Source organism: Saccopteryx leptura, unplaced genomic scaffold (genome assembly GCF_036850995.1).
Source record: "Saccopteryx leptura isolate mSacLep1 unplaced genomic scaffold, mSacLep1_pri_phased_curated manual_scaffold_33, whole genome shotgun sequence".
Taxonomy (NCBI): Eukaryota; Metazoa; Chordata; class Mammalia; order Chiroptera; family Emballonuridae; genus Saccopteryx; species Saccopteryx leptura.
The window spans coordinates 300,065-444,243 of record NW_027095715.1 but is presented as its reverse complement, the minus strand read 5'-3'; positions in this window follow the sequence as shown (position 1 = coordinate 444,243).

Below are 144,179 nucleotides of genomic sequence, written 5' to 3'. Positions count from 1 at the left end.
TAGATATGACTCCGTGGTCGATGGATTGATCCCAAGGATCACTGGCCTCAACGTCAAGGTTACTGGCTTGAGCAGCAGGTTCCTGCTCTCCCTTCATGGCAGATATGAGAGAGCAATCACTGACCAGGTAAGGTGCCTCCAAAAACAATAGACCGTTCCTATTTGTTTCCTTTTCTCTTTGTCAATATCTATCCCTCTCTTGGTCTCTCCCTCTGTCTATGTAAAAAAAGTGGTGCCATGCAACGCTGCTCCCCTTTCATTCATTTATAATACTGAAAATGGATGTGATAGTTGACAGGACTGTGTGGTTGCAAATGACAGGTTAGGTCATAGGGCTGTGCAGTTCCTGAGGTCATTCCTTTGTAATTACTGAGATCAATCAGAAGTCCCATGACAGGGCTGTATAGTCCTTGACAGTGTTAAATATTCTCACTGTCTGACCTCTGCTGCTGGTTACTGTGGATCCTGAGAAAAAGGCCTGAGAGGAGGGCACCTGAAATAAAAAACGTTTCTGGTGCCCTCTACTGGACATCTTGAGAATAACAGTCTTTGATGGAAAGTCCGCCGTTGGCGGGTATTGGTTCGTGTGAACACGTACATGTCCCTGAGGTTTCCCACACAGTGAATAAGTGACTATGGTGACTATGGTGTCACCATGTATGTTCAAATTCCCTGTACGATTCATAGTAGGAATTATAGGCTATGAGAGATTGATTGCTGTGACATAGCTACTTTCTGAAACTGCTGCAGTGCTGACACGGAGACTATTTCCTTGAAAAGGGGAGGAACACTTTGGGTTATTCTGTTTCCTTTTTCAGTCAGTGTGGTACAGCAGAGTGTGCTGGGACCAAGGGTCTTTTTTGCCAGGGTCCAGCCCTGGGGGAAATCCAGGGGTCCCACAGGAAGAGACGGCATTGGTGAAATCGAGTGAGAGAGCTGAATTCTTTTCTTTCTCTTTATTCTCTAGTTAGCATTTACTGCCAGGCATCTCTGCCAAATGCTGGTCTAGCTTTCTTTTTATGCACGCGCACTAAGTTACAATCACATGGTATTTTGAGTACATCATTGTTTTAGTTTCACTATGGTTACATATTTCCAGATAACAGTTAATTCATATCTATAAGCTACAAATCAGGTGGTAAGTCATTCAAAGTACAGTTATACAATAACTTGAATAGTAATAACAATATCAGTACAAACTTCTAAAAGATTAGTACTAATTAATAACTCCATTTTACTCTTGTTGTGAGTCAAGGGTGCAGAGAGATAGCAGACAAAATCATCAAGGACTAGCAAAGGACCACCGCTTGCTCAGGCAAATAACCTTGAGTTTATGCAGTGTCCTAATTCTTTTTTCACAAGACTACAAAAGGCTTGCTATTTAAGAAATTGGCCTAACATCAAGAGTAACTTTTGCTGAAAGATATATAGAGTGCACCTGCAAGATAGCTAGTAGCAACATAATATCAGAAGGCATTAATTGCTATGGCTGCTATGAATCCCACTACATTCCTCTCATAATTCTTGGAAAATACAAAAATCTCATGAGAATTTTTTACTGAGAAAAGCCCAGCAACTACCGTCAGTCACAAAACAAGTCTTTTAACAAAACATTCTTTACTTGCCAGCTGTGCTCCCATCCAAGGCCACACAACGGGCCACTCCACTACACCTTACCTAAGTTTCTAATGTCTAGTTAAACTTTATTTATTTACTATATTCATACACTAGTTAAGCTCTAACTTTATTCTTTCTAACATGATTAATAAGAAGAAATTCTCCTACAAACTTAACCCTTTATGAGGGATATCATGGCCAGCCTCTTATGTTTATGAGCCCAGTTCAAGGGGCTTACAGGCTTTTCTGTGGAACTTACACCTTCTGTCTCATTTCCAAAGAAATTATTACGAATCTACAGGGAAAGCACAATACTATTATCCCTGTGCCATAAATAATAGCACACACCCAAAAAAGGGGGGATATAAGGCCAGAATAATTCAAAAAGTGAAAGGGGGAAGTATTGTTGTTGTGCCTTTCCTTTGCGGTGACTTCGTCAACCCACAGCTATTAGTCTTCACTGCGGTGACTTTATCAACCAGCAGTCATTGGTCTTCTTCTGCTGTGACTTTATCAACCAGCAGTTGTGGATCTTCTCCTGCTGTGACCTTGTTAACCAGCATTAGTGGATTGGCTCCCAACACTTTTTGACCATTAGGTCTTTGCCTTGTCTGCCCTTAGGTGACTGCTTATAAGTATCGCTTCTTTTATTTGGCTTCCTTATATTTTATGTAGTTATTCTTCATTCAATTTCATAGTTTGTCTTCCATTGATTCATTTCTCCCTTTATTTAATTGTTTTCTCTTTATTTACTTATTAGGCTATTTAGTTAATTGTTTCATAATTTCAATTGTCTTCATTTGGTAGTTCCCTCACTATCTTATTAGGTACTGGTGAGTGTCATCCCACTGTGCCTGATTCAGTCAATGCAGGGGGAATCTACCCTTTGGTTTTCCTCTTTCAGTCTTTACCGTGCCGCAGATCCTGTTCATAGCTGTGAGACCTCTGCCCAGAGCCTACTGTTCTTGGGCTACAGTGAATAGGGCAGCTTCTCTGGTGTGTGTTCTATTTTTTGGTGTGGTTTTATCTGAGGCTTTCATGGACTTAAATTTACATGACCTTCTATTTTTACATCATGATGTATGGAACTTAACATGAAGTGTTCTGCTCAGCGTGGATCACCCTGTTTCTAAGTCTTGATCTTTGTGGCCAGGATTGTGTCTGGGAATGATTTTTAGCTTTAAAGCCCTTGGTCCTCTGTTGGTGCTCGCAGTGCTCCCCACAGCCTCCATTGAGCGCGTGGGGTCCTGACTTCTCTGTGCTGACTGTTTTGTGTCATGTCTTCTCCTGTTAGTCTGATGAACGAGACCCATCAGCTTGGGATCCTCTCTTCTTCAAGTGTGGGATCATTTGTCGCTCTCTGATGCACGCTGCCATGCATTCTGTATTTGGGGAATATCACTTAAATAGGGGTCAGTGGGAAAGGATACATTATTTTGCTGCCCTCTAGTGGGGAAAATGGGAATTAATAGTATTTTATAAGAGGTAATTTTCTTGCATCCGTGCTGCTGATCTGCAAAACAGTTTGGAAAGGCCATTGCAACTTCCCCCTGTGGTGTCCGTGACTGTGTCAGAAGAAGGGCACCAACCAGAGAACATGGATTTCTGTACTTGATGGCATGATGAAGCCACTCACTGCATACTCAAGCTGGATGAGTGTTTGACCAACCCAGTGTCCTCAGGTTTTTGATGCTGGGTCTTCAAAGAGTGCCAGGTTCACATACTCTCCACTGCATCATCATCTGGTCAGGCTGTTCCTCCACTTATTTCAAATGGTGACCAGAAAATAAGACCATGTTAGTAAACATTTTGATGAGGTTTTAATTTATATCCTAAGAAATTTGTAGACATCTTTGGAAAATTGATATCATTCTTTGTATACTGTTTTTATGACTTTCACTTTGATTGAAAAATAAATCAGTAACAGTATTTTTAATATGTTCTGCGAGTTACAGTCTGGAGTCATGTTGTTCCGAGAATGAGAAGCTTTATATAAGCGATCTTGTCTCCCCTTTGTGTCATCTGAGAGATGCTCTGTGGGGCACTTGTTCAACATGTGAAGAAGCAGGTCTGTAGGTGGTGAATGTGGACAGTAAAACATGAAGACTGTCGGTTCCATTGCAGCACCAGGAGGAAGGATTGAGTTAAGAGGCAAGGACAGTTACCTACAGGGGTTTCAGTGGGGTCACAGTTCAGATATGTTGTTCTCTCAGCATGCAGGGGTACCTGGATCTGCCCATCTGACTCACAGGGCACTCGTGCCACCAGCCATGAGGGAACACCAAGGACAGTGGTGTGGAGTGAGGTCGTTTGCCATACACTGCTCGCTGCTTCAGATGGTCCGATCTACAATTGCTGTGGCAGCACAGCGCACCTGAGCAGCTTCCCAGGAGGCGAGTGTATGTGTACAGGACCTGTATGAACATTGAAGAGAGGAGACAGTGTGGCAGAAAGACTCTCAGTCATTAAGGGAACAGCAGAGCAAGGGTGCTGTACGAAAAGTTGTGTTGTTGTTCCTTATATTTCATTTACTGAGTTTAGTGATAGGGCATTGGGGGAGAGACATACAAAGAACCAATCATTGTTCACTGTACAACTACTGCTCAACTTATGACCACGATCGGTGTCGACAGACCTGTCGTAACACGATTCGGTCATAACTTGATTAGGGTACATGTACAGTACTGTGAAATGATGTTATAAAAATCTTTAAGTCATATTTTCTCATAATTTTATTTCATTATTATATATCATAATTTTCTTTGTTCATTTTATGTCATTGTTATCATCTTTACACCATTTTGTTTTATATCTTTACATTCTTCAGGTTTAAGTAAAACACTGCATTACCAGTACAACTGTTTTAATATTTGCAAAGACAATTTCCTCTTGGTAGACATCTTGGGAGGGGTTTGATGAAAAATATCCAAGTCAGAAAACACAAATTGCTGTACCGAGTCTGGGATAACACTTGAAATGGTGCACGCTGAGATGATAGTGCTGCCGGAAGCTGGTCCGTACTATCATACACACAGCTGGGCATAGCTTGCACTGCCAGATGTGGAGCAGTCGTGGGTAGCTATTGTGGTCGTACAGTCGAATGGTGGTAAATTGTATAGGTCGTAAGTTGATCAATATTTGTAGTTGTTTCTTGGCGTTCCCATTGGTCACTTCCTGTACCTGCCTTGAGTTGTGAACGACCACATCACATATGGCAGACTGGACAATGCTATGTGCAGTCAGCCACTGTGATTCAGTTTCTGCTCTTTAGGTCTCAGCCTCCAGGCTACTTTTTCAAAGAAAGGTGTTCCCTGGAGCATTTGTGACTGTTCCGGATAGCATTCTCTTGTTTTGTTGCATAGCAGTTGCTTAAATCTAAACTGGCATCTTCTTTATTGCTTACTTTCTCATCTAAGCCACGAGCCACAATAAATTGTGTGTGTGTGTGTTGTGTGGTCATCTGTACGCTGGTGTCTATGTCTGTGCCGGTATCAACCTTACTAACTGGCTGTTACAGTTCTGGTAGGTGAGAGAGAGGGCTCTGAATGTAAAACCCTTAAAGAAACATTACCCTCTCCAGCCGGTTCTAGAGTAACTTTGGGGACAGTTCCTGTTCTCATGGCTGCTGGAAGCTCTCCGCACTCCGGAATGCCATTGTCAGGCAGCCCTCCTCAGCTGAGGTCTCGCTGGGGCGGACCGCCGTCCCTCCCGCGTTCCCCTCCCCTCGGCGGCGCGAGTCCGGCGCGCAGCGTGGACGCAGCTACCCCTCGGCGCTGAGGGGCGGGAGTCGGGAGGGGCGAGACTTCCGACAGCACCGCTGAGGCGGAGGTCTGGGCGATGGGAACTGACGGAGGGCACGGTGACCTGCAGCGCGAGCTCCTGAGGAGAAGGCAGCAGGTCTGTGACAGGTGACGGGCAGGCGGAGGGAGGAGGCGCAGCCCCGGGAAGAGGGAGGAAGGGCAGGGGCCGGTTGAGCCGCCGGCGAATGTGGCCGTGGTCTGAGGTCGGGGTGAGAGGCGCTGAGGCCGAGAAGAGAGAGTGTGCCGGGCTCGCGGTCCGAGGCGGACGGGACTGACCTCGGGGGTCCGGGAAGAGGGGGTGCATGAGAGGTGCTGAGCGAGGGGCTCGGGGAAGGGGTTTGGGGAGCGTGCGCTCAGAGGCGGGAGGGGAGGGCTAGGGGCGGACGGGAGGGTTTGCACAGAAGGAGACAGCGGAGTCGTCTGTGCCGGACGTGGGCCTGAGGAGGCCTGACCTGAAAGAAAGGTCTGGAGGGAGGTGGACGGACACGGAACCTGGGAGGTTTTTGGTTGGGGGGATTCCCTTCTGTTTGTGGAAAGGCCGAGAGCCAGAGCGGAGCGCTCTGGGTCACAGGTGAGTCTCATGTGCTGTCCTTCAGGTTCTCATGGGGCGGGGCGGGCACGAGGACGCGGTCAGGTGGGGGGTGGAGGCGGCGTCCGCGGTGGCCTGGGGTCCAACAGGGTCCGAGAGGGAGCGCCGCGAGAGGCTCCTGCCTCACCTCCGCCTCAGTTTCCCCGTCCTCCCCCGTCCCGGGTCGCGGTAGGAGGGAAGGAGTTAGTTTGTTCAGAGCTGCGTGGGAACAGTGACCCAGCCCGTGCTGTTGGGAGCCGTCTGTGTCACTGCGGAGGGTCCGGAGGTCCGAGGAAGGAAGCAGACAGGACCTGACCGCAAGGGAGGCGGGAGGTTCGTGAAAGGAGCCTCTTAATTCTCACACCGTCACTGCCTGAGTGCTGGTGTTGGGAGGGGAGCATAGACATCAAACAAAAAGTATTTTCGTTGCTATGTTTATGTGTTACTGGGTGTCACTTCGTTAGAGTTGTAGTTTTCTTTGTTTGCAAGGAAAGGGAAAGGCCTGAGAAGACTCTGGGTAGTTGTGGTTCCGTCGGTGAAGGGAGAGAAGTGACAAGTGGTGTTTGGATGCAGCGGCCTGTCAGGTTTGTCCCCTAGAGAGCTGAGGAATGGGTGAGGGGTGCAGCACCAGAAGTAGTTTCGGGAGCGTTGTCGGCATTAGTACAGAATTTCCACACTGCTCAAGTAGGTATTTTTTGGTCCAAGGGTATCTTGTATAAGTGCACAGTATAGTGTTTTTCGTAGCCCTTTAAATTTACCACAGGTGAGTCATGAGGGGACACTGTTTTCATTTCCCCGGATTTATAGGTAAAATGACTTGACATTCAAGGTGTTGGTGAACGACGAGATCCTGAGTTCTCTACGAAAGAGGAGATAGCCCATCTGTTTGGGGCGGTGGGTTTTAGGGAACAGTGGGGATAGGGAAGAACAAGTGGGGGTCCCGCGGGGCTCGCGTGTTCCCAGTCGCCTCATGAGCGTGATCTCGTTGCGCTTCTGTCAGAGACCCCGCCGCGGGTACCGCCCCTGTCCCTGCTTGGCCTGAGTTGTTCCCGTGTAACAGCCCCCTCCTGAGACGCACAGACTGCGTAGTGCGTCGTCGGAGTAAGCAGTTCACATGCTCCCCTCCGGAGCGCTCATGTGTGCTGCCACCTAGAGGAATTCTGCTGAACTTCACAGGGTACCATGACGTCATCTCTGCGTGCCCCGAAGTGTCTTCTGTTGTAATAATTCAGGGGATTTAGATCGTGTATCACGAGACTGGCATCACGCCGAGATGGGCCCATTTCCATGGTTCCTAGGACTTTGGGCTTTTGGGAAAGAAGCTTGTTCTCTGGGGAGAGCGACAGCTCCCATGAAAAGGCTGTGTCATTTCTGAGGTCATTCCTTTTCACATTCTGTTAGGAAAGAGACGTCCTGTGTCAGGGTTCTCCATTCCCTCCCACTGAGAAGTTTATCCGGGCTCAGTTCTGCTGTTAGTCACTGTGCTTCTCTGGGACCTTCGCTGACTGAAAAGGATTCCTGAAAAGGCTTTTAAAAAGTTATTTTGGCGCTCTCCTGTGGACGTCTTGAACATAGAACATTTTACAGGGGCCGTGTCTTACAGTCCCTTGACATTTGAATGAGTATACCTTCAGGTTTCCTATAGGATCACTGTCTGAAAATGATGTCAGTGCGTCAATATTCATTCTGGTTGTCTGACGTGTGGTGGCTTAGTGGATAAAGCCTCAACCTGGAATGCTGAGGTCTCTGGTTTGAAACCCTGCACTGTGTGGTCAAGGCACATACAGGAGTTTAAGTTGATGCTTCCTGCTCCTCCCCCCTTTCTGTCTGTCTATTGATCTTTCTCTCTTTCTCTCCCTTTCTCTCCTCCTTTCTACAATAAATAAATACATACATACATACATACATATAAAAAATTCAATATGCTGATGACCTGTTCTTCGCTGAGAAGAGGACAGTGCTGAGGAGAAACATCGCTTCTGATTCCTCTTCGGAGGCAGGAAGGAGAGTCCAATGAAGATGGAAAGGTACGATATTTTTTCTTCACTAGTGATGTGCTAGAGACATGGAAGGAATGTTTCATGGAAGAGAAGGAATGTTTTGGTTCATTATGTTTTCCTTTAAAGAAAGGGCTCTTTCCTTAACCTTTTTGATTTGATGATGCACACAGTGATGGAGCTGAGAGATTTTGTTAGTTGTGTCACTTTTCTTCTGTGTAACTATCAGTTTGTACATATGTTCTCAGATTGGGCTGGTCTATATTTTGGTGCATGTCTTAACTTTTCTGCTATCTTCAAAGACTGAGTTGTTGGATTCTTTCCGTAGGTTAAATTAATTAGTTACCTGGCTTATTTATGTACCTCTTTTTTTTTCACTCATGGATGCAATGAATCATCTCAATCTTTTTCTACATTAATTACTTCTTAATTTATTTATTTATCTTTTTATTTGGATTTCCAACTTAAAGTTAAATTTTTTTTATAAATTTCTGTGTTTGCTTTTGTGTACATATGCATATAGATATGTTTACACATTTAGCCATTTTCTTTCATTGGTCTGCCCATTCACTTATTATTATATTGGTCAATATTACTTTTGCTTCCAGTGTGACTGTGTCCTTGAAGTTATACAGGTGTCTTCTGCAGTCTTTGTTTAGGTCCAGCTCTTTCCTCTGCTTAGGGCTTCCTGGTTGCGAAGCTCACCTGTATGCACAAGGCAATTGCTCACTGGATAAGCATGCATTGCAGCACTCTTCTGGTGATTACGGTTTATGTGTGCATGTGGGTTTTCTGTGTTCCTGTCCCTGTGAGCTTTTGATTTGGTATTCAATATTTGGACCTTGCCATGAAGGGTTCCATGTCATTATGTGTCACTCTGTTTCCTATGTTTGCCCTTTTTTGGCCAGAATGTGTCTGTTCAAAGAACTTTGGGTTTTAGGTACCTGGTGTGATTACGTCCTTTTAAGTGATATGCAGGGTTTCTGTTGAGTGTCTGCTGTCTGCTTTTACTGGGCACTGCTGTTTCTCTCCCAATTCCTATGTGTAGTGCAGGGACCAGAGTTTTTGTCACAGGATCCTTTCCTCTGTCAAGGTGGAATCTGTTTTCTCAGTCTGATGTATGTTGGTCTGCATTGTGTACTTCGGAAAGCTCTTCTCCATTACGTTTCTGGTAAAGAGAGCAGAAAAATTATTTTTGCTGCCCTCCAGTGGAGAAGTTTGGAATACCCCGTCTGTCTAGAAACCTGCCCAGAAATTCCAGATTAGTGCTGTGCCAGTGTTCTTACAAATCCTATAGCTACCACCATTAGTTCTAGGGTGTTAGGTCACAGATGTTGATGGATATTTGAAAATGTTATTTAAAGAATTATAGGCAGTGTTCATTTCTAATTGTCCTGGGATGGATATACGGCAACTTGTTTTTTTTCCTGAAGTATGTGCCTTTAATTTTTATTCATTTCTTGTTTTCATATGAACATTGTTTTCTTATGTGTCTGTGAAAGGGATGCTCCATGTATATGTTGATGTGGATTGTGTCTTTTCTTCTTTTCTATTTGTAGTTCTTCTCAAGGGCAGGAATTACGCAAGGTAATAGATCGAATCAAGTTGTCTGTGTTCTTTGTCTTTGGGAAGTTGGTGGTCTCCTTGAACATATTGTCAGATGTTGGATATGTGACTATTTTCTGTTTTTTTTCTGGGGTCCTTCTCCATCTGTCAGAATGTCTGTGTGGGATGTCAGCAAGTCATTGAGGTCACCTGCCTTTGTCTAACAGGGGAGTTGTTGTTGTGCAAGTAGAGTTGACCGCTTTGGGAAGTGTGACTTTTGACTCTCCAGTGTTCTGTGTAATGGAGGTGTGGATGATTCACTGAAAACAATCTAGGCTCGTGCAGTTGCTAAAATAGTACTTTGAAATAGTATTTACTGTGACTACCTCATGCTGCTCTGTCTCTTAATCTCTAACCAATAAAATATTTTGAAAAACCACTCTTCTTCATTTCTGTGTTGTACCTTTTTTCTGTGTGTCATTAACTGTAACACCTGCTTTTTCTCTCAGGTTAGGGAGTACGGGAGAGAGGAGACACAGGGCTGGGTCTAGGGCTGGGGCAGGTGCTGGGGCTAGGGGCTAGGGGTTAGGGTGTCAGGTTAGGGTGTCGGGTCGGGGTCAGGGTGAGGGTGAGGGTGAGGTCGGGGTTAGGGTCGAGGTCAGGGGTCAGGGATCGGGCTTTACGGTTTAGATTTAGGTTTAGGGGTTAGGGTTAGGGTTGGGGTTAGGGGTCAGGCTTGGGGGTTGGGGTCAGGGTCAGGGGTCAGGGTCACTTGTTATGGCTAGCAGTGACAAATATGGAACTGGACATCAACCATCTCATTAGCCAAAAACAGGCCCATAGGAGAGTCTAATGAAGATTTAAAGATACAATATTTTCACTGAATGTAAGTGCTGTGTTAGAGACATGGGGGCAATGTTTCCTGGAAGGGAAGCAATGTTTTGCTTCATTGTGTTTTCCTTTCCGATTTGGCGATATACACAGTGATAGAACTGAGAGGTTTTGTTAGTTGTGTCACTTTCTTCTGTGTAACCATTAGCTTGAACATATGTTTCTAGATTTGGATGCTCAATACTTCAGTTCATGTTTTCATTTTTATGCTATGTTGTGAAAACAGTGACTTGTCTGTTTCTGGAGTATATTTAATTAATTAATTAAGTAACTTGTGTATTTTCCTATTTTTCATTTAAGCTATGACTCATCTCATTTTTTTGTATTTTAATTATTTCTTATTTTATTTTTATACCTTTTTTTGGTTATTGATGAACAGTTTTCACTTTTTCCTTCTGTGTTTCCTTTAATGTACATATATTTATAAGTTTATATTTTTAATGATTTATTTACATTCCTCTACTCCTTCACTTGATATTTAATTGTTTAATGTTGTCTTTGTTTCCAGTGTGAATGTGTCTGTGAAGTGCTGCAGGTGTTGTCTCCAGTCTTGTGTTTGGCTCCAAGTCTTCACTTGACTTATGGCATCCTGGGTAGGAAGCTCACCTTTATGTGCAGGGCATGCACTCATTGGACAGATACACATGGCAAACTTTGGTGTTTAGGGCCTTTGTGTGCGTGGGTTTGTTGCTGGGTTCTCTGTGTTCTAGTTCTTGTGAGCTTTCAGTTTTGCTCTTTGATATTTGTAACTTGCCATGAAGGGTTCCATGTAATTTCCTGTGTTTGCCTTTTGTGTGCTGGACCGTGTCTGGTGATAGACCTTTGGCTTGGAGGTCCCTGGTTGTTGATATGTGCTTTGAAGTGGTATCCATGGTTTTTGCTGAGTATCTGGTGTCTGCCTTTACTGGGCACTTTTGTTTGTTTTGCGATGTGTTTGTGTAGTGCACGGACTCAGACATTTTGTTACAGGATCCTTTCCTCTTTCAAGGTGGAATCCCTTTCCTCAGTGTGATGTATGTTGGCATGCATTGTGCACTTCGGAAAGCACTTCTCCATTGAGGTTCCCGATCAAGAAAGCAGAATTTTTTTGGCTGCCCTCCAGTGGAACGTTTGGAATAGCATGTCAAGAAAAGCGTCTTAACATTCTGTGTTGTGCCAGTCTTCCTGCAAAGATTGTAGCTACCACCATCATGTCTGTATCTTGGTATGCTAGAGTTGTTGTTGATGGATATTTGGAAAAGTTATTTGGAAAGCTATTTGAAAAATATATTGAAGAAGTTATAGGTCCTGTCTATTTTGTTCTGTACTGCGATGGATATATGGCAAATTTTTTTTGGTTGGTTTTCCTTCAGTATGTGTTTTTTTAAATTTTGACTATTTTTCTTAGGTTTCCTCATCACCATTATTTTCTGATGTGTCTGTGAAGGGGATACTCCATGGATATGTTCATGCTGATTGTGTCTTTTATTGCTTCATTCTATTTGTAATTTTCAGGGGCAGGATTTACCGAAGTTCATAGATCTAATCGAGTCCTCTATGTTCCTGCCTTTGGGCAGTTGGTGGTTTCCTTGAACATACTGTCAGGTGTTGGACTATTTTCTGTTATTTCCTGAGTCCTCATCCATATGTCAAGATGTCCATGTGGGATGTATGCTAGCGGTTGATTTCTATGGCCTTTGTCTTCCATGGGACTTGTGTGTGTAGACTTGACCGATTTGGGAAATATGTCTATTGACTCTCGAGTGTGCAGTGTGGCTGAGAAGTGGATGAGTCACTTATGACAATCCAGGCTAGTATAGCTCCTAAAATAGTATTCAGAAAAAGTATTTGCTGTGACTGCCTCATGCTTCTCTATCTCCTCACTTTCAAACCAATAAAACGTTTTGAAAAAAATGCTCGTCTTCATTTCTGTTTGCACTTTTTTTGTAACTCTAACACCTTTTTGTTCTTTCATGTTAGAGAGTTTAGGGAGAGAAAAGACACAACTTCAGGGTTAGTGTTAGCCTTATGGTTGTTGTTTATGGTTAGGTAATAGGGTTCAGGGTTTATGATTTAAGTTTTGGGTTTGATTTTGGATATGGAGTTTGATGCATGGTTTGGTATGAGAATGTGGGTTCAAGGTCAGAATTCAGGTTTTGTGTTTAGGTTATAATTTAGGGCTAGGGCTAGGGCTGGGGCTGGGGTTAGGGTTAGGGTTAGGGTTAGCATTAGGGTTAGGGTTTTCAAAAAGGAATGAGTCTTATACATAAGGAAATATGATATACACCAGGGGTCCCCAAACTTTTTACACAGGGGGCCAATTCACTGTCCCTCAGACCATTGGAGGGCTGAACTATAAAAAAAACTATGAACAAATTCCTATGCACACTGCACATATCTTATTTTAAAGTAAAAAAACAAAATGGGAACAAATACAATATTTAAAATAAAGAACAAGTAAATTTAAATCAACAAACTGACCAATATTTCAATGGGAACTATGCTCCTCTCACTGACCACCAATGAAAGAGGTGCCCTTCCAGAAGTGCGGTGGAGGCCAGATAAATGGCCTCAGGGGGCCGCATGTGGCCCGCAGGCCATAGTTTGGGGACCTCTGGTATACACACTCCTGATGTCTCTGTGAACTGTTGGAATTCATGGGAGTCCGGAAGACCAGAGTAACAGGTTTTATTGAAAGGAAGAAAGGAACCCTGCCAGGCACTTCTCGGGGAGAATAGCCTCAGTACAAGCTAGGGAGATAAATTTATAGGGTTAAAAGGAGGGTCTCAAGCAAGTGGGTGTTGAGTCAAAAGTCCTGGTATGCTTCCTTCTGTGGTTTTACAATATTGGGTTCTTGGAATGCTTCTCCTTGGAGCGGCTGACCAGCTTCCTAGAACTTTTCTGTTTCAGGGACAATAGTCCAGTAAGTAAGGGTGGGGTCAGATACACAAGAGGAACAGTTAAAGGGCAGTTTGGAAGTTTTGGTAAATTCATGTATCCATCATGAACATTTCTTTCTTTTACTTTCTCTGGATTTAATTTACTATGCTGGTTCTTAAGTATGGGTGGAAAGGCTGTGTATTTTAAGGTTTTTCCTTCTAAAATGTATTCATCACTACATTTTGCCATAGGTTTTCTTATGTAGTTTTTATTTTTATTAATCTCAAAGTATTTTATAACTTGAATTGTGATTTTGAGGGGGGAGTTATTTAGGAGTAAATTTCTTAACTTAAAAAAGTAAGGATTTCTAGTTAGTTTCTATTACTGATTTCTAGATTAAGTGTAATGACTAGAAGAAACATGCTTTATATTATTTCAAAGATTTGAAGTTTGTTGAAACTTGCTTCAAAGAACATACAGGGGCCCTGGCCAGTTGGCTCAGTGGTAGAGCATCGGCCTGGCGTGCAGGAGTCCCAGGTTTGATTCCTGGCCAGGGCACACAGGAGAAGCACCCATCTGTTTCTCCACCCCTCCCCCTCTCCTTCCTCTCTGTCTCTCTCTTCCCCTCTCACAGCCAGGGCTCCATTGGAGTGAAGTTGGCCCGGGCACTGAGCATGGCTCCCCGTTTCCAACTTCAGAAAAAAAAAAAACAAATAAAAAAACCATACAGTATGATCTCTGGTCAATGTGTTCCAAGCGCACTTCTCTGCTGCCAACTCGTGTGCATCTTGAGAATAATAGCTAGGTAAAGGTCACCAGAAAGTTATTTCCTCTGCTGCTATCTGGATTCATGTAACCAGAAACTGTCAAGGCACTTCTGCATCACGGATGTGTCTGTTCCCATTTTTTCACTTTAAATTTCTTTGCACGTTTCTGTTTTAGGCATGGCATGGGGCAGAAAGGGCGAGGGACATGGATGAGGGGGCGAACTATGTGGGGTGGGGCTCTTGGCAGGGCACAATGCGCAGGACAGGGCGCGGGGTGTACACGGAGTGGGGAAGACGACACAGTGCTAAGTGGCACAGAGCGGGGCGGTGCAGGGGGGTGGGCTGTGGGCCGGGACAACGAGGGGTTGTTGGGGCAGTGAGGCGCGCTGGAAGGCCTGAGGCACCGACAGCGTGGGGCTGGGACGAGGCGGGGCAGGACACCTGCTTGGCGGGGTGGGGGCGGGTCAGGAATGGCATGGTGCCCGGACTGCAAGGTGTTGGGCATGGTGAAAGGCGATGCAATGAAGAGGCAGGTGGGGCACCGCGGTGCAGGGTAGACAGCGAGGGGCGGAGTCAGCACGGGGTGGGGAAGGAGCCCAGCGTGGACTTCGAGGGCGGAACACCTCCCTATAGCTGTATCAGTCTCTGGAAAGGAGTTGCAGCCTTGCCTTAGACAGGAGCTTCCTCCCCAGAGAAGGGATAACTCCCTGTAGAGGGTCTCCCTCCTTGGTTCTGTGACCTTCTAAGTGAGGGGGCCCTTTCTCTGTAGAGTGGCTCGTTCCATGGAGGGACAGCATCTCCCCGAAGAGGTTTACTGAGGGGAGGAAGCTTTTCCCCTCCCCCTGGTCTCCCTTGTCAATTTAAGCAACGTCCAGACCTGTAGAATATTTATGAGTTTATTTTAGCCAAACTGTCGACAATTATTGGTAATCAAAGTCTCAGCAGATAGAAAAAATGATCTGGAAAATGGTGTTTTGTCCTGTATTTTGTACATCAGAATCAAAGTTGAAAATGGTGGGTTAAATGAAATTGATTGGTGATACATTAGGAAAGCTGAGAACCAGAACACAAAGCTGAGAAATCTGTGGCACTGATTAAAAGTAAAAATGTATATACTGAAATTTCTTTTATGTGGACAGAAATAAGATACCTAACAATGGGGGTGGTTGGCTTCTGCTTTGCTAATATGCTTGCTCTGAGGATTGCAGGAAAATATTACCCTTACATTTCAAAGGGGTGCTATTGTTAGATAGGATAGGCATCAGGAAAGGGAAAGCAGAGGGGGTTTTATATTATTTACTGAAGGAAGAGGGGGTCAGCGATCACACTGTCTACCAGAATAAAATCACCAAATGTCCAAACGGCCTTGAAATACTGTACATTAGTCAGAGTATCAGTGAAAGGCAACCTTGGAAGTTAAGAGTTAAAAAGTATATGATCTCTAAGACCCCAACAGGTAGCAGTGCTCAGACTAGCTGAGTTGCCCACTTATGCCTTGTGCCAAGTGCACAGCTTTGCTTAATAAACTGCTTGCTTTGCCTGAATGCTACACCCTGTCTGTCGCCTGAATTCTTTCTCACCTGAGAAGCCCACTTGGACCTGGGCTTTCTCTGGTACCATTATCAGGGACCTTATTATAGATGTAAAAGACAACAGACAGGCTCAATTAAACTAAGCCTTTGACCTTTGTTAGAGAAAAATACCTCCCTAGGACATGACGACCCATCATGAACTGCTTGCTTTTAGTTAGAAAGTTTTAATTTCAGACCATCCTGTGTGGTTATTTTAGGTCTCTGAGTTTGTAAGCCCACCATGCAGGCCTTCTCGGAGCTTCTCAGATTCAGCATGTGGCCCCTTCTTTTTGTCTATATCCTCCTCAGAGAGATGCTGGCTTCCTAGGGAAGTGATCCCTGTCACAGTAGTGCTGAAGCTTTATGTAGGGATCCTTGATTTGACTTCCCTGTGCAGTGGGACACTCCTGCTTAACAGCAGGGCTGGCAGCCTCTTTGAGACTACTCTGGAGGGGGCTATGCATATTCTACTTATTAGTACTGAGACCAATTGCCACCAGAGGAAAGACACTGTAAGGTCCACTGGCAATGGGGGAAGGTCATGTGAGAAACCAGGCCCAGGAACTTTGGTTGGAACCACCCACATCTATGCCCGCCATGAAGAAATGGTCTGGAGCCCTTTGAAACAGAACAATCATCTTTCAGGCAATACAATTTCCCCACATCATATCAACCCAACCACCCTACCAACACTATAAATTACCATCAACCCCAGGCGGGAGAATCCATGTGACTTCTCTGACCCCTGTCTCATGGACCAAAGACCTTCATCCAGGGAGCACTCTACTAAATAAAGCTTTTCTATTTCACACTTTGTGGCTATGTTTTTCTTTCTTCCTTGGTAGGAAAATACCTTATATTTGGTGCTGAAACCTGGGAGGAGCTTGATGCTTGCTGGGGCTGCTCCTCTACCCTTCTCTTCTGAGAAAGAACCAGGACCTCCAACCTCCCACTCACTTCGGCACATGGTGCTATAAGTCCCCTGCCTCCAGCCTCCCCTCAGCTCTTTTCTCCCAGGATCCCTGTCTGTAATTGCAGCTGCATCAGGGACCTCTTATTTGTTCCAAGTGTGTGTGTGTGTACATGGAGATGCCCCAGATTCTCCCACTCTACCTAACCATCTGGTAGCCAGAGCTTGAGTTGAAGGATGCCAATTCTCACCTCTGATCACTCCAAGACTGAGGGTTGACATAGAGGCACAGGAATCTAAACCTGACTCAAAAACACTCTTGCAGTGACTTATCCAGATTCTCCCTCTCTAAAGAAGAAGAAACTGATCTTCTTCTTCTATGTGGCTGAGCCAGAGTACCCATTGAATAATTGAACCAGGTGGCCTCCTGAAGGGACTTTCGATTTTAACACCCTCACCAATTTAACTATTGCCAAAAAACTGGGAAATGATTGGAGATCCCTTATATTCAAGGCTTCTGGCATTTGCACTCCCATCCTAATCTCTGTGCCAGCAGATCTACAACACAGGTCCTTTTAGCCAGAGAAACCTCAGCTAAACCCTCCACTCCAGATCTTTCCTCCTTTGCCGACTCTCCTGAGGAACTTTCTTCCCTCCTGCACAACTCTCTCCATCCTATCTGGCTTCTGCATCACTTTGCTGGATGCTGTTTCTCATTCACCTGCAAATATCAGTCCCTCTTTCTCCTCCACTGCTGGACAGGGGCCCCTCCCTTCTCCACTGTGTTCTTAAGCCCCCTTTTCATCGGGCCTTCCTCCCTTGGTCATTAGTCCTCGTGCTGGCACTCACTATGGCTCAGGGAAAACTCGTAACTATATATACTGACTCTAAATATGTTTTTCTTATCACCCACAGTCACCCTGCCCTCTGGAAGGAAAGGGGCTTTCTCATTACAAAGGGCTCTCCCATAATCAATGCTATCCTCATTTCTAAACTTTTGCAGGCATTACAGCTTCCCACTGAGGTGGCTGTGGTACATTGTAGGGACCATCAAACCTCAGGATCCAGTGGCCTTGGAAAATGCTCAAGCCAATGCAGTGGCTCAAACCTCACCCTGGGAAGCCTCCCCCATGTTTCTCATGTTTCTCTCCACCTCCTTGAAACTTTCCTACACTCCTGAGGAAGAACAGACCCTCCTCATAAAGAAGGTATGCAACCAGGAATGTATATTTCTCAGAGATAAAATTGCCTTACCAAAAGGACAGGCTAAAACTCTCCTGTCTGATATCTACTGTTTCTTACACATAGGGCCAAAAGCTTTCTTCCCAGGGCTCCAGCAGACTATTGGAAAGGCACAGACAGCATGCACTGTCTGTTCCAAAGCCTCTACACAAGGGGACTCTGCCCCTGCTTCCCTACTCATCAACTGAGGGGGCATGTGCCAGGCCAGGATTGCGAAAGTAACTTCAAGCTTATGCCCTCTCATAAAAACTCTGTTATCTCTTTTGTTGATACCTTTTCAGGGTGGAGAGAGCCTTTTCTACCTCACGACAGATGGCATACACCATTGCCTCCATTCTTGCTGAACGTATCATCCCGCATTTTGGACTGCCGACTACCATCCAGTCAGACGACGGTCCAGCCTTCACTGCCCAAATAGTCCAGCAGGATGCCAGCTCTCTCAACATCAACTGGAAGCTTCAAATAACCTATCACCCTCAACCATCAGGTAAGGTGGAAAGGGCCCATGACATCCTGAATGGGCAGCTAACTAAACTTTCCATTGAGACCAGGCTCACCTGGCCAAACCTCCTTTCTTTGGCACTTACCAGAATCAGAACAACCCAGTGAAACCCCACTGGATTCACCCCTTTGAGCTGGTTTATGGTAGACCATTTCTAATCAATCACAACTTACCTGTCAACCCGCTCCTCTTGCCACCTACCTCCCCTTTCTGTCTTTACTTTGCATCTTCTCAGGGAACACGTGGATCAGACCCTTCCTCCCATAGCGGGTCCAAGTAAAGCACACCCAATGGTCCCCCTCCAGCCAGGAGACAGGATTCTTCTGAGGGAGCTCCAGCCTGGCTCCCTACAGCCCAGGTGGACAGGACCCCATATGGTAATACTGACTAATCCTACTGCAGCCAAGTTCCTAGGGCAAACACCTTGATACCATGTCTCTCACCTCATGCTTGCCCCCATACAGGACTGGTGACAGTTGAAACCACTGGGCCCCACCCATCTCTGTCTCACCAAAAGTTGGGCCCCACAGATCCTTCTGTTACTCCTATCCCTCCCACTGAGAACCTGCCACCAGAGTGAGTTAAAGCAGGGAGCAATGCTGTTCAATGAGACTGACAATGGAAGAAAGCATCAGGGTCCTCCACCATCTGCAAGAGAAACTGCACAATGATCTCACCTCCTACAACCTGCTTAACTCTTGGTGGCAGCCACCCATCTTCACCTGGGCTGCCCCTATCCTAGGTCCTCTTCTAGTTATCAGCATATTACTCATATTTACTTCTCTTTTTTAAATCCTTACATGACTTCATCCACAAAGTTTCTCGAGTCACAGTCAAACAGATGCTCCTACACCCATATACACGACTCCCCTCAGAGCCACCAACACCCGACCTCCCTTCCCCATGATACCCCTAACCAGCAGAAAGTAGCCAGAGAAATAGCGATGCCCCTATCTAACATAAAATGTCGGAATGTGAGGTCATTTGGCAATTGGGGAAGCTCACATGAGGAACCAGTTCCAGGAAATTTGGCTGGAACTGCCCACACCCATGCCCACCAAAAATAAATGGCCTGGAGCCTTTTGAAAAAGAATGACCATGTCAGCCAATGAAATTTTTTTTCAGTTTGTTTAAATTATCTTTATTATCCGCCAATGAAATTTTGCAATGTCATATCAACTCAACCACCCTACCAACTCTATAAATTACCCCCACACCCCCCATGGGAGAATTTGCACAACTTCTCTAGCCCCCATTTTGTGGATCAGAGAAACTTTGTAGGGAAGTGCTCTACTAAATAAAGCTTTTGCTATTTCACAGTTCTTGGCTACACTCTTCTTTCTTCCTCAGTGGAGAAAATACCTTACAGACACAACCAACACACAAGTTAGTTGTAAGAATCACACAGGCAGTTCATTAATCACAGATCATATAAAGTACCTTGGTACAGCTTAATGGGGCCTCATGAGCATACTTTTTGAAGCTGTCCTTGATTAGAGTGGCCAGTATTGAGACTTCACATTCAGTGTTGGAATCTGAGCAACTAACTGTAGCTGGGGACCCCTTGGCTTTAGTACCCTTTCTGGCATACACCTTCTAATAGGTGTTAATATCCAGTGTTATAAGGTACCAAAAAACTAAAAATTGATATTAATATTCTGGGAGTAAAGGTCAGGCTTTCCTATCAGGCTTTCCTGTCCCATCCTTCCTTTGGGTAGGGGAGGGAGAAGAATGTAGAAGTTTCTGGCTTGCAAGAACAATGGGTCATTTGGTTTTAAATCTAAAATATAGGTTAACCTAAAAACTTCTCTTTCAATAGGAGGCAGAATTTACATACCATCTTGCATTGACTGTAGTTTCTCCCCCTTCCTGGAATCTTGAGGAAAAATTACCTCTAGGCTAGTGAGGGAAAATAAACCATAAAAGATTTGTAAACATCTTTGATTGTGTTACCTTGAAAGTCTCAATGTTTCTGTATATTCCCTAAACAAATGTTGTCAGCCTATACCATGATGTCATGCTCTCCCCGCCCATGTGTAATCGAGCGTATTGAAGAAACCCTTGAACTATTTTTGGGACTGCACAATTTGGGACTGATGCCCTGTGTCAACCATATGCGGCCAGCATATTTAATAAATCTCCTCCTCTAGTAAAACTCTTCAGAATTCATCTGAACTGGGTGTCTCTATGTGAACTCATTTATTTTTTTTTAAGGTTTTACTCTTTTATTTATTTATTTTAAATATTTTTAGTACAATCTTTTATTTTATTTTATTTATTCATTTTTAGAGAGGAGAGAGACAGAGAGAGAGAAGGGGGGAGGAGCTGGAAGCACCAACTCCCACATGTGCCTTGACCAGGCAAGCCCAGGGTTTCGAACCGGCGATCTCAGCATTTCCAGGTCGATGCTTTATCCACTGTGCCACCACAGGTCAGGCTATGTGAACTCATTTAAATGAGATACAGTGCCTTTCAGAATCTGGGGTGTGGTACTTTATAACATGTGGGATCTTATCCGAGATCTGGTGTTTCACATTACCGGATAGAGACACCCTGAATTGGCTGGACTCTGAGCACCCAGCCCTGCTTGAATCATGATTAGAGGTGCAACACCTGAGACTTTTCAGGGCTCCTGGTCTTCCTCTCAGGTCCAGACAGTTCTCTGGTACATGCCTCCGGTTCCCAAATTCAACAATTTGGATAATTCAGCAGGGAAAGTCATGGAGGTAGTTAAAGCAACTCTTTTTGCTTTGCTGAACTTTCTGGCTTCCCTTTGAACACTTGCTTTCACTTTTATGTGTCAGACTAGAATGCAGGTAGAGTGGATTTGGGGTCTTTGCTGATTTGGAACTCTGGGGATGTGGAACCCTGGTGAGTGTAAGGACCAAGAGAAGATCAGAAAATAAGCAGGGCACTAATGGAACAGGGAACTTAAGGGTTACAGGCAGGTCCTGCTACTGTTCTGTTAGGAATAACATGCCCAAGGTCGTTCAAGAAGCAGAGACAGATAGGGACTCTGGGAGGCTGAGAGAGAGAAAAAAAAAAAGGAAAAAGAGACAAACGTTTGCATTCTATTGGTTAAAAGACCCTTATCAGAAGTTTAGGTTTGGAATTCGCCAATGAGCTAGACCCCAGCCCCTGTTGCTATGCTATGTGCAGCCCCCTTAGCAAATAGGTTACCGCCATACCTGCTTCTGTATAGGCTTGTTTGCTTAGCTTATAAAAAGATTTAGCTGTGAGCGCTAGGTGCGATTCCCATCCGCAGCTCCTTGTGAGCACGGTGTCTCTGGACACCTCGGGAATTTGCCCCTGCGCAGGATAAACTGGCCAATAAAGTAACATCTTAACTCCTGAAAGTCTCCGACATTTGTTCTTGTACCTGGTGGATGTTACATCTCTGGGGGCTCGTCTGGGTTTTCCCTTGGTGGAGTTTTTGGTCGGAGACCAGAGGGAGAGCTCGAGTTGAGTAAGTACTCTTTGAGGATCCTCATTTGGTTTTGTTTTTGAGCTCTGGAGCATATAAACCCGAGGTAGTAGGTGGGACGCCACTGGTAACCTACCCAGGGCTTTCAGAACGGGACTCTGTTTTCTGAAAGGAATTGTTAACTCTAGGAGTTAACATTAGAAGTGACCAGTCACGTTAGGAATTTCTGCGCTGCGCTGCGTTTTGTCTGTGTGCGAATGCCTGAATTGAATGTGAGACAATCTTTTACTCTAGCCTTTTTGTTTATTGGTTGGGGTATTTTAATAATTGTTTTGTTAATTCTTGAATGTTATCTGGCAGACAAAGCAGGATACTCCAAATACAGAAGAATAGGACAACAAGAGTCTGTACCCAGTTCTCCACTTGAGTGCCTGCTAAACAACTTTTCTGATTTTCAAAAAAGAGCCCAGGGATATGGAGGGCCACCTCCGGACCGAGAGACCCTCTGGACCTTGAGTCAGTAAGAATGGCCCGCCTTCAACATAGGGTGGCCCACTGAGGGAACTTTTGATCTTCCTATTGTGTTTGCTGTCCAAGCTATTATCTACCAGGTGCCCCATCCAGACCAATATTTGTATATAGATGTGTGGGTTGATATTGCCACAGAGAAGCCAGGGTATATCAGAAAGTACATAAAGAATGGCAAGAGAGAGAGAAGGGCAGTATGTGTTACTGCAAGTAACCAGAGGGCAGGGAAAGGCAGTAGGAAGGAAAAGGAGAAGACCAATTCCCCGGTACGGTCCACTGTACCGTCATCTAGAATTTACCCTGTCTTGCCTGAACCGCTGGAGGATCCCTTAGACCCAGTAAATTTCCCTCCTCCCTATTGGTGGCAGGGAAAACCTGATTCCATGCAGCAGGATGTAAGTGGATTTTTGAGTCCACCACACACCTGAGGAGGGGCGATATATTCGCCTTCTCCTTCAGCAGGAGATGCCGCTATCTTGCCTTTGTCTCCTGCAGGAGGCGCTGCCATCTTGCCTCCTTCTGCAAGAGGTGCCAAGGGGAGCACGGCCATTTTACCACTCCAGGAAGCGCCGCCGGCACCAGATGCTGGTCCACGAGCCCCCCCTCACTTCATCTATGTGCCTTTTTCCACCAGTGATTTGTACAATTAGAAGTAGGAAAATCCTCCTTTTTTTGAGAAATCGTAGGGACTAATATCCTTGCTTGAGACAGTTTTTAGGACCCACCAGCCAATGTGGATGACTGCCAACAGGTCTTACAAACTCTTTTTACTACAGAAGAAAGAAATAGAATAATAAGAGAAGCAGCAGAGGCTGTTTTAGAGGACAGGGGAACAGATATAGAAGTAGAGAATGTCCTTCCTAAACAACCCCAAAATGGGACCCAAATATCTCAGGGGAAAGGGAAGCACTCTTAGCAGACGGGCCAAACCAAGGATTGTTAGACCCATAGAAAACATAGAGAGTTTAGCGTTTTATCCCCAGCACCCACCTGTAGGCAGGTGGCACGGTCAGTATGCAGCCAGCATAGTAGCAGAAGTAGAGAAAGAAAAGGCAGCCAGGCTGCAGCTGGCTACAGGAGAAGCGGCAGGCTCCCTTCACAGTTTCAGGCACTTGCCCCTCCTCCTTGGGCACCAGCTCAAGGGCTGAGCCACTGCTTAGTCAGGCAAAAGCTAAGAGTGCAGTAAGCTAGAGGTTTTCATCACCTTACTACAGCCCCTGCCCTCCTCTGCTTTGGCTCTGGGAAATCCCCACCTCCTATCTGGAGCCAGACCCAAGGAGAAAATTTAGGGAATACAGCCCCTTCTAAATCCACTGCTTTAGCCATAATAGAATTGTATAGTCTGTCAAATACAAAGACTTCCTTTTTGTACCAAGGATCTGTTGTTGTTGTAAAAAACATTTTCTATGTTAGAAATGTATATGTTATTTCAACAGTCTTTTGTTAATTCTCCTTTTTATTTGCTATTTCATAGCCTGTGATGTTAAAATTTTAGTTTAAATATTATGGGATATATAATAATTCAGTAATTGTTAATTGTTAGGCAGGTAAAATATATTATGCTCACTTTGTTAAAGATAACGCTGCCCACGTAGAGGCTGTTGCCCAGGTGATATTAATGTGTGTTAGGGGTAGGCTGTGGGCAGGCAGGATCGTTGTAGCCTGGGGCTTAGTTTTGGGATTAAGCCTTTCCCACCCTTTTTGATGTAGGGTAGTACAATTTAATCATGCCTCAGAGAAGTGACTTTGTATTCCTATTTTGTATATTAGATTAAAGGTTTAGATTTCTACACTATAAAATAGGGGCACAATGGGAGCTTACGCTCTTGGTTCCTAAAATTATCATTAGAGGAGAGCAGAAAGAGGCCATGTGGCCAAGAGAAGCAGCCAAGATGGTAGAGTGTTGAGTGAGAAGCCAGTTTGGGCAGAGTTTGTACAAGGAGAAGGAAGGAGATAGGGAACAGAGGTAAATAAGGCTAGTGAGCTAGAAATCTTTAATTCTAGGAAACTCAGTTAAGTCAGTAGCTTTGTGAGCACTGAATATGAGTAGATTTTAGAGCCCAGTGTGTGTTTTTTTGCTTGCCCACTGGGTGCAAGCTAGGATTAAAGACTATGGCCCACCAGTTTTTGGCTCCATTGTTACTTTGCTGACTGTCTGAATCCAATGCGAACCTGCATGGGCCAGGCGGCTGTGATAGTAGCAGCCCTAAATACTAGCTTTGCATTAATTGTTCAATGTTAAGTCACAAAACCCAGAGTAACAAATATTACTATTGATTAGCTTAATAGAAGAATTCTTAACATAATAGGTAGAAAGGAGAACTCTAGAGATTTCCAATTTTGTTCTCTTAGTCAAGCCCCTCAGTGAGATCTTCTGAGCATGGCTTTTAAGGTCTATAATGACCAAGGAAGTAACAGAAAAGGCAAATAAGGCCCAAAAGAATTCAGGAAATACCAACTTTTGGCTCCAGCACCCTAAGGGGTTTCATAGCATTTCATCAGTGCCCTAATCCAGAGTAGAAAGAAAGGTCATTGAACTGAATGAAGCCTGCCAGGCTTCCTGGCCCCACTGGTTGACACACCTGTGCTGTGGAAAGAGGGACATGAGAAGGTAAGCTGCCCCCTTGCTCCATGGAGGGAGGGATCAGTCTCTTCTAGCCCTGCTCCAGATACCTGTGACCTGACCTTGCCCAGCGTGCCTGGAATTGCCACTGAAGGCCTAAGGACATCATTCAGGAGCCTGAGGTATTTCTTCCAAGTAGCAGATAAGTTAATCTCATTTCTTGTAAACACAAGGGCCATCTACTATGCCTTGCTTGAATATTTAAGTTTTATTTATCCCTCAAAGATCTCTACTGTGGGTATTGACAGTCTGGTTTTATTGCTTTATGTTTAGTATCTCCTTTATTTCTCTTATCTCAATGCCCCATGCCTATTATAGGCTGGGACCTGCTGCTAATTCCAGCTAGAAGCAGTAGTCACTAGGACTTAAACTCTAACTGCAAAGTGTAGAAATGTAACACCCTTTCCCTAAGTACTTACAGGTTTTATAGGTTACTCAGCAAACTGTTCAAAGACTGTCCAAGAGGCACTTCTAGCAGTACACCACCCAAGGACTGACTCCCACGTAGATGGGTCCACACACCATGATCCTGAGCACCCCCACTACTGCCAAGGTAGAAGGCATACCCACCTGGGGTCCACCGCAGCCGGCTGAAGCTTGCAGTCCCAGCAGAGACACCTTTGTGTACAGTGAAGACTGACCCCACCAACCCTTGTAAGCTGACCCTGAGAAGGACAGCATGCCCTGCTTCAGCCACAAACCAGAAGTTAACTGGTCCATGCATAGCTAATGCCTAGAGAAACTCACTAAGGACTCTTTTAATCAGGCTTTATGAAAAGGGAAACTAGGAAAAAAAGAAAGTCAACTTAATTGTCACTAAAGGTTAAAGATTTTTAAATCAAGAGTTCTGACTAGAAAGGAATTGTATAGTTTTAATAATAGAAGGTATAAGGTATAGAAATACTTTTTAAAAAAAGGAAAAAGTAAGTTGTTATGAAAGCTAGTTATAAAGAAAGTTCATAAAAGTTGAAGGTTTATGTAAGTTGCAGGTTTGTGTAAGTTGAAGGTTTATGTAAGTTACAGAAGGTTTGTGCAAGTTGTAAGAAGTTAATACAGAGAAGAAAAATAAAAGGCAGGACACGTCCTTGTGTATCAGCCCTGCAGATATTGCAGGAAAGCAGTTTATTATCTTAAAAGAGTGTGTACTTGTGTACTTTTGCAAAGATATTGTACAAATGTGCTGAAAACATTGTAACCTTATAGGTTTCACCTATAAATACCCCTCTCCCCCTGAGCTCATTGCTGACCATTGTGAGAGGCATAGTAGGCTAATCACTAGCCAGTGTATAAGACCCAATTAGCTTATAGCTACAGCTAAAGTAGAAAATTCCCATGAGCCCCAGCCTTATACCATTCTCCCCACTGATGAAGAATCAAGGGTTTGATTTATGCCCTAACAGGAGTAGGGAATGTAAGGACCAAGAGAAGATCAGAAAATAAGCAGGGCACTAATGGAACAGGAAACTTAAGGGTTACAGGCAGGTCCTGCTACTGTTCTGTTAGGAATAACATGCCCAAGGTCGTTCAAGAAGCAGAAACAGATAGGGACTCTGGGAGGCTGAGAGAGAGAAAAAAAAAAGGAAAAAGAGACAAACGTTTGCATTCTATTGGTTAAAAGACCCTTATCAGAAGTTTAGGTTTGGAATTCGCCAATGAGCTAGACCCCAGCCACTGTTGCTATGCTATGTGCAGCCCCCTTAGCAAATAGGTTACCGCCATACCTGCTTCTGTATAGGCTTGCTTGCTTAGCTTATAAAAAGATTTAGCTGTGAGCACTAGGTGCGATTCCCATCCGCAGCTCCTTGTGAGCACGGTGTCTCTGGACACCTCGGGAATTTGCCCCTGCGCAGGTTAAACTGGCCAATAAAGTAACATCTTAACTCCTGAAAGTCTCCGACATTTGTTCTTGTACCCGGTGGATGTTACAGTGAGTAGGTAGGGCTTTCAAAACTTCTTTGCTGGTTGTAACTAGTCTATAGTCTGTATGTTTTGAACTGGAATTGCCATGACAGACCAAACGTGGTTGTAAGTTTGTGCATGCTCTCCAAGAACGAGACATTGGTGGGGAGTTTTAGTGGTCCTGCCTTGGGTTCTAGTTGCACTTTCAGTGAATGCCAGAAGTGGGGACATGTGTCTATCTCTAGGAAGGCTAATGGAGGGTAAGTCCATCCAAGATTGGTAAGTCTTGCTTCGCACTAAATCAGTGGAGGCTGAGCTAACCTGGATTGATTAATCTTGACACAAGACTTCCAAGAGATGTCTCTGTGTTTGTCAAGATCTGTCTTTGCTTTAATATTTTTGTTTCTAAAACCCCTAGTTAATAAATCTCTGGTGTTGAGATTGGCATGTACCTGAGAGGCCATGAGGGGGAGCCTTCCCTCCTCTATGAAGCTTTGTCTTTATCATATTATCCAGTATTACTTAATTAAAATAGGCATGCATTGTTTGTGTATAAATCTTTTGTTCAATGTCTAAATGTGTTTGTTTGAGTCTTTTGTGTCAAAATTAGAAGCTTCTGACTAAAAGCAATCTTAAGTAGCAAACTATTATTCTCTTTGTTCTCAAATTAGCTTTGGGGCACCCTGTAGGGTTGTTTCTTCTCTGAAAAAAAACATTCTCTTCTGTTGGCTTCTCCCCTTGTCTTGTGTAATAATTAATACCTCTATAGTCAAACACCCTCTTATTCTGGGTGCTAGTTAATTATCTATCTTATCTTTCTTGATAGTGCACTAATTCTTAGATTCTTCTGAAACAAGTTTCAATTTTGTAATAAGGAATAACAACTGGGAATTCTAATCCCTAGATAATAAGGACAGTCTGGAATATAGTAATTGGGAATCGAGGTTGTCCCACCAGTTTCCGTACATTCATCGGTGGCTAAATTTAATAATGAATGTACCACAGTGGCTTAAAACATGCTCGATACAAAGTGGGTACCACGTCTTCTTGGTCATGCAAAGTTTGAGTCAAAAACAGGAAAAAAGAATAACTAAGGCAATAGTAGCAACATTCCAAGAGGCAAACTCTTCTTTTAAGGATAAGGGACCCTTGGATGAGAAAGGAGAGTTCTTTGACATAGCTACAGTTGAGAAGGATTATAAGAAATTTAATGTAAATTCTGTTATAAAAAAAGAAATTCAAGGAAGAATAGAACTATGCTAGGAAAAAAATAATGTGCTTTTTGTAAGGAAGGACATTAGAAAAATAAATGTCTTACATTACAAGCAGCTAAGGCAAGTTCTAAGGTCCTAAATCTCGAGGACTGAAGGGGACAAAGTTTTCTTCATTGAACCCCCGGGAGCCTACAGTAACAGCAAAAATAAGGGAGACCGGCAGCATTAACCATAATGGTAAAAACTGTGAAAGAAAAATTCCAGGGAATTGCAGGAAAAATTGGAAACCTCATATAGGCTAAAGCAACTCACTACTGGTAAAAGTAATTTTGTGAAAATTCTATTTAGCTGCTCAAAGCAAGGAAGTCAGTTTACAGGTGGCAAATTGATTCAAGTCTTGCTTAGGAAAAGTCCCATTACCTTGCTAAGGAGCTTGGCTACAAACTGCAGGGAAAAAAAGGTAAAAGCCACTGACTCCACTTCCCATTCTTGGAATCGCTTCCCCCTCAGGCATCCACCCCGCTCCTCAGGATTGACTTAATAGTGTAAATTACTGTGAGTCAAAAAAAGTTAATATCTCATTGTCAGCTGGGTAGTTTGTACCAAGAATCCCCTATTGTATAAAAGTATTTTCCAGGTGAAAATTTATATATTATGTTAAAGGCCTTTTCTTAATTCTTTTATTTGCTGTTTTATAGCCCTGTAATATTGGAATCTTAGTTTAAATATTAGAAATTGTTAATAATATCTTTTAATGTAATGTTAGTCATATCTTGGAACTTCTTCAAATCTATTTTATCATGCTTCAGTTAAAACTTCTTTTGAATACTAATGTACTGAATCATTAAGCAGCAAAGAGACTCTGGAATTCTAAAAGAGACACCCAAACCTATTTTTCTTTCTTTTTTTTTTTACAGGAACAGAAAGAGTGATAGATAGGGACAGACAGACAGGAATGGAGAGAGATGAGAAGCATCAATCATCAGTTTTTTATTGCAGTGCCTTAGTTGTTCATTGATTGCCTTCTCATATGTGCCTTGACCGTGGGCCTTCAGCAGACTGAGTAACCCCTCTGCTTGAGCCTGTGACCTTGGGTCCAAGCTGGTGAGCTTTTTTGCTCAAGCCAGATGAGCCCATGCTCAAGCTTGCTATCCTGGGGTCTCGAACCTGGGTCCTTCTGCATCCCAGTCCGACACTCTATCCACTGCACCACCGCCTAGTCAGGCTCTGAGTCCATTCTTCATGTGAGTTCTCAGTGTCCTCCACCAGGAGTCTGGTGCCTGCCGGTGGTGAATCATGAAAGCAGGAGAAAGGGCTCTGAGGCCTGGGGAGAAACAAAATTGTGGTCCCAAAAGTGAAGCACTTGAAAGAGCAGCCCTGACAGAGACTGGCCCACATGCCACCCACGGTTCCCTCCCGGTTTCTGCGCGCTGTCTCCTGTGCACAGCAGCGCATCCTGGTTCCTCTCCTCCTTAGGGCAGCGTGCCTTCTCCCAGTCGCTTATGGCAGCCACCCATACTGGGAGAAGTAGGCGCGATGTCCCTGAAGATGTGGGGGGTCTGGGGGAGATGCGGCCACATGACCATGCGCAGAGGCTGGCGGTACCACCCCTCCCCCGCTGGGTCTGGGCTGCCCCCAAACCGCCTCCCTGCATTCTACGTGGCTCCATCCTCGCCACCCCGCCCCCGCAGGCCCTCGTCTGTGTTCATTCTCCGGCCACCCCTCACTCCCAGCCCCCACGTGCCTGAGCAGGAGATGGCGCTGAGGCTGACTGCTTGGCCCATGGCTGCACATTCTCACGTGTGCGTGCACGCTCACGGTGGGGTGTCCCAAGAGGGAACATGTGGGGCTAGTCCTAGGGATGCAAGGATGGGCAAGGGCGGACTCCAGCCAAGTCAGTGACCCCCCTTGCTCAAGCTAGCCACTGGGCTTTTAAGCCAGCAACCTTTGGGCTCAACCAGCGACCATGGGGTCATGTTTATGATCCCGCACTCAAGCTGGTGAGTTTGCGCTCAAGCCAGATGAACTTACTACATTTTCTTGTTGTTCAAGTGCTCTCTTGAGTTCCTCTATTCTACTCTCAAGTTTATCAAACATCGTTATGACTGTTTGCTTTGAATTCTTTATCTTCCCAATTACCTATCTCCATTTAATTAGGATATTTCTCCTGAGTTTTTTTCCTGTTTCTTCATTGGGGTATATATTCTTCTGTCTTCCCATGTTGTTTGACTTTCTGTTTTTGTTCTTTTGAGTAGAATGAAGTAGTCATCTCACGCATTCTTAAAAAGTTGTCTTTGTTACATTGTGTGTTGAATAATTTCAGCCTGTCAATTGTAGTTGGGGGGATGTACATACAGTGCCTGTCCTTTCACCTGGCCTGAGTGGGTTCTGAATGGGCTGCCTGGGGTGTGTGAGCCTCCTTGCTCTTTTAATCTGGGCAGGGCTGCCTGGTGTAGAAGGGGCTGTGTTGTGTGCTTTGTGTGTCCTGTTTTAATTATCTGTTGTCAGAGCATGGTCTGCGCTGGGTATCTGATTGCTTTCTTGCATCTCACCCCCCATTAGATCTGTTGTAAAGTAACTAAATCTACAAATCCCTGGGTGTTCATAGAGGCATGTAGTTTAAATAAGTTTTTGAAAAGTTTTATTAAAGGAGAAAATTTATTAAATATGCCGGCAGCATATAGCTGACACAGGGCAACAGACCCAAACTGTGCAGCCCCCAAAAACAGTTCAGGGGCTGTTTATATACTCCTAATTATACATGGGAGGGAAAAAAACTGACATCACGGAATAAGTTTATACTTTTATTTAGAGATACATACATTAATTACATGCTTTCAGGAGGGAAGGTGTGGTTTTCATGGGAACAAATGCCTGCAAATGATCCATCAGTCCAAGAAAAGATTTAATTCTTTTCTCCCTACACCTGGCTAGCCATTGAGTTTCCCCCCATAGGTATGGGGGAAGGTCAGGGAATCCAAGTCTCCTTCCTCTTTCTGCATTTACAACACAATGCTATCTTGGTCTTATGCTAATCACACAAGCATAGAAATCACACTTACAAAATCTTTATGCATGCCTAGCCCAAATTAACAAAATGTTCTTTAAATTTTCTAAAATGTTAATATTAATTCTTTAGTTTTTGGCATTTTACAACAGATCCACCCTTTGTCTTGGTGGGGTAGCCTTGGTGCACACACAGCCTTAATTTGTTCATTCTTCACCTTCTCGGGGCTTGGCAGCCCTGTGCACATGCACAGCATTGCCCCTCTCACTCTGTACTGGGTCACAAGGTTTTGCTAGCTTTGTGCTTTCTTTGGGTAGAACAGCCCAACCAGTGCAAGCAGCAGCGCCCCCAATCTCTGCATTTTCTCTCATCAGGCAGTCCATAGCCCATTTGCTGGCACCCCATTTTTCAGGAGGGGTAATGCCAGTACTGACCCACTATCTCAGCACTTTCTCTGGGTTGAATATTTCTGCAGCTGGTACAGGAGTGTTTTGCTAGCTCTGCACTCTCTCTAGGTGGGGGAGACCCACATGCACATGCAGCTCAGTGGGTGAAGAGTCGCCCTGCCATAACTACCTGCTGGGTCTGTATCTGGGAAGAGGACCTCTCTTTATACAAGCTATTCTGCCCTCATGATTCCATTGTGTTTAGCTCCAGGAGGGGTGGCTGGGGATGTACTGCAGTGCCCTGCAGGTGGCCATAGACCCTGGATGGAGCTCCCATCTTCTACCTACATGCTCTGAAGGTGTAAACAGTGGTGCTCACTGGTCTCTTAGGTTCTGAGCTGTTCCTTAACTCCTGCAGAGCTCTCATGGTTCCTCAGCCTTCTCTATGCTCTCTGTCTCTCTCTCTCTCTCTCTCTTTGTCTCTCTCTTGCTTATTATGCAGAAGCTGTTTAATTTTTTCTTAGTTGTCTTTCAAGAGAATTGTTCTAAGTAAAGTGGTATGTTAAATAGGTTTTAGGGAGGGTGTGTTATAAAGTACTTAATCCACAACTTTGTGGGCTTTTGTAGAGACACCAAGTCCAGATAAATTTTGAAGAGTTTTATTAAAGGAGGAAATTTCTTAAATATGTCAGCTGCATATAGCTTACATGGGGCAGCAGTCCCAAATTGTATGTGTCTATAATATTTTAGGGGCTGGTTATATACCCTTAAGTATACATGGGCAAGTAAAAAGCCTAATATTATGATATAAGCTTTGTTTTCACCTATACAGGTTTGAGAAAAGAATAAAGTGGGGATGGGACACAATTCATTCATAAGTTTATAACATTCTTCTATAGGGTTTATAAAAAGATATTTTCATATATTAAAATTTACAAGGAAACACAATGGTAAAAATGTTATTTTACATACTAAAAGACATTTATATAATTTTTGGTGTTCATTTGTTATTTTTTTGTAAGATATATATATATATTAACTACATGATTTCAGGAGGGAAGAGGTAGTAATCATGGGAACAAATGCCTGTAAATGGCCTGTTAATATAAGAAAAGGTTTATTTTTATTTTTTTATTCTGCACCTGGCTAGGTATTTACTCATTTCCCCATAGGGATGTGGGAAAGTCAGAGAATCCAAGTCTCCTTCCTCTTTGCAGTTATGACATAAAGCCATCAGCCATCTTGGTTTTATGCTAATCATATAAGTATAAAGATTATTTACAAAGTCTCTGTATGCCTAGCCCAAATTAATGAAATGACTTTAAGCTTCCTAAAATATTAACATTAATTTTGTAGTTTTTGGTGTCTTGCAACAATCCCCACTGGTTTTATTTTCTAAGTCAAATCTTTGACTTAATTTGTTGAAGAGCATAAGGCTGTTGTTTAGGAATATTATCTTATAACATGTAACAGATATTTAGCAGACAGCATTAATAGCAATATAATTTATTAAAGAAACAAATATTGATTAATTTTTTATAGATTGTATAATTTTTGTAACATATATAAAACTTTTGGTTTTTGTAATAATTTACTTTTAGTCAGAATTTTTTATTTTAAATTTTTTAACCTTTATTGACAATTGAGTTGACTTTTTTTTTTACCCTAGTTTCCCTTTTCCCAAAGTCTGATTAAAAAGGGAATCCTTAGTGAGTTTTTTTATACATTCATTGTACTTAGACCAACCAGCATCGGTTAATTAATTAATTAATTATTATTATTTATTTATTTTTGTATTTTTCTAAAGTTGGAAACTGAAAGGCAGTCAGACAGACTCCCCCATGCGTCCAACCGGGATCCACCCAGCATGCCCACAAGGGGGTGATGCTTCACCCATCTGGGCCATTGCTCTGTTGCAACCAGAGCCATTCTAGCGCCTGAGGTAGAGGCCATAGAACCATCCTCAGCACCCAGGCAACTTTGCTCTAATGGAGCCTCAGCTGTGGGAGGGGAAAACAGAGACAGAGAGAAAGGAGAGGGGTAGGGGTGGAGAAGCAATGGGCGCTTCTCCTGTGTGCCCTGGCCGGAATCAAACCCTGGGACTTCTGCATGCCAGGCCGATGCTCTACCACTGAGCCAACTGGCCAGGGCCACAAGATAATTTATTAAAGAAACAAATATTAATTTTTATAGATTGTGTAATTTTTTGTAACATATAAAACTTGGTTTTTATAATAATTTATTTTTAGTCAGAATTTTTATTTTAAATTTTTAAAATTTCTTTAGTGACAATTGAGTTGACTTTTTTTTACCCTAGTTTCCCTTTTTCCAAAGTCTGATTAAAAGAGTCCTTAGTGAATTTTTTTATACATTTGTTGTACTTAGACCAACCAGCATCCGGTTTGTGGTTGGAGTAAGGCATGCCATTTTTCTACCTTAGCAGCAGTGGTATTGGTCAGGATCAAGGTGTGTGGACCTGTCCACATGGGTGTTAGTCCTTGGGTGATGTACTTGATCTCCTGGTAATGCTGGAAGTATCTCTTGTACAGTGTTTTGAACTGTTTGCATAGTAACCTGTAAATCCTGCAAGTTCTTAAGGGGTGGTTATTATTATTATTTTTTACTATTTGATTTATGTAATTTATTTGCCCTGAACTTTTGGGTACTTGAGAAAATTCCTTTCTTTTTTGTTTTTAAATTTTTTCTAATTGGTTTTGAATAAACCTTTGTCAATAGGAGTCCTAAAACTCCACTGGTTTTGGGTGGCATCTATTCATTTGAATTACTATGTTCCGATTTTGAGGCAGACTGGAAGAATATACAATTAATAATAAAATTCAAATAGCTAATGTTAACAAATATTATAACAAGTGTTTTATTACAACAAAGTGACTAAAGTCTATTAGATTATAAAATAATAATAAAATTTTAGTTAATATAATAGGATTTAAAATAAAATTTTTATAGTCATAAATGTTCTTAATATGTTAATGTAATTTTACTAAGTTTATGTTGACATTATTGTTGTTTTATATTATTTACAAATGTAATCTAATTTCTATTTCAGTCTGAGAAATGTCCTAAAGAGCAGGAGTTACACACATTCAGAATAAGTCCACGAGACATTGAGGCATTGGAGTTGTGGTTACATTCTACACTTTATAGTTAGAGTCTAAGTCCTAATGACCAATGTTTCTAGCTGGAATTAGAAGCAGGTCCCAGCCTAAAATAGGCATGGGGCATTGAGACAAGAGAAATAAAGGAGACATTATACATTAAATAAAGCAACAAAAATCAGACTGTCATTACCCCCAGTAAAGATCTTCAAGGGATAAATAAAACTCAAATATTTAGGCAAGGCATAGTAAATGGCCTTTGTGTTTACAAGAAATGAGATCAGTTTTACCTGCTACTTGTAAGAAATATGTTAGGCCTGTAAATGATGTCGTAAGATGAGGCCAATGGCCTTAGGCACTTTTTAGCTTCAGTGGCAAGTCCCAGCAACCTGGGTAAGGTCAGGTCACAGGAAGCTGGAAAGGGTTGGAAGAGACTGAACCCTCCCTCAGTGGAGCAAGGGGGTATCTTACCTTTTTGTGTCTCTTTTTCTTTCACAGAAAAGGCGTGTCCCCGGTGGGGTCGAGAAGCCTGGCAAAACTCAGCACAATGACTTTTTTTTCACTCTTGAAGCAGGGCCCTGAGGGAATTCTATGAAGCCTCCAAGGGGATCTGGAGCTTTTAAGGGTATATGCCAAGAGCTGGTATTTTTCTGATCTCTTTTGGGCTCTATTTGCCTTTTCTGTTTCTATCTTGGTCATTATAAACCTTAAAAGCCATGCTTCGAAGATTTTGCTGAGGGGCTTGAGAGCCCTTTTTTTGTTTATATAAATTCTTGGAAAAGACAAAAGCAGCATTATTAGGCTGATTAAATCATTAAAAACAGGATTTTGGTTTTTATTGAATTCCAGAGTCTCTTCACTGCTGAATAACTCAGTACATTAATAATTAAAGAAATTTTAACAAAAGTATGATAAAATAGATTTGTAGAAGTTTTAGGATATGATATCTTTTTTATATTACATAGCATTGAACAGTATTGTTTTAAAATGATAATAAAATAAACATATAAAAAGGCATTATTAATAATTTTTAATATTTAAACTAAGATTTCAATATTATAAGGCCGTAATGGCAAACCTTTTTATAAAAACCACTCACTTTTGCAGTGCTGGTCAACCTGGTTTCTCCTGCCCAATAGTGGACGTTTTAGCTTTTATGGTGGGCTGTAGTGGAGCAACTAAATGGCACTGCAATTTTTCCACTATGAAAACTGGAATGCCCACTAGTGGGCAGGAGGGACCAGGTTGACCAGCACTGCAAAAGTGGGCAGTTTTTATAAAAAGGTTCACCATCACGGTTATAAGGCTATAAAACAATAAATAAAAGAATTAACAAAAGGCCTTTGAAATAATATATATATTTTAACATAGAAAATATTTTTTATATCATGTGATTTTTGGTACAAATTATCTAGTTGACAATGAGATATTAACTTTTATTTTTACTTACAGTAATTTAAACTATTAAATCAATTATGAGGGGTGGGATGGATGCCTGAGGGGGAAGCCGACTCCAAGAACTGGAAGCAGAGTCTGTTGCTTTTATTTATTTATTTATTTATTTATTTATTCTTTTTTTTTCCCCAGTTTATAGCCAAGTTCCTTAGCAAGATAATGGGGCTTCTCCCAAGCAGGAATTGAATCAATTCGCCACCTGTAAACTAACTGTCTTGCTTTGAGCAGCTAAATATAATTTTCACAAAATTATTTTTCCAATAGTGAGTTGTTTTAGCCTATATGAGGTTTCTAGATTTTCCCACAATTCCTTGAAAATTTTTTCACAATTTTTCTAATGCAGTGGGTCTCCCTTATAAACTTCATGCCTTCTATGTAATTGGGAGGATTATAGAGGATTCAGCATCCCCTTCGCCTGTGGGAGAGTGTTGGAATTTTTTTTTTTACACCAGTAGAGGTCAACAAGCCATTATTCCCCAACCCATGAAGGGCTTATTTTAAATTTTATTTCCTATAATTCTATTATTTATGTTTTTATTATTCCTTCTGGAGTTTCAATTTAATTTAAGAAACTGCCAATTAACTAGCAAGGTCCACACCTATGGTTTGTTAATTTCTAAATTCTTTTTGTTTTAAGATTTTTCTAAAGCAAAGTTTTAATTTTTAATGTTCCTACTTTATATTTTCCAAATGGGCAAAACCTCTTTTGGACATTAGGTTGACATTTGAAACTAGATTTTATTCTATATTTTTAGTTACTTCACCCTTTCTCTAGTGCCTTTCCCTGTCGCTCCACACACTGCTGGCTGAATCTTAGCCTAAGTATGCCTCTGGAGGTGGTGGTGGGGCTCTCTTCTTGGTGCTCAGCTTTCTGCCTGCTGTTTGACTTCTGCTTGGGTGTGCTGTGGTGGCAAGGGCAGAAGTGTGGCTAGTGGGGAGGGGTCTTGTCTATGTTCACCTCTCTGCCATTGCGACCCCACTCCATTATTTCGCACACAGTGCCCCCACTCCATCGTTCCGCCCACTGCACATCCTCACTCGGCTTTTCTCTCTTCTCTCACCTAAATCGGTTGCTTGCCAGCCCTTTCTCCTAGAGGCTAAAGAAACGCTTTCCAGGCATATTCCTTATTGCAATACACACATTGATTTCTTCTTAACTGAGTTCTCATTTTTTTTCTTGAATTTTATTTCTGTCTTAGGTATAAGTCTGGCCAGACTAGGGAGATGTATCACCCTTTCTGTATTGAACAAGTTTTAGCCATTGTAGTGGATCTAATGTTAAATTTAGCCATTAATTAATGTATGAAAACTGATCGGGGCAGCTGGAATTCCTAGTTATTATCTTGCAGACTTCTTTTACTATTTGGGGATTAAAAGTCCCAGCTTTTGGTAATTTAACCCTGAAAGTTGGCCATTGTGATTCACTGAGAGTGCAAAGCCTTCTCTTAGACCAGTTAATTCCATACCCACAGTTGTCTTCATAAACTTCTTGAAAGTGCTTTAAAAGACAACCTAATGGGGTCTTCTGTGAACTGGCCCCTCTTCCCATATTTAATAGCCAAGTTTACTGGTTACAAAATTAAAACTACTTAAGAAATATCCAAAATTAGTGCACCAATAAAAACAAAAAGATAAGACAGATAAATAACTAGCGCCCAGAATAAAAGGTGTTTGACTATAGCGGTATTAATTATTACACAAGACAAGGTGAAGAAACCAAGAGAAGAGAATAATTTCTTTCACAGGAGAAACCTAACAGGGCACCCTGAAGCTAATATGAGAACAAAGAGAATAATAGTTCACCACTTAAGATTGTTTTTTAGTCAGAAGCTTCCAATTTTGACACAGAAGACCTAATCTATGCTTTAAAACAGACACATTTAGACAATAAACAAAGGACTTATACACACATGCACAAGCAAATTTTCATAGATGAGAGATGGGCTCCCCATTGTGGCCACTTAGGTGTTCACAGGTCGTGACCCTGCAAGGACTTTAAACTTAAACCTGGGAATTTTTTATACAAAAGTAAGGAGAACAAAGAAGAATGAGATTTTGAAAAATAGAAAGGTGTCTTAACTCAGGGTTTTTTTTTTTGTGTTGTTTTTTTGAGAGCATACCATAACTAGCTGTCTCTGGAAGTTTGAGGTCTTTACTCTGTCCTTTTTAGTTATTTTTTCATAGTACAACTAAATGCATCCACAGAATTCTAATTAAGACCAATGAATCACCTACTGATGTCTCGGTCTCTGGAGGGTCCACAACACGGTTAGATTCTACTCAGTAATGCCGGGAAAGTGGCTTTACCTACATACATCCAAAGTTACAACTCAGCAATGCAGACAATTTGTTTTACCTACACATCTCTGGAGTTACAACTCAGTAAAAGCAACAGCTTTTCTTTTACCTACAATATTCCAGAGCTACAACTCAGCAAAAGAAAAAATGTATTTCACCTACAATTTTTCAGAGTTTCAGATCACCAAAGCTGCTTTGAAGGCCCTACTTACATCACCAGAGTCACATCTCCAGAGTCACAGCTCAGTGAAGCCCCCAAAGTACCTGTAAGGTATTTTCCCCACCGAGAAGGAAGGAACAGGTCTCAAAGCCACCAAGTGTGGTAAGTTCAAAAGGCTTTATTCAGTACAAGTCGTTCCCCGGAGGAGACTCACTGGCGTGCAAGATGGAGGTCAGGAAAAAATCGCACATGGACAGACCGCGCGGGTATATTTAAAAAAGGGTCCCTCTAGGGCAGTCGGGCTAATATGACGTAAAGAAATCTTACTGGCTGACAGTCAATCGCCTTTGTTTCCAAGGAGTCCTAGGAAGTTTCTTTTTGGCGCGCTTGACTGTGGGCGGTCCTAGCCAAAGTTCCAGGAGCCTAAGTTCCCACATGACCAGCCCTCTATCCACCGACCTTACATTCTGAACTTTTTGTGTTAATAAGGGGCGCCGCTTATTCATCTGGCTACTTCCTGCTGAATAGGGGCGTCGTGGGGAGGGAGAGATTGGAAGGTGGTGGTTTTGAGGGGTGTCCAGAGGAACATCTGTTTGGCCATGAGTTGAGGAACTTCGTTGGTGCAGTTCTGTAAGAATTTTTTAAAAAGAGACAAATATGAGTTATACACTGATAATTAGAAGATTTAGGTAGGATAGGGGCAGCCCAGGTAAGAATAGGTGGCTGCTATTAGGAGTTAAGCAGGTTGTAAGAGGAGAGATTTTTGCTTAATTTTTCTTGCAGACAGTTCAGATTAAAGCTTCTTTTATCAGGCCAGTCTTACTGAACAGCATTGCTCCCTGCTTCAGCTCACTCTGGTGGCAGGTTCCTGGTGGGAGGGACAGGAGCAACAGGAGGGTCTGCATGGCCCAATTTTTTGGTGAGCCACAGACGAGTAAGGCCCAGTGGTTCTGACTCCCAGCAATCCTGTATGGGAGCAAGTTTGAGGCGAGAGACATGATACCAAGGTGTTTGCCCTAGGAGCTTAGCTGCAGTAGGAGTAGTCAGTATTACCATATGGGGTCCCATCCATCTAGGCTGCAGGGAGCCAGTCTTGAGCTCCCTTAGAAGAATGCTGTCTCCTGGCTGGAGGGGGACCACTGGCTGTGTTTCATCTGGACCCCCTATGGGAGGAAGGGTCCGGTCCGCATGTTCCCTGAGAAGATGGCGAAGTAAAGACAGAAAGGGGAGGTACGTGGCAAGAGGAGGGGGGTTGACAGGTAAGCTGTGATTGATTAGGAATGGCCTACCATAAACCAGCTCAAAGGCGCTAAGTCCAGTGGGGTTTCGTGGGGTTGCCCTGATTCTGGTGAGTGCCAGGGGAAGGAGGTTTGGCCAGGAGAGCCCTGGTCTCGATGGAAAGTTTAGTTAGCTGACCCTTCAGGATGCCATGGGCCCTTTCCACCTTACCTGATGATTGAGGGTGATAGGGTATGTGGAGTTTCCAGGTGATGCTGAGAGAGGTGGCAACCTGATGGACTATTTGGGCAGTGAAGGCCGGTCCATTGTCTGACTGGATGGTAGTCGGCAGTCCAAACCGCGGGATGATGTTTTCAATGAGAATGGAGGCAACGGTGTCTGCTGTTTCTCGAGAGGTTGGAAAGGCTTCTATCCATCCTGAAAAGGTGTCAACAAAGGTTAAGAGATAACGGAGTATTTTGTGAGGAGGCATATGAGTGAAGTCAATTTGCCAATCCTGGCCTGGCATGTGCCCCCTCAGCTGATGAGTAGGGAAGCGAGGGCAGAGTCCCCCCTGTGTAGAGGTTTTGGAACAGAAAGCACATGCTGCGTGCACCTTTTCGATAGTCTGCTGGAGGCCTGGGAAGAAAAAGAGTGGTTGTAAGAACCGATAGAGAGCTTTTGGCCCTATGTATAAGGAACAGTGGATATCAGAAAGGAGAGTTTCAGCCTGTTCTTTTGGTAAGGCAATTCTATCTCCAAGAAATATCCATCCCTGGTTGCACACGTCTCCACCCTTTCTGAGGAGGGTCTGTTCTTCCTCAGGAGTGTAGGAAGGTTTCAAGGAGGTGGAGAGAAACATGAGAGGAGATGGGGAGGCTCCCAGGGTGAGGTTTCGAGCTGTTGCATCGGCCCGAGCATTTCCCAAGGCCACCGGGTCCTGAGAGGTTTGATGGCCCCTACAATGTACCACAGCCACCTCAGCGGGAAGCTGTAATGCCTGCAAAAGTTTAGAAATGAGGGTAGCATTGATTATGGGGGAGCCCCTGGTAGTGAGGAAGCCTCTTTCCTTCCAGAGGGCAGAGTGGCTGTGGGTAATAAGAAAAGCATATTTAGAGTCAGTATATATAGTTACGCATTTTCCCTGGGCCAGAGTGAGTGCCCGCGTGAGAGCAATCAGTTCTGCTTTCTGGGAGGTGGTGCCCTCTGGCAGCTGTTGAGCTTCTAGGGTGGAGGAGGTGGTGACCACTGCATAGGCTGCTCATTGTCATCCGTCGGGTCCCTGTACAGAGCTCCCATCTACAAAGAGTATTAGGTCTGGATATTTTAAAGGAGAATCTGATAATCCATCTCGAGGCCTGTTGAGGAAATCTATTAGTTCCGTACAAGAGTGGGTGGGTTCCGGAAGTGTCACTGAAACTGGTAATAAAGTGGCTGGGTTGAGTCTCGGAGAGGGTAAAAGAGTGATTGAAAAGTTTTTGATGAACAGGAGGTGAAATTCTTGTAGGCGGGAAGGACTTAACAGAGAAAGAGTTTTGTGTGAAAGGAGGTCAGTGAGCCTGTGAGAGGAGAAGACAGTGATGGGTTGGGAAAGGGCAAGCTTAGTAGCCTCCTGGGTGAGTTCAGCTGCTGCACCCAGTGCCCGGAGGCAGGGCTGCCAGCCTTTGACAGTGGTGTCCAGTTGTTTAGAGAGATATGCCACAGGGCGGTATGTGGGCCCCACAGGTTGAGTTAACACGCCAACAGCATTACCGTGCTTTTCATCAGTGAAAAGATGGAAGGGGCGCCTGGAGTTGGGTAAAGCAAGAGGGGGAGAGGAGATGAGGGCATCTCGAAGGGTACAGAAAGTCCTTTTGATGGTGTTGGGGGATGTGAGAGGTCCTGTAGGAGTCTCCTTTGCAGCCTCGTAGAAGGGTTTGGCTAAGAGAGCAAAATTGGGAATCCAGTGTCTAAAAAAGCCTATTAGACCAAGGAAAGAAAGAATCTGATCAGTGGTGGTAGGTGGTTGGAGACTGCGGATGGTCTGAGTTCGATCTAGGGTGAGACCTCGGGTGGTGGGAGTCAAGGCAATGCCCAGATAGACTACAGACTGAGAGTGAAGTTGAGCCTTAGCAGGGGAGACACGATATCCCTTCATGGCAAGAAAATTAAGAAGGGTAGCTGTGTGTCTTCTTGAGGCAGACAGGGAGGGACAGCAGAGAAGTAGGTCATCTACATATTGTAAGAGAGTACTAGTCTCGAGATCGCATGCAGCTAAATCCCGAGCCAGCGCCTGTCCAAACAGGTGTGGGCTGTCTCTGAACCCCTGGGGCAGGATGGTCCACGTAAGCTGCTGGGCTGCATTAGTGTCCGGATCAGTCCAAGTAAAGGCAAACAGAAAGTAAGAGTCAGGGTGTAGAGGAATGGTAAAGAAGGCATCCTTGAGATCTAGGACTGTGAAGTGAGTGGTGTCTGATGGAATGTGTGACAGTAATGTGTAAGGATTAGGGACTACTGGATGGAGGGGAACTACTGCCTCGTTAATTAGGCATAAGTCTTGGACGAGGCGATAAGCTTCTGAAGGTTTTCTAACAGGAAGGATGGGGGTATTGCAGGGAGAGTCCGTGGGAATGAGTAAGCCTTGGTTTAAGAGGCAGGGTAATTATGGGTTTAAGACCTTGGCGGTGACTTGCTGAAATAGGGAATTGGGGCCTAGATGGAAATTGGGAGGGGTTCTTTAAGCGGATGTGTACAGGTGGGTGGTGGGTTGCTACCACAGGGGTAGAAGAGTCCCAGACCTGATGGTTGACAACATCCGGTGGAATAGGAGGTGTGACCGGGTTAGAGTGATCTGTGGTAGTGGAAGAGTCTCTAGTCAGGAGTGGTAGGAGTAAGTGGGAAGATGCTGTCAGCTGGATAGTGGCCCCGAGACTGTGTAGAATGTCTCAACCCAGAAGGGGTACAGGGCACGATGGCATGACTAAGAACGAGTGTGAAAAGGGAATTCCATCCAAACTGCATGTCAGAGGTGGTGTGCGAAGAGGAGAAGAAACGGTTCTGCCCACTCCCATAACCGAGACCTGTGAGGGAACTAGAAGTCCAGAGTATGTAGGCAATACAGAGAAGGTATCCCCCATGTCCACAAGAAATGATATGGACTTACCCGCTACCTGTAGCATCACCCGTGGCTCAGAGAGAGCAATGAGGGTCTCCGAGTCCGGGCAGCATCAGTCATCTGCAAGGCCTAGGAATTCAAATGATGGCCCCACCTGGCTGGCTTGGTCTCCCATCTGAGTGGCCTGTCCTCCACGTCGAGACGTCGAGGATGAGCCTGCTGCCAAAAGGGGACAATCGCTCCGCCAGTGACCAGGCTGCTTGCAGTTAGGGCAGGGCTTAATGGGCGACCTCGGGCAGGGGCACTGCCAGGACCAATGACCCTCCTTGCCACACTTAAAGCAAGCTCCTGGTGGGGATCCTCTTGGTGGCCCAGACCTAGGTCAAGCACCCTCTGTGCCTTGCCCTTGTTGCTCTGGCCTTAGGGCTGCCACAAGAGCCTGAGTTTGGAGTGACACTTTCTGCTGCATGCAGGCCCGGCGTTCAGCCTCGGCCTGTTCCTCTCGACTGTTAAAAACCTTAAATGCCAAGTTCATCAGGTCTCGGATAGGGGTCTGGGGGCCCTATTCTGCCTTTTTAAGTTTCCTCCGAATGTCCAGGGCAGATTGGGAAATAAAGTGAGTAGCTAATACAGTGGCCCCAGCTTTGGAGGTAGGGTCTAAACGAGTGTGGAGGACCATAGCGTCAGTGAGGCGATTTAAGAAGAGAGCTGGATTTTCCTAAGGTCCCTGAGTAATTTCCGTTAACTTCTCATAGTTAACTACCTTTTGTGCTGCATCCTGCATTCCAGCTACAAGACATTCAATCATTTGGTCTCGTCGTCTCCTACCTGTTTGTTCCGCCTGGTAATTCCAGTTGGGGTCCGTGTCAGGGACCGCCTCTGGGCCCACTGCATTTGAGGGTTTGAGGCGTGGACCTTATCTGCATGAGCTCGTGCCGCCATCCGGATTCGGTCCCGTTCATCGGGGGTAAGGGTAGAAGACATAATAACATAGAGATCATGCCAAGTGAGGTCATATGCCTGAGTGAGATACTGGAATTCCTTGGTATAGTTGGTAGGATTAGAAGAGTAAGAGCCCAAGCGCTTTTCAATTGCAGACAGATCAGAGAGAGAGAAAGGCACATGAACCAGAACAACTCCTTCTGCTCCGGCCACCTCGCAGAGAGGGCATAGGAGGTTGGCTTCCTCTTGTGGCCTGGAGTGAGATCGGGTGTGAGCGCTGACTGGAGAGGAGAGAGAGAGAGCATCATTTGCAGGTGGGGAAGCAGGATCTAGCAAAGAAGGGGAGGAGTCCTATGGGACCGAGGGAGCCAAGGAAGTCTTGCAGGAGGGGAAGAGAGTTCCTCAGGGGAGTCAGAAAAGGAGGAGGAATCTGGAGCGGAGGGTTTAGCTGAGGTTTCTCTGGCCAAAAGAATGTGCGGTGTAGAGCAACCAGCACAGAGTTTAGGACGAGAACGCAGATGCCAAAACCCCTGAATATAAGGAATTTCTGACCACTTCCCAGCCTCCTGGCAATAATTCTGTAAATCAGTAAGGATGTTAAAATCGAAAGTCCCTTCCTGAGGCCACTGGTCTGGTTATTTAGCGGGTATTGTGGCCAGGCTACGCTACAGAAGAATATTAGTTTCTTCTTTTTCAGGGAACGATCAATGTTTGAGAGATTCTGGATTAGGCACCCCAGGGGTGTTTTAGAGTCAGATTTGGATCCCTTTGCCCCCATAATCACCCTCAGTTCTGGAGTGGTCAGACTTGAGTACTAGTGTCCTGAAACTCACGGTCGGGCCACGGTCGGAAAAGGTAGAGTGGAAATGCTCCGGACGTCTCTAAAGCAAATGCACTCAGTCGGAAGAGAAGTCCATGATGCAGCTGCGGTTTTGGACAGGGATTCTCGGAGGAGAGAACTGAGGCAAGGGGAGGCTGGAGGTGGGGAACTTACCACACTGTGCTGCTGAAGTGGGTGGGAGGTCGGAGGTCCTGGTTCTTTCTCGGAGGGAAGGGAAGAGGAGCAGTCCTTGCAGAGTTCTGACTCCTCCTGGGTTTTCGGCACCAAAATGTAAGGTATTTTTCCCTGCCAAGAAGGAAGGAACAGGTCTCAAAGCCACCAAGTGTGGTAAGTTCAAAAGGCTTTATTCAGTACAAAGCGTTCCCCGGAGGAGACTCACTGGCGTGCAAGATGGAGGTCAGGAAAAAATCACACATGGACAGACCACGCGGGTATATTTAAAAAAGGGTCCCTCTAGGGCAGTCGGGCTAATATGACGTAAAGAAATCTTACTGGCTGACAGTCAATCACCTTTGTTTCCAAGGAGTCCTAGGAAGTTTCTTTTTGGCGCGCTTGACTGTGGGCGGTCCTAGCCAAAGTTCCAGGAGCCTAAGTTCCCACGTGACCAGCCCTCTGTCCACCGACCTTACAGTACCTACATTCTAGTCCCAAACAAATTTGACCAGTACCAGTCACAGACAGAAAAGCAAAAGCAATAGTTTACAGGAAAGCCAGAAAATTCAGTAAAGTCAGAGACTTGCTTTACCTACTTTCTTTATTTCTCTGCTGAATTGTCTAAATTGTTGAATTTGGAAACCAGGTGGCATCTACTGGAGGACTGTTCAGACCCACAGGAAGACCAGGAGCCCTGAAAACCTGTCAGGTGGCATGCCTCTCCTTGAGATTCAAGCGGAACTTGGCAGCCTTGTGGAGAGACCAACCGACTCGAAGTGCCTCTGCTCAGTGATGTGAAATACCATAGGCCTCACGTTAAACACCAAATGTAATAAACTACCCAATCCACAATTCCGTGTGTTTTTGTAGAGACACCAAGTCCAGATTAATTTTGAAAAGTTTTATTAAAAGAGGAAATTTCTTAAATATGTTGGCTGCATATAGCTTATATGGGGCAGCAGTCTCAAATCGTGTGTGTCTATAATATTTTAGGGGCTGGTTATATACCCTTAAGTATATATGGTGGGGAAAAAGCCTGACATTATGGTATAAGCTTTGTTATCACCTACACAGGTTTGAAAAAAAAAATGAAGGGGGGATGGGACACAATTCATTAGCAAGTTTATAACATTTGTCTATAGGGTTTACAAAAATATTTTTGCATATTAAAATTTACAAGGCTACAGTTACTTTACATACTAAAAGACATTTCTATAATTTTAGTGTTCATTTGTTATTCCTTTGTTTAGAGATATGTATATTAACTACATGCTTTCAGGAGGGGAGAGGCAATTTCCATGGGGACAAATGACTGTAAATGGCGCATTAATATAAGAAAAGGTTTTTTAAAAAATTATTTCTTTCTGCACCTGGCTAGCTATTTACTCATTTTCCCATAAGTGTGTGAAAAGGTCAGATAATGCAAGTCTCCTTCCCCTTTCCATTTACAACACAATGCCATCGGCCATCTTGGTTTATGCTAATCTTATAAGTACAAAGATTATTTACAAAATTTCTCTGTATGCCTAGCCCAAATTAATGAAATGCTTTTTAAGCTTCCAAAAATATTAATATTAATTTTTTAGCTTTTGGTTGAAGCTTTTGGACAACAGGTGGAAGCTCAGTGTCTACAAATGCCACCATCTTGAACCCACTGGAAAGTTCTTAAATAAAGTATGCTATTGGCTGCAGCAACAGGTTTCTGCTTTGATACACTCTTACTTTCCATATTCAAATGTCTATATAGTTTTTGAGACATTGGTTTTTCTCTGACTTTAATTAGTTGTTGGATTCAGGAGGAGGAGTTTATTTTCACCTTATTTAGCTTTTTTTGTTGTAAAATACTCAATCCACAATTCTGCGGGTTTTCAGAGACACCAAATCTAGATAAATTTTGAGGAGTTTTATTAAAGGAGAAATTTATTAAATATGTCAGCCACATATAGCTTACAGAGGGCAGCAGACCCAAATCATGTGCATCTATAATATTATAGGTGCTGGTTATATACACTTAATTATACGTGGGTGGGGAAAAATCCTGACATCACGGCATAAGCTTATAACCTTTGTTTTCTCCTATACAGGTTTGGAAAAAGGATGAGGGGGAGAATGGGACACAATTCATTAACAAGTTTATAACATCTTTCTATAGGATTCATAAAAGGATGCTTCTACACATTAAAACTTACAAGGCAACACAATGGTAAAAATGTCACTTTACATATTAAAAGACATTCCTATATTTTCTAGTGTTCATTTGCTATTCCTTTGTCTAAAGATACATGCATTAACTACACACTTTTCAGGAGGGGAGAGGTAGTTTCCATGGGAACAAATACCTGTAAATGGTCCATTAATATAAAGTTTATTTTAATTTTTTTCTTACTACACCTGGAAGCTATTCACTTGCTTACTTATAGGTGTGAGGGGAGGTCAGAAAATCCAAATTTCCTTCCCTCTGCATTTACAATACAATGCTATTGGTCATCCCAGTATGATGCTAATCACACAAGTACAAAGATCATTTACAAAATCTCTCCTGCATGCATAGCCCAAATTAATAAAATATTCTTTAAGCTCCTTAAAATATTAATATTAATTCTGTAGCTTTTGGTACCTTACAACTATCCCTACTGTTTTTATTTTCTAAATCGAATAATTTACTTAATTTACTGAAGAGCATGAAGCTGTTGAGTAGAAGATATTAACTTATAGCATGTAATAGATATTTAAGAAACAGCACTAATAGCAATACAGTTCACTAAAGAAACAAATATTACTGATTGATTTTCTAAAAATTGTACAAATCTTTTGCAACTTACATAAAATTAATTGGCTTTTATAACAATTTACTTTTCGTCAGAACTCTTTAACCTTTAGTGACAATTAAGTTGATTTTTTTACCCTAGTTTCCCTTTTCCCAAAGTCTAATTAAAAGAAAGTCCTTAGTAAGTTTCTTCATGCATTCACCATACGTAAACCAACCAGCATTTGGTTTGTGGTTGAAGTAGAGCATGCCATCCTTGTACCTTAGCAGCAGTGGGAGTGGTCAGGATCACGGTGTCTGGACCCATCCTCGTGAGAGTCAGTCCTTGAATGATGTACTTGATCTCCTGGTAATTCTGGAAGCACTTCTTGAACAGTCTTTTGAACAGTTTGCTGAGTAACCTGTAAATATTGCAAGTAGTTAAGGAAAGAGTGGTTACATTTCTTTTACTACTTGATTCATACATTTTATTTGCCCTGAACCTTTGGGTACCTGTGGGCACAATGTAAATTCAAATTAGTTCCTAATTTATATTCAGTTTCTTTTCTACTAGCTTTGAGACTGTAGATACAAATGCAGGTCCAATATTAGAAAGGGCAAGCTAAATCTGAAAAGAACCATATACAGCAATTTCCTAACAATTGTCAATTATTTTATTAAAGTGTATTTCTAAATGTTTACTTGGGAAAATTCATTTTTCTTGGTAAAATCTTTTTCTAATTGGTTTTGAATAAACCTTTGGCAATAAGGATCCCAAGACCCTACTGGTTTTGGGTGGCATCTTTCTATCTATTTGAATTCCTATGTCCAGATTTTGAGGCAGACTGGAAAAATATAAAATAAACAATAAAGTTCAAATAGGTAATGTTAACAAATACTATAACAAGCATCTTAATACAATAAAAATGACTAAAGCCTATTAGATTATTAAACAAAGCAAAGTTTTAACTAATATAACAGGATCCAAAATAAAATAGTTACAATCACAAATGTTCTTAACATGTTAATGTAATTTCATTGAATCTATGTTGACAGCATTGTTGCTTTATATTATTTACAAATGAACCTAATTTCTATTTTAGTCTGAGAAATATCCTAAATAGCATGAGTCATTCATATTCAGGAAAAGTATACAAGGCACTGGAACGGTAGTCACATTTCTACACTTTGCAACTAGAGTCTAAGTCCTAATAACTAATGTTTCTAGCTGGGATTAGGAGCAGGTCCTAGCCTACAATAGGCATGGTGCATTGAGAAAAGAGTAATAAAGGAGACACTATACATTAAACAAAGTGACAGAAATTAGACTGTTAATACCCACAGTAGAGATCTTCGAGGGATAAATAAAACTTAACTATTCAGGCAAGGCATAGTAAATGTCCCTCGTGTTTACAAGAAATGAGATCAGTTTTACCTGCTACTTGGAAGAAATACCTTAGGCTTGTAAACGGTGTTGTGAGATGGGGCCAGTAGCCTTGGGCACCTTTTAGCCTTCAATGGTAAGTCTGAGTAGGTTGGGCAAGGACAGGTCACAGATAGCTGGATTAGGGTTGGAAGAGACTGAACCCTCCCTCCATGGAGCAAAGGGGCAGCTTACCTTCTCGTGTCCCTTTTTCTCTCAGCAGAGGTATGTATCCTGGTGGGCTGGGACCTGGCAGACCTCAGCTCAATGACCTTTCTTCCCACTTTTGAAGCAGGGCCCTGATGAAATCTTATGAAGCCCCTTTGAGACATTGGAGCCTTTAACGGTATATTCTAGAAGCTGTTATTTTCCTGATCTCTTTTGGGCTCCACTTTCCTTTCCTGTCTCCTTTATTGGTCATTATAGACCTTAAAAGCCATGCTCAGAAGATCTCACTGAGGGACTTGAGGACCCTTTCCTGTCAATATAAACTCTGGAAAAAAGACAAAAGCAGGCTTATTAGCTGGATGAAATCAGGAGAATCAGGTTTTGATGTCTCCTTTAGAATTCCAAAGTCTTTTTGCTGCTGAATAACACAGTACATTAGCATTCAAAAGAATTTTCAAACAAAGAGCACGATAAAATAGATTCACAGGAGTTCCAGGATATGACTACTTTCATTATATTACTTAACATTGAACAATATTGTTGCCAAAAGATAATAAACTAAATATTACATAAAATGACATTATTAAAAACTTCTAATATTTAAACTAAGATTTTAGTATCACTAGGCTATAAAACAAATAAAAATTTACAAATGGCCTTTGAAATATATAGTTTTAACATGGAAATACTTTTTTAAAAAAATAGTGGGGGATCAATAAATCACCACTCCTAACCTAGTGGTTAGAAAACCTATTAGTTAATAGATCTAATTACTAACAGTACAAGAACTAAATTTTTTTTAAGACCCACATTTTAAATTAGAATTTTATATGTAGGCATCTTCCCTATTGAGGCAGCACCCACACTTGGTTCTTCATTTGAGAGCTATTCCTAAGAGGACTAAAAGTCCTATGTGACCTGTGCCCTCACAGTTCTAGGATATCCTTGGTTTCGGTATCCTGGCACTGTGCACTTCTCAAAAAATAGAAAAATTATAGTTAAACATTTTTGAAATCAATTGTTTTACTCTGTCTGCAATTCGTCCTGCATAAGAAGATGGATTATATAAACTGTTTTAATAATGAATACCTTCCTCTAAGCTGAAATATAGTAAATACTTGCTTAAATAATGTTTATTAGATCAATTAAAGTGTAATCTAGGCTCTCAAAACTTTTTTTCAGTGCCTAATTTTGTCTAGCATAGAGATTTATATTTTGAGGACATATGCTATATTATTATCTCTTTTTTTCATCTAAATACCGCTTGCTTTGAAAGAGCAAGAGGAGAAAAAAGAGGAACAGAGAATTGAGGGAGACCACTGAGGGAGGCATGATGAGAAGGAAAGCTGTATGGGCCTGAGAGGTATGAGTGTTCTCCGTGACTCCCCGAAACTTCTTGGCCTTACCTCATCCAGTTGGCCCAGGATTCATCCTTCCCATCCACATACTCATGTCAGTTTCTCCCTTTGGTGATCTGCATTTCAGGACGAAAATATAAAGGCTTTTTTTGGATGTGGAGGTAATTTCTCTACTGTCAACAAAGCTCTTTCAGCTTGCATGCATTGCCACTTGTGACCACATGATACTTTCTTTACTCATTACATCTGAGTTGACCTGTCCACTTAGGGCTGCAAGGAGGCATTCATTTGTGTCTGTACCACATTGCTCCCACTTAACCTGTGATCCTCAACAGGAGCTCCATGGTCTGCAAAATTGACTCAGTATGCAGAGCTAACCAGATTGTCTCCATCCATGTCGTAGTATGTAGAAGGTCAGGTCTCACCAAGCTATGGGAGGGATGTGGAAAGCCACAAGACAGGGGAAGAAGTAAATACTTCTCACCAGCCAGGAGTATCCGTTGTTGCCTGCCTCTTCATCTTCTGTGATCTGGCCCTTATAAGGGCCAAAGTGCAGACCCACTGGCAGAGCAGATGCCTCATTCCACACTCCAAGATCAGCTTCAGGAATGCCCGATGGTCTGATTCTCAACCCAAGGGGCAGAGTGAGGGCTGCATGGTTCAGATGCCCCTTATCCACTGCACTGTCTTTTACAAATGTAGGAGGCCCGTGCATGGCACAACAGTCAATGAAGAAGTTCTGACAGTTTTCACAATCTGGGGGTGAGAGCAACAGGGATTAGGGAAAATTTAGTGCATGTTCCTGGACATATAGAGCTTCAGAGAGAGTGCAGGCACTCACATCATTGAGCCTCAATTCTGTAGTGTAGATCCATTGGGGAACAGAATTCTCTAATGACCAAATGATCAGATGAAATTATGGTATGAAGAGATAACATACTTTGTGAGGGTCACTTACAGAGGTAGTCATCGTCCTGGGGCTCGCTGACCTCTTGGTACACTTGGCCTTTTCTTTCTCATAGGCTATACATCTTTACTTCAGTCTCCTTGCTCCTGAGTTCTAAGTTGGAGAAGAGTGAGTTTGGTGGAGTCTGGAGTGTTAGTCCCTATTTTGTCAAAAACCACATAATGTCCTCCCATCAAATTATCATTTATCCTTTTATACTCTTATATTTTCTTTTGTCAACTATTGGCACAGAAATTCTCTATAATAGTAAGCCTCTACACTGACTACAGATGGTCAATTCAATCTTTGTTTCTAAATCTTCCCATTATGAGTTTTAATTTCCCAACTTTTAGTTATTCATAAAATATATATTTAGGGTACAGTATATGTAAGGTATTGAGGAAAGGCCTAGTATACAACACCAACAGGGTATGGTCGCTAATATCAGGGGTGTATTTATTGGACAACATGAAAGTGTCAGTTTTTTATATTGAATTTACACCCTAGACCAGGGGTCCCTAAACTTTTTACACAGGGGGCCAGTTCACTGTCCCTCAGACCATTGGAGGGCCAGACTATAAAAAAAACTATGAACAAATCCCTATGCACACTGCACATATCTTATTTTAAAAGTAGAAAAACAAAACTGGAACAAATACAATATTTAAAATAAAGAACAAGTAAATTTAAATCACCAAACTGACCAGTATTTCAATGGGAACTATGGGCCTGCTTTTGGCTAATAAGATGGTCAATGTCCGGTTCCATATTTGTCACTGCTAGCCGTAACAAGTGATATGACGCACTTCTGGAGCCGTGACGCATGCATCCCGCATCACTGGAAGTAGTACTGTACGTGAGCGATGCTGCCACATACAGGACTCCAGGAACACAGGATGCGAATGACCACTAATGAAAGAGGTGCCCCTTTCGGTAGTGTGGTGGGGGCCGGATAAATGGCCTCAGGGGGCCTGCATGTGGCCCATGGGCCAAAGTTTGGGGACCCCTGCCCTAGACTGTGGCTCAGTGGATAGAGTGCCCATTGTATGTCCCGGGTGTGATTCCGGTCAGGGTACATAAGAGAAGCAACCATCTCCTTCTCCACCCCTCTCTCTCCTTCTTTCTTTTCTGTGGGCAGCAGCTCAAATGGTTCTAGCATTGACCCTGGGCACTGAGAAACCTCGGTTAGCTGGAGCACATCATTCTGAGGTGCTAAAAACCAGCTCAGTGCCCTGGTCGGTTGGCTCAGCGGTAGAGCATCAGCCTGGCGTGTGTGGGACCCGGGTTTGATTTCCGGCCAGGGCACATAGGAGAAGCGCCCATTTGCTTCTCCACCCCCACTCCTTCCTCTCTGTCTCTCTCTTCCCCTCCCGCAGCTAAGGTTTCATTGGAGGAAAGATGGCCCGGGCACTGGGGATGGCTCCTTGGCCTCTGCCCCAGGCGCTGAAGTGGCTCTGGTTGCGGCAAAGCGATGCCCCTGAGGGGCAGAGCATTGCCCCCTGGTGGGCAGAGCATCAACCCTGGTGGGCGTGCCAGGTGGATCCCAATCTGGCACATGCAGGAGTCTGTCTGACTGTCTCTCCCCGTTTCCAGCTTTGGAAAAATACAAAAAACAAACAAACAAACAAAAAAACCAGCTTAGTATTCAGAAATTGGGGTTACCAGGTAGATCCTTGTAAGAGTGCATATGAGAGTCAGCCTCACTATCTCCCTGCAACTTAACTAACATATAAACAAATACATATGCAAATAAATAAATTGAATTCAACACTTTCAAAGAATATATGCATGTATCTTTACCTTACATATTAATATTCAAGCACTCAGAAAATTTTTAAGATTTGCCCAAATCTCCAGTGTTAAATTCACTCTGAATTTAGTAGTTTATATCCAGGCCTATCCAAAGTCCACCCCACATACCTAGGCCATACTTGTTAGCCTTTCTAGAGGACTCAGAGGAACTGAAATCTACAAATGATTTTCTTTTACCCAATTTTTAGTGTTTTCCAGACACATTGAAGAGATGGCTGACACAGGGCCTGATACAATGGTCCCTGGCTCACAACCCCAGCTGCTTTAATCACCATGTTTAATCCTTTCCCATGTGCAATGTGGCCGGCACTACCCAGACAGCCCTGTTCTGGAGCACTGCTCATCAGCCAGACACCTTCCTCCTCCTCTTGTGATGGCAAGTGCTCTGAATGTTATTTTTTGTGTGCTAATTTTATACTTCTATTCCATTCCTGCTCATTAACACATCTATAAATATGTGTAATTATTTACACATGGAAGCAGTGTAGCAAATCGCCCCTTACTGCACAATGCACTCTTTGCATCGCGCTTGTTTGCTAAATACAAGCTCTGTCCCTTGTTAGCTGTTGAGACACTGAGACCTGAACATTGTCAGTTTCAAAAGGGCAGCACCATGCCTGTGGCCCCTCAGCTTTTTGCCTCCTAGTCCATTCTTCATGCGAGTCCTCAGTGTCCACCGCCAGGGTTTTGGTGTCCTTCCAGCGGTGAATCATAAAAGTGGTTAGAGGGGCTCTGAGGCCTGGGGAGAAACAAAATCCTGGTCCCCAAAGCAAATCGCTTGAAGGAGCAGCCCCCACTCAGGGGGTCCTGCCGCCCACGGTTCCCACATCCTGGTTTCTGCACCCCGTCACCTGTGTGCAGCAGATGTCCTGGTTCCTCTCCACATTGGGGCAACGCGCCTTCTCCTAGTCACCCAAGGCGGCCACCCCTCCCAGGAGAAGTAGGTGCGGATGTCCCTGAAGGCTTCAGGGTCCTAGGGGGAGATACAGCCATGTGACTTTGTGCAGCAGCCGGCAGAAACCACCGCTTGCCCTGCTTGGTCTGTTAAGCCTAATCCGGAGAGACTCAAAACATTGAAGACATGAACAAAATCCATTGATTCCACACCAAAACTTTATAGTCTAGCTTAGCCAAGCAGCAGCAACTTTGAAAAAATTCTAAGGGAGAGCGCTGGCCCTTTGTTTTACCTAGTTTTTATAGTTTTGCAAGCAGGAAGTACAGAAGCAAAAATTGCAATTAGGTGCCTTTTACCACTAGTGGTTATAGTCATATGTCCTTTAACATGATAGGACCATGTTCAATTTGCAAGCCATATATCATTTTGGAGAAAACAAAATTTATAAGTCAACACAATGATAGAAAGATATATCTTTATGTATTAAAAGACATTACTATATTTTCTAATGTTTATCTGCCATCTCTGTCCAGAGTCACACATCTTAACTACATGCATTCACATGGAAGAGGTAGTTTTCATGGGGACAAATGCCCGTAAATGGCTCATTAGTATAAGAAAAGGTTTATTTTGGCTTTTCTCTTCCTGCACCTGGCTAGCCATTCACCCCTTTCCCCACAGGTGTGGTGGAATGTCAGGGAATCCATGTTTTCCTTCCCTTTGCATTTATAATACAATGCCAAGGGCCATCCTGGTTTTATGCCAATCACACAGTACAGAGATTATTCACAAAATTTCTCTGCACACCTTAACCCAAATTAATAAAATGTTTTTTAAGTCTATTAAAATATTAATATTAATTCTGTAGCTTTTGGTACTTTACAACACCTGCGGGTGAGGTGGCACAGTGACTCCTCAGGGCTCCTCAGGCCCAGGCTTCCCCCAGCCCACTGCCCACCTCCCCCTCAGCGCCCCCCCACCCCACACAAAATTCTGTCTGTGTCCCTGCTCTGGCCACCCCGCAGGCCCAGCTCCAACGTGCCTGAGCGGGAGACGGCGAGGAGGCTGACTGCTTGGCCTACGGGCACACATTCGCATGTGCGTGTGATTGCGCTGGGGTGTATAGAGAAGGAACACGTGGGGCCATCTCCAGGGAAGCAAGGACAGGCCCAGCCAGGGACTCCAGCCAAGTTAGTGACATCCTTGCTCAAGCCAGCCACTTGGGCTTTAAGCTAGTGACCTTTGGGCTCAACCGGAGGCCATTGGGTCATGTCTATGATCTCACACTCAAGCTGGTGAGTCCACGCTCAAGCCGATGAGCTTATTACATTTTTCTCATTGTTCAAGCACTCTCTTGAGTTTCTCTATTCTACTCTCAAGTTTATCAAACATTGTTATGACTGTTTGCTTTGAATTCTTTATCTGTCCAATTACCCATCTCCATTTAATTAGGACATTTCTCCTGAGTTTTTTTCTTTTTCCTTCATTGGGGGTATATATTTTCTGTCTCCCCATTTTGTTTGACTTTCTGGTTTTGTTCCTTTGAGTAGAATGAAATAGTCATTTCTCCCAGTCTTGAAAATGTTCTTTGTTACATTGTGAGTTGAATACTTACAGCCTGCCGGTTGTGGTTAGGGGAGGTGCATGCAATGCCTGTCCTGTCACCTGACCTGAAGGAGAGGGTTCTGAATGGGCCTCCTGGGGTGTGTGAGCCTCCTTGCACATTTAATCTGGGCAGGATTCCTGGTGTAAAAGGGGCTGTGTGGTGTGTGCTTTGCGTGTTTTTTTTAATTATCTGTTGTCAGAGCACGGTCTGCGCTTGGTTACCTGATTGCTTTCTTCTATCTCACCCCCCATTAGATCCACCCTTTGTCCTGGTGGGGTAGCCTGGGTGCACACAAAGACTTAATTTGTTCATTCTTCACCTTCTCAGGGCTTGGCACCCTGTGCACATGCACAGCATTGCCCCCCTCACTCCACACTAGGCCACAAGGTTTTGCTAGCTTTGTGCTTTCTTTTGGTAGAGCAGCCCAACCAGTGCGAGCAACAGTGGCCCCCAATTTTTGCACTTTCTCTGATCAGGCAGTCCAGTGTGCAGACCATAGCCCATTTGCTGGCTCCCCATTTTCCAGGGTGGGTAATACCAGTAGTAACCCACTATTTCTGCACTTTTTCTGGGTCGTATAGTGCTGCAGCTGGTACCAGAGTATTTTGCTAGCTCTGCACTCTCTGTAGAAGGGAGAGGCCCACAAGCACATGCAGCTCAGTGGGGGAAATGTCACCCTGCCATACCTACCTGCTGGGTCGATATCTGGGAAAAGCAGCTCTCTTTACACAAGCTAAGCTGCCCTCCTGATTCTGTTGTATTTAGCTCCAGGAGGGTGACTGGGATGTGCTGAAGCACCCTGCGGGTGGCCATAGAGCCTGGATGTAGCTCCAGTATTTTATCCACATGCCCAGGAGGTGTACACAGTGTTGCTCACTGGTCTCTTTGGTCCTGAGCTAATCCTTCACCTCCTGCAGAGCTCTCATGGTTCCTCAGCCTTCTCTATGCATTTTCTCTCTCTCTTTCTCTATCTCTAGTTTGTTGTGCAGAAGGTATTTAATTGTTCCTCAGTTGTCTTTCAGGAGGAACTGTTCTAAGTAAAGGGATAAATTGGATGGGTTTTCGGAGGGTGCAAATTCAGCGTCCACATGTGCCACCATCTTGGACCCACTGGAGAGTTCTTAAATAAAGTCTGATATTGGCTGCAGCTACAAGCTTCTGCTCTGATATGCTCTTATTCCTCATGGTCAAACATCTATACAAATATTGAGACATTGGTTTTCCCTCTGACTTCAATTCTTTGTTGGATCCAGGAGGATTAGTTTATTTTCACCTTGTTTATCTTTTTTCTCCTGTGAAGATGGGCATAACTTCCAGCTTCTTACTTGTAAAACCAGAAACAGGAAGTCTTGTGTTAATTGCTTTTTATTTCTTGGCTTCCTGTTCCCTATTTGTAAAATAAAGGGATCAGATTACTCCGTGGTGCCTAAAGTCTCCAATAGCTCCAGCATTCTGTTCATTCCATAACCACTGACTTGCATGAAGAACAGTGCCAATTTGTGACATTTGGTACTGTTCTACAGGTAGACCTGCAGGTGGACAAAGAGGCACATTATTTTCAAGTTGTCCCTTGATTATGTTTATCAAATCCAGGAAGTTCAGGAGTCCAAGAAATTCAACATTGTGGAGGCTGTAATTTCCATTTATTCTTTAATGCTGTAAAAATATTTTCTGAATGCTTGGTAAATGCTGAGAACTTTTATCATAAACTTATTATCTCAAAGAATATGAATGTGTATAATTGTGATGAATCTCTCTCTTTTCTCCCCCATTTTTTCTCTCTAGCTATAATTTGTTTTTCTCTTTATTTCTTCCTCTCTTCCTCTTTCCCTCCCTGGATTTCTCTATCACCCTTCTTTTCATCTTGTTTTCCATCTCTCCTTCCTCCTGTGCTCTTAAAGCCTTTCAAAGTGCCCATCATATACCAGGCACTGTGCTAGTAACTCATGTCCCTGCTGTCAGTGACTTTCCATTCTACTATTTTGTGTAATGTTATGGGGGAAATATTTGTTCACATTGTGGGGTTTATAGTCAGGACACATTGAATGAGTCAGCTCTGAATGACCATCTTTTCTGCTGGGTTGGATGAATGTGGAACCTCCCCATCAACTTCCTCAATGGCCAGGTGAGATAGGGAGCAAGGAAAAGGTGTAGGGTTCTGAGGAAGCTAGGTTTCCTCATGTAGCCTGCTAGGAGCAGGTAGTTATTGTCCTCCAGTCCCCTCCATGTGGACCTAGTGAGTGCATGGGGTGGAACAAGAGGGGAAGATGATGAAATCCAGTCTGTAGCAGAATAGCTGTTCTTCCAGCTGTTTTGTACACTTTAGGTGGGGTCCCCCTTAGTAGACAAGGGCTCTATTTTTGTTCATATATCAGAATCCAAATTTAAAGTGAGCAATGTGGTCCAGGGGATATTAGGTAAGTGGAAGGGATTGAGGTGAGAGAGAGTGGGGAACAGCTACAGGCAGCTTGTGAGGACCCAAAAAGTGTACCCAGGCTATTTATGTGGTACATGCTTCATGTCCCAAATTAGATGAGCTATTCTCTTGGGACCAATTTTTGTGAGCCCCTCCTATAGAGTACAAAGCAGATTCAGAAGCACACTACTTGTGGTCCCAGTTTATTGAGCATGGTGAGGTCCAATCTCACAGGCTTCCAGGCAGCAGAGCCAAGTCCAGAGCCTAGGTGCATGTTCCAAGCTCCAGAAAGGAGGACTTTTATAAGCAATAGGAGAAAGACCCTGAGAGTATTGTTCTCTGGATCCACATGTCTGACATCTGGTGTCCTGGGGTGAGGGATACCTGGAAGCAGACTTTCTATCCCAATTCCCATCAACCATGGAGGAGAAGAGGGAATGTCTGGAGAAGAATGTGGCTGAACTTGTGGCAAGTTTTCCATGGAGGCTTGAGTTCAATGTGTGAGGGCAGAGCAGATGTTTCTGCTAAGGGATGAGGAGAGACCAGAGATGAATATTTATCTCCTCTGCATGCATCTCTTTGAGGGGGTCATGAGAAAACAGGAAGGGGAGACTGGCTGGTGAATTCTCCCTCTTTGCTCAGGCCAGGGTATGAAGAGCACAGTGAGTCTTCAGTTCACCGGCCAGGAAAGACCGTAAGCAGGATTCTGCATCCCAACTGCAGTAGCTTGTGTTGTGAAAGGGGTCGTCTGGGGCTGAATTTCCACCCCTGATTTAGCCAGAATGATGGTCAGGAGAGGTTTCTGTAGGAAGGGGCCAGGAGAGGCCTGGAGGAGAATTGTTTCTCCAGACTCCAGCCCAGCATCTCATGGGCAGGTGGAGCCTCTGAAAACAGGTGAGGAGAGACCTGGAGCCAATTCTTTCTTCCTGGCTCCAGCAGGTCTGTGCTGGGCAGAGGGTATCCTGAGGTCAAGAGCAAGGAGAGACTTGGATGTGGCTTCTCGCCAGTCTGTGAGAGGTAATGGGGTTTCTGGGGTGAGGGGTGCACTTCAGCCAGCATGAGTCTGGCCACGCAACTGCCAGGCAGCCCTGCCCCAGCTGCTCAGCTCAGGTCAGGGCTCACTGGTCCTGAAGCCACTCCCAGCCGGCCAGGTCCCAGAAGCACTTCTCAGATCACAGCCTCCTCCAGCCTTTACTCGTCTCTCCTCTGCTTTTCCCTCCCAGCGGTGTCAGCACCTGAGATGCCCAGTGTGGATGAATCTGCATGGGCAGATGTGGCAGAAGTCGTTTGGGGTGTCAGGCCAGACAGGGCACAGGCTACCAAGGTTCTAGGGGTGGAACTTTGATGGGAGAGGGTGATGATGTCCAGACAAATAACCTCCAGAGAAACAAGTGACTAGGACGCTGCCAGGTGGGGGAGGGGAGGAGGCGAGAGAGTGGGGGAAGGAGTGCAGCTCTGGTGGGAGGTTAAAGAAGGGCCCAGGCTGGGCCAGGTAAGGGGTGTAGTGTAGGCAGAGGTGGAAGCAGGGCGCAGCTGCATTACTTCGGGGCTGGAGAAACCCGGGGTGAGAAGGGAAGGAGCTGTGGCCTGTGTTTGGAAGGAGGACGGGGCTGCTGTGAGGGGCACTATAAAGAGGTGGGTAAGGAAAAGGAGGGTGCGTGCCTATGGTAGAGTAAGGTGCAATAAGGGAGGCTTTCAGAACAGAGAGCCTGGGTGCGAAGAGGTCATGGAGAGAGAGAGAGAGAGAGAGAGAGAGAGAGAGAGAAAGAGAGAGAGAGAGAGAGCCGGAGGAAAGGGAATGGAATGGAAACCACAATCGTGGAGCTGCCCGGTGATGTGTCTGGGCTCCCGTTTCCCCCGCAGATAGGAAGAGACAGCAGGGTACACCAGCATCAGTCGCTGCCAATTCCAGTAGCCAGGCCTTCAGCTATTTTTTTAAAAAAAAATTATTGATGAGAGAGAGAGATTTGTTTTTCCATTTACGTAAGCATTTACTGGTCGCTGCAGTTGACAGGACCCCCTAGTCTCAGGTGGGATCCCTGCCGCTAATCACAGGGTCAGATCTGATGTGTCAGGGCTCCATATTCCCTCAGGGTAGATAGACCCCTGGGCACACTCAGAGGAGGCAGAGCTGATGTGACTGGATTCTCCACGCTGTCTGGCTCTCTGAGCTGAACCTCACGCACACTCTGGTGCATGCTGCCAGGAACGCTCTTTTCTGCTGCCATCTAGTGTGCACCTTGGGAACAGAGCCTGTTTACTGAGCCCCTTCCATTGTCATGTTGCAGGGACACAGTGAATGTCCAAGGCACCTCCCATCACCCCCAGCTCTGGATGTCTGTGTCTCCATAATGTTAGAAACTAAAGCACATGGGAGAAAGCTCATCACTCTCTCAGGTGGACTCTTCTCCACAGAGCAAAATCCAAAGCTCACATGACCCCCTCCCAGGTGGGGCCCCTCACCACAGTCAGAAGACCCAGTACTGCCATACCATGACTCCTGCGTTAGGATCCCTTCTTACATCACAGGGTACAGAGCCAATGTCACCAAACTCAGATCCTCTACTCTCTCAGTTGTGACCCTTCTACAATGTCAAAGGATGTAGAGCAGATGTGACGGGATGCCCTATGCTCTCAGGGGAAGACCTTTCCTTGCACTCACGTGGATCAAAAATGATGTGATGCCCTCCTTACTCTCTCAGGGAGGAACCTCTCCTCACACTCACAGGTTCCAGAGCTGATGAAAGGACTCTCCTTTTCTCTGGTGGGCTTGTTTCCTATGCTCACAGGGAACAGAACCAATGTGACAGGACTCCCTGTGTCAGGTGAGACCCCTTCCACAATGACCTGACCCAGAGCTTATGGGCATGACTGCTTACTTTCATGAGGTAGAGCCTTTCTGTGAGAGGACCCCCTGTTACTTTATTGTCTTGTATGAATATGAGTTCACCTTGAGCATGTATTATATGTTGAGTATCTCTTGTTCATCTGATTAAGTTGATTTGATTATTACCACAGCTGTTGGGACTTACAAGGTACAATAAAAAGGTGTTTGTTTGTTTTTTATCTCTCATCCTATCAGTGAGCTGGGCATGTGAAGATAAAGGATGAGAAACTAACTTCAGGGAAGTGCTGCAGCTGAGATATGGACATCTGCCAGCTTGGGTTACTTTTATTTTTGTTCACTGTTAGCTGTTTTGGTTAATTTTTGCAGGGTTTGGTGGAATTATGTAGTGCTTCCTCATTTACACTGGCATGAAGACACATCTGAGAAGCTAGCTTCTTGAACTCAGAGAGTCATGAGTTTTCTGTATTGAGTCCCAGCGGTGTTTACATTGTAAGGATCCGGTTGAGCTCCTGCATCTGTTGTGTGGAAACTTGGGTCCGTTGTCTGGCTCCATGTCTGGAGTTTGGCTGAAGGGTCTCGGTTACAGATGTGGATTCAGTCTGCAGCATCTGTGGTTGAATCTGTGTGGAGCTGTGTGGCATCTGTGTGGGGCCCACATGCAGCTCTACCCATAAGATGTAATGCGGGGCATCTGGTGACCAAATTCTTGTGTCAGTCTTTGGTGCCTGGCATTTGGGTTCCAGGGTCTGACTTGGGACTAGAGAACAGTGTTTGGCTTGGGGCCTGGGGCCCAGGGTCCTACTTTTGGTTTGGAGTTTATTGTATAAATGAAGGAACAAAGGGTCTATGTCTGGGGTCCTGAGTCTAACTGTGGCCTCTGTCTGGTGTCTGTCAAGTAATGGTTGTTGTGTTTTCATAGAGAGGTAGCTGGATATTTGTGGAGAAAGACAGGTAAGAAATTTGAACATTATATTTTATAAATCTAGAAAAGCCTGTTTTAGGAAGAGGTTTCAACATTTTATTTAGCTTAAGCTTAATCAGCACTAAAGCTCAAGTATTTCTAGGCTTGATGGCCTATTTCTCGAATCCACTATATCCTCAGAAGTTTATTGTCCCCTGCATTTCAGTCAGACAGGAGTGAGTGAAGGAGGCCCAGGTCATCACGCACTGGAAGGTGTCCCATTTCTTAACCATGGACACAGATAAGCCACATTGGCATATTGAGAGCTAACTTACAAAATGAATAGGGTGGAGCCCTGGCCAGGTAGTTCAGTGGGTTAAAGTGTCCTCCCAATATGTCAAGGTTTTAGGTTTTATTTCTTGTCAGGACATGTGTTAGAAACAACCATTAAATGCTTAAATAAGTGGAACAAAACATCAGTGTTTTTCTCTTTTGGTCTCTGTCTATCCCCCCACTCCCCTTCCTCTTGCTCTCTAAAATCAATAAATAGCCTGACCTGTGGTGGTCCAGTGAAGAAAGCTTCAAGCTGGAAATGCTGAAGTTGCTGGTTAGAAACCCCAAGCTCTGCTGGGCAAGGCACACAGGAGAAGCAACTACCAGTCAATGCTTCTTGCTCCTCCCCATCTTTCTCTGTCTTCTCTCTAAAAAATTAATAAATAAAAACTTTAAAAATTGACTTTTTTAAATGAATAGGTTGGAGAGTCTCATTTTTACAGAGACCCCAGTATGGTCATATGAACGATTTCTACAGCTTGAGGATCTCACATTAGATGCCAGGAAGGAGTTTAGGAAAAACAGCCCAGCGGCCTGTGGGTGTGGCTCCTCTGTGCCATAGCTGCTCTGCTTCTGGAGAAGGCCAAGAGCAAGTCATAATAATGGTGGGGGTTATGGGCACTGAGTCCTTCTGCCCTTTTCCTCTGGATGCCTCCCTTTCATAGGTGGCCCCTCATTGTCCCTTCTCAGACTGTGGCCTCCAAGGAGTGAAGAGGTTGTGAGAGTGCAAGGACTGGGAGGGTGTCCCCAGCTAAACCTGGGCTTCCAGGTGCTTGGTCACATCAGTTTATTATTGGCCTGGATGTCAGCTGGAAACGGCAAGGACAGAGTGCAGGAAGGCCTTCCTGAGCTCCAAGGTCTCACATGCCATGTGGTGGTGGCTGCAGAGTGGAGGGGATTAATAGAAATGTTGTATAAGGCATGGGCCAAAATAGGACAGAGGGAGAGAGTGCTGGTTACATGGTTGGCAGGAGTTAACATGCACCACTTTCCTGAATCTTCACAGCCAACTGAGTGGGAGTTGTTCTCCGCACTTGACAGAAGAGGAGACTGAGTTTTCATTTCTTTGCTTGTAGGTAGTGGAAGCAGAATTCAGCTCTAGAGTTCATTGAGCCTGTAGGAAGCTCCTGTCAGGTGAAGCCTCCGGAGAAGGACATATGGGTAGAAGGAGACTAAAACTCTGGACTGAAGAACAGATTTTAAAGTGCCATCAGACAGGGAGATGGTAGAAGTGGGAGGGCACTCTTAAAGGGACCTGTTGGTCGAGCACCTGGGAAGGGCCAAGCCACCTCATCCCTCTCCACCTATCTTATTTCGTTTCCTGCCCAAGTTCCACCACAAACACTACGTTGGGTGAGAACATGGCAAGCGGGAACACGGTAAGCAGGACCATTGGGTTATGTGTAGGTTTTCTTAAAAACATAAAAACCTTTTAAAAAGTACAATATTCAACACAAGGCTACAGCAGTACTTGGATTGCTCAATTTTCCCAGGTTACTGTGAGTGCACCCTCTTCTGGCCCATCTTGGACCATTGGTTCTGGACTTTGAACTATGTTAGAATCAGTCTTTAGTTCAAATACCTGCAAAATGGAGATAACAATCGTCTGTGTCTCACTCAGCAAATGGGAGAAATAGGTAAGGTGAGGCATGTGAGGGTCTTAAAATAAAAATTATTACAAGGTCTGGATTCTCAATTAATGTGGTGGGCACTGCCATTGACTACTTTTTATTTTATTTTAAAATTAAATCCAGAGAGGGGAAGGGGGAAAGGGAGACAGAAGCATCAATCTGTTCCCATATGTGCCCCAGCCTAGGACTGAACCAGCCACCTCTGCAACTCAGCATGATTCTGCAACCAACCCAGCCATCCAGCCAGGGCATTTGTTTCTCTGTTTTTCACATATTTGGATCAACATCACAGTGGACCCATCCAGGAAAAAAACTCACAACTATGTTTTTGCTGTCACCTCATGTGCATCTTGAGAATAACAGCTAGGTAAAAGTCACCAGAAAGTTCTTTTCTCTGCTGCAATCTGGGTGCATGTAACCAAAAAACTGTCAACCTACTTCTACATCACGGAGGTGTCTTTCTCCTTTTTTTACCTTGAATTTCTTTGCGTGCTTTTGCTTTAGGCATGGCATGGGGCAGAAACGGTGAGAGGCGGGGTGGGGCTCACAGCGGGGCGCACTGCGTGGGGGAGACAGTGAGGTGTGGGATGGTGCAAGGCGGATCCGCGGGCGAGGCGCTGACAGCACGGGACAGGAATGGCGCAGGTGCAGCTTAGGCTGAGGGCGGGGACTATGAAGGAGAAGTGGGTAGGGCGGCGAGGCGAGTAGGGTGGGGAGGCGCGCTGAGGGCATGGGGCGGGGACAGACCAGGCGGGTAGCACGGGGTGTATGGGGCGTGGCTGCGAGTGGCGGGGACGCATGGGTCCTGGAGACAGCGGTGTGCGTTAAGCCGGTACGGGGGTGGAGCGTTCCCCTGGCACAGGAGCGATGGCGCTGTGCCGGGTGGTGCGGGGTGGCTCGAGGCTGGGATAGCGAGGTGCACGAACAGCGCTGGGCGGGGATGGCGCGGGGCTTGGACAGAGCAGGGCTGGGACGGAGCTGGGCGTGAACTGCGAGGGCAGAACATCTCTGTGTGGTGGGGTCAACACCTCTGTGTGGTGGGGTCAGTCCCTGATAAGGAGCTTCAGCTTCACCTTTGACAGGAGGTTCCTACCCAGAGAAAGATAACTCCCTGGAGAGGGTCTCCTTCCTTGGATTTGGTGACCTTCCCAGTAAGGTTTCCTCCCTCTGTAGAGTGGCTCTTATTCCATGGAGGGGCGGCATTTCCCTGGAGTTGTTTAATGAGGGGAGGGAGCCCCCCCCCAAGTCTCTTATCAACTTAAGCAACGTCCGGACCTGTAGAATATTTATGAGTTTATTTTAGTCAAACTGTTGATAATTGCTGGTAACCAAAATCTCAGCAACTGAAAAAATGATCTGGAAAATGGCATTTTGCCCAGTGTATTGTTCATCAGAATCGAAGTTGAAGAGGTGGGGTGTAAAGCCAGGAGGCACGGCCAGGGTCACCATCACACCTGCCCAGCCCACGCAGGTTTGCATTGGATTCAGACAATTGGTAAAGAAACCATGGAGCCAAAAACTGGTAGGCCATAGTCTTTAATCCTAGCTTGCACCTGGCGGGCAAGTAAAAACACACACTGGGCTCCAAAACCCAATCACATTCAGTGCTCACAAAGCTACTGACTTATCCGAGTTTCCTAGAATCAAAGGTTTCTAGCTCACCAGCCTTATTCTCCTGAGTTTCCCATCTCCTTCCTTCTCCCAGATACAAACTCTACACAAACTGGCATCTCACTCAGCACTCCACCATCTTGGCTGCTTCTCCTGGCCTCCTCCATGTGGCCTTTCTCTGCTCTCCTCTGCTCTCTCTTCTAATGATAATCTCAGGAACCAAGAGGGCAAACTCTCGTTCTGCCCCCATTTTATATTGTAGCTTCACAACCTCTAATCCAATATACAAAGTAGGGAAGTCCCTAATACAAAGTCACTTCTCTGAGGCATGATTGGATTGTACCACCCCACATAAAAAAGGGTGGGAAAGGCTTAATCCCAAAACCAAGCCCCAGGCTACAAGGATTCTCAACACACATTAATATCACCTGGGTGATGGCCTCCTTGTGGCCAGCGTAATCTTTAACAAAGTGAGCATAATACATTTTATCTGCCCAACATGGGGTTACATGAAATTGGTGAGAGATTGGGGAGGCTGAGAACAAAAACACAAATTTGGGAAATCTGTGGGACTGATTAAAAGTAAAAGTGTGGCCCTGGCCAGTTGCCTCAGTGGTAGAGCATCGGCCTGGTGTACGGGAGTTCTGGGTTTGATTCCCGGCCAGGGCACACAGGAGAAGCACCCATCTGCTTCTCCACCCCTCCCTCTCTCCTTCCTCTCTGTCTCTCTTCCTCTCCTGCAGCCAAGGCTCCATTGGAGCAAAGTTGGCCCGGGCACTGAGGATGGCTCTATGGCCTCTGCCTCAGGTGCTAGAATAGCTCTGGTTGCAATAGAGCAACACCCCAGATGGACAGAGAATCACCCCCTGGTGGGCATGCCAGGTGGATCCTTGTTGGGCGCATGCAGGAGTCTGTCTGACTGCCTCCCCATTTCCAACTTCAGAAAAATACACACACACAAAAAAAGTAAAAGTGTATTGTAAAGCCAGTAGCCAGGGCCACCATCACAGCAGCCTGGCCCATGCAGGTTCACATTGGATTCTGACAGTTGGTAAAGAAACAATGGAGCCAAAAACTGATGGGCTGTCATCTTTAATTCTAGCTTGCACCCGGCGGGCAAGTAAAACACACACTGGGCTCCAAAACCTACTCACATTCAGTGCTTACAAAGCTACTGACTTATCCGAGTTTCCTAGAATCAAAGATTTCTAGTCTAACAGACTTATTCACCTCTGTTCCCCATCTCCTTCCTTCTCCAGCATCAAACTGCACAAACTGGCCTCTCACTCAATACTCCACCATCTTGGCTGTTTCTCCTGGCCACATGGCCTCTTTCAGCTCTCCTCTCTGCACTCTCCTCTAATGATAATCTCAGGAACCAAGAGCGCAAGCTCCCGTTCTGCCCCTATTTTATAGTGTAGAAATCCAAACCTTTAATCCAATATACAAAATAGGGAAGTCTCTAATACAAAGTCACTTCTCTGAGGCATGATTGGATTGTACCACCCCATATCAACATGCAGTGGATAATGCGTGGACCTGGAATGCTGAGGTTGCCAGTTTGAAACCCTTGGCTTGCCTGGTCAAGGCACATATGGGAGTTGATGCTTCCAGCTCCTCCCCCCATCTCTCCTCTCTCTCTGTCTCTCTCTCTCCCTCTCTCTCTCCTCTCTAAAATAAATAAATAAAATTAAAATTAAAAAAAATTAAAAAAAAGAAAAAGCATATGGACTCTAAGACCCCAATAGGTAGCGGTACTCAGACGAGCTCAGTTGCCCACTTGTGTCCTGTGCCAAGTGCACAGATTTGCTAAATAAAATGCTTGCTTTGCCTGAACACTGCTCCCTGTCCCTTGCCTGAATTCTGTCTCACCTGAGAAGCCCCCTTGGACCTGAGTTTTCTCTGTGCCATTATCAGGTACATTACTGTAGATGCAAAAGACAACAGACAGGCTCAATTAAAGTAAGCTTTTGACCTTTTTTAGAGAAAAATACCTCCCTAGGACATGACTACCCACCATTATCTACTTGCTTTTAGTTAGAAAGTTTTCATTTTATGCCATGCTGTGTGATTATTTTAGGTCTCTGAGTTTATAAGGCCACCATGCAAGCCTCCCCAGAGCTTGTCAGGTTCCACATGTGGCCCCTTTTTTTGTCCACACCCTCTTCAGAGAGACACTGGCTTTCTAGAGAAGTGCTCCCCTGTCCCAGTAGAGCCCAAGCTTTACATAGATCAGGGATCCCAGATTTGACTTTCTCATGCAGTGGGACACTCCTGCTTAATAGCAAGAGCTGGCAGCCTCTTTGAGACTACTCTTGAGGGGGATGGGGATATAAGTATTCTACTTATTGGTACTGAGGCCAATTGCAAACCAGAAGAAATACATGACCAACACAAAATTTAGTTGCAAGAATCACACCGGCAGTTTATTGCTCACAGATCCTATGGTGTTCTTGGGTACAGCTTGATAGGGCCCCATCAGCATGCTCTTCTTGGCAGTCCTTTGTTAGAGCCGCCAGCCTGGAAGCAGTCCATCTTCAATGTTGGAGACTGGGTGACTAACTGCAGCTGGGGAACCCTTGACTTTTGTACCCTTTATGGCATATACCTTCTAACAGGTGTTAATTTCTGGGGATTATCACATTAAACCACTTCTGGGAATTTCTTTGCAGGGAGCGCTTTTTTGTTAATCTACCAAATTGTCACATCAAGCCACTTTTAGGGAGTTTCTTATACAAGCTCTTTTTTTTTTTTTTTAACAAGGTCAGAGAGAGTCAGAGAGAGGGATAGATAGGGACAGACAGACAGGAATGGAGAGAGATGAGAAGCATCAATCATTAGTTTCTCATTGCGACACCTTAGTTGTTCATTGATTGCTTTCTCATATGTGCCTTGACTGCGGGCCTTCAGCAGACAGAGTGACCCATTGCTCAAGCCAGCGACCTTGGGTCCAAGCTGGTGAGCTTTTTTTGCTCAAGCCAGATGAGCTTGTGCTCAAGCTGGTGACCTCGGGGTCTTGAACCTGGGTCTTCCACATCCCAGTCTGATGCTCTATCCACTGTGCCACTGCCTGGTCAGGCTAAGAGCTCTTTTTATGTATATATAATTTTACACACACACTAACTGGGCCCTGACCTAAGGGCATGGTTTTGCCTATCACATCCCTATACACTAGATTAGCTCCCACCCAGAGGGTGTAGCCTTATTCACTTGCCTTAGTAGCTTTTAATATTATATCCTAACATTTCTATATATCTTCTATAGTTTCTATATTTCTATATATTTAATTACTATAACATTATATCACTGTAACATTCTACCCCTTGATTCTGGTGAGCTATAAACTTTCTTGATTTTTGTGTCTATGCAGTAATGCTTGTTGTGTTTATGTTGGCAGGAAGGTAAATATTGATGGGGAAAAAGAGGAAAGAGAGTTGGACATTATATTTTATGAAATTTAGAGTGCCTGCTCCAGGGAGAAGCCTCAAGGTTTCATTTAGTCTGATCTGATGACAGGCTCCAGTATTCATAGTGTTGATGACACATTAGAGGAAACCATGGTGTCCTGAGAAGTCCATTGACCCCTCAGCCCTCCAGTTCAGGTTTGAGAGGGGTTTCCCCAAGGCACTTCTGGTCAGGTGTTTTGGGGAAGCAAGAGGGAAATGGTTCCATTGTAGGAGAAGCACCATGGGTGTCCCAGTAGAGCCCAAGCTCTTTGTCAATCAGACGTCCCTGATTTGACTTCCATGTGCAGTGGGACACTCCTGCTTATCAGCAGGGCTGGCAGCCTCTTTGAGACTACTCCTGAGGTGGCTATGGGGATGCTACTGTTAAGTGCCACCAGAAGAAGAACACGACCGTCACACAAATTAGTTGCAATAATCACACAGGCAATTTATTACTCACAAATCTTTTGGCATGCCTGGGTACAGCTTAAGGGGCCCCCACTGGCATGCTCCTCTTGGCTGGCTTTGGTCAGAGCTCAAAGCAGCATGGAGACATTCCACATCAACAATGGAGTCTGGGCGACTACTGCAGCAGGGGTCCCCTCAGCTTTAGTACCCTTTCTGGCCAACACCTTCTAACAGGTGTCTATCTACAGGATTATCACTTCAAACCACTGTTTTGGGAGTTCCTCACAGGGAATCTCCTCTATGTCAATCTACTGAAATGGTTACATCAAGCCACTTTTTAAGATATTCTTATTTACATCAGTTTACAAAGTTAATGTAAATAAGACCAAGCTACTTCTTATCTAGGTATAACTTCACACACATACTAACTGGGCTGTTTGAAAGTCAGAGTCTGTTTATCACATTACAGAGTTATGGTGCCAAGTTACTTTTTATCTATGTATGACTTCACACACATACTAACTGGGCCCTGCTTGTAAGTCAGAGTCTGTTTATCACATTACAGAGTTATGGCACTAAGCCACTATATTAATTCCTATCCAAATGGCATAACTTTATTTAATTTTAATAATTACTCTTAATATCATTTTAATTACTTTTATATGATATACCTTCCATATTTTATATTTCTATATATTTAATTACAATAACCTTATATTACTACAACACTGGGAGTCAAAAATGGGTGGGAAACTCTGGAATGTGCAGACCTAAGATGGTTTACAGCAAGGAGAGGTAGTGTGTCCCAGCCCAGAAATACAGACATGGTGCTAACAGATATCTGGGCTTTTTGTTTGTTTGTTTGCCATTTCTTCCGCCTTCCTCCTTAGTGAAAAGTGTGAGGACCATTGCAGATTTATTACTCAATTTTTCTTAGGATTTTAATAATTTTCATTGATTTGAGAGAGAGAGAAAAGCATGCACTTATTGTTCCATTTAGTTATGTGCTCATTGGTTGTTCCTTTTAGGTGAAGACAATGGGACTCACACCTGTCACCTTGGTGTTTGGCACAATGCCTTATGCACTAAGCTACATGGCCAGTGCCTCATAGGCTTTTTTTAATGTAGTATTTTAATCATCAATCATTTGAAGTTATTTTATATTTCCAACTGTGATATATTTGGGGTGGTAATATAGAAAATGTTATTTATACCTTAAACTGTAAGGAGATCATGTGTCCCTTTTATTAATATTTTTAGCCTGACCAGGCAGTGGTGCAGTAGATAGAGCACCATACTGAAATGCAGAGGACCCAGGTTCTAAACCCTGAGGACCCTGGCTTGAGTGCAGGCTCACCAGGATTGAGTGTGGGCTCACCAGCTTGAGCACAGCATCACTGGCTTGAGCATGGGATCATAGACATGACCCCGTGGTCATTGGCTTGAGCCTAAAGGTCTCTGGCTTGAAGCTAAAAATTGCTGGTTTGAGCCCAAGGTTGCTGGCTTGAGCAAGGGGCAATCACTCTGCTGGAACCCCACAGTCAAGGCACATATGAGAAAGTGATAAATGAACAATTAAGGTGCCACAATGAAGAATTGAAGTTTCTTATCTCTCTCCCTTTCTGCCTGTCTGTCCCTTTCTGAATCTATATTTTAGGTTTAATGTCCCTGAGAACAAGACACACATTTTATATTCTTTCAAACCTGGAAGCTTGTTGGAAGTTGCTTTCTGTTGTGTTCCTTTTCAATATGTTTGAAGTGTACTACTCTGTTGTCACTTTGTGCCCATGGTAGCTTCAGGGGAGAACTTAAATACAATCACCTTCATGTTAACATGAAGACTCCAAGGAAGAGCTTGTTGACTCCTTATCTTATTTCTTGTGTTTAATAGGTTTTGGGGTTTCCCAATGAAAAGTAATCTGTCAGGTGTGTCACATGTTTTATAATTAGCTGCATGTTATCCATGCCACTTTTAAGAATCTAAGATTCTGGCCTGACCTGTGGTGTCACAGTGCATAGAGTATTGTTTTGGAACACTGAGGTTGCTGGTTTAAAACTCTAGGGTTGCCAGGTCAAGGCACATATGAGAGGCAACTACTCTGAGGTGATGCTTTCTACTTCTTCCCCCTTTCTCTCTGTGTCTTCTCTCTTTTCCCTATAATCAATCTATAATTTTTTTATAAAAACCTAAGAATCTGTTATTTAGGTTTCTGAAATGTCCTATATATGCAGTTGTTGGTCAAATAAGTTTGTAAATATGATATATATGTTTGCTCGCTTATAATTTACATTGGGTGTAGGAGACAGGCTGTAAACTGGCAAAGTCATTATATCCTAAGGCTTAGTTTTAAGACTAAGCTTTTCCCCACACCATTGACTGTTGCATGATGTGGTGTGGTGCACTCTTATGAGGAATCCCATTCATGCCTCAGATAAGTGATTTTGTATCAGAGACTTCCTTGTTTGTATATTGGATTAAAGGTTTTGATTTCTATACTATAAAATGGGGCAGAGGAGCCTATGTTGGAGGAGAGCAGAGAAAGGCCACATGGAGGACAGGTGAAGCAGCCAAGATGGCGGAGTGCTGAAGGAGACGCCAGTTTGTGCAGAGTTTTTGCAGAGAGAAGGAGATGGGGAACAGAGGTGAACAAGGCTGATGAGGTAGAAACCTTTGATTCTAGGAAACTCAGATAAGTCAGTGGCTTTGCAAGTCTTGAATGGAAAGGAAAGTGTTTCCCCACTCTGTGTATTTTTTGCCCTCTGGGTACAAGCTAGGATTAAAGATAATGGCCCACCAGTTCTTAGCTCCATTATTTTATTACCATCTGTTCAAATCAAATGTGAACCTGTTCCCCATCTCCTTCTCTGCACAAACTGGCTTCTCCTTCAGCACTCCACCATCTTGGCTGCTTCTCTCCTCCACTTGGCCTTTCTATGCTCTCCTCCAGCATGGGCTCTTCCTAGAATGTAATAACTCTTCCCTGAAACATGATCTCTCTTCCTTTTAAAACCTTTTGGTGCGAAAGCCCTCCCCCAACACATATTAACATAATCATGCCCATCCCAAGCAAGAAGGGCAACTAATATTGTCACCTGGGTAATGGGCTTCCATGTAGGCAGTGCCATCTTTAACATAGTGAGCATGATATATTTTATCTGCTCAACATTGGCAAACTGTGGCTCGTGAGCCACATGCAGCTCTTTGGCCCCTTGAATGTGGCTCTTCCACAAAATGCCATGTGTGGGTGCAAAGGCCAGCTTAGGAGTACCTAATTAAGTTAATAACAATGTACCTACCTATATAGTTTAAATTTAAAAAATTTGGCTTTCAAAATAAATTTCAATCGTTGTACTGTTGATATTTGGCTCTGTTGACTAATAAGTTAGCTGACCACTGCCCTAGAGCATGTATTATATGTTGAATATCTCTTTTCCATCTGATTATTTCACTTGATTATTAACCCAGCTGCTAGAACTTTCAAAGTATGAGGAAAATTTCAATTTTATCCCCACAGTGTCAATGAACTGGCCTGTGACATGAATGGCTGGGCCTTAACTCCTGGAGAGTTTTGCAGCTGAGATTATGGGCATGTATTGGCTAAGGGTAAGCATTATTTCTGTTCCCTCTGTCAGTGACTTGGTTTATTTTTGTGGGGTTTGGTAAAATGTGGTAGGGCTGCTAGTGATGTTTCTCTCTTATACTCTAGTGAGGTGCCAAAGAATTGCAAAAATTAATAAATATTTTAGGAGAAAAAGTCAGTTTTCTTGTCCTGTCCTTTCTTTAGAGGGTAGAGGGAGAAAAATGCAGAAGCTTTCTGGCTTGCAAGGATCACTGGGTTATTTAATTTAACTACAGAATAAAGGTTATCTGAAAAACTTTCTTTCCCTTTCAATAGAAGACAATGTTTGCATGCCCTACAATGATTTTAACTCTCCCATCCTTCTTAAAATCCTGAGAGTAATATATAGCTCTAGGCAAAGGAGGGGAGATAAACACTAACAGATTTGTGAATGTTTTTGATATGTAAAACGACATCACAATTGTGTTTACTTGAATGTTTTAATGTTTTTTTATAGATCCTCTAGAGCAGTGGTAGTCAACCTGGTCCCTACCGCCCACTAGTGGACATTCCAGCTTCATGGTGGGCAGTAGTCGAGCAACCAAACTATAAATAAAAAGATAGATCTATCTATAGTAAGTTGTTTTATAAAGATTTATTCTGCCAAACTTAGCAAAAGTTTGACATAAAGTACTTGGTAAGTAATTATTATTATATGCTTTAACTTGCTGTAGCTCTGCTTTATAAATTTTATAAAGTAAAGTTACTTCCCTACTTTATAAATCACCATTACTGTGGAACCAGTGGGCAGTTAGAAAATTTTACTACTAACAGAGATACAAAAGTGGGCTGTAGGTATAAAAATGTTGACTAACCCTACTCTAGACAAATGTTATAAGCTTGTTAATGATTGTATGATGCTCCTCTTTCTTTTCCCCCAATCTATATGTGGTGAAGGGTATATAATCAGCCTCAGAGCTATATTCGACATTGCACGATTTGGGTCAGCTATACCCCGTGTTAGTCATATGCAGCCAGCTTAATAAATCTCCTCCTAAAAATTGTACTGTATCCTGCCTTGATGTCTCTACATGAACCTGCAGAATGCTGTTATAATACTTCATTTATATTGTTAATGAAATATTACATATATTTTAGCTTCCTGCTTAAACCTAGGGAGCTATGAGATTTCCTCTATGGAGTCCTGGCTGTGTTTTCATTGTGAGTATCAGGTTCAATTCCTGCATCTGTCATGCAGCAAGTGGGGTCAGGCGTTTGGCTCCATGTCTGAAGTTCAGTTATGGAGTCTTGATTACAAATCAGTCTGTCTCCAGGGTCTGTGGTCAAATCTGTATTCTGTTGTGCATCTGGGGTCTGAGGTCCCTTTGCATGTAGCCTTGTATCTGAGTTCCAGTTTGGGGCTCACAAGTAGCTCCAGTTCTAGGGCATGACGTATGGACTCTGGTGTCCAAGGCGCTGTGTCAGTTTCTGGCGTTGGTGTTTCCTAGTCTCAGTTGGCTCTGGAGACAAGTGTTTGGTGTTTGGTGCCAAGTCCCCTTTTTGGTTTGGGAATCGGTCCAGTGCTCAGCTTCAGTCGTCTAGAGTCCTTGGGGTCCTGATTCTGTCTAAGGTCTCTCTTTTCAGTAATGGTTATGTTAATGCTGGCTGGAAAGTTGATACTGATGGGGAAAGAGAGCAAAGTGAATTGGAGATTCTATTCTATAAAACAGAATAGGTGTTCCAGGGATAAACCTCAAGGTTCCATTTAGTCTAATCTGATAGAAGGCTCCAGTATTCATAGGCCTAATGGCACATTTGAGGAATCCATTTTGTCCTGAGAGAAGTCCATTGACCCCATAATCCCACTAGCTCAGGTTTGGAAGGAGTTTTCCCAATGTACTGCCAGTCAGGTGTTTTGGGGAAGCAAGAGGGAAATGGTTCTATTGTAGGAGAGGCACCATAGGAGTCAAAAGTGAGCAGGTGACACTGTGAGGTTCAGAATCAATATTGTTTATGGTAAGAAAAGGTAGGCCTTCCTAGGTGGAAAATAGAAACATGGGCGAAAGAGAGATCTGGGTATTTTTCTGTGTTTTTTTTTTCTGCTTTTTTGTTTAGAGAAATGCACTAGGCAAGTTGCAGATCTATCACACCTTTTTCTATTGGATTTTAAAGTTTTTACATTGATTTGAGAGAGAGAGAGAGACAGAGAGAGAGACAGAAGTATGAGCTCATTTCTTCACTTAGTTGTTCCATTTAGTTGTGAGCATCTTGGTTGCTTCTCTTAGGTGCTGAGACCTGGGATGGAACCCAGAACCTTGGAACACAGGGAGGACACTCCATGCACTGAGACATCCAGTCAGGGCACCATAAGTTTATTTTTATTTATTTTTTCGCTATTTTTCAGTTGAAATAATTCTAGAATTCCAATTGCAATGTATGTTGCAGGCTATCTACAATGGTATTTAAAAACTGTAAGTATAAGTGCTTCCTGTTTTATCTGTTAATACTGAATTCAAGGTTAACTGTTATGAGAGGAGAAAATTTGGGTTATGTAATTTAAAATCTTTGAAGTTTGTTGTCATTTGCTGTATAGTGCAATATGGTCCTTTTTAAATGTGTCCTCAGTGTGTGCCTCTGCTGTTACGTCAGGTGCATCTTGGGAAGAACACCTTGGTAGCAGTCAGGAGGAACAGGGATGGTACCATGCATTATCTGTCAGTGTTCGATCCACTTATCGGCTTATGTTAAGTTTGTTTTTTTATCTCTGTCCTGATTTTATTTTTTTTGTGTGGGAATCTATTTGTTCGAAAGAGGTATTTACTATCCCTAAATGAGAGAGTTGGATGAAAGCCATAGTTATGCCCTGTTGGGTAGCTCAGTTAGATGGAGCATTATTCTGATACACCAAGCATGCAGGTTCTGTCCTCAGGGGACATCCAAGAGTTAAACAGGAAATGCATGAGAAGATTGGCACTGTCATATGGTAGTATGTACCAAAAAGCTGCTAAATTAATATTGATATTTTATGAGGAAAGGTCAAGCTTTTCAACCCTGGTGATCAATGGGGTGACAGATGTCGAAGCCAGATTGCCCTCACATCCAAGGTCAAGCTTTTCTGTCCTGTCCTTCCTGTGGGGAGGAAAGGGAGAAAAATGTAGAAGTTTCTGGCTTGCAAGGACATGAGTCATTTAGTTTTAACTATAGAGTGAAGGTTGTCTGAGGAACTTCTTTTCTTTTACAATAAGAGACAGAATTTACATACCATCCTACATTGATTTTGACTCTTTCTCCATTCCTGGAATCCTGAGAGTAACATACCTCAAGGCAAAGGAGGGGAAATAGACACTGAAAGATTTGTAAATGTCTTTGATTGTGTTACCTTAAAAGTTTTAATGTTTCTATGGATTCCCTAAACAAATGTTATAAGCTTGTGCTATGATGTCATGCTCCCCCAACCTGTATGTGATCAAGGGGATATAATCAGCCCCTGAGATGTTTTTGGTGCACACAATTTGGGTCTGCCATGCCCCATATTAGTCATAGGCAGCTGGCACATTTAATAAAGCTTCTTTAATAAAACCCTTCAAAATTCATCTGGACTTGGTGTTTACGGTGTCTCCGTAAACCCACAGAAGTCAGGTATGGGTACTTTACAACAATATTTGAAATTAGGCATTCTAATAGGTGTGGGTACCATGTTATTGTAGTCTGAAATTGTCATTTTCTAATGTTATATATCAGGTAGAGCTTATTTTTGCAAGGTTAGGTACTTGCTCTTATTGACATAAGTAACATGAAACTGATAGATATGTGAGTTTATGAGGAATTCCAAACTGCCCTCTTGATGTTCCGCTTATTTGTCAGATGTCACCTGTACTGGACTATCGCCCCTGAGACAGAGGAAATTCCAAGAACCTGGCAAGCCACCCCAAGGAGAAGCATTCTGGAAATACCAGGACTTTTAATTCAACACCTACATGCTCAAAATTCTTCCTTGCCCTATAAATTCACCCCTAATCTGTAACTGGTGCCCTTCTCCCCAAAGAAGTGCCTGGCAGGGTTCCTTTCTTCCTCTCAATAAAGCCTGTTACTCTGGTCATTTTGGACTCCCATGGCTTCCAACATTTGGTGCTGAAACCCAGGTCAGTGTACTAACTGCCTGGATGATCCTCTTTGCTGTCCAAATGAAGCCTGGACAAGCAATTTTAGATTGGCCGGCAGTCTAACCCTGTCCTGAACCCCTGGTGGACCAGAAAAGTAAGAAGTTTCTCCCTCCCCTTCCTTGGTTGGCCTCCAAATTTCTCTCCAAAACACCCCTTCCTGGTCGGACGATTTTGACTTCGGACCCCATATCTACGAGTGGTCTGCCTCTACTCCTTTATGGACTTCTATGAAAGTCTAGGCACGCCTAGCCAGGCCCCTTCCTATGTCCCAGGATCTCAACCTTAGGGTGACAACCTCTTGTCTGAGACTCTCTTTCTATGGAGATTTTCTTTTCTCAGAACTGTGACTGAAGATGGGGATGCCCCCTTCTCTCACCAGTCTCCTCTGCTGTGGGCTCCTCTCAGTCCAAACCGTCCAACTAGACTCCCCTCAGAATGTGGGATCTTCCCAATCTCAGGCCTCAGAGACTACTCCTCTACTTCTTTGGGACTCACTCTACTCTCTGGGGTTCACAGTTTGGGAGGTTTTTACTCCAAGCGGCTAGCTTCTACAGACTTCCTCAAAAGTCTAAGTGCCTAACCAGGATACTTTCTACTACCATTACAATATCCTAAGAAATCTTGACTACTTTTGTTAAAATCCATGGGAGTCCAAAAGACAAGAGTAACAGGCTTTATTGAAAGGAAGAAAGGTACCCTGCTGGGCACTCCTCCAGGACAAGTGTACCAGGTTACAGACTAGGGGCAAGTTATATAGTGTTTGGGAGAGCCTGAGGGGATACTGAGGCAAAAGTTCTGGTATGTCCGGAATGCTCCTCCTTGGAGGCTTGGACCATGTGGGTGTTGAATCAAAAGTCCTGGTATGTCCAGAGCCCCTTCTTGGGGCAGCTTCTCAGCTTTTTGGATATCCTTTGTCTCAGGGGATAGTCCTGTAAGGGTGAGGTCTGACAGATAAGCAGAACATCAAGAGGGCAGTTTGCAATTTACATATCTATCATTTCTCAACTCTGTGGTTATGTGTAAAAGAAAGGCAGTTATTAATTTTATACTATATGGTGAGAGGTGATGAGGAGAAAGAGGAGAAAAATTGGAAAATTATTGCTTCTTCTGGAGAGAACTCAAGAAGGGAATCTTGCCAAGCCAAGTCCCCCATTCATTTAAGGAGTTCATCAATTTCCATGCTGTAAGGTATGAACCAGGCCATGTCTCTGAAAATCTTAGTGAGGAAGTAAAAAAAGTTTTGGGAGGTAATAATTGTTTTTGCTTGCTGTGAATGCCAAGTGGACAGAGTGACATGTAGATACATGGTCTCCTGGATAAGCCTCATGAGATGTGCTGGTCTGGTTCCTCTCGAATGGGAGGACATATGGAGATTTGTAGAGACAGGGAACCTGTTGGTGTAAGTTTTTAGAAGGACTGAATATTAAAAGAAAGAAGGTTTGGAGAACATTCAGGAGGGAACTTCTCAGGCTGAGGAGCAGCTTCTTCCTGCTGTCATCCCTACCTATTTGATATTTTCCTCATGAAGTTCTCCTTGGGGTATTGGGGAATAGGAGTGTAGGAGCATTTGATTGTAGGTCATCCTAGAGATTTCTCTCATCTGGGCCTGTAGGAACTTGATAAAGAAAGAGACAAGTATTTGGAGATCAGGAATGCAGAGATAAAAAGGGTTGTATAGCAGGGGTGAAAGTTCTTCCATGGTAAAGTTAGAGATATTTTTTCCTGGCAGCCCTGGAGAGAGAAGTTAGCTTGAGTTAAAAGAAATGTTTCATATCCATTTGTAGGCTCTTCTTCAGCCAAGAAGACACAGCGGTCTTGTCCTCTTGCTATGTGAAGGGAAAAAGACTGAAAAACGTTAAGAGGTGAATGCTATTCATTCTCCTAGTTCTTAAGGGATACAGAAAAGCTTTAGGGTTAGGGGACCTGTAGGGGTTGAAAGATAGGATTTAGGAGGTTTGCTGATACAGGGTTTCAGAATTTTCTGTTTCGCGAGGGCAGGGTTCAGGGTTGATGTGTAGGGTTAGGTAGATTTTTTCCAATTTTCTGATTGGTGAAGGTCTGCATGTGGTTCTGTAAGAAACTAGTAAACAAACATAAGAGGCAGGGTTTAAAAGTTAGAAAAATAAATAGACTGACTGGACCAATGAAGGGTAATAGTCAAGACACCCAGTTTGTGTGAAATCACTGATTCCATGTATACAAATTAGCTAGGCTTCCTAAAGCAACAAGAGAAATTACCTGTATAGCTCGTTTGGTCCTTACATTGATGGATAGTGTATTAAGAACTGGAAGAGGCTCATGGGGTGGGATTAGGTTGATATTTGGGGTGAGACAGATTAGAGTACATATTTCTGTACAGTTAGTAAGGAGACACATATAGGTGTTGGTCTCATACGAGTAGAAAACCCCTGATTGGGCCCTGGCTGGTTGGCTCAGTGGTAGAGCATCGGCCTGGTGTGCAGAGGACCCGGGTTCAATTCCTGGCCAGGGCACATAGGAGAAGTGCCCATTTGCTTCTCCACCCTTCTTCCTCTCTGTCTCTCTCTTCCCCTCCCGCAGCCAAGGCTCCATTGGAGCAAAGATGGCCCGGGCGCTGGGGATGGCTCCTTGGCCTTTGCCCCAGGCACTAGAGTGGCTCTGGTCGCAATGGAGCGATGCCCCGGAGGGGCAGAGCATTGCCCCCTGGTGGGCAGAGTGTTGCCCCTGGTGGGCGTGCCGAGTGGATCCCGGTTGGGCACATGTGGGAGTCTGTCTGACTGTCTCTCCCCATTTCCAGCTTTAAAAAAATACAAAAAAAATGAAAACCCCTGATTTGGTGAGGTAGGCTGAGAGGTGAATAGAGAATAGAAGGACAAGGGGTCGGTTTTGTTTCTCTGTTTCTGAGCTCCAGATGGTCAGGTGGAGGAAAGTGTCATCCTAATAAGTGGGGAGAGTATTGGATTGTTAAATAGGGTGACTGATTAAACATTTTTTAAAAACCAATTTTCTAACTGTACAAATTCTCTTTTTTTAGTACAAATCTCCTACAACCTGCACATACCTTCTACAACTTACATAAACCTTCAACTTTCATAAAATTTCTTATCCATAAATAACTGGTCTTCATAACAACTTGCTTTTCCTTTTTCTTTCAAAAGTATTTCCATAACTTATATTTTCTATTATCAAAACCATACAATTCATTTCTAGTCAGAACTCTTGATTTAAAATTCTTTAACCTTGCCTGACCAGGTGGTGGCACAGTGGATAGAGCATCAAACTGGTATATAGAAGTCCCAGGTTCGAGACCCTGAGGTCACTAGCTAGAGCGCGGGCTCATCTGGTTTGAGCCAAGCTCACCAGCTTGAGCCCAAGGTCGCTGGCTCAAGCAAGGGGTTACTTGGTCTGCAGAAGGCTCATGGTCAAGGCACATATGAAAAAGCAATCAATGAACAACTAAGGTGTTGCATCGCACAAAGAAAAACTAATGATTGATGTTTCTCATCTCTCCGTTCCTGTCAGTCTGTCCCTGTCTATCCCTCTCTCTGTCTCTGTAATAATAATAATAATAATAATAATAATAATAAAATTCTTTAACCTTTAGTGACAATTAAGTTGGCCTTCTTTTTATCCTAGTTTCCCTTTTTGCAAAGCCTGATTAAAAGAGTCCTTAGTTTTTCCATATATTTGCCATATGTAGACCAACCAGCTTCCGGTTTGTGATTGGAGTAAGGCATGCTGTTTTTCTACTTTAGCAGCAGTGGGAGTTGTCGGGATCATGATGTTTGGACCTGTCCATGTGAAAGTCAGTCCTTGGGTGATGTAATGCTGGAAGCACCTCTTGGATAGTCTTTGAACAGTTTGCTGAGTAACCTGTAAATCCTGCAATACTAGGGAAAGGGTGGTTACATTTCTACGCTTTGCAGCAAGAGCTTAAGTCCTAATGACTACTGCTTCTAGCTGGAATTAGCAGCAGGTCCCAGCCTACAATATTTATGGGCATTGAGACAAGAGGAATAAAGGAGATACTATACATTAAATAAAGTGACAAAATTAGACTGTCAATACCTACAGTAGAGATCTTTGAGGGATAAATAAATATTAAATATTTAAGGGAGGCATAGTAGATGGCCATTGTCTTTACAAGAAATGAGATTAGCTTATTTGCTACTTGGAAGAAATACCTTAGGCTCGTGAAAGATGTCCTTGGGCCTTCAGTAGCAATTCCCAGCATGCTGGGCAAGGTCAGCTCACAGGTAGCTGGAGCACGGCTAGAAGAGACTGAACCCTCCCTCCATGGAGCCAAGTGGCAGCTTACCTTCTTATGTCCTTCTTTCCACAGCAGAGGTGAGTCCCTTGATGGGGCCAGGAAGCCTAGCAAGCTTCAGTTCAATGACCTTTTTTCACTATTGAAGTAGGGCCCTGATGGAATTCTATGAAGCCCTTTAGGGCGCTGGAGCCAAAAGCTGGTATTTCCTGACTTCTTTTGGCCTTATTTGCCTTTTCTGTTACTTCCTTGGCCATTATAGACTTTAAAAGCCATGCTCAGAAGATCTCACTGAGGGGCTTGACTAGGAGCAAAATTGGGAATTCAGTGTTTACAGAAGCCTATTAGACTGAGAAAAGAATAGATTTGGTCTGTGGTGGTAGGTAGTTGGAGACTATGGAGGGTCTGAGTTTGATCTAGGGTGAGACTTCAGGTGGTGGGGGTTAAGGTGATGCCTAGATAGACTAGGGACTGCGACTGAAGTTGAACCTTAGTAGAGAAGACATGATATCCCTTTACAGCAAGGAATTTAAGAAGGGTGGTGGTGAGTCTCCTTTAGGCAGGCAGGGAGGGGCTGCAGAGGAGTAGGTTATTTACATATTGTAAGAGAGTACTAGTTTTGAGATTCCATGCTGTTAAATCCTGAGCTAGTGCCTGCCCAAACAGGTGTGGCTGTTTCTGATCCTCTGGGGTAAGACAATCAAGGTAAATTGCTGGGCTGCATTAGTGTCTGGGTAAAGGCAAACAGAAAGTAAGAGTCAGGGTGTAGAGGAATGATAAAGAAGGCATTCTTGAGGTCTAGGATTGTGAAGTGAGTGGTGTTTGAGGGAATATGTGACAGTAATTTGTAGAGATTAGGGACTACTGGATGGAGGGGTATTATTGCCTCATTGATTAGGTGTAAGTCTTGTACGAGGTGATAAACTTCTGAAGGGTTTTGAACAGAAAGGATGGGGGTATTGCAGGGAGAGTCTGTGGGAATGAGTAAACCTGGTTTAAGAGGTGAGTAATTATTGGTTTAAGGCCTTAGAAACAGGCAGTTACACATTAAACAAAGACTTTACATAAAAGTTATGAATTAAGAAATTTAACTGAGCGTGCTTTACTTGTTTCAATTCAAATTATACTAGAGATATTTTCTGACAAACAAAGAGACAAGATGGATTACTTACTCACATACCTTAATATATAATTCTGCTTTTTAAGTTTTTCAAGATGGCAGGCAGTTGGCAGCATAGAGGGGAGAAAGAGAGAAAGCAAACGGATGGACAGTGTGAGCAGCTGGATGGAAAGCAGTGTCAGAATCTGCAGGAGGAGGAGAAGGAGGTTAAAGTATTGGTGTGGCGCCATGTGGTCAGAGTCAAAAGGATTTTATAATTCTGAGGAGAGGGGAGAGGATGAGGGGTATTGGAAGGAACAGTCAGTCTCTCAGGAGGGGTAAGGATGCACTGAAGAAGAAAAAAAGACAGTCGAAGCCAATGGGGTGGGGGAATGGGTCAAAGAAAAAAAAGAAACAGAGCTGTCCATCTGTAAGGAGGGAGGAGGGGTTTAAGAACACTGTGGAGGAGGGAGGGACCCCTGGCCTGCAGGAGAGGTCAAAGAGAGGGTGATATTGCAGGTGAATGAGGTGAGGTTTCTTTGGCCAAAAACGGTCTGCATATAAAACAGAAGGCCCAGAAATTAAGGACAGGAGAGAGGGGAGAAGAAAGCCCGTATGTAAGGAATTTCTGATGCCCTCCCCATCCAGTGGCAGAAATTGTCAAGATCTCTTAGAATATTGTAATCAAATGTCCTGTTTTCAGGCCAATGGGAGTCATTGTCTAGTCTGTACTGAGGCCATGCCGTGTTACAGAAGAAGATTAATTTCTTCGGTTTGAGGTCTGAGAGACTGAGTTTTGTGAGGTTTTTTATGAGAAATTCTAGAGGGGTCTGGTCAGAAGACTTAGACTCTGAAGAGCCCATAGTGGAGACAGGTGAGCAAGAGGGGGCATCCCCACCTTTTGTCACTGTCCCAAGAGGAGAGAATCTCCATCTGGGGGAGTCATCCCTGATAGAGGTCATCACCACCTGTCAGGGAGCTCCAAGGATGAGAAGTCTGAGAGAGTGGAGAGGTTTGGCTAGGCGCCTAGTCTTTCATGCAGTCCACTGAGACTGAAGTAAAACCCCTCAAAATGTGAGGTGTGTCAGAGAAAACTGTCCAACCAGGAAGTTTTTAGAGATATTTGGAGGCCAACCAGGGAAGGAGAAGGGAGAATCTCCTTACTTTTCTGGTCCAGCAGGGGTTCAGGACAGGGTTAGATTGCCGGCCAATCGACCTACAATTACACATCCAAACAGAATCAGGGAGTAAGTCCTGGATGAGCTGCCGCTGCCCATTGCTTCCCTGGTTGTAAGTTTGGATGGCAAAGAGGGATCGTCCAGGCAGTTAGTACCCTGTCCTGAATTTTGGCACCAAATGTTGGAATTCATGGGAGTCCAAAAGACCAGAGTAACAGGCTTTATTGAAAGGAAGAAAGGTACCTTGCTGGGCACTTCTCCAGGGAGAAGAGTGCCAGTTACAGACTAGGGGCAAGTTGTGTCGGGAGCCGACCCACAACTGCTGGCTGACAAGGTCACAGCAGAAGAAGACCCACAACTGCTGGCTGACAAGGTCACAGCAGAAGAAGACCAAAAACTGCTGATTGACAAAGTCACAGCAGAGAAGACCAATGGCTGCGGGGTGACAAAGTCACTGCAGTGAAGACCAATGGCTGTGGGGTGACAAAGTCACCACAAAGGATAGGCACAACGATACTCCCCCCTTTGACTTTTTAAATTAATCTGGCCTTATATCCCCCCTTTTCTGGGTGTGTGCTATTATTTGTGGCACAGGGATAATAGTACCGTGCTTTCCCTGTAGATTCGTAGTGATTTCTTTGGAAATGAGACAGAGGGTGTGAGTTCCACAGAAAAGCCTGTAAGCCCCTTGAACTGGGCTCATAGACATAAGAGGCTGGCTATGATATCCCTCGTAAAGGGTTAAGTTTGTAGGAGAATTCCTTCTTAATCATGTTAAAAAGAATATATTGTGACTTGTGAATGGGTAGGAAGCAGTGGCTGTGCACAGAGCACCCTTAGGCCTTCACTTAACATTTATCTTCCCTAGCCTTTTCATGTGATAAGTAGAGAAACATTCCTTTCTTCTTTGATCTGCAAATAGTGGTATATTCTGAGAAGAATAGAGTCAAAACTTAACTAGTGTTTAAATATAATAAATAAGTAATATTTGATTAGACAATAGTATCTTAGGTAAGGTATAGTAGGATGGCCCATTGTGGCCTAGAATGAGAGCGTAGTCAGCAAGAAAAGAATGTTTTACTAAGAGAATTGTCTTTTGACTAAAGGCAATTGCTAGGCTTTCTCAATGAGATGTTCTCATGAGATTTAAAAATGTAGGAAAATCCATGGAATGTCTTGTGTTGCTGCTGGGCTATCTTGCAAGTGCACTCTGCATATCTTTGGGTGAAAGCTATTCTTGATGTTATGTTAATTTCTTTAGAGGCAAGCCTTTTAGAACTAATACTCTAAAAGCTTTTACTGATGTTGTTATCTCTATTCAAGTTATTTTGTATTTTGAATGATTTGCTACCTGACTTGTGACTCATAGATGTAAATGAACTGTTATCCGGAAACATGAAAACATAGTGAAACAAAAGTAATAATTAACACCATGTGATTGTAACTCGGTGTGCGTGTATAAAAAGGGAGCTATACTAGCATTTGGTAGAGATGCCTGGCAGTAAATGCTAACCGGAGAATAAAGAGAAAGAAAAGAATTCGGCTCTCTCACTCCATTTTCGCCGACGCCGTCTCCTCCTGTGGGACCCCTGGATCCCCCCGCCGGGGCTGGACCCCGGCAAAGTTGTATAGTGTTTGGGAGAGCCTGAGGGGATATTGAGGCAAAAGTTCTGGTATGTTTGGAATGCTCCTCCTTGGGGGCTTGGATCATGTGGGTATTGAATCAAAAGTCCTGGTATGTCTGGAGCCCCTCCTTGGGGTGGCTTCTTAGCTTTTTAGAATTTCTTTGTCTCAGGGGCAATAGTCCAGTAAGGGTGAGGTCAGACAGATAAGCGGAACATCAAGAGGGCAGTTTGGAATTTACATATATATCACTTTTGCCACCAGACGAGGAGGGCATCAGATATTCCTACGTGCAGGTTTTCTTCTCCCTTCTCTCCTGTCCTTAATTTCTGTGCCTTCTGTTCTATACGCAGGCCATTTTTGGACAAAGAAACCTCACCTAAAATATCGGCTCCTAATCTTGACTTCTCTGCAACTCCCAATCCTCTCTCCCTCCTGCCTGACCCCCGAGGGCACTCCTTTCTTGGGACCCCTCTTTAGTCCCTCTGCAAATCTCTTTAGCTTCAGTCTCTTCCCTCCAAAAACCACCTCCCATCTCTTCACTGAATTCTCTTTCTTATTCACTTGCAAATAACAGTCTCTTTTTCCTCCCCTGCTGGCCAGTGGCCCCTCTCTTCTTCATTGTGTTCTTAAATCCCTCCTCCCTACTTAAAAGCTGTGGCTCTGGCTGCAGTGCCTGTCTCTTCTTCAACCCTTCCCCACTGGCTTTGGCTGTATTTTCCCCATTTCCCTCTCCCCACTAGCTTCCACTACAGCTATGCCCTTCTCCCCCTCCCCCTCTCCCCTCTCTACAGAGCTCTAGCACTTTAACCTCCTCCTCCTCCTGCATATTCTGACCCTCCTTCTTTCCATCCAGCTTTTCACACTGTCCATCCGTCTGCTTTCTCTCTTCCTCTCCTCTATGCTGGCAACTCCCTGCCATCTCGGAAAACTTTTAAAAAGCAGAATTGTCTATTAAGCTATGTGAGTAAGTAATCTGCCTTGTCTCTTTGTCAGAAAATATCTCTAGTATAATTTTTATTGAAACAGTAAAGTGTGCTCATTTAAATTTTTTAATTCATTATATATAAAATCTTTGTTTACTCTGAAACTCTGTCTGTTTCCAAGGCCTTAAACCAATAATTACCCACCTCTTAAATCAAGGCTTACTCATCTCCATGAACTCTCCCTGCAATACCCTCATCCTTCCTTTTCAAAAACCTTCAGAGCTTATCACCTATACAAGACTTACACTTAATCAATGAGACAATAGTTCTCCATCCAGTAGTCCCTAATTAATCTCTACCAATTACTGTCACATATTTTCTCAAACACCACTCACTTCACGGTCCTAGACCTTAAAAATGCCTTCTTTACCATTCCTCTACACCCTGCCTTTTACTCTCTGTTTCCTTTTACCCAAACATTAATACAGCCCAGCAACTTACATGGACTGTCTTACACCAGGGGTTCAAAAACAGCCCACACCTGTTTGGGTAGGCACTAGCTCAAGATTTAGCAGCATGCAATCTCAAATCTTACAATATGTAGATAACCTACTCCTCTGCAGCTCCTCCCTGCCTGCCTCAAGAAGACACATCACCACCCTTCTTAACTTCCTCACTATGAAGTGGTATCATGTTCTCTACTAAGCCTCAACTTCACTCTTAGTCTGTAGCCTATATGGGGTCACCTTAACCACCACCACCTGAGGTCTCACCCTAAATCGAACTCAGACCCTCCAGTCTCCAACCACCTACCACCACAAATCAAATCCTTTCTCTCCTCAGTCTAATAGGCTTCTTTAAATACTGGATTCCCAATTTTGCTCTCTTAGTCAAGCCCCTCAGTGAGATCTTCTGAGCATGGCTTTTAAGGTCTATAATGGCTAAGGAAGTAACAGAAAAGGCAAATAAGGCCCCAAAAAAGTCAGGAAACACCAGTTTTTGGCATATGCTCTTAAAGGCTCCAGCACCCCAAAGGGCTTCATAGAGTTCCATTAGGGCCCTGCTCCAGAGTGGAAAGAAAGGTCATTGAACTGAAGTCTGCCAGGCTTCTGAGCCCCATCAAGGGACACATCATTGCTGTGGAAAGAGGGACATGAGAAGGTAAGCTGCCCCTTTGCTCCATGGAGGGAGGGTTCAGTCTCTTCTAGCCCTGCTCCAGCTACCAGTGACCTGACCTTGCCCAGCATGCTGGGAATTACCACTGAATGCCCAAGGACATCGTTCATGAGCCTAAGGTATTTCTTCCAAGTAGCAGAAAAACCGACCTCATTTCTTATAAACACAAGGGCCATCTACTATGCCTTGCCTAAATATTTGAATTTTATTTATCCCTCAAAGATCTCTACTGTGGGTATTGACAATCTAATTTTTTGCTTTATTTAATGTATAATATTTCCTTTATTCCTCTTATCTCAATGCCCCATGCCTATTATAGGCTGGGACCTGCTGCTAATTCCAACTAGAAGCAGTGGTCACTAGGTCTTAAACTCTAACTCCAAAGTGTAGAAATGTAACCACCCTTTCTCCAAGTACTTGCAGGATTTACAGGTTACTCAGCAAACTGTTCAAAGACTGTCCAAGAGGCGCTTCCAGCATTACATCACCCAAGGATTGACTTTCACGTGGACAGGTCCACACACCCTGATCCTGACAACTCCCACTGCTGATAAGGTAGAAAAATGGCATGCCTTACTCCAACCACAAACCAGAAGCTGGTTGGTCTATGTATGGCAAATATATGAAGAAACTAAGGACCCTTTTAATCAGACTTTCGGAAAAGGAAAACTAAGGTAAAAAGAAAGTCAACTTAATTGTCACTAAAGGTTAAAGATTTTTAAACCAAGAATTCTGACTAGAGCCTGACCAAGCGGTGGTGCAGTGGATAGAGCATTGTACTTGGATGCAAAGGACCCAGGTTTGAGACCCCAAGATCACCAGTTTGAGCGTGGGCTCATCTGGCTTGAGCAAAGAGCTTGCGAGCTTGGACCCAAGGTTGCTGGCTCAAGCAAAGGGTTACTCAGTCTACTGAAGGCCACAGTCAAGGCCCATAAGAGAAAGCAATCAATGAATAATTAAGGTGTCACAATGAAAAACTGATGATTGATGCTTCTCATCTCTCTTCATTCCTGCCTGTCCCTATCTTTAACTCTCTCTCTGTCCTTGTAAAAAACAAAAAAATTCTGACTAGAAAAGAATTGTATGGTTTTGATAATAGAAGGTATAAGGTATGGAAATACTTTTGGAAGAAAAAAGAAAAGCAAATTGTTATGAAGGCCAGTTATTTCTGGATAAGAATGTTTATAAAAGTTGAGGGTTGACAAGGTTTGTGCAGGTTGTAGAAGGTTTTTACCAAGAAAAAAAAATTAACAATCAGAAAACGGGTTTTCTTTTTAATTTATATTTTTTTATAAATAAATTTTCATTTTAATGAGGTGACATCAATAAATCAGGGTACATATATTCAAAGAAAACATGTCCAGGTTACCTTGTCATTCAATTCCGTTGCATACCCATCACTCAAAGAGAGATTGTCCTCCGTCACCTTCTATCTAGTTTTCTTTGTACCCCTCCCCCTCCCCTTTCCCCTCCCCCTTCTTTCCTCCCCCCGCCCCCCAAAACCACCACTCACTTGTCTATGTCCCTTAGTTTCGTTTTTATGTCCCAACAATGTATGGAATCCTGCAGTTCTTGTTTTTTTCTCATTTACTTATTTCACTCCATATAATGTTATCAAGATCCCACCATTGTTTTGTAAGTGATCCGATGTCATCATTTCTTATGGCTGAATAGTATACCATGGTGTATATGTGCCACATCTTCTTTATCTAGTCTCTATTTTTTTTATTTACAGTGATTAAAGTCTTTAAGCAAACTCTTAGCCAATACAACAAGAATCCAAAAAGAGTTGTGTCCTTAACATGTTCTCCAAGTCCAAGTTGGCCCCAACACCATGCCAAATCCCTGAAAAATGCAACCCAACCCCAGTTTAGTCTGTTAGGAGCTGTCACGAGAAGCAGGAGTCCAGGAAAAGTCCACATCCAGGAAAAGTCGCATGGCACTGAAATTGTTGTCACAATTCTATACTTTGCAACACACGTCCAAGTCCCAATGACCACTGCTTCTAGCTGGTAATGATTCAGGTAGACTGGAAAAGCCATCTGCAGCATGTGTGGAGATGGATCTTCTGTTCTCCTCTGCCTGGAGAGATGAGACCAGGTTGTTTTTCCCTGGAACTCTATGACTGTGGCTTGGTAAAGAGAACCTTGGGATACACTAAGCTGGGTGGCAAAGATAGATTCATAATAGAAGTTGGCAAAAGGGAGAAAGAGAGCTCTAAATTAGGAGTAGGTCCCAGCCTGAAATATGAGTGGGGTCTTGAGGTAGGAGAAATAAAGGAAACACTATATATTAAACAAAGCAGTAGAAAATAGGACGATCAACACCCACAACAAAGATCTTCGAGGGAAGAATAAAAAACCTGACTATTCAGGCAAGACATAGTTAAGTGGCCCTTGTGCAAGTGAGATCAGTTTACCTGCTTCTTGGAAGAACTACCCTAGGCTCTTCCACAGTGTCATACTTGGGGCTGATGGCCCTGGGCACATTCTGCCTTCAGTGGCAAACCACAGCATTCTGGGCAAGGTTAGGTCATAGGTGGCTGGAGCAGGACTGGAAGAGACTGAACTCTTCCTTAGAGGAATGAGGGGGAAGCCTACCTTCCAGTGTCCCTGTTTCCTCACAGCAAAGGCATGTAAGTGTGGCAGCCTTTTTAGCTCAAAGACCTTCCTTTCCACTATTGAAGCAGGACCCAGATGGCATCTTATGAGACCATCTTTGTGGCGCTGGAGCCTTTAAGGGCACATCCTAAAAGCTGGTAGTTCCCCTGATATCTATTGGGCTTTTTCTTCCTCTAGGTATCTTAAAAGCCGTGCTCAGAAGATCTCGCTGAGGGGTTTGAGGATCTTTATCCACCTATATAAATCTTTTCCATTGGGTAGTTTGATCAACAAGGGCATTCCTAGGCCCTGGCCGTTTGGCTCAGTGGTAGAGCATTGGCCTGGTGTGCAGGATTCCCGGGTTTGATTCCCAGCCAAAGCACACAGAAGTGCCCATCTCCCTCTCCACCCCTTCCCCTCTCCTTCCTCTCTGTCTCTCTCTTCCTCTCCTGCAGCCAAGGCTCCACCAGAGCAAAGCCACCTCAGGCGCTAAGGATGGCCCTGTGGCCTCTGCCTCAGGTGCTAGAATGGCTCTGGTTGCAACAGAGCAACACCCCAGATAGGCAGAGCATTCGCCCCTGGTATGCGTGCTGGGTGGATCCCGGTCGGGCAGATGTGGGAGTCTGTCTGACTGCCTCCCCATTTCCAACTTCAGAAAAATACAAAAGAAAAAAGAAAGGCATTCACTTGTGCTAAAGCTCCAGAGAGCATGGAGTGAGCTCAGGTATATCCTATGAAACATGGAGCTCTATGTTGACATACAAGTCTTTGAAGAAGGAGGAACTGCTGAAATAGTTCATCAGCATTTATCCCTAAGATAGCAGTCTTTATAGTGGAAACAACATAAGTAAATATTTGCTGTCTGTATATAGATTAAAGGGGGAATATGGAAAATGCTGAAAAGCCATGATAATAGCATATAATTCTAGACTTTGAGCTGATTTTGACAGTTTCAGTATAAAGTTGACTATTGATTTACAGGAGCGATTTGCCGTTTAGTGGAAGTTTCTTAGAGCCATTGTTGTTGATCCCTTGAAAAAAGGAACAATAATTTTGAGGCTCAAAACCTATAAACTATAAGGGTTGCCTATGCCCCTTGATAATCCAGGAGGCAACAAGATCAAAATATGGAGGTGTATTCCATGGGCTATTAGATGGTTCAATGTGCCCAAGCTGTAGCTGCTCTTGTACCAATTGAGCAGCTGCCCCAAGTTTCTCCTGAGAAAGGGGACATTGGTCTACCCATACAGGATTATCTTATTTCCAAGTAATTGGGTCTGCACAATGCATTATTGAGGTGGCAAGATCTACCAAATCCCCTAAGCTAAAATTTGATATCCTAATCCACACCTTCTGGTATTAAGTGCCACTTCTTTTTTTTTTTAAGATTTTATTTATTCATTATAGAGAGGGGAGAGAGAGAGAGAGAGAGAGAGAGAGAGAGAGAAGGGGGGAGGAGCAGGAAGCATCAACTCCCATATGTGCCTTGACCAGGCAAGCCCAGGGCTTTGAACCGGCAACCTCAGCGTTTCCAGGTTGATGTTTTATCCACTGTGCCACCACAGGTCAGGCAAGTGCCACTTCTATGGGGGTGAGAATTCCTTGCTGTTCTTTCCCTAGACCTTTGGTGGGCAAAAAACCCTGATCAAGCATTTGAGTACTGACTAAACCATTAGGACTGACAAACAACACTCTCATATTTTTCAAAACATCTCTACCTCACAAATTAATTGGCCATCCAGGGAGCACATAAGGCTTAAAAAATCCAGAATGACCTTCTTAATCTTCCCAATGTAGAAAACTAGAACTTTGTTGAGGGGATTTACTCTGCCCTATACCTTGTAATTCTGTGGCTGCTGCATGAGTGGGCCAAAAAAGAGGCCAATATAACTTAGCAATAACAGATACATCACCTCCAGTATCTAAAAGTTTTTTAAATTTATGCTCATGTATTGTTAGTTCCATTTCAAGGTGTTCCTGACCTATTTTTTTAATCCAATTGGCAAACTCAGAGCAGCAAAATCACCATTTGCTTGGAGCTGCTTTTGCAGGATGTGGCCTGAGAAGCAGAATTAGCATTTTTATACTATTCTTCTGTCTGAATTAGCCGTGAGACACATTTTTTAAAATTAATTTTGATGGGGTGACATTGATAAAATTGTCTTCTGTTACCTTCTAACTGGTTTTCCTTGTGCCCCTCTCTTCCCCAAACCCCCTCTCTCTCCTCCTCCCCACGCTGTAACCCCATGTCTATGAGTCTCATTTTTATGTCCCATCTATGTATGGAATCATATAGTTCTTAGTTTTTTCTGATTTACTTCTTTTGCTCAGTATAATGTTATCAAGGCCCATCCATGTTGTTGTAAAATATCCCATGTCATCATTTCTTATAGCTGAGTAGTATTCCATAGTGTGTGTGTACACACACACACACACACACACACACACACACACCAAAGCTTTTTAATCCACTCGTTCTCTGATGGACACTTGGGCTGTTTCCAGATCTTTGCTATTGTGAACAATGCTGCCATAAACATGGGGGTGCATTTCTTCTTTTCAAACAGTGCTATGGTGTTCTTGTAGTATATTCCTAACAGTGGTATAGCTGGGTCAAAAGGCAGTACGATTTTTAATTTCTTGAGGAATCTCCATACTGTTTTCCACAGTGGCTGCACCAGTCTGCAATCCCTCCAGCAGTGCAGGAGGGTTCCCTTTTCTCCACATTCTCGCCAGCACTTATTCTGTGCTGTTTTATTGATGAGCCCCATTCTGACTGGTGTGAGGTGATAACTCATTGTGGTTTTAATTTGCATTTCTCTAATCATTAGTGATGTTGAGCATTTTTTCATATGCCTATTGGCCATCTGTGTGTCCTCTTTAGAGAAGTGTCTATTCATTTCTTTTGCCCATTTTTGGATTGGATTGTTTGTCTTCCTGGTATTAAGTTTTACAAGTTCTTTATACATTTTGGTTATTAACCCCTTATCAGATGTATTGTCAAATATATTCTCCCATTGTGTAGTTTGTCTTTTTATTCTGTTCTTATTGTCTTTAGCTGTGCAAAAGCTTTTTAGTTTGATAAAGTCCCATTTGTTTATCCTGTCTTTTATTTCACTTCCCCATGGAGATAAATCAGCAAATATATTGCTCCGAGAGATGTCGAGAGCTTACTGCCTATGTTTTCTTCTAAGATGCTTATGGTTTCACGGCCTACATTTAAGTCTTTTATCCATTTTGAGTTTATTTTTGTGAGTGGTGTAAGCTGGTGATCTAGTTTCATTTTTTTGCAGGTAGCTGTCCAATTTTCCCAACACCATTTGTTAAAGAGGCTGTCTTTACTCCATTGTATTTCCTTACCTCCTTTGTCAAATATCAGTTGTCCATAAACTGTGGGTTTATTTCTGGGTTCTCTGTTCTGTTCCATTGATCTATATGCCTGTTCTTATGCCAGTACCAGGCTGTTTTGAGTACAATGGCCTTGTAGTATAACTTGATATCAGAAGTGTGATACCTCCCACTTTATTCTTCTTTTTAAGATTGCTGAGGCTATTTGTGTTCTCTTTTGGTTCCATATAAATTTTTGGAATATGTGTTCTATATCTTTGAAGTAAGTCATTGGTATTTTAATCGGTATTGCATTAAATTCATAAATTGCTTTAAATAATATAGACATTTTAATGATGTTTATTTTTCCTAACTATGAGCAAGGTATATGCCTCCACTTGTTCGTATCTTCCCTGATTTCTTTAATCAATGTTTTATAATTTTCCAAGTACAAGTCTCTAATCTCCCTGGTTAAATTTATTCTCAGGTACTTTATTTTTTTGGTTGCAATGGCAAAGGGGATTGATTCCTTGATTTCTCTTTCTGACAGTTCATTGTTAGTGTATAAAAATGCCTGATTTCTGAGTATTGATTTTTATATCCTGCCACCTTGCCAAATTCATTTATTGCTGGGGTCCAGCCCCGGGGGAAATCCAGGGGTCCCACAGGAAAAGACGGCGTTGACGCAAATTGAGTGAGAGAGCCGAATTCTTTTCTTTCTCTTTATTCTCCAGTTAGCATTTACTGCCAGGCATCTCTCTTCAAATGCTGGTCTAGCTTTCTTTTTATGCACACACACTAAGTTACAATCACATGGTATTCAGAATACATTGATTAATCATTGTTTTTGTTTCACTATGGTTACATATTTCTAGGTAACAGTTAATTCATTTAAGCTATAAATCAAGTGGTAAGTCATTCAAAGTACAGTTATACAATAACTTGAACAGCAATAACAATATTGGTACAAACTTCTAAAAGGTCAGTACTGACTAATAACTCTACCTTACCTAATGTCCTATTGTCTAGTCAAATTTTATTATTACTAATTATACACTAATTAAGTTCTAACTTTATTTTTCTCAGAGTGTTCCACCACCTGCAGGTCAGGTATGCAAGAAGAAAGAAAAGTTTCTTTACTACCACATGAAAAGTCTAGGGAGGTAAAGTAATGAATTAAGTGAAGGCTGAAAGGTGCTTCTGTGTATAGTTACTGTTTCCTACCTATTCATAAGTCACAATCTATTTTTTCTAACATGATTAATAAGAAGAAATTCTCCTACAAGCTAACTTTTTACAAGGGATATCATAGCCAGCCTCTTATGTCTATGAGCCCAGTCCAAGGGGCTTACAGGCTTTTCTGTGGAACTCATACCCTCTGTCTCATTTCCAAAGAAATTACTACGAATCTACAGGGAAAGCACAGGTACTATTATCCCTGTGCCATAAATAATAGCACACACCCAGAAAGGGGGGATATAAGGCCAGATTAATTCAAAAGGTCAAAGGGGGAAGTATCATTGTGCCTTTCCTTTGCGGTGACTTTGTCAACCAGCAGCCATTGGTCTTCTCTGCTGTGACTTTGTCAATCAGCAGTTATTGATCTTCTGCTGTGACTTTGTCAGCCAGCAGTCATAGATCGGCTCCCGACAATTTATCAGGTCTAGTAGTTTTTTGATTGAGACTTTAGGGTTTTCTGCATACAATATCATATCATCTGCAAATAATGATAGTTTTATTTCTTTTCCAATTTGGATGCCTTTTATTTCTTTTTCTTGTCTGATTGCTGTGGCTAGGTCTTCCAAAACTATGTTGAATAAGGGTGGTGAAAGGGGGCACCTCTGCCTTGTTCCTGATCTTAAGGGGATTGCTTTTAATTTTTGCCCATTGAGTATTATATTGGCTGTGGGTTAGTCATAGATGGCCTTTATCATGTTGAGGTATGTTCCCTGTATTCCCACTTTGTTGAGTTTTGATCATGAATGGGTGCTGGATTTTATGAAATGCTTTTTCTGCATCTATTGAAATTATCGTGTGGTTTTTCTCCTTTCTTTTGTTCATGTGATGAATCACATTGATTGATTTGCAAATAATGTACCAGCCTTGCCTCCCAAGAATTTCCCACTTGATCATGGTGTATGATTTTTTTCATATATTGTTGGATCCTGTTTGCTAATATTTTGTTGAGGATTTTTGCATCTAAATTCATCAGGGATATTGGCCTATAATTTTCTTTTTTTGTGTTGTCTTTGCCTGGTTTTGGAATCAGAATTATGCTCGCCTCATAAAAGGAGTTTGGAAGTCTTCCTTCCTCTTGAATTTTTTGAAATAGTTTGAGAAGGATAGGAGTTAGTTCTTCTTTGAATATTTGGTAGAATTCTGTTGTGAAGCCATCGGGCCCTGGACTTTTCTTTGTTGGGAGTTTTTTGATAACTGTTTCGATCTCCTTTGTTGTAATTGGTCTGTTTAGGTTTTCTGATTCTTCCAGATTGATTTTTGGAAGATTGTATGTTTCAAGGAATTTTTCCATTTCATCTAGGTTGTCTAGTTTTTTGGCATACAGTTCTTCATAGTATTTTCTTACAATATTTTGTATTTCTGTTATGTCAGTTGTTATTTCTCCTCTCTCATTTCTAATTTTATTTATTTGAGTCCTCTCTCTCTTTTTCTTGGTGAGTCTAGTTAAAGGTTCATCAATCTTGTTTACCTTTTCAAAGAACCAGCTCCTAGTTTCATTGATCTTCTGTATTGTTTCTTTAGCCTCTATGTCATTTATTTCTGCTCTGATCTTTATTATTTCCTTCCTTCTACTACATTTGGGCTTTACTTGCTGTTCTTTTTCTAATTCTTTTAGATGCAGGGTTAAGTTGTTTATTTGAGCTTTTTCTAGCTTCTGAATGTGTGCCTGTAGTGCTATGAAGTTCCCTCTCAGCACTGCTTTCGCTGTGTCCCATAAATTTTGAGTTGTTGTATGCTCATTGTCATTCGTTTCTAGGAATTTTTTTATTTCTTCTTTGATCTCATTCTTAAGCCATTCATTATTTAACAACCTGCTATTTACTTTCCATGTGTTTGAGAATTTTTGAGCTTTTCTGTTGTGATTCATTTCTAGTTTCATGCCGTTGTGATCAGAGAAAGTGCTTGATACGATTTCAGTCTTCTTAAATTTGTTGAGAGCACTTTTGTGCCCTAACATGTGGTCTATCCTAGAGAATGTACCATGAGCACTTGAGGTGCAAGAATGTATATTCTGCTGCTTTAGGGTGAATGGTTCTGAAGATATCTATTAAATCGAGTTGATCTAGTGTTTCCATTAAGTCTGCTGTTTCTTTGTTAATTTTCTTTCTTGAGGATCTATCTAATGATGTTAAGGGTGTATTGAAATCCCCTACTATTATAGTATTGCTGTTGATCTCCCCTTTATATCCATCAAAGTCTGCTTTATATATTTAGGTGCTCCTATATTAGGTGCATAGATATTTATAATAGTTATATCTTCCTGTTGGATTACTCCCTTTATCATTATGTAGTGGCCTTCTTTATCTCTTACTATATCCTTTGTTTTAAAGTCCAATTTGTCTGATATAAGTATTGCTACCCCAGCTTTTTTTTCATTTCCATTTGCATGAAACGTTTTTTTCCATCCTTTTATCTTTAGTCTATGTGCATCTTTTGTTTTAAGGTGTGTCTCTTGTAGACAGCATATGTATGGGTCCTGTTTTCTGATCCCCGCAGCTAGCCTATGTCTTTTGATCGGATCATTTAATCCATTTACATTTAAGATTATTATTGATATGTAATTGTTTATTGCCATTTTATTTTTTAAAACTGTATTCCTCTTTTGCTATATTCTTTTTCTCCTTTGATCTGTTTACAACAGGTCCCTTAGCATTTCTTGCAGCCTTGGTGTGGTTGCAGTGAATTCCTTGAGTTTTTTTTTTTTTTGTCTGGAAAGCTTTTTATTTCTCCTTCAATTTTAAATGTTAGCCTTGCTGGATAAAGTAGTCTTGGTTGTAGGCTCTTGTTCTGCATTACTTTGAATATTCCTTGCCATTCCCTTCTGGCCTCAAGTGTTTCTGTTGAGAAATCAGAAGTCATCCTTATGGGGGCTCCTTTGAAGGTGATAGGCTTTTTTTCTCTAGCAGCTTTTAATATTTTCTCTTTATCACTTAGCTTTGGTATTTTAATTATGATGTGTCTTGGTGTTGATTTCTTTGGGTTTCTCCTTAATGGAGTTCTCTGTGCTTCCTGAACATGTGAGATGTTTTCCTGCCTTAATTGAGGGAAGTTTTCAGCTATGATGTTTGAACAAAGTCTCTATCCCTTGTTCTTTCTCTTCTTCAGGAACCCCTATGATGCGGATGTTATTTCTCTTCATGTTGTCACAGAGCTCTCTTAGAATTTCCTCAGACTTTTTGAGTCTCTTCTTTTTTCTGCTCTGCTTCCATGCCTTTATTTATAATGTCCTCTAACTTGCTGATTCGATTCTCCACTTCATCCATCCTGCTTTTAATTTCTTCCATTGTATTCTTTATTTCAGATATTGTATTTGTCATTTCTGACTGATTCTTTTTTATTATTTCAATGTCCTTTTTTATGTTTGCTATCTCTTTATTTAGGTTTTCATAATGACCATCTATTGTTGTTCTAATATCTTTGAGTATCCTAACAATCGTTATTTTAAACTCTGCATCTGGTAATTTGGTTATATCTGATCATTTTGGTCCTTTTCTGGGGATTTCTCTTGGTTCATTTGTGTTGCATTTCTCTGCCTCTGCATTTTCTCTTCATGGGAGTGGCTGTGATCACATGCTTAGGTGCACAAGCCTTGGTGGCCTTGGCCTTTGCCCTGCCCCTGTGGATGAAGTTATGCTCAGTCCTGAGGGCACTGGCGAGCACCTTTGCTCAGCTGCGGGTCTCTACCTGTTTCCGGGCTTTTGCCCTGCCCTTGCAGAAGGAGTCCACTCGTGGATCGGCTGCTAGCCTTCGCTCTACCGGCCGGGCAGGACTGCGTGCCCATGCTCAGCTCAGTAGCGGAACTCTGCCTGTTCTGGGCTTCTGGCTCCACCCCTGTGGGAGGAGCTGGCCCCCAAGTCAGACCACAAGCCTGGGTTGCATGGGCGGGGCAAGGCTGTGCTCCTGCGCCCTTGCTCAGGGGCTAGTCTCCACCCTTTCCAGGGTTCCCGCCCTTCTCCCACAGGCTGGATTACAGGCTGCCAGCAGCTGTTCTTGACCGCTTTTGCACACCCCCTCCTCCCCAGCGAGGCAAGACTAAGCTCAAACCTTAGCTCAGTGGTGGCCAGCCGGCTTTCACTCCTGCCAACAGAACCATGCTACCATCTCCTGCTGCCGCCCACTCTCCAGCAAGCCCTCAGCCGTGTGGGTGTTGGCACTGCAGCTCAGACCCTAACACTCACTACTGTAGTCCAGAAAGCTCCCTCCTAAGCAACTCTGCTCTGAGTGCCACATGGGGCAGCTTGTTTGGCTGCTCTCCTGCTTCCCTTTGCTGGTATTGCTGTTTCCAGGGGAAATATTCACTTCCGATTTGGGGAGTTACTCATCCCAGGGTTTAGGGTGGCTATCTCCCAAAATGTTTCTCCCTGTGCCTCCTAGATTACACTCTCTTCCTGCTACTCTGGTATTCTCCTCTCTCCCCATCCCCTGGAGCCCCAGGTGAGTGGTTGTGAGATAGGTTTTCTGTGCGGTCCCTTTAAGAAGGATCCTGGATCTGAGAAATTAGTCACTTTCTCACAAACAGTATCCTGACTTGTTTCCAGCTAAATACTGTCCTTTTGCATCTTCTGGGCTCTGGGGATTCAGGCTGTGGCTTTGTTCCTGGGGCTCAGGACCCTCCCCTCTCTGCTAAACTCACTTTCCACCACACGAGTCTCTCCCAAGTGCAGTTTGCTCCGCGGAGCTAGGCAGCCCTCTCCCCATTTCCTACCAGTCTCGGTGTGGCTTCTTCAGTGTTCCTTAGTTGAAGAGTCCTCTTAGTTTAGTCCAAAGTTGATCTTTCCAGATGATGGTTCTTAAAATTAGTTTGTAATCCACTTTGGTTCTGAGAGGTAGATGTTGGTACGTCCGCCTACTCCAGCACCATCTTATCTTCCAGAAAACGGGTTTTCAAAGAATGATTAATTAATCACCCTAACTAACAATCTTTTACTGTCCCCACTTATTGGGATGACTCTTTCCTTCACCCTGACCATCTGGAGCTCAGAAAAAGAGAAACAAAACAAACCCCTTGTCCTTCTATTCTCTATTCACCTCTCAGCCTGCCTCACCCAATCAGGGGCTTTATACGCATGTGGGAGCAGCACCTATATATGTTTTTCTACTAATTGGACAGAAACCTGTACCCTAATCTATCTCACCCCAAATATCAACCTAATCCCACCCCATGAGACTTTTTCAGCTCCTAGTACACTGCCCATAATCTAAGGCACAAACGAGTAATTCCTCTGCTTGTTACTTTAAAAATTTCTATAAAAATAGGTCTAGGAGTGGGGGAACTGGCCACTTCCCTGTCTTATTCCCACTCTCTCCCTTTCTGAAGCCCAGCAAATTCATAAAAAACAAACCAAGTCATGGAATCAGTGGTTTCACACAAGCTGGGTGTCTTGACTTTTGCCTTTCATTGGTCCACTCACTCTCCTATTTATTTTTTTAATTATTTTGAACCCTGCCTCTTATGTTTGTTCACTAGTTTCTTACAGAACCACATGCAGAACTTAGCCAATCAGAAAATTGGAAAAATCTACCTAACCCTACATACCAAACCTGAAACCTGCCCTTACAAAACAGAAAAATCTGAAACCCTATGTCAGCAAACCTCCTAAATCCTATGTTTCAACCCCTACAGGTCCCCTAACCCTAAAGCTCTCTTGTATCCTATAAGAACTAGGAGAATAAATAGCATTCACCTCTTAAAACTTCTCAGTCTTTTTACCCTTCACATAGTAAGGGGACAAGATCGCTGGGTCTTCTTGGATGAAAAAGAGCCTACAAATGGACATGAATCATTTCTTTTAGTTCAAGCTAACTGCTCTCTCCAGGGTTGCCAGTAAAGAATATCTTTAACTTTACCATGGAAGAACTCACAACACCCCCCCATACAACCCTCCTTATCTCTGCATTCCTAATCTCCAAATACTTGCCCCCTTCTTTATCAAGTTCCTAGAGGCCCAGATGAGAAAAATCTCTAGGATTACCTACAATCAAATGCTCCTACACACCTATTTCCCAATATCCCAAGGAGAACTTCATGAGGGAAATATCAAATAAGTGGGGATGACAGCAGGAAGTCACTCCTCAACCTGAGAAGTTTTCTCTTGAATGTTCTCCAAACCCCCTTCCTTTTAAACCATACATATTCAGTCCTTCTAAAAACTTACACCAACAGGTTCCCTGTCTCTACAAATCTCCACATGTCCTCCCATTCGAAAGAAAGCAGACTAGCACGTCTCATGTGGCTCATCCAGATCATGTATTACCCTGTCACTCTGTCCACTTGGCACTTGCAGCAAACAATTCACAATTATTACCTGGAAAAATTTTGTTTTACTTCCTCACTCAGGTTTTTGAAGACATCACCTGGTTCAAAACTCACAGCATGAAAATTGACGATCTCCTTAACTGGATGGGGGACTTGGCTTAGCAAGGTTTTTTTGAGTTCTATTCAGAAGAAGCAATAATTTTCCATTTTTTTCTCCTCTTTCTTCTCGTTACCCCTCACTGTATATTATAAAATTAATAACTGCCTTTCTTTGATATGTAACTACAGAGTTGAGAAATGATAGATATATGAATTTACCAGGAATTCCAAACTGCCCTCTTGATGTTCAGCTTATCTGTCAGACTTCTCCCTTACTGGACAGTTGCCCCTGAGACAGAGAAATTCCAAGAATCTGGCAAGCTGCCCCAAGGAGAAGCATTTTGGACATACCAGGACTTTTTTTTTTTTTTTACAGAGACAGAGAGTCTGAGAAAGGGATAGACAGGGACAGACAGACCAGAATGGAGACAGATGAGAAGCATCAATCATCAGTTTTTCATTGCGACACCTTAGTCGTTCATTGATTGCTTTCTCATATATCCCTTGACCGTGAGCCTTCAGCAGACCGAGTAACCCCTTGCTAGAGCCAGCGACCTTGGGTCCAAGCTGGTGAGCTTTGCTCAAACCAAATGAGCCTGTGCTCAATCTGGCGATCTCAGGGTCTTGAACCTGGGTCCTCTGCATTCCAGTCCGATGCTCTATCCACTGCACCACCACCTGGTTAGGCCAGACATACCAGGACTTTAAATTCAACACACACTTGCTCGAAATTCTTCCTTGCCCTATAAATTCACCCCTAATCTGTAACTGTTGCCCTTTCCCTGGAGAAGTGCCCAGCAGGGTTCCTTTCTTCCTCTCAATAAAGCCTGTTACTTTGGTTATTTTGGACTCCCATGGATTCCAACAGAAACCTTGGGATTTTTTAGGAGTTTATTAAAGCTAAATTGACTCCGAACATTTGGGATGAAGATCTCCAGTCCTGCAGAGATTTTCAGCATAGCAATTTTTGTTATAAAGTACCACACCCAAGATTCTGAAAGGCACTGTACCTCATTTCATTGAGTTCACATAGAGACACCCAGTCCAGATGAATTCTGAAGTTTTATTAGAGGAGGAAATTTTAATATGCCGGCTGCATATGGCTGACACAGGGCATCTAAAACCCCAAATTGTGCAGTTCCCAAAATAGTTCAGGGGCTGGTTATATACCCTTGATCACATACAGGCTGGGGAGAGCAGGACATCATGGTACAAACTGGAAACATTTGTTTAGGGGATACACAGAAACATTAAGACTTTTTTTTTGTATTTTTCCAAAGCTGAAAATGGGGAGGCAGTCAGACAGACTCCCGCATGCGCCCAACCAGGAACCACCCGGCACGTCCACCAGGGGTGATACTCTGCCCATCCGGGGTGTCGCTCTGTTGCGACCAGAGCCACTCTAGTGCCTAAGGCAGAGGCCACAAAGCCATCCCCAGCGCCCAGGCCAACTTTGCTCCAAGGGAGCCTCGGCTGCTGAAGGGGAATAAAGAGAGAAGAAGAAGAGGGGGAGGGGTGGAGAAGCAGATGGGCACTTCTCCTGAGAGCCCTGGCCAGGAATCAAACCCAGGACTCCTGCATGCCAAGCCAACGCTCTACCACTGAACCAAATGGCCAGGGCCAAAACATTAAGACTTCTAAGGTAACACAATCAAAGACGTTTACAAATCTTTCAGGGTTCTTCCCTCACTAGCCTAGAGGTATTTTACCCTCAAGATTCCAGGAAGGGGGAGAAACTACAATCAAATCAAAGTGGTATGTAAATTCTGCCTCCTATTGAAAGAGAAGAAGTTTCTCAGTTAACCTTTATTTTAGATTTAAATTGAATGACCCATTGTTTCTTGCAAGCCAGAAACTTCTACATTCTTCTCCCTCCCTTCCCTAAAGGAGGGATGGGACAGGAAAGCCTGACCTTTTCTCCTAGAATATCAATATCAATTTTCAGCTTTTTGGTACCTTACAAAATTTCTTATTTATTTAATTTATAAAAATAATTTTAGGGAGTGGAGAGAGAAACAGAGAGAGAAGGGGGAGCAGAAAATATCAACTCCTATATGTGCTTTGACCAGGCAAGCCCAGTCTTTTTACTTTGTTTATTCATTAGTTTTATTTATTTTAGAGGGTGGAGAGAAAGTGAATGAGCAAGAGAACGATATAGTGAGAGAGAGAGAGAGGTAATTTCTTTAATGTATGTGTGTAAAGCCAGTGGCCAGGGCCACTATCATAGCCACCAACACATGCAGGTTCACATTGGATTCGGACAGTTGGTAAAGAAACAACAGAGCCAAAAACTGATGGGCTGTCATCTTTAATTCTAGCTTGCACCCAGCAGGCAAGTAAAACACACACTGGGCTCCAAAACCCACTCTCATTCAGTGCTCACAAAGCTACTGACTTATCCGAGTTTCCTAGAATCAAAGGTTTCTACCTCACCAGACTTATTTACCTCTGTTCCCCATCTCCTTCCTTCTCCCTGCATAAACTGCACAAACTGGCCTCTCACTCAACACTCCACCATCTTGGCTGCTTCTCCTGGCCTATTCCACGTGGCCTCCTTCTGCTCTCTGCTCTGCTCTCTCCTCTAATGATAATCTCAGGAACCAAGAGAGCAAGCTCCCATTCTGCCTTTATTTTATAGTGTAGAAATCAAAACCTTAATCCAATATACAAAATAAGGAAGTCTCTAATACAAAGTCACTTATCTGGGGCATAATGGGATTGCACCACCCACATCAAAAAGGGTGGGAAAGGCTTAATCCCAAAACTAAGCCCCAGGCTACAAGGATTCCGCCTGCCCACAGCCTTCCCCCAACAAACATTAATATCACCTAGGTAATGGCCTCCACGTGGGCAGCGCCATCTTTAACAAAGTGAGCATAATATATTTTATCTGCCCAACAATGTGAAATAAAAGAAAGGAGGGAAGAGGGCCTGAGAGCTAGAGCCAGACAGGATGAGAAAGTAGGGAAGAGTTTGTGCTCTCCCTGTTTTGCAGGAGGGGAATGTCAGGGGGCAGGTCAAAGGTATTGTTGGAATCCATGGGAGTCCAAAAGACCAGACTAACAGGCTTTATTGAAAGAAAGAAAGGAACCCTGCTGGGCACTTCTCCTGGGGAGAAGAGCGCCAGTTACAAACTAGGGCCTGACCTGTGGTGGTGCAGTGGATAAAACGTCAACCTGGAAACACTGAGGTCGCCAGTTCAAAACCCTGGGCTTGCCTGGTCAAGGCACATATGAGAGTTGATGCTCCTTGCTCTTCCCCATTCTCTCTCTCTCTCCCCTCTCTATAATGAATAAATAAAATCTTAAAAAAAAAATAGGGGCAAATTATATAGTGTTTGGGAGAGCCTGAGGGGATACTGAGGCAAAAGTTCTGGTATGTCTGGAATACTCCTCCTTGGGGGGCTTGCCAGCTTCTTGGAATTCCTTTGTCTCAGGGGCAATACTCCAGTAAGGGTGAGGTCTGACAAATAAGCAGAACATCAAGAGGGCAGTTTGGAATTCACGTATCTATTATTTCTCAACTCTGTGGTTACATATCAAAGAAAGGCAGTTATTAATTTTATAGTATATGGTGACGGGTGATGAGGAGAAAAAAATTGGAAAATTATTGCTTTTTCATGAGAGAATTCAAGAAAAGAATCTTGCCATCCAGTTAAGGAGGTTGTCAATTTCTGTGCTATGAGGTCTGTACCAGGTGATGTCTTTGAAAACCTGAGTTAGGAAGTAAAACAAAATTTTGTGAGGTAGTAATTGTGAATTGCTTGCTGCGAGTTCTGAGTGGACAGAGTGACAGGGTGATACATGGCCTCCTGGATGAGACTCATGAGACATGCTGGTCTGGTTCCTCTCGAATGGGAGGACATGTCGAGTTTTGTAGAGACAGGGAACCTGTTGTTGTAAGTTTTTAGAAGGACTGAATATGTGAGGTTAAAAGGAAGGGGGTTTGGAGAACATTCAGGAGGGAACTTTTCAGGCTGAGGGACCGCTTCTTCCTGCTGTCATCCCTACCTATTTGATATTTCCCTCATGAAGTTCTCCTTGGGGTACTGGGGAATAGGAGTGTAGGAGCATTTGATTGTAGGTAATTCTAGAGATCTCCCTCATCCAGGCCTATAGGAACTTGATAAAGAAGGGAGAAAGCATTAAAATTAGGCACAGAATTAGGATTGGTCCTGTAATTGGTGCTAGCATGGAAAACAAGAGGTTTTTTTTTTTTTTTTTTTTTTACCATATTTCAGAGTAGGGGTCAGTACTGGCCTGGCCACTGTAAATTTGTTCTTAAAGTTTTCAGAGACAGTTGATATTCTCCTCAACCAGGCCAGAGTTGTTGATGTAATAGCAACATTGTTTCTGTAAAAAGAGACAAGTACCAGCTTTCTTGGCTGTTAGTATATCTAAAGCCCTCTGGTTTTGTAGGGTGACCTCAGCTAGAGATGTCAGTTGTCTCTGGAGGAAGGCTAGAGATAATAGAAAAGGGAGGAAGGAAGAGGTGTTTAAGGTTTTTAGAATGGTTACATTGCACCAGAAATGAGTTCCATTAGGGCTGGTTAGAGAAGTTTTGATTGGGATAGTCTTACTACATAATGGGGTAGGCCAATTGATGTAGCAAATTGAGAGGTTTGAGGTGGGGTCTTCTTGGAAGAGAGGAACTCCAGAAAGAGAAAAAGGGTCTGGATTTTTGGTGATGTTGAGTGGGTAGGGTAAATGAACCGCAGTGATGGGAGGCTTATTAAGAAAAGCACAGAGAAAGTAGTAAGAAGTGTTGTATACAGAAGTGAGGTTGAGAACTTAGATGCCCTGTTTGATGAGTCCTAGCCATGGCAAAGGTTGGGAGTAAGGGTGTATTTATAGCAGGGGTCTCAAACTCAACTCAGCATGTGGGCCACAGAGCAAGATCACAGCCATTCGGCAGGCCACACTAGGTCTACAAAAGGCAACTGTTATGCAACACTTTTCTCACTGCAGTTGAAAACAAAAAAAAAATCAGTAGCACAATCGGACATGCAGTTTACTCAGTGTCACAAAACAACCAGAAACTGTAGTTTGCATCACAACTGCTGTTAACTAAGCTAATATCTAGCTAGGATGCTAGAGAAATGAAAAATACAAGTAGGCCCCTAGGCTTACTTAATTTTATCCAAAATATTTTGAACTTCGTGGATTAGTCTGCGGGCCACACAAAATTGTTCGGCGGGCCACATGCGGCCTGAGGGCCACGAGTTTGAGACCCCTGATTTATAGGGTTTCAGATTTTTTCTGTTTCATGAGGGCAGGTTTCAGGGTTGGTGTGTAGGGTTAGGTAGATTTTTTTTAATTTTCTGATTGGCGAATGTCTGCATGCGTTTCTGCAAGAAATTAGTGAACAAACGTACAAGGCAGGGTCCAAAAGTTAGAAAAATAAATAGGAGTGGACTAATGAAAGGCAATAGTCAATGTAAGGTCAGTGAGTAATGGGGGATGGTCACATGGGGAACCCAGACCCACGAACTTTGGCTAGGACTGGCCACAACCAAGCACGCCAAAAGAAGTTTTGCAGGAACCCTTTGGAAAAAAAGCGACCGTCTTTCATCCAGTGAGATTTCGCTATGTCATCTTAGCCCAACTTCCCTAGAGGACCCCTTTAAATATCTCCCATGCGGTTTAATCCTTGCGACTTCCCTGGCCTCCATGTCCTCCATCTTTCTTTCTTTGGGGCCAGGGAACCTTGCCGGGCGAGATGAGCTGTACTCAATAAAGCCTTTTGTTATTCCACACCTCGTGGCTCTGGCCCCTTCCTTCCTTCTCGGCAGGGAAAAATACCTTACATTTTGGTGCCAAAAACCCAGGAGGAGTTAGAAGTCTGCAAGGACCGCTCCTCTTCCTCATCCCCTCTGAGAAAGAACCAAGATCTCCAACCTTCCACCCACTTCGGCTCACGGTGTAGTAAGTACCCCACCTCCAACCTCCCCCTGCCTCAGTTCTTTCCTCCAAGAATCCCTGTCCGAAACCGTAGCTACATCAGGGAAGTCTTTCCATTCGAGTGCGTGTGCTTGCAGAGACATCCTGAGAATATCCACTTTAACTTTTCCGTCTGTGGCCAGACCTTGAGTTTTAGGATGCTAATATTCAAATCTGACCACTCCAAGGACTGAGGGCGGCTATGAGGGCACAGGAATCTCCCTCCCTAAAGAAGAAGAAACTGTTCTTCTCAGCTGTGGCCAGGCCACAGAACCCACTGAACTAGCCTCCTGAAGGGACTTTTGGTTTTACCACTCTTACCAATTTAACTATCGCCAAAAAAGCTGAGAACTGATTGGAGATCTCTTACATTTATGGCTTCTAATTATTCGTGCACCCGTCCTGAATCTCTGTGCCACCTATTCCAATGTGCAGGCCTTTTTCTGGCCACAGAAACCTCACCTAAAACCTCCACTCCTGATCTTTCCTTCTCCATGGACTCCCAACTCTCTCCCTCCAATCTGACTTCCAGGGGATCTCCTCTCTTGGGCCTTTTCTCTGGTCCCTCTGTGGACCTCTTTTGTGCTCGGGTCTCTTTCCTCTGAGAGCTCCCACCCCTCCCTTTGCAAAAACCTGTTTCTTATCCACCACTAGCATCTCTTTTTCTCCTCCCCTGCTGGCCAGGGGCCCTTCCTTTCTCCACTGTGTTCTTAAACCCCTCCTCCATCATGCCATTCTCAGCCTGGCATTGGCTCTTACACCAATGTAGGATGTCCAACCCCAATTTTCTGGCAGGAAGTTCTGGCCCTGTCCTGCCTTTGGCTCCAGCGTTTCCTGCAGGATCTGGGTGCCAGGCTCCACACAAGCCCTCCTCCTCTAATTCTCAACACCCCCAAACCCCTATCCAGGACCTGTGAACACGGCATTTAAAGTTTTTAACAGTCCCAAGTAGTAGAAACTGGCCAAGGCTATTCACCAGGCCTGCATGCAGCAGAAGGTAATGCTTCAAACCTTGGCTCTGGTGGCAATCCTGAGGCCAGTAGAACAACACGGGCAAGGCACAGAAAGTGCCTGACCCAAACCCAAAGTACAAAGAGAAACCCCACCAGCAGCTTGCTTTAAGTATAGCAAGCAGGACCACTGGTCCCAGCAGTGCCCCTGCCAGCGACTGCCCACTGAGCCCTGCCCTGACTGCAAGCAGCCCAGTCACTGGCGGAGTGATTGACCCTTTGGGCAACAGGTTTTTCCTCAGTGCCTCTATGTGGAGGACAAGCCGCCCAAATGGGAAGGCCAATCCAGCCATGTGGGTGAATTGCTCAAACTCCTAGGACATGGCCTGGACTCAGAGAACCCAGGGTATGCTGCAACTAGTGGGTAAGTCCATCTCATTTCTTGTGGACACCGGGTTACCTTCTCTGTTTTGCCATCATACTCTGGACCTCTCAGGGGAACTCCCTCACAGCTCTCGGTTATGGGAGTGGGCGGGACCCCATCCTTTCCCCTTTTTACACCACTCCTGACATGCAGGTTTGCCTCCTTACAGGACCACTGGCAGTCGGAACCACTGGACTCCATCCATCTCCAGCTCACCAAAAGGCTGGACCCTACAAATCTCCCTATTACTCCTCTTTTTTAAAATCTTTACAGGACAGCATCCGCGAAGTTTCTCAACTCACGGCCACACAAATGTTCATCCTGACACCCCTCAAAACCACCACCTTCCAATCTCCTCCTCCCCATGATGCCCCTAATCAGCAGGAAGTAGCCAGATGAATAAACGGCACCCCTTTTCTATTTAACACAAAAGGTCAGAATGTAAGTTCGAAGAATAATGGAGGATGGTCACGTGGGGAACTCAGACCCACGAACTTTGGCTAGGACCGCTCACAACCAAGTGCACCAAAAGAAGCTTCACAGGAGCCCTTTGGAAAAAAGCAACCATCTCTCAGCCAGTGAGATTTTGCTATGTCATATTAGCCCGACTTCCCTAGAGGACCCCTTTAAATATCTCCCATGTGGTTTAATCCTTGCAACTTCCCTGGCCTCCATCTCCTCCATTTTCCTTTCCTTGGGGCCAGGGAACCTTGCCAGGCGAGATGCGCTGTACTCAATAAAGCCTTTTGTTATTTCACACTTCGTGGCTCTGGCCCCTTCCTTCCTTCTCGGCGGGGAAAAATACCTTACTGTCTGGATGCCCAGTTTGTGTGAAACCACTGATTCCATGTATATGAATTTGCTGGGCTTCAGAGAGAGAGAGAGAGAGAGAGAGAGAGAGAGAGAGAGAGTAGGAATAAGACAGGGAAGTGGCCAGTCCCCTTGTCCCTAGACCTATTTTTGTAGAGATTTTTAAAGCAACAAGCAGAGGGATTACCTGTACAACTTGTTTGGTCCTTAGATTGACGGGTAGTGTACTAGAAATTAAAAGAGGCTCATGGGGTGGGATTAGGTTGATAATTGGTGTGAGTTAGATTAGGGTACAGGTTTCTGTCCAATTAGTAGGGAGATACATATAGATGCTGGTCCCACATGAGTAGAAAGCCCCTGATTGGATGAGGCAGGCTGAGAGGTGAATAGAGAATAGAAGGACAAGGGGTCGGTTTTGTTTCTCTGTTTCTGAGCTCCAGATAGTCAGGGTGGAGGAAACAGTCATCCCAATAAGTGGGGAGAGTAAAAGATAGTTAGGATGAGTAATTAAACATTCTTGGAAAACCCATTTTCTGATTGTTCAAATTCTTTTTTCTCGGTACAAACCTCCTACAACCTGCACAAACTTTATAAACCTAAACTTTCATAAACTTTCTTATAACAACTTGCTTTTCCTTTTCCTTTTAAAAGTACATACTATTATCAAAACTATATATTGATATATCTTTTCTAGTCATAACTCTTGATTTAAAAATCTTTAACCCTTAGTGATAATTAAGTTGACTTTCTTTTTACCCTAGTTTCCCTTTTCCCAAAGTCTCATTACAAGAGTCCTTAATTTTTCATATATTCGCCATTCAGACCAACCAGTTTGTGGTTAGAGTAAGGCATGCCATTTTTCTATTTTAGTAGCACTGGGAGTTGTCAGGGTCAGGGTGTGGACCTGTCCTCGTGAAAATTAATTTTTGGGTGAAGTAATGCTGGAATCACCTCTTGGACAGTCTTTAAACAGTTTGCTGAGTAACCTGTAAATCCTGCAAGTGCTTAGGGAAAGGATGGTTACATTTCTACACTTTGCAGCTAGAGTTTAAGACCTAGTGACCACTGCTTCTAGCTGGAATTAGCAGCAGGGAATGGGGCATTGAGATAAGAGGAATAACGAAGATATTATACATTAAATAAAGCAACAAAACCACACTGTCAATACCCATAGTAGAGATCTTTTTTTTTTTTTCTGAAGCTGGAAACAGGGAGAGACAGTCAGACAGACTCCCGCATGCGCCTGACCGGGATCCACCTGGCACACCCACCAGGGGGCGACGCTCTGCCCACCAGGGGGCGATGCTCTGCCCATCCTGGGCATCGCCATGTTGCGACCAGAGCCACTCTAGCGCCTGAGGCAGAGGCCACAGAGCCATCCCCAGCACCTGGGCCATCTTTGCTCCAATGGAGCCTTGGCTGCGGGAGGGGAAGAGAGAGACAGAGAGGAAGGCACGGCAGAGGGGTGAATAAGCAAATGGGCGCTTCTCCTGTGTGCCTTGGCTGGGAATCGAACCCGGGTCCTCCGCACGCTAGGCCGACGCTCTACTGCTGAGCCAACTGGCCAGGGCTTAGAGATCTTTGAGGGATAAATAAAACTCAAATATTCAAGCAAGGCATAGTAGATGGCCCTTGTGTTTATAAGAAATGAGATCAGCTTGCTACTGAAGAAATACCTTAGGCTCGTGAACAATGTCCTTGGGCCTTCAGTGGCAATTCCCAGCATGCTGGGAAAGGTCAGGTCACAGGTAGCTGGAGCAGGGATAGAAGAGACTGAACCCTCCCTCCATGGAGCAAGGGGGCAACTTACTTTCTCATGTCCCTCTTTCCACAGTAAAGGTGTGTCAACCAGTGGGGCCAGGAAGCCTCACAGTCTTCAATTCAATGAGCTTTCTTTCTACTCTGAAGCAGGGCCCTGATGGAATCCTATGAAGCCCTTTGGGATGCTGGAGCCTTTAAGAGTTTATGTCAAAATCTGGTATTTCCTGACTTCTTTTGGGCCTTATTTGCCTTTACTGTTCCTTCCTTAGCCATTATAGACCTTAAAAACCATGCTCAGAAGATCTCACTGAGGGGCTTGACTAAGAGAGCAAAATTGGGAATCCAGTGTTTAAAAAAGCCTATTAGGCCGAGGAAAGAAAGGTTTTGATTTGCAGTGGTAGATGGTTGGAGACAGTGGAGGGTCTGAGTTTGATCTAGGGTGAGACTTCACATGGTTGGGGTTAAGGCAATGCTTAGATACGCTACAGACTAAGAGTCAAGTTGAACCTTAGCAGAGAAGATGCATTATCCTTTCATAGTGAGGAAGTTAAGAAGGGTGGTAGTGTGTCTCCTTGAGGCAGGCATGGAGGGGCCTCAGAGAAGTAGGATATTTACATATTGTAAGAGAGTATTAGTTTTGAGATTGCATGCTGCTAAATCCTGAGCTAATGCTTGCCCAAACAGGTGTGGGCTGTTTTTGAAACCCTGGTGTAAGACAGTCCATGTAAGTTGCTGGGCTATATTAGTGTCTGGGTCAGTTTAAATAAAGGTAAATGCAAACAGAAATTAAGAGTCAGGGTGTAGAGGAATGGTAAAGAAGGCATTCTTGAGATCTAGGATTGTGAAGTGAGTGGTGTTTGAGAAAATGTGTGACAGTAACTTGTAGAGATTAGGGACTACTGAATGGAAAACTATTGTCTCATTGATTAGATGTAAGGCTTGTACAAGGCGATAAACCACTGAAGGTTTTCCAAGAGGAAGGGTAGTGATATTGCAGGGAGAGTTCATGGGGATGAGTAAGCCTTGTTTAAGAGGTGGGTAATTATTGGTTTAAGGCCTTAGAAACAGACACAGTTACACATTAAACAAAAATTTTACAAATTATGAATTAAAAAATTTAAATAAGCATGCTTTATTTATTTCAATTAAAGTTATACTAGACCAGCGGTTCTCAACCTGTGGGTCACGACCCCAGCGGGGGTCAAATGACCAAAACACAGAGGTCGCCTAAAGCAACATAACTAAATGGAACAACTAAGTGGAGCAATGAGTAAATGCTTCTCTCTCTGTCTCAAGTGAATGGATAAATTTGGAAAACCTATGAAAACTGGAGTAAAAAATTCATATTGTGGCCACTGTTTCTCTCAGCAAGAGGGCAGAACAAAGTGGCAAAGAAAGACCCAGATCTCTGTTAGGACCGTGTTTCCTTCTTTTGCTGGAAGGAAAACTTTCCTGATCACACTTTTCCCAGCCTCAGTGTTTCCTGCCCATTTCCGAATCCCAGAAGACTTCTCCTAAATGAAACCATTTCCCTCTTCCTTCCCCTCTCACCTGACAGACAGTGTCTTGGGGAAGCTCCTTCCAAACCTGAGCCAGAGGGCTGAGGGGACAATAGACTTCTCAGGACACAATGAATTCCTCTAATGTCCCATCAAGCCTATGAATACTGGATTCTATCATATTACACTAAATGGAACCTTGAGGTTTCACCCTGGAGCAGACATTCTGAGTTTTATAAAATAGAATGTCCGATCCCCTTGCTCTCTTTCCCCATCCATTTCTAAATTCCTGTGAACATGAACATAACAACCATTACTGGACAAACACCAGAGGAAACAGACAGAATCAGGACCCCACAGACTAGTCAACACAACCTGAGCAGTGGACTGACCCAATAAACCAGAAGCGGACTTGACACAGTAGGGAGTCCTGTCACATTGGTTCTGTTTTTTGAGAGCATGGAAAATGGTCCCACCAGAGAGAAAAGAGGATCCTGTCTCATCGGCTCTGGGCCCTTTGAGATGTGGAAGGGCCCCTCTTTGTAAGAGGGGGCCCTGTCTCATCAGCTCTGGGACCAGGGAGTGTGAAAAGTTGTCCCTCCCTGAGATAATAAAGAAGGTGTTTTATCATTTTTGGATCATGTGATTGCAAAGAAAGTTATTTCCCTGAGAGTTTGGACAATTCTGTCACAGCTGCTCTGGGTCTGCTGACTGTGTGGAAGCATCAAAACAGAGTGAACAGTCCAGTAATGTTGGCTCTGGACCCTGTGATGTAAGAAGGGGTCCTCCCACGGACAGTAAGGAGCCCTGGTACATCAGTGCTGGGTCTTATGATTGTGGTGAGGAGGTCCACATAAAAGGGGTCACATGAGTTTGGATTCTGCCACTATGAAAAGGATTCCCACACAACAGAGACAGTGTGGGGACAGGTTCCCTCGGGTTACAGTTGGGGACCCTTTCACATAAGCTCCAGGCCCATTCATTGTGAAATATGGACCCTCCTGAGAGAGTATAGGGCTCTTTGACATCATTTCTAGGTCATGTGACTGTGGAGAACTCCAATCTCAGAGGTTCAGGGTCCTGTGATGTTCACTTTGAGTCCTGATTGGGTGGGGAGGGTCCCACATGAGAAGGTGGGGTGTCCTGACACTACAGCTCTTAGTCCTGTGAGAGTAGGAAACATAGGGGTCCTCCAACATCAGCACTGGACCGATACGTGTTGTCTCAGCTTTGGTTCTTAGGGCTGAAGTGGTTTGGTTTAGGGATCAAACACCTGATCAAAACAATATGCTACATTAAGGTTTTTTTTGGGGGGGTTGTATTTTTTCTGAAGTTGGAAATGGGGAGGCAGTCAGACAGACTCCCGCATGCGCCTGACCAAGATCCACCCGGCATGCCCACTCAAGGGCGATGCTCTGCCCATCCTGGTGCGACGTTCTTCAGCAATCAGAGCCATTCTAGTGCCTGAGACAGAGGCCACAGAGCCATCCTCAGTGCCCAGGCAAACGTTCCTCTAATGGAGCCTTGGCTGCGAGAAGGGAAGAGAAAGACAGAGAGGAAGGAGAGGGGGAGGGGTGGAGAGGCAGATGGGCACTTCTCCTGTGTGCCCTGGCCGGGAATCCAACCCGGGACTCCTGCACGCCAGGCCGACGCTCTACCACTGAGCCAACCAGCCAGTGTCTACATTAAGGTATTTTAACACAACATAGTACCTCTGCTTTATAGGAAGAAAAATGTTCATGTCTTATCTGGTGTTGCACAGCACAGGAAACAAAGTGAAACAGACTAAACTTTGGGTTCTCACTCCTGGGAGCAGCCTGTGCCCAGCCCCTCCTTCTCTTCTCCCCCAGGGCACTCTTCCTGGCCTCTCTCTTTCTCCTCAGCTCTATGAGACCCCAGAAGATATGCAAAGCAGGGACCAGTCGGCAGCAAAAGCTCAGCCATGGCTGACCCCCTGAACGTATCTCCAAGGTGCCCTATTGTCTGACTTACTAGTGACCACAGCTGCCCTGCCTGGGCTCTCCTGTTGCTTCTTCTGTTTTAAGACCTTCCTTCTATCACTGTCCCAGCTTTTATAAACATCCTATAAACATGAACACATGACTGGACAGTGTTTGGCTGGGGGGAAAAGAAGGACCCAGTCGGCGTCCTGGGGCTTTGGGACTGGTGAAGCCTTTGATTCTAGGAAATACCGGAGAAGATCTCCTGGTTTTGGAACCAGAGAATTTGTCAGTGGCTTTGGGAGCCCTGTGTGTTTGCTTGTCGGCCGGTGCAAATCTTGAATAAAGGTGTTAGGCAGATAAAATATATCGATATTGTGCTCGCTTTGTTAAAGGTGGCGCTACCCACTTGGAGGCTGTTGCCCAGGTGATATTAATATGTGTCTCTGTGGGCTGTGGGCAGGCAGAATTCTTGTAGCCTGGGGCTTGGTTTTGGGATTAAGCCTTCACAGCCCTTTTTGATGTGGGGTGGTACAATCCCATCATGTCTCTGATAAGTGACTTTGTATTAGAGACTTCCCTATTTTGTATATTGGATTAGAGGTGTGGATTTCTACACTATAAAATGAGGGCAGAGCGGAGCTTGCTCTCTTGGTTCCTGAGATTAACTTTAGAGGAGAGAGCAGAGAAAGGCCACGTGAAGGAGGCCAGGAGAGGTGGCCAGGATGGTGGAGTGCTGAGTGAAGGGCCAACTTGTGCAGAGTTTATGCAAAGAGAAGGGAGAAGATGGGGAGCAGAGGTGGATAGGTCTGATGAACTGGAACCTTTGATTCTGGGAAGCTCAGATAGGTCAGTAGCTTTGTGAGCACTGAATGTGAGTGGGTTTTGAAGCCCACTATGTGCAAGCTAGGATTAAAGATGATATCATCCCTACAAATTTCTAATTTTAATTGGAGTAAATATAGTGCGCTCATTTAAATTTAAATTGAATAAAATGTGAATCCTAAAACTTGCTAATTTTGGCCAAACTGCTTCAAACTTCAGGCTGCAACACTTAAAACAGGGTGAATTTACCTAGCAAAGGTGTAGATTTTCATTAATAATATAGAAAAATAATGGCCACTGGAAATAATGTACTGGAATTTTCCAGCCTTATTGTGCACTTTAATTTGCCTGTTAATTAATATAACTGTTTTAATAAGTTTGGAAATGTTACTTGAAAATGCATTTACTATGTTTTGTTAAGTTAACATAAAGACAAGTATTTCTTAAAATTTTGAAGTAAAGATATTATAAAGTATACTCAACAAATGCTTAAAAATCTGTGTGGTGACAAGGAAGAAAGAGGAGCCACCCTAAGCAAGGCTCTAATTCCATTGGTAAATACAGGAGAGAGGTAAGATTCTGTTAAAATCTAAACTTGCTTCAGGAGTTAAGCTGTCTGACATGACTACCTCTTTCTCTTTAAAAACCGGTCGAAATTAATCTTTCATGGCACTAAGCTACTGTATCAATTTATAATACCTCTCTAATAGTATTAATACATTGAATACTTTGTTATTGTTATATGGGTTACTTAAATAGATTTGTTTTTGTATTCCTGATAGTATCTCACCGCTGCAAGCGTGCATTGTGCAAGTATGTGCTAAAATTTGTTTTAATTTGTTGGATGAATGTTTTAGATGCATCAGAACAGCTTATTTAAATATTTATTCTGAATGAAAGGTCTATGTAATTCTGACATTCAGGGTTTTTTTTATGTTTAAGTTTATTACAATAAATCTGTTTCCTTTAGTGTAAAGAAAAACTCTCATTCTTAAAAAGGTGCAAATGTAAAATTTAGGGGAAAAAAATAACTAGAACCATGAAAAGAATGTTTACCAACAGGTTTGCTAATTATTTTGAAATTGGGACTTTGTTTTGTTTTGGTTTTAATAGTAATCAAAATAATGCGGTACTAGGAAAGTTCTGGGAAAAGTCAGTTTTACTTTAAAATAAGAATCTGCTATATTTTATTGTTTTCAATAAAACTTCGTGTTTTGGACTTTTAAAATTTTCTCTTAAATACTAATGTACAGGTTGATTCAGCAACTGAGAGACTCTGAAATCCTACAAAAGATGCCAAACTTTTTTTCTCTTCCTGCAAACTTCTACCTTCTTTTATTTAGTCCAGCTGATAATGCTGTTTTGTCTTTTTCCAATCAGCCCTAGGTATATGGAAAAAGTTTATATAGGCAGATGGGGACCCTCAAACCCCTCAACGAGATCTTCTGAGCATGGCATTTAAGGTCTATAATGACCAAAAGAGGAACAGAAAAGGCAGACAGAGCCAAAAAGAGATCAGGTAAAATACCAGCTCTTGGCATACACCCATAAAGGCTCCAACGCCCTCGAGAGACTTCATAGGACTCCCATCAGGGCCCTGCTTCAAGAGTGGAAAGAAATGTCATTGAGCTAAAGCCTGCCAGGCTTCTCAGCCCCACCAGGGACATGCCTTTACTATGGGAAAAAGGGACACTGGAAGGTAAGCTGCTCCCTCACTCCTCCAAGGGAGGGTTCAGTCTCTTCTAGCCCTGCTCCGGCTACCTGTGACCTGACCTGCCAGCCTACTGAGGCTTGCCACTGAAGACTAAAGGTGCCCAGGGCCATCGGCCCCATCTCACATCGCTGTGGATGAGCCTAGGGTATTTCTTCCAAGTAGCAGGTAAACTGATCTCCTTTCTTATGGACACAAGGGCTACCTACTATGCCTTGCCTGAATATTCAGTTTTTTTATTCATCCCTCGAAGATCTCTTGTGGGTGTTGATAGTCTTATTTTCTGCTGCTTTGTTTAATATTTAGTGTTTCCTTTATTCCTCTTGCTTCAATGCCCCATGCCTATTTTAGGCTGGGACTTACTCTTAATTTAGATGAACTTACCTCTGCTACCCAGGATAGTGTATCCACAGGTTCTCTTCACCATGCCATAATTGCAGAGCTCCAGAGAAAGGCACCCTGGGTTCACCTCTCTAGTTTAAAGAAAATGAAAGTTCCATTTTCATGCATGCTGCAGGTGGCTTTTCCAGTCTACCTGGGTCATTGCCAGCTGGGAGCAGCAGTCATTGGGACTTTGACGCTAACTGCAGAGTGTAGAAGTGTGACGGCAATTCCAGTGCCATGTGGACTTTTCCTGAATGTGGACTCTTCCTGGACTCCTCCTGGGACAGTTTTTGATGGACTGAACTGGGGTTGGGATGCATTTGCAAAGATTTGGAATGGTGTTGGTGCCAACTTGGACTTGATGAACACTTTAAGGACATTACTCTTTTATAGATTCTTGTTGTATTAGCTTAAAAAGTTTGCTTAAAGGCTTTAATCACTGTGATGTATTAGTATACTTGTTTTGGGTATCTGTTAGCATTGGCTATAATAATTTTGTGTTTGTTATGTATTTTTCCAGTCTGCCTTCAAATCCAAACATGGGAATTCAAATGAGTAAGAATCACAACACACAAATTTGAAATTTTAATATCTTTTGGAAACCGAAATATAAGCAGGGTTTTTTTTTTTATATCCAGGGACAGGTGCTGGGCCTAACCACCCATCTCACCTGCCCAGTTAACAAAGAGAGCAATACCTGATTATTGTTTATCCCACCCTGGTCAAATGCCAGCTAGGGGCCGTCAACCTCCTGGTCTGCCGATCTACGTTTCAGCCTATCTACCAGCCTCTCCCCTTGGTAGATACTGCATCTTATCTTCCCATTCAGAGGGGGGAATGAGGAGCCATTTGAGCCATTTCACCCGCTGGTGTTGTAAAGTACCAAAGGCTACAGAATTAATATTAATATTTTAGGAGGCTTGGAGGACATTTTAATAATTTGGGTTAAGGTGTGAAGAGAAATTGTGAGAATAGTCTCTGTACTGTGTGATTGGCATAACCAGGATGGATCTTGCTATTGTATTGTAAATGAAAAGGGAAGGAAAGCATAGATTCCCTGACATTCCACCACACCTGTGGGGAAAGGAGTGAATGGTTAGCCAGGTGCAGGAAGGGAAAAGCCAAAATAAACCTTTTCTTATAACTACGAGCCATTTGCGGGCATTTGTCCCCACGGAAACTACCTCTCTTATGTAAATGTATGTGGTTAATACCTCTGACTCTGGACAGAGAGATGGCGGATGAACACTAGAAAATATAGGAAGGCCTTTTAATATGTAAACAGATATCTTTCTACCATTGTGTTGACTTGTAAATTTTGTTTTCTCCAAAATGATGTATGGTTTGCAAATTGAACATGGTCCTATCATGTTAAAAGACATATGACTATAACCAATAGCGGTAAGGGGCTCCTAATTGCAATTTTTGCTTCTGTACTTCCCACTTACAAAACTATAAAAACTAAGTAGAACAAAGGGCCAGCGCGCTCTCCGTCAGATTTCTGTCGGAGTTCCTGCCGCTTGGCCAAGCTAGACAATAAAACTTTAATGTGTAAACGACGGACCTTGCTCCTGTCTTCTATATTTCGGGTTCCTCCGAATTTGGATTAACACTTGCATTCGGGAAACGTTGTGTCTTGCTAGGCCAATGAAGCCCTACCTCCTGAACTTGTCTGGACAAAGCTGAGGGTCACCTCACTCCTCCCCATTTACAACACCATCGTCATTGCAGGGCTCCTCTTCTCTTCAGAGGCTCAGCCTCTCGGCCTGGGCACTATGCCTCCCCACGTCCCAAGCCTACCCTCAGTGTTCACTCCTACATGGAATGAACACTGTCTCTGAATCCCTGGGATCCACACTACTAAGCATCTCCCACATGAACTCCACCAGACTCAGACACACCACACACCCAGAGCAGACCCGAAGGGACAGGAAACCTAAATGTTAACACTTCCTGACACCACATGGAGACGCTATTTTTTTAAAGGGAGGCATCCAGGTGACTCACTGGCCGTGAATTCCAATGGAGGCCACGCGACACTCCTAAGTGGGCCGCACCTGGAAGTACTCGGCTTGAGTCTGTTCGCCCTGCGCTGGCACGAAGTCCTCACTACCCTTGCAATGGGGACCAGTGAGGTACCTTTCAGTTCCTGACCGACCTCCCTGCTGAAGGGTGAGATCACGCACCTTTCTCATGCCACACCTTAAAAGAAGTCACACATGACCATGTCACTGAAATCTAGGACCTAAACTTTCCCCATCCCTGTTTTTCCCAAAACACCTACAGAAAAAACAAAATACTGTTCATAAGTACCTCCTACTCCGTCCCCCTCCCTTATTGACCTACGCGGGGGAAATGGTGGAGTACAAGCGCTCTCCGGCCCCTCCACGCATGCGGGCTCACGCAGGACTCGACTTTGGGTGTGATGGACAGGACATCGGGGAGCGCACGCCTGAACGCAACTGAGTAGGAAGAAAAAGCTCTGGGATCGCCGCTCCCCTTCCTCTCACCGACCCCCCAGGCTAAATTCCAGCTGGAATCCCGGCTGCAACTAGGGGAGGTCGGCCCGCCCCGGGGGAGGCCGAGGGAAAGGAAGCGCAGCCTCCAGCCCGCTCGCTCAGGGACAGCCGCACTAGAGTGAGGGTCGTGGAGAGCACCTTTCCCGGGAGAGGCCGTCTCTGCTCTGTACTTCCTGCACCCGCCATCCCGCTCCTGGGAAACACACCCGAAGGTGAGCTGTCTCCTGGGCACCTGGTGGGCACCGGGCTGGCACCAGGGAGGGCGAGCTGGGACTGCAGGTGACCGAGAGTTTCCCTGGTAGCTGGCCAGGACGCGGCTATGGTGACCACAGCCCACACATGCTTCCGAAAAAAAGAAAACACCTCACCTTTTCACAGCACCCCCTCTACCGACAGTTCTGTTGACACGAATCCACAGCTGGTAAAATCTTCCATAAAAGTTTTCAGCAAAACCACCTCGGTCCTTCCCGCTCCCAGCCCACTTTTTGCAGCTCACTGACCTCCCGCTGCATTCCCCAACGACTGTCCACACCCCCCATGGCTTTCGCTGGACTTAAACTTCTGGAAACTGGGGACCCATCCTTGTCACCGGGTCAGCGGCAGAGATGCATTCTTCCACAAGGGACTCAGTGACAAAGAGGCGGGACTCCAATCGGACCTCCTCACAAATGCTCTTCTGCCCACGGTGCTGTCCCCAGCGGACACTGGACGGACATGGCCGGTGAGTTCAGACACGATCCCTCCCGAAGTACGAGATGAACTTTGCCGGCCCCTTTTTCTACACTGCTCTACTTAAGACCCCGGTAGGGCCTGACCTGTGGTGTCGCAGTAGATAAAGCATCGACCTGGAAATGCTGAGGTTGCCAGTTCTAAACCCTGGGCTTGCCTGGTCAAGGCACATATGGGAGTTGATGCTTCCAGCTCCTCCCCCCTTCTCCCTCTCTGTCTCTCTCTCTTCTCTCTCACTCTCTGTCTCTCTCTCTCCTCTCTAAAAATGAATAAATAAAAAAATTAAAAAAAATAAGACCCCGGTAGGAATGGGGCCAACTCCTTTCTGTTTCTGTAGCTGAAGCCATAAAAACTGGACCTCTTTAACTTCCTTCAACTACACACGAAGAATCTGCTCCTGTGCCAACTCAAACTCTCCTTAAAAGCATTTAGGTGAACTGCAGAACACACTGCAGAAAACAAAGTGGCTGTGACCACACCAGTCCTTGGGTGACCTGGCTCTGCTTTCACTGTACACCACAATGACCTCCTCTACCCTCCTCCTTGACCCTTCTCTCCTCCTCCTCATCCTCTTCTTCTTCTTCTTCTTCTTCTTCTTCTTCTTCTTCTTCTTTCTTCTATTACTTCTCTCTCTCTCTCCTCCCACACTGTGACTTCCCTTTAATTTTTCCATCTCTCCATACAATTTAACAGACCCTACATACATTTCTGCTGTTCTTTTGAACCTACTAAATAAACATCTTCAACAGCATCCACTAGTACACTATTACACTATTACCAGCATGGCCTTCACCCTCTCTTTTCCTCCCGCTGCACAACTCCTCTGCCAGGAAATGAGGTCGGCTGATCCATCTCCTCCAACTTCCATTACAGCTTTCTCACAATGAGTGCCTGTGCCTGAGCCTTAGGGATGAAGCTCACTAGACACCGTGTCTTTTGGGCAGATAAAATATATTATGCTCACTTTGTTAAAGATGGTGCTGCCCACATGGCAGCCTGTTGCCCAGGTGATATTAATGTGTGTTGGAGGCGGGCTGTGGGCAGGCAGGATTCTGGTAGCCTGGGGCTTAGGTTTAGGACTAAGCCTTTCCTACCCTTTTTGTTGTGGGTAGTACAATCCCATCATGCCTCAGATAAGTGACTTTGTATTAGAGACTCCCCTATTTTGTATATTGGTTAAAGGTTTTGATTTTTACACTATAAAATGGGGGGCAGACTGGGAGCTTGTTCTCTTGGTTCCTGAGATTAACATTAGAGGAGAGAGCAGAGAGGAGAGCAGAGAGAGGCCACACGGAGGAGGCCAGGAGAAGCAGCCAAGATGGCAGAGTGTTGAGTGACAAGCCAGTTTGTGCAGACTTTGTGCAGGGAGAAGGAAGGAGATGGGGAACAGAGGTGAATAAGTCTGTTGAGCTAGAAACCTTTGATTCTAGGAAACTTGGATAAGTCAGTAGCTTTGTGAGCACTGAATGTGAGTGGGTTTTGGAGCCCAGTGTGTGTTTTTACTTACCCACCAGGTGCAAGCTAGGATTAAAGATGATGTCCCACCAGCTTTTGGCTCCGTTGTTTCTTTACTGACTGTCCAAATCCTATGCAAACCTGCATGGGCTGGGCTGCTGTGATGGTGGCTGTGGCCACTGGATTCACAATGTCAATCCCCTATTACAGGATACTGGAAACTGCACAACTATGAAACAGGTAAGCTTTCCTCTCCCTCTCTCCTTCACCACAGATAACACACCAAAAACAATTAAAGTTTTCATCTGCTTCCAAATAAATGCCCTCACCTTCTTGATTCTTATAGCAATTGTTCACAGAACCTTCATGGGAACCACACCCCCTCCCAGCACTTCTTAACACGCAAAATCTATGCTAAACTTTAAAATTCCATAACCTCAGGACCTGACAAAAGATACAGATGCTTATTCTAAAATATTTTCAACCCAACTTTTTGAAAACTAATTCTTTCTAAAAAAGTTAACCCAGGAGGAAGCCACAGGGACATTTTAGGAAAGCCAACTCCTTCATTCCCTGATCCTCCTCTGGATGCCACTAGGTGGCACTCTTCATACAATATAACAACAGAACCTACAGCTCAGAACACACTCTGTCGCCTTTTAGAGTTTGAGAACAGCTGCTGGTATCTCCCCTGTTGCACCCATCCTCATGACGGAGCTGTACCCCAATGAAGAGGACTCATCGGCCCACACAACCACCCTTTGGGCAATCAGGGAGCACCTCAGTGTCTGGTTACTTCTAACCTGATCCACCCTCAAAACCAAGTGATGTAGCTTCTTCCCTCCCCTTCTCTCTCCCTCACTATACCTCACTTCCCTTTTTAACTACCACTCAGCCCAAAAGCTGCTCCTCTCCTCTCTCAACATCCAAATGCATCACACGCATGGCAGACAGCGTCCTTCCTTCCACAGGAAACTGACTCCACATCCCCATTCTCTCTTACTTCCCAGAAAGGCACAGCTGTCCCATCCAGATTCATCGTCCCTCGATCCTAAACCACAACCCTTCTTCCTCTGACCCCAATTGTGAAGAATAGAGACCGCAATGCCTGCACTCGCAGCCTGACACATCCCACACACACACGTCCAATAATGCTCACGTGAATGACAATCCCTCTGCAACCTGAAGATTGCAGGAACCCTGCACATTGTCACTCCTAGGGAACACGAGTGGACTCGGCCTAACACAATGACACCTGACCACCTAATTTTCCATGATGACACTGAAACTGTAACCCAGCCAGGGACCACCTTTATGGACTGTACCCTGCAGACATGATTACTATTCAGTGTCGCCATAATCCACAATCCCCAGGTGAGTTCCTATACCATCGCCACCCTCCCTGTTCTATAGCAACACAACATAATCACACTTGCCCTAGACTATGGGCTCTGTTATTATGATCTGACAGGTGGGGAAACACTGACACAGAATGCCACATGCACACCCTATTGGAGAGCCTCCTGGCAACCCCACCTGCAAATGATGCTGAATGACAAGGTGCTACTTTCCCCACTTGTTGCTGACATGTGCATTATCCAAGGTACCCTCACTGCCTTCTCTCCAATGGGTACAGCCACTGTCTGCCTGCTGGAAACAGAGCTGTAGAGAGGGAGCAGTTGAGGAACACATGGCTCCTATTCTCTCATGCCTTGAATGTGAATCCGATCCAGGACTTTCATAGGACTCATGGTCTATACATTGAACCTGTCTCTCAGGACCTCCAGCATGTTTTTTAAACTGATAGAAATGAGAAATCAACAATGCTGTGTTTACAACTAGACAACTCTCAGGTTTCTATGCTTTTCTTTTTTCCTTCCAGTATACCATACACTTTTACCGCTATGAATGCATGTTCCTCCCTCACATTAAAGTATCTGACAGATGAAAAGCTTAAGGTAGTTTGGAATCTGTCTGCCTTTTCAATGTCTACCTTGATTCACATCTGTGCTTTCAGTGAACAAAGAAAATGTTTAGAAAGATTCCTCCTAACCTCTTCATTCCAAATACACACAGAGCTTACCAATCCCTGGTAAACTTTCTAAAACACAACCCTTCCACCCTCCCACCTGAACCCATACCTTTTTCTTGCAGGCATCCTTGGAGGACTTTTATTACAAAGACTTCTTTTTCTTAAATTCTCCCCTACTACCAGTGAGGAGACCTGCGAGTCAGGTGCATAGTCCAATGAATGATCACCATCACGCACCCCATTTAAACTGACAAGTAAGAAAACCCTTTTCTCTCTCCTGGAGACAATAAGCATTCTTCTCTGAACCCTAGCTGATGGAAGGAAGCAGTAAGTTTGATTTACACTGACTGATTTTATGAACCCTTCCCTCCCATTCTTGTGACACTGCTCCTTCACTGCCCTCTCTCAGGGGTGCCAATGTGATCACAGACTTCCTTGTATTTCTCTGTCAGGCACAAAAGCCATTCACCCCACCACACAGATTCTTCATGTAGTCCCCAAAAGCCATTAACTATGTGATTGTAATTTCAAGTCCATGCCCTACCTTGACACTATCCACCACTCCCTTCCCCCTGTCCCACCTTGTCTCACTGGGCTCCTCCTTTCCTGCAGGAAAAATGACCCTGCCTGGGGTCAGTTCTCTCCCTGGGACACTTGGTTGCCTCTGATCTCATGATGATTCCCACCTATGCTCCCTCCACTGCTCCTCCGTTCCTCATATGCAACCCACACTTGTTCCCTGAGGACATGACAGGGCCTCCTATCCAGCTATGAACTGATTTATAAATTTCTGGCTATGACATTCTCAGAATGACTCATTCTCACACACTTGGAGCACCTCTGCTTCTACCCTACACCCTCTCTGGACCCTCCTTGACATGGATGGAAAAAAAGGACCCCCACCCTCCTCCACAGACATGAGTAACTTTCCATTTGGCGTCTTCTTGTGAACTGTCTTCTTCGCGCCTGTGTGTGATTTTACTGCATCTGTTCTTTCTTTCTGACACCGTGTCAACCTACAAAACATGGGACCTGCTATCTCTCCCTCCACTATGCTATGAATGAGGTTTCTTCACATTGCCACATTAAATGTTACCCTGCATATTAAGAAAAATCCTTCTTGGCCAAAACAAATGATCACCATCCAATAGGACCACATCATTTACAACTGTGTGTTCAAGAAGATAGGCTTCAAGACCCAGACTGAGATCCCTTTTCTGCCCCCATCTTTCAGCTCCCTGGACTGCACAATGTTCCCAAATGCCTAGCTCCCACTCCTCTTCCCCCTGAATCTCAATCTGGCTTGCTCCCTGGACCCCTTGGAGGCCTTCCAGAGTTCTCTTAGATTCCCAAGAACCCTTTCCACTCTTTCCATCTCTTTCCACTAACAAACTCTGCACAATAGATCCCGTATACTTGTAACTGTCCTCTGGATCCAGGATCATCCATAGCTCCGGGACATGTCACCCTGCCTGAGGGAATAAACCTCTGAGACTTCAGATACTTCTCATCTAAGTTGTAACAAAAAACTTCTCAACCTTTCAGAGACTACTACACCCACAGGGCTGACCCAGAGTCAAGGTTCTCCTTAGGAACTGTACAATGAGCTATTATGGGTTATCACAGTACAACCCTCTTAAGTTTGTCAATACTTCTCTCTACCACCCTGAGACTTCCAATGACTCATGGCAAAATGGCTCTGAGAGGGACACACAGGGTCTCTACACCTTTCTTATAAATGCATCTCCCCACAGCCCCCTTCCCCAAGCCTTTGTGCATTTCACCTTTTGTACAGTAAAGGGCCACAACTCATAATGTTTCCTTGGAATTTTGGGGCAGGAGGACAGCTGAACCCTATATAAAAGACTTCCTGGGGAACTAGAAAGAGATAACTTCCTCTTTGGGACTTCAGACAGCTGCCCCAAACTGCTAACTCTAGGAAGTACCCTACGGCCAGATCTCTTAACCTCATCCTGCCTACTTGGGTCTTCATGAATATTGCTAGACCCCAACTGAGCTACGGGTTTTTTTGCCCCTTCCTGCCACAAAGTCTATGAAACATGTGTCATTTCCTATACAACACTCTGCCAACCCATGCCGGGACACCACACACTGCCCCCGTCCCACCCACTCTGCACAGGAACAGCTCCCCACCACATCAGATGAGAGTACAGGACACTGGGGAGAGTAGAACACAATGAAACTAGTCAAGCATGATGCTCTGGGAACCAGCTCCCCTTGCTCCCCCCCAGAGGACTCCCACAGAGGGAGAAAAAGCTTGGAATGCAGGCTGGGGACCTACCTCCATCTCACACCCTGAACACCAAGGGAATGGACAGGAATTATCATCTCAAACCCCTGGGGTGCCTGTGGCCAGGTCCAGTAGATCCATGTTACAAACGAGGGTGGCAAGGATGGGTGCCTCAGCACTAAAGTGGGTGAGATCTCCCCTAGCAGGCATCACCCCCATCCACTCCACAATGCCCCTGGATATCACCTTAATAAACTCAGCTGAGGCCCTGCTTTCTGGGACAGAGCTGCAAGGGGGTGGGAAATGTTACTACACACCACAGATGCCCATGGCTCCCCTGAGAGTGGGTGAACCTCCTCTCTCACCACCTCATAAACCCTGTGTGCAGACATTCAGCATGCCAAGCTGATGACTCTAACATTATTGCTTTCTCCATGAACACACACATTGCAACTTAGTAAAGAAGGTGCGCCCACCAGAAAGCTGTCGGTAACATGCTTTGATGACCAGCACAGCCTAGAAATCCTTTCCCTATACACACTTTTCTGAAAACTAGGATGTAAATCTCCCGGTGAGGAGTCAACACTCCTGTCCTCTACAGAACTCAGGGAACACAAATCACTAGCAAAATATCTCAAGGCCAGTCAATTCCTAAACAACTCACTGTTTCTATGAATGGTGTGGGAGATCTGCTGATGTGCACTGACAACTTCCCTCCTTCGGGGAGGTACCCAGCAGCCAGATCAGTTCAACTTCTCCCCAGGTGCTTTCAGTCTCCACGGGAGTCCCTGCCCCACAACATATCCAGGGTCCCCAGCTCTTCCCCTTTCATTCAGTAAAGTCTATACAAGACTGGAAGATTCCCCAGCAATACCTCCTGGGTGGGAACCCTACTACTCCCAAAAATCTAAGAAGACATGAAATGATGAAACACATACAGCAATGAAACAATTACCTATGCTTTCCTTGCTGAGAACTCCAGCCGACAGAGGCAGGGATGGGCTACTGTGGTGTGGCAGGACAGCAGCACACTAGGGGGTGGTGGTCAGTGGGGACCCTCTCTGACACCATCCTGAAAACCTACAGCTGCAAGTTTGATGGTGAGGGAAGTAGGAAGGTAATGTCAGTGGGAAACTGTAGGAATGGCAGAGGAGAAGTAGCGGAGGAAACATGGGAGACTGGAGAATAGATGGTGGGAGTGGAGGCAGAGCAGGAGTAGAGGCAAGGTGGGCTCGAGGACCGGAAGCGAGGGCATGAGAGTCACCCTTCCCCCATTATCCACCATCTTACAAAACTGATCCTGGCAAGTTTGCTCAGTGGTGAAGTGTCAGCTCTGAGTGAATAACTCGAATTGGATTCCTGGCCAGGGCACACGGGAGAAGCACCCATCTGCTTCTCCACCACTCACCCTATCTTTTCTCTCTCTCTCTCTCTCTCTCTATCTCTCTCTCGCTCCCCCCCTCCTGCAGCCATGTCTCATTTGGAATATTCCATATTCATAAGTGCTCTACTAGAACCCTAAAACTAAACACTAAATCTCATGTTCAAAAACATTTAGAGCTTTTTAAAAAAAAAAAATGACTGCACAGAACAATAAAACAAGTTTTTACCAATGAAGATTCCCTAAAGTTCCATGGACTTTCTGGGTGTGTCTCATCACCTTATGTCTACAAACCTGTAAAAAAAAGGTAATTACAGTATCATTATACTAATGTGTTTTTAAATCAACATCTAAAATAAGCCCCTCAAATAAATCACTACTACAGTTAGAAAGTATTTTGAACAGAAAGGTAACAAAACTGCTTCATCATGAACGTTTCTGATTCCACAAACAGTAAAGGCTTCAGCTTCAGTGCTTTCTTTGGACCAAGAAGAAATTTTTTTTTTTTTTTTAAATCTTTTTTTTTTTTTTTAATTTTTTATTTTATTTTATTCATTTTAGAGAGGAGAGAGAAAGGAAGAGGGAGAGAGGAGAGAGAGACAGAGAGAGAAGGTGGGGAGGAGCTGGAAGCATCAACTCCCATATGTGCCTTGACCAGGCAAGCCCAGGGTTTCGAACCGGCGACCTCAGCATTTCCAGGTCGATGCTCTATCCACTGCGCCACCACAGGTCAGGCTGGACCAAGAGGGAATTTGCTCTGAGGGTGTGCTTGGCCAAGATTGCAGAGTTTTACATTCTCCACTGGGGGGTGGAGGTTGAAGGTGAGTGAGCATTACTTGTGAGCTGTGCATGGAGTTTTACATTCTCCACTAGGGGGTGGGGGTTGAAGGTGAGTGAGCAATATTTGTGAGCAGTGCATGGAGTTTCACATTCTCCACTAGGGTGTGGGGGTTGAAGGTGAGTGAGTATTACTTGTGAGCAGTGCATGGAGTTTCACATTCCCCACTAGGGGGTGGGGGTTGAAGGTGAGTGAGCATTATCTGTGAGCAGTGCATGGAGTTTCACATTCTCCACCAGGAGGTGGGGGTTGAAGGTGAGTGAGCATTACTTGTGAGCAGTGAATAGAATGAGCAAGTGCCCCTGACACCAACGATGCAGAGGATGTTCCCTCAGGGCAAAGAATGACCCAGCCCAAAGGTCAACGCTACTCAGATATCAGACCTACTCTATATGGCACCACATAAAATGTAGAACACTAACAGCAGGTCAGTTGAAATCATAGATCACAAATTCTGACTCTCTTGGTTTACCAACCCACCTGGAAGCAGATACCTGAGGAAAAAAACCCAATTTCAAACCATCTTCAAAAATGGCTGAATAGGATCTTAGCCTCAGATGATTCCCCAGAAAATCCAAGAGGCAAGGAACATCTCGCAACTTGGACACTGAATCACTCTCTGACGAACCAGACTGGTCATATCAGGATCTCTACTTCTCCTCATGACTCAACTATATTCAATCTTTCACAACTGTTTCTGAATGTCACTAACAATCTTTCCTCCTATTTTTTTACTGAGGAGCCACCAAGCCACTTCACCCACAGGTGTTGTAAAGTACCAAAAGCTAAAGAATTAATATTAATATTTTGGGAGGCTTGAGAAACATTTTGTTGATTTGGGTTAAGATGTGCAGAGAAATTGTGAGAATAGTCTCTGTACTGTGTAATTGGCATAGTCAGGATGGCCCTTGGCATTGTATTTTAAATGCAAAAGGGAGGAAAACATGGATCCCCAGACATTCCACCATGCCTGTGGGGTAAAGGGTGAATGGCTAGCCAGCTACAGGAAGAGAAAAGCCAAAATAAACCTTTTCTCATAGCAATGAGCCATTTGCGGGCATTTGTCCCCACCAAAACTACCTCTCCTATGTAAACACATGTGACTCAGGACAGAGAGATAGCAGATGAACACTAGATGATATAGGAATGCCTTTAAATATGTAAAGAGACATCTTTCTACCATTGTGTTGGCTTGTAAACTTTGTTTTCCCCAAAAGGATGTATGGCTTGCAAATTGAACGTGGTCCTATCATGTTAAAGGATATATGACTATAACCAATGGTGGTAAGGGGCTCCTAATTGCAATTTTTGCTTCTGTACTTCCAACTTACAAAATTATAAAAACTAAGTAGAACAAAGGGCCGGTGCGCACTTTCCTTCAGAATTTGTCAGAGTAGCCACCGCTTGGCCAAGCTAGACAATAAAGCTTTGATGTGTAACCGATGGACCTTGTTTCTGTCTTCAATATTTTGGGTCCCTTCAAATTAGGCTTAACACTACAGTCCAGCATTCTCTTTCTAGACTGATATTCCTTTGCTTTGGTAAAATTAAACACGGATTCCTATCTAAAAATACACTTCTTCTCAAAACAATTTTTAAGAGACCACAGAACATGGCTATCTATCATTTTCACCTAGCTTCAGTTCCTCTACAATATAAATAAAACAACAAATAAACCTATATTCCTGAACCCTGATCCTCAGCCTAGTTGAAAGTATACTACATCACTTTTAAAATAAACAAACACCTTTTTCCTTACTAATAGACATACATAGCCTACGTCTTCAAATGGAACCTTCAGTACAGGATGCAAGCTCATCTCTATTCTTATACCATAAAGGTTTCTCTTTACATCATTGAAAATGTTTTCTTCGTAAAGTAACTGATGTCAAAACAGCTATGTGAGAAAAAGAGAAACACCCCTACATCCTACTATCTGCAAAAACCACTTTCTGTGGATGTTAACAGACATGCACAACTAATACAAAATGCTGGAGCCAGCTACATTATAACACAGCAGAAAAAAAAAATGGAAACAAAACCAAAACATATTTGGATACCATGCACTACATTGAAAAGCAAAAAGTGGTTCTACAAATTATGAACCAAAATTCATTTCAATACATTCCAATGAATGCAAATATATAACTTCAATGCAATACATAACAATCTAGAATAATAAAACTCAAATAATAAATCACAGACCTAAAATGGAAATGAGAAAAATCCATAATTACAGAAAGCAACTTAACACACCTTTTTCATTCAGGGATATGGACGTCTCTCAAAACCGATGCAGCCCCCCACAAAAAAATTGGTAAGGATATAAAGAAAAACCTCTAATTTATAAATAAAATTCAAGATACATAACTATTTCACCATCTCAAACAATACATCTAACATGCTTTTCAAGAATGCTTATAACTCTTTAAAAACTGACCCTACTGAACAATAAACCACCTTCCTAGACATTTCAATTCACTTCAATTACATATGCTCTCTTTATGGCTCACTATACCATCTATCTAGAAACCTGTAAGTAAAGGTAATAACAGCATTGTCATGTTTACATTTTTTTCAAAGACACAACTTTAAACACACACACACACACACACACACACACACTCACAAACCCTAACATTAAATCTCTGGTAAAGTTAGGAAATACTTTCAATGCAGAAATAAGAAAAGTGCTGCATTCCTATCACTCTGCTCTCCAGAAATTTGATGCCTATGTCAGGTTTCTGAACCAAAGATGAATATGCCCCCAGGGCATATTCAACCACATCCACAATAGTGCCATTGTGCATTGTAAGGAGTGCTGAGGGCTGGGTGTTATTTGTAAGCACTGACTAGAAAGACCAGAAGCACGTGAGCACCTACAATGCACAACCCTTCATTGGAACAAAGATGGACTCAGCCCAAAAGATCCACAGTGCTCAAAACACAGACCCTAATCTACATAAAACAACAAGAAGTCTAAACTAGAATACAAACAGCAAGTCATTTCAAATCCTAATTCTGAAATACAATTTCTCTCTTTAAATATCTCCATAGATACTCAAAACCCAACCTGAACAATGTTAGGTTCAAGGAAGTGTGCTGTGGCCGCCAGAGTCTAACTCTTAGAAAAACAGGAACAGAGAAGTGCTGACAAGGTCCCTCTGAGGCCGAGAACAAAGAGTTCAGCACAAAGTTGGGCAAATATCCTGCATTCTATGAGTCAGAGACCCTTATCAGAAGTTTATGTTTGAAATTCTCCACTGAGCTAAACCCTTTCCCTGTTGCTATGCTGTGCGTGACCTCCCTAGCAAATAGCTAATTGCCACATCTGCTTTTGTATAATGCTTGCTCACTTAGGATATATAAGGACCTAGTTGTAAGTGCCAGGCGCGACTCTCATTTGCAGCCCCTTGTGGGTACGGTTTCTCTGGACACCTTGAGAGTTTGTCCCTGTGCAGGTTAAACTTGGCCAATAAAGTAAGATCTAAACCCCTGAAAGTCTCCGATGTTTGGTCTCACGCTTGGTGGATGTAACAAACAACAACAAACACAAAACCTCTCATCTTGCCATAATCCAAATCGACTGCCCTGCAGTGATGAGGCACCCAAAAACACTCAAGAGTCGAGGAACATCTCACGTAGTATGAGACTGAATCACTCAGGGACAGAACCAGACTAAACATCTCACCATTGCTGCTTCTTTTTTTTTTTTTTTTTTTGTATTTTTCTGAAGCTGGAAACGGGGAGAGACAGACAGACTCCCGCATGTGTCCGACCGGGATCCACCTGGCACGCCCACCAGGGGCGATGCTCTGCCCACCAGGGGGCGATACTCTGCCCCTCTGGGACGTCGCTTTGCTGCAACAAGAGCCACTCTAGCACCTGGGGCAGAGGCCAAGGAGCCATCCCCAGCGCCCGGGCCATCTTTGCTTCAATGGAGCCTTGGCTGCGGGAGGGGAAGAGAGAGACAGAGAGGAAGGAGGGGGGGTGGAGAAGCAAATGGGCGCTTCTCCTATGTGCCCTGGCCGGGAATCGAACCTGGGTCCCCCACATGGCAGGCCGACGCTCTACCGCTGAGCCAACCAGCCAGGGCCTGCTGCTTCTTTTCATTACACAGAAATCACTTTCATACCTGTGTACGATCACTTCCAATCCTTCATCTTACTTCATTAGATTCCAGAATTTACCCTCTAAAAAAATTCCACATTAAAAATGAAGACTTTGACCATAGTGTGTATTCCCCTAACACCCTACATGGAGCACGCGTAATGACTAACCATACTTAGAATTATTACCACAGCGTGCATTCCAGACCTACTCTCATTTCAAGTGCTATGATGGATGGTACTATTTTACTGACTCATCAGTGTACTTTTAACTCAGAAAACTATTTTTTGCCAACTCCTGGCATGACCTCACTTCTATTTTTTACCTTTCAAACTCTGACAACTTTCACATGACTTACACCTACGTCAATCTACTGATCATGACGACTACATACTAGCTTATGTACCTGCATGACTCATGACACTCAACTAACATTTATTACAAACAAAAAATTTTACTACACTGGAGGAGAAATAACAGTCAAACATAAATACTCCACTTATACAAAAACTCTCTTGAGTGAATAATATATTTCTTCAGACCCAATTAATTGTAAAACAGGTAAAATAGCCTGGGAATCTGCTTCACAAGAACAGTGATAATCTATACTAATGAAGTTATAAAATGCTACCCAAAGACACACAGTATTTTCATGCTCTTTAATAATAATTACATGATAGTAATAATAATATTAATATTAATGATAACAATAATTAGCCTGACCTGGGGTGGCACAGTTAATGAAGCGTGGACCTGGAATGCTGGCGTCGCCTTGGAAAAAGCAGACTTGCCTGATCAAAGCACATCCTGGGCGACTACAGTGGATCAATGTTTCCCCGCTCCTCTATCTCCTCTCTCTAAAATCAGTAACTAAAATCTTTTTAGAAAAAGAATTCCATTGTTTTCTCAACACTGTCTACACTGAAATAGAAAAGGGCTCCCACTGGAAGTGCTCACTTACACGGAGTGGAACGTGTGCCCCACAAGCCGTCCAGAGATTCTTCTCTGCTTCTCCCGCCCAGTTACATCTCCTCCCCCAACCCCTCCCTCGAGTCCCCTCTATTCCTCCTAACATCCCCAGGGTCGCGGATCCTCTCACTTGTACACTTCTGACCCTGAGAGAACAGCCCATGCCTGGCAGCACCTGGCCTCACATCCACCGACATCCTCCCTCTTCCCGTTTAAAGCATCAACCTCGGGTCTGGGCCCCACTTCCTCCGGTCCAACCCGGTACCTTTCTCTTGACCCCGCTTCTCAGCTCTGGCTGGTCAGCCTCTGGGGGACGGGCCCGCCACTCACACCTGACTTTAGTTTTTTCTGCCTCATTCACATGAAAACACTCAGGAACCAGGGACACTCGTCCACGTTTACCTTAGCAAAATAAATTCATTTACACTTCATTAAATTTAAAACTACAATAGAAAAGACACTTTTTCAAAATCATAACTGGTACCACCACAAGGGAGACATTCTGAAATGCAAAAACCCTCAGGGAACACGCAGATTCCAAGGGAAACAGTGGGAAAATGTCTATGGGGGGGGATAAAGGTTGACGGGCTTTCTATGAAAAATATTACAGTAATTAATAAATAGGAATAGGACAATTTCTGCTTCGTGTAAACCTACTCTGGAACCCACCTGTGTTATGCGAACGTCATACAAATGGACATTATACAACACTTAGTACGGCAGAGGGCAAAACCCATGACTACAAAGACCAGCGCTTCCTACTGCTGAGATGGATAGATGTGGGAGTTCCTGCTTTCCACGCACTGCACACAAACTCGGAAACAGAAGCTCCCAATGACACACAGCAGAACTGCAAGAAAAAACAGAAAAATTTATCATGGAAATAGATGAATCACACCTCTCTCCTTCAGAGACAAGAGGACCCCCCCCATCTCCTTCAACATTATCTGTAAGGAGAGAAAACACTTAACGTGAACAGCAAAGTGGATTCCTCCTTCGTAGGGGACCCGCTCGCTGAACCTTCTCTGCGCACCTGCACTAAGGTGTCATTCCCCGAGATGCCCGCACGAAAGCGTGAGGGCATCGCGTGGACGGCGGCTGTAAAGGCGACTGCGTTCTGCTCTACACTTGCGGTGACACATAGAAACCACGTATTCTGCCCTGTGGTGGTGCAGTGGATATAGCATCGACCTGGAACCCTGAGGTTGCAGGTTTGAAACCCCGGGCTTGCCTGGTCAAGGCACATATGATATGGGAGGAATTGATGCTTCCTTCTCTTCCTCCTCTTCTCTCTCTCTCTCTCTTTCTCTCCTCTCTAAAATGAATAAATCAAATACATTTAAAAAGATCTTTAAAAAAATGTTTGCCTGACCTGTGGTGGCTCAGTGGATAAAGCGTCAACCTGGAAATGCTGAGGTCGCCGGTCGAAACACTGGGTTTGCCTGGTCAAGGCACATATGGGAGTTGATGCTTCAAGCTCCTCCCCCTTCTCTCTCTCTGTCTCCCCCTCTCTGTCTCTCCCTCTCCTCTCTAAAACGAATAAATAAAAAATAAAATATAAAAAACTTTTTTAAAAAAGAAAGAAACTACGTATCTTCCTCTCCTTATGGTTCCTTTAGAAATCCACAACAAAAAGTAACTGCACAGTCCGTCTACTTGCAAGTTGTCAAATACTTTTAAATAAACCCCAAGACGAATAACAAGAGCACTTACAATATAATTGCAACTGAAACGTAATTAACACCCTGCACCAAAACGTACAGGAAATTCTAAGTCCTACCTGAACCCATGAGCAAAGAAGAAAACCTGACGCTGTATCACTTTTTCACTTTTCTTCACCACCTACATGAGTAACTCCGTGCACCTCACCTTCACATGGCCTGGACAATGGCAACACCTGGAGCCCAAGCTGTGGTCCCGGGGCTCCTTTCTCACCGCGCGTCCGGACTGCGCTGCGCCTGAGTCCATCCGCCCCAGCCCCAAACGTCGCCTCTCCCCGCCCCTCGGGTCCTCCCCGTGCACCTCCGACCTCCACACCCTTCACGGCCCTCGTTCGTTCATTATCTTTCAGGGACGCAGCCAGCTGCAAAGTGCCAGGACCAACCAGAATTGCAGACCTAAAGTTTCATGAACAAAAATCATAGATAGCCCTGGACAGTTCACGCAATGGATAAACTGTCTGCCCGGAGTATGGACAACCCAGGTTCCATTCTGGGTCAGGGCACAGGGAGAAAGGACCATCTGCTTCTCCCCCCACCTCTCTCCTCTTTCCTCTCCTCTCCCTCTTCCCTTTGCCCCCTCAGGCAGTGGAGCGTGGCCCCAGTGCTGTCACCTCAGGATCTGAAAACAGCTCCATACGGAGTTAGTTGCAATAATCACACAGGCAATTTATTACTCACAAATCCTTTTGGCATGCCTGGGTACAGCTTAAGGGGGCCCCGTCAGCGTGCTCCTCTTGATTGGCTTTGTTCAGAGCTCAGAGTGGCATGAAGACAGTCCACATCAATGTTGGAGTCTGGGCGACTACTGCAGCAAGGGGCCCTCAGCTTTAGTACCTTTTCTGGCCAATGCCTTCTAACAGGTGTCAATCTACAGGATTATTAGCTCATACCACCATTTTGGGAGTTCCTTGCAGGGAACCCCTTTTATGTTAATCTACTGAAAAGTTTACATCAAACCACTTTTTAAGATGTTATTTACATTAACTTACAAAGCTGTGATACTAAGCCACTTCTTATCTATGTATAAGTTCACACATACACTAACTGGGCCCTGCTAAAAAGTCTGAGTCTGTTTATCACATTACAGAGGTTTGACACCAGGCCACTTATCTAAGTATGACTTCACACACACACTAACTGGGCCCTGCTTGAAAGTCAGTCTGTTTATCACATTTGCACCCACTATATTAATTAAATAAAATTATTTAATTTTCTTAATTATTTTAAATATTATTTTTAATTACTTTTATATATCTTCCATATTTTTGTTTTTTATATTTCTATATATTTAATTACTATAACATTATATTACTACAACAGTTAACTTACAAAGTTATGACATCAAGCCACTTCTTATCTATGTATAACTTCATACACACACTGACTGGGCCCTGCTTGAAAGTCAGAGTCTGTTTATCACATCTACATACACTATATTAATTCCTATCCAGATGGTATAACTTTATTTAATTTTTTTATTTTTAATATTATATCTTAATTACTTTAATATATCTTGCATATATTTTTATATTTCTATATATTTAATTACTATAACATATTACTACAACAGATCTTCCATCCTGCAGAGACTCTCATTGTAACAATTTTTTTAAATTTGTTTATTTAAAAAAACATTTTGGAGAGTGGAAAGAGAGAGAAGAGAGAGAAAGGGGGAAGAGCAGAAAGCATCAACTCCCATTTGTGTTTTGACCAGGCAAGCCCAGTCTTTTTATTTTAATTATTTTTTGTTTGTTCTTTTGTTTTATTTATTTTAGAGGGTAGAGAGAGGTAATTTCTTTAATGCATGTGAAATAAAAGAAAGGAGGGAAGATTCCACGAGGGCCTGAGAGCCAGAGCCAGACAGGATGAGCAAGTAGAAAAGAGTTTGTGCTGTCACCGTTTTGCAGGAGGGGACTGTCAGGGGCAGGTCAAAGGTATGATCCTATTGATGCGCAGAGTGGCCAGACACAGCTCAGTGATGGCAAAGAGAAGCCTTTTGGTAAAGAAGTGATCTGCCAGGGTTGTGAGTTCCCATCTCGACCTGTTCAATTCATGAATTTTTATCGGATCAGGAGGAGGTCTCATTCCACTGAACCCTTTCTTGTCCACACTGTATTCCTCCACCTGGAGTCTGTTTAGATAAGAATTCATTTTCAGTGGGGCTATTTGTTTTAGAGTGCTATGTGAGTATTGATAAGAAATGCATTGTGGTTTTGTCGGTTTATGGAACAGAAATGTTTCATCAGGTACATGGTGAGTAAAGATGTTCTTTCCATTTCTGGCTTGTGCTTTTAATGTGTGAATAGTTTTTTTTTTTAATAGTTGATTTTAATTTTATAAAGTCCCTGGTTTTTTCTATTTTGATGGGTCCCTGAAACCTAGAAGAACGAGGAGGGGTGTGGCGGGCTCCCGAGGCCCGAGGCGCGCAGGAAGGAGGCGGGAGGCGGTGGGGAGAAGGTGCGGGGCGGACTCAGTACCGCGCAGTCCGGACCGCCACCCGGGTTCTGAGGGAGGCGGTCGCCGAGGCGACGTGAAGATGAGGTGCATTCGATGTGGTAACATAGGTTCTGAAGGAAAGTGAGAAAGTGGGGGACCGTCATGTTTTTTTTCTTGCTCATCTTTGCAGTGAAGACTGTGTATCGTGTGCAGTGTTTATTACGTTTCAGTTCCAGTAAAATTGTGACTGCCAGTTTAATTTATTTTGTGTGTTATTGAGAACTTCATTTGGTAACTTGTAGCTAGAAGAGCTCTGTAGTTACTTTTTTGTTGCGAATTTCTAGAGGAACGGCCAGGAGGGGAAGATACACCGTTTCTTTGTGTTACCTCTGTGTCTAGTCTAATGCGGTTCTTCTCAAATATGCCGTCAGCGCGATAGCCTGGCGCCCTCATGTGGGCATCTCGGGAATGACATCGTAGCGCAGGTGCGCTGTAGAGCGGATCCTATACCTAGGTGGAATGCACATAAGGCAGAGATAGTCAACATTTTTTTACCTACTGCCCACTTTTCTATCTCTGTTAGCAATAAAATTTTCTAACCGCCCCCCCAGTTCCACAGTAATGGTGATTTATAAAATAGGGAAGTAAATTTACTTTATAAAATTTATAAAGCAGAGTTACAGCAAGTTAAAGCATATAATAATAATTATTTACCAAATACTTTATGTCAGATTTTCACTAAGTTTGGCAGAATAAATTTTTATAAAACAACTTACTACCGCCCACCATGAAAGCTGGAATGCCCACTAGTGGGTGGAAGGGACCAGCTTGACAAGCACTGACATAAGGTTTGTTCTGTCCTTACTGATTTTTTTCTTTTTATTCATTTTAGAGGAGAGAGAGAGAGAGAGAGAAGGGGGAGGAGCAGGAAGCATCAACTCCCATATGTGCCTTGACCGGGCAAGCCCAAGGTTTTTTGTTTGTTTGTTTGTTTTTAAATTATTTTTCAATTCAATTTTTTATTTATTTATTCATTTTAGAGAGAGAGAGAGAGAGGAAAGAGAGACAGAGAGAGAGAAGGAGGGAGGAGCTGGAAGCATCAACTTTCATATGTGCCTTGACCAGGCAAGCCCAGGGTTTCGAACTGGCTACCTCAGAGTTCCAGATCTGTGCTTGATCCACTGCACCACCACAGGTCAGGCCTTACTGATTTTTTTGAAGCAGGGTGTCTATCACTTTTGAAGGAGTGACGATTCATCTCTGAATGAGAGATGTGTTGAATATATTGATATTTCAATGATAGTTTTTCTTTTTTTTGGTAACTGTGATGTAAGTGGGAGTTTATGTTATTGAGTTTATATTAAGTACAGGAAAAGTTAAAATCACTGAGTGACTAAAGCTTATCGATAGGAAGTGCTACTGTTTGCAGTGATGATTTTTGCCCTCAATCGTAACAACAGTTGTATAATATCTATTTGTATAAGGTTTTCCTAATATAGGAGGGTTCCACAATAAGTTTTCGCTGTGACTGTGAGAAAGAATTAATTGTCATATTTATATTTATTAATTCTTCTGGTATTTTTCTTGGAATGACCATCACCCTTTATTCTACCATTTTTTCTACCATTTCCCTTGCAATCATCGTGTCCCTTTAGGGTTATTGCATTTCAGAATGTCTCCTATGTTGCGGTTCCTGTTTATATTCTCTAAAGAAGGCGTTTGCAATGGCAGTTTTTAGTTTTATAAAATGACAATGAATTTTATTGCTAAAGTATACGTGAACGAATGTACCAGGTTCATGGCTGTTTTCATGTAAATGAACCATTGAAAACTGAAGTTGTGTGTGAGCTGCTTGGCCTGTCGCGAGGCCTAAGGCAGGATCAGCAGGGAGGTGAGAGGTGGGGCCCAGCATAGATGGGGGGCGGGGCTGGGCCGAGGGAAATTGGGCCTCGGGAAGGTTCGAGATGAGACTCAGCAGAAGAGGCAGCAAGGCCGTGGATGTGAGGAGGGAGGCTTCCGGGCAGAAGCCACAGTTCACTGATCGGGCGGTGCAGAGCTCGGATAAACGTGAGTGTATATCTGGGGCCCGGGGATAACGGGGTGGGGGGACGGGACAGAGGGGATGCGAGCGAGCTAGAAGTTCAGGGAGGAGGTGCAGCTGGCCGCTAGGAGAGAAGAGCCTTCTGGACTGTTTGTAGGGAATATGCTTCTCCCCATGTAAGATCAGCAGAATGACCTGCTGTTTGTATTGTATGTCACTCATCATCCTGTTTCTTGTGGGGTAGGGTTTGTCTTCTGAGTACTATTGAGCTTTGGGGCAGGATCATTGTGTGTCCTGGGGAATGTCCTCTGCATTGTAGGTGCTTGTGAGGAGGTGTTCCTTCTATTCACAGCCCAGAATTAACATCCAGCCGGATCCCCATGCTCTTGATAATATTAAATGGCACCATGTTGGCTGAATATGGCCCCAGGGCATATTCACCTTTGTCAGAAAGCAGAGCTCTGGAAGCTTTGAGCAATCTGGACTTGGAAGTAGTATTTTCATCATCGTTCCTTTGAAATTATTTTATAAGGCTATCATTGATTAAATTTGGTATTTTTTAATTTAATGTTCATTCATTTGATAACATGTCTATGTAATGATAATGTTGGTCAAATAAGTTTGTAAATATAATGTACATGTTTGCTCACTTATAGTTTGTATTGTGTGTGGGGGACAGGCTGTAAGCAGGCCAGGTCATTACAGCTCTAAGGCTTAGTTTTAAGTCGAAGCTTTTCCCCACACCTTTGACTGATTGCATGATTTAGGGTGGTGCACTCTTATGAGGAATCCCATTATGTCTCAGATAAGTGACTTTGTATCAGAGTTTTTCTTGTTTGTATATTGGATTAAAGGTTTTGGATTTCTACACTATAAACTGGGGCAGACAGTGAGCTTGTTCTCTCTCAGTTCCTGAGATTAGTATTAGAGGAGAAAGCAGAGAGGAGAGCAGAGAGATGCCACGTGGAGGAGGCCAAAAGAAGCAGCTGAGATGGTGGAGTGCTGAGTGAGAAGCCAGTTTGTGCAGAGTTTGTGCAGAGAAAAGGAGATGGGGAACAGAAGTGAGTAAGTCTGGTGAGCTAGAAACCTTTGATTTTAGAAAACTCGAATAAGTCAGTAGCTTTGTGAGCACTGAATGAGTGGGTTTTTGGAGCCAGTGTGTGTTTTTACTTGCCCATCAGATGCAAGCTAGGATTAAAGTTGATGACCCACCAGTTCTTGGCTCCATTGTTTCATTACTGTCTGTCCAAATCAAATGCAAACCTGCATGGGCCAGGTAGCTGTGATGATGGCCATGCCTACTGGCCATACAGAAAACTTTCTTACAGGGTTCTAGATGGAGGGTTAGAAGAGCTGTAAAGAAAGAATGTTATAAAGTACCATACCCCAGATTCTGAAAGGCACTGTCCCTTACTCCATTGGGTTTATGTAGAGACATCCAGTCCAGATAAATTTTGAAGAATTTTATTGAAGCAGATTTGTTAAATATGCTGGTCGCATATGGTTGACTCGGGCATAGCAGTCCCAAATCATGTGCCTCAAGTACATCTCAGAGGCTGGTTATATACCCTTTGACCACACACAGGTTGGGAAGCATGACAGCAAGACACAATCATTAACAATTTTTACATTACATTAACAAGATTAACATTAAAACTTTCAAGGTAATACAATCAAAGACATTCACAAATCCTTTCAGTGTCTATCTCTCCTGCTTTGCCTAGAGGTACATGTCACTCTCAGGATTCCAGGAAGGGAGGAAGAGCTAAGATCAGTGTAGGGTGGTATGTAAATTTTGTCTCTTATTGAAAGCAAAAGGGAGCTCCTCAGATAACCTTAATCATTTCAGAGAACTTAAAACCAAATGACCCTAGTCATCCTTGTAAGTCAGGAGACTTCTATATTCTTTTTCTTCCATTTTCCAAAGAAAGGACTGGACAGAAAGCCTGACTTTTCCCTTTAAAGTGGCACTGTCAATACTAAGTTTTACAGTTCTCTGGTGTGTTACTGCAGTTCATGGCACTTTTTTTAGTTCATTGAAATGTGTAGGAAGGTGGTTTATCATCCAGTAGCGTCAGTTTTTAAAAAGTGGCAAGCATTCTTGTAATCGTGGTAGATTTGAATATTTGGAGTATTGTGGATGTTGGGCAGATAAAATATATTATGCTCACTTTGTTAAAGATGGCACTGCCCACATGGAAGCCTGTCACCCAGGTGATATTAATGTGCGTTAGGGGCGGGCTATGGGCAAACAGAATTCTTGTAGCCTGGGGCTTGGTTTTAGGACTAAGCCTTTCCCACCCTTTTTGATGTGGGGTGGTACAATCCCATAATGTCTCAGATAAGTGACTTTGTATTAGAGACCTACCTATTTTGTATATTGGATTAAAGGTTTTGATTTCTACACTATGAAATGGGGGCAAAACAAGAGCTTGTGCTCTTGATTCCTGAGATTAGCATTAGAGAGCAGAGATAGGCCACATGGAGGAGGCCAGGAGAAGCAGCCAAAATGGCAGAGTTTGTGCAGGGAGAAGGAAGGAGATGGGAAACAGAGGTGAATAAGTCTGTTGAGCTAGAAACCTTTGATTCTAGGAAACTCGGATAAGTCCGTAGCTTTGTGAGCACTGAATGTGAGTGGGTTTTGGAGCCCAGTGTGTGTTTTTACTTGCCTGCTGGGTGCAAGCTAGGATAATGGCCCACAAGTTTTTGGCTTCGTTGTTTCTTTATCGACTGTCTGAATCCAATGCGATCCTGCATGGGCCAGGTGGCTGTGATGGTGGCCTTGGATATTGGCCTCACTGTGGATTAGTTATATTTATGGAATGTTATTTGCCACTTAGGTTATTTTAAAAAATGTTTTTACACATTTTTTAGTTGCATGCATCAGTTTTGAAAGCTGTGCTCCATTGCCGATTGAGATGGGTGTGTTCAATTACCTTTATAGTTATGTGTGTTTCTGTTTTCTCTTTTAGCTGTGGTGTATTATTTGAGTTTGTTATGAATTGCATGTGAATGTAGATATTCCCAGTCTACTGAACCTACTAAAAGGATTTTGTGTATTTATGGGACCAGGTTTTGCCTTATAATGTACTGTAAGTTATCCAAATATTTTTGTGGTTATTTTTAGTTCCCTTAATGTCTTGCTGCCTTATGTTGTAGGCAGCTCCAGGGTTTTCTATTAGGTGTGGGTAGCTATTAACTTCCAGAAAGAAGTGCTTTCAGTGGATGTCAGGATGTAGGGGTGCCATTTGTTTTCTCATATGGTTGTTTTGATACCAGTTATGATATGTTACAAAATACCCTACCCCAGATTCTGAAATGCACTGTACCTCACTCTATTGGGTTTATGTAGAGCAGTGGTTCTCAATCTTTCTAATGCCGTGACCCCGCAATACAGTTCCTCATGTTGCGGTGACCCCAAACCAAATAATAATTTTGGTGGCTACTACATAACTGTAATTTTGCTACAGTTATGATTCAGAATGTAAATACCTGATATACATTATGTATATTCCAATGGCTTTAGGTGACCCCACTGGGGTCACGACCCACAGGTTGAGAACCGCTGATGTAGGGACACCCCATCCAGATAAATTTTGAAGAATTTTATTGAAAGAGAAGATTTGCTAAATATGTCAGCCACATATGGCTGACATGGGGCATAGCAGTCCCAAATCTTGAGCCCTGAGTACATTTCAGAGGCTGGTTATATACCCTATGACCACATATAGGTTGGGGAGAGGGCATGACAGCAGGACACAGTCATTAACAAGATTATAACATTTGTCTAGGGGATTTACAGAAATTGTTAAAACTTTCAAGGTAATACAAAGACATTCACAAATCCTTTCAGTATCTATTTCCTCTTCTTTGCCTAGAAGTACACTTTAATTTCAGGATTCCAGGAAGAGAGGGAGAGCTAAGATTAGTGTAGGGTGGTATGTTAATTTTGCCTCTTATTGAAAGCAAAAGGGAGTTCTTCAGATAACCTTAATCTTTTTAGAGAACTTAAAAACAAATGACCCTAGTCATCTTTGTAAGTCAGGAGACATCTATATTCTTTTTCCTCCATTTTTCAAAGAAAGAACAGGAAAGCCTGAACTTTTCCACCTAGAATATCAATATTAATTTTGCTGCTTTTTGGTACCTTACAACAATATCATCATTTTTTCTTTCATTTAAAGATAAATCTTTGTCATATATATTATGTGTCTGAATTTGAATCCATTACTTCATGCCAATAATTAGGCTATTTATGTTTATTGATAAGGAGTTACCCCAGCAGTTCATTTTAATAGCCATATGCCACAAGGAAATTATTCAATATAGTTGTGATTTTTTTCTATTCATTGCTTTTTGTATACTGTTGGTCAAATAAGTTTGTAAATAAGATACTGATAGATATATGAATTTATCAGAAATACTAAATGCCCTTTGGCTATTCTGCCTGACTGTTGGACCTCAACCTTATTTACTGGATAATTGCCCCTGAGGCAGAGTAGTTCCTAGAAGCTGGTCAAGCACCCTAAGGAGGAGTGTTCCAGAAAGCTGAAACCGTAAATCTGCAGGAGGGGACATACCAGAACTTCTGACTCAGTACCTCCTCAGGCTCTCCCAAACACTATAAAAATTTCCCCCCTAGTCTGTACTGGTTTCCTTCACCCTAGGGAAGTTCCCAGTAGTGTTCCTTTCTTCCTTTCAATAAAGCTTGCTACTGGTCTTTTCAGATTCCCATGGATTCCAACAGATATATAGGTTTGCTCGCTTATAGTTTACATTCGGTGTAG